This window comes from Chiloscyllium punctatum, chromosome 45 (genome assembly GCF_047496795.1).
Source record: "Chiloscyllium punctatum isolate Juve2018m chromosome 45, sChiPun1.3, whole genome shotgun sequence".
NCBI lineage: Eukaryota > Metazoa > Chordata > Chondrichthyes > Orectolobiformes > Hemiscylliidae > Chiloscyllium > Chiloscyllium punctatum.
In genome coordinates, this window is record NC_092783.1 from 25,190,907 (window position 1) to 25,335,085 (window position 144,179).

Consider the following 144,179-nt stretch of genomic DNA (forward strand, 5'->3'; position numbering starts at 1 on the left):
AGTCTCTCCAGTTTTAAGTTGCTCCTTAAAATGTACCTCTGTGGTCTGGATTTGGCCATCTGCACTAATCCCTCTTTATGTGCTGCAGTGTTAAATTCTTCTAGAACATTACAGTGCGGTACAGCCTGCACCGACCTGTGGAACCAATCTGAAGCCCATCTAACCAACACTATTCCACTCACATCCAATTTTTCTTAATTTATCGCTCCTGTGAATCTCAGAATCATAGAATCCCTGCAGTGTGGGAAACAGGCCATTTGGCCCAACAAGTCTACAGTTGACCCTCCAAAGAGTAACCCACCCAGACTCATTCCCCCTTCCCAATTACTCTCCATTACCAATTTCCCACTGTGCCATGAAGTACATTTCATTGTATTTTGTGAAGACTCTAATTAGAAATTGTTGTTGTGTTACACCCAGGATGCAATGGCAGACAGACAAATGCACAGTCTCACTATAAATCCAGACATGGGGGCTTGTTGCTGGGTCTAGTGGGCTGACTGCTGTGAGGATTGGTGTTTGGGGAGAACTGGCAGCAGCGTGGGACACAGCTCGTCACAAAGCTTCTCGAAATCAAGGCAGAAACGCACTGTTCAAGAGTTGGTCCGGTTTTGGAAGCTTGATGTTTTGAAATAGTTTATCCTCACATCCCTCTGCCCCAGTCAGTGTAACCATTCTGGGAACATTCGGGGTATTATCCTGACGCAGGGATTTTGTTTTGTGGTTCTGGGATTCACACTGAAGTGAAGAAGCCTCTCACTTATAAGAATCTGGAATGATGCCAAACTCATTAAAGGCACAATGTTCCCCTGTCATTCAGTATATATTCAGTTCCTAATCCAATAGGATGTTAATTAACTCCCTCAGCTTTAGAAACCATCTACCTGACAGTAACAAAGTCCTCGCTCATTACCTGTCTCCTCCAAAACACGCACCCTCTTGAGGATACCTGTGTAAAAATAGCTAATAATTGAACATTATTTAACAATGGATTTTGGGCACAGCCAAGGATCTCTGAAAGCTGAATGTAATTTTAATCAAAAAACATAAGACATTGGCCGACATCAGATCAGGCAGCGTGATGCCTTCGTGACTGAATGTTCTTGCATATCGACAGAGGCTGATCAATCACTCCTTGGAGGTGTTTTGGTGCAACCCTCTGAAATGCCAGGGGCTGAGGGTGCGCGAGATGTGAAGGAGATAGATCAGCTGCTAACGATGCACAATGAGATCATGTGTCCACTGAGTAACCAATCCCCTCAGTCACACATCCGCTGAATAACCAATCCCCTCAGTCACACATCCACTGAATAACCAATCCCCTCAGTCACACATCCGCTGAATAACCAATCCCCTCAGTCACACATCCGCTGAATAACCAGCCCCCTCAATCATACATCCGCTGAATAACCAATCCCCTCAGTCACACATCCACTGAATAACTAGTTCCATCAGTGACTCATCCACTGAATAACCAATCCCCTCAGTCACACATCTACTGACTAACCAATCCCCTCAGTCACACATCCACTGAATAACTAGTTCCATCAGTGACTCATCCACTGAATAACCAATCCCTTCAGTCACACATCCAGTTGATGTGGCCTTAGGCCTGAGGCCTGACTTGGCTCTGCAGTGACAAAGTCCACCCTTGGAGCTCAGAGCTCAAGTCCTCACTCAACCCAGTCACGAGAGTCGGAGAGCTTTACAGCATGGAAACAGACCCTTTGTTTAAATGCTGTAACTGTACCAGCCTCCACCACATCCTCTGGCAGCTCATTCCGCACATACACACCACCCTCTGCGTGAAAAAGTTGCCCCTTAGGTCTCTTTTATATCTTTCCCCTCTCACCCTAAACCTACAGCCTCTAGTTCTGGACTCCCTTACCCTGCCTCTTATGCTTTTATGAACTTCTATAATGTCGCCCCTCAGTTTCTGACGCTCCAGAAAAAAACAGGCCCAGCCTATTCAGCCTCTCCCTGTAGCTGAAACCCTCCGACCCTCACGGACCCGGTACCCAGAGAGGGGGGGGTACAGCATGAACATACATCCTGACACAGCGAGGGGATGTTGTAAGGTAAGGGGACACCAGGCTGCACCTTCCTACTGGTCAGACACTGTCAGACTTGTAGGGAGTGCAGCAGCCAATATATGCACAGCAAGATCCTGCAGGACAGCACTGAGGTACCAATCAGACCATCTGCTTTCTCAATGATATTGGTCGATCGATTGATATGAGCCAGGGCCTGAACAGGACCAATCATTGGTGAACTCAACATTGCTGCTTGCTGTGTGTAAACTGGTTGCTCTAATACACTGAGGCTGCTGCTCCTACAATCAGACTTGTTAACTCCTTTGGCACCATAACACTTCCTGTTTACATCTGTATGTTCTCAAACACAGCTCTCTAATGTAGCACCTAAAAACTCTCTCTTTACACATTCAGTCTAGAATGGTAATCGAATCAGAGTTTGCTTGAAAAGCTCAGCAGGTCTGGCAGCATCCATGCAGAGAAATCAGAGTTAGTGTTTCCGAGCCAGTGACCCTTCTGCAACTGCAGTTCTTTCAGTTTTGTTTAATAAGTTAGAATGATAGAGGCTGGGTGGGGCAAGCTCCCACAGAGCAGACTCCCCGTTTTTGGTTAATTTTTAGGGTTATCTTTAAGCGGTTGCTGCTGTGGGCTCGAAGAAGTAAAAGCTATTTTTTCCCCCTCTCTCGGTTACAGCTAGACGCTGGGGTTTCTCTCTGCCGCTGGGTTACCTCTCAGATAAATGTACTTTCGAAGTTTGCCTTTTTGCCAAGGGGTGTGTTTATGGAATGTTACTATATAGGAATAGCTCCTGATTAATAATTACTGTGTCTATTACTCAGTTAAGTTTTCCAAGAGAGTGAAATTCTTCTTTCTCTGGTTGCATTTTAACTACAGTGTTTAAGTAGATTGTCACGATTTGGAGATGCCAGTGTTGGACTGGGATGGACAAAGTTAAAAATCACACAACACCAGGTTATAGTCCAACAGGTTTAATTGGAAGCACTAGCTTTTGGAGCGACGCTCCTTCATCAGGTGATTGTGGAGAATAAGATTGTAAGACACAGAATTTATAGCAATAGTTTACAGTGTGATGTAACTGAAATTATACATTGAAAAATACCTCAATTGTTTGTTAAATCTCTCATCTTTTACAATGACCATGTTGGCTTCTCTTGTTTCATATGTAAATCGCAAAATTCTTTTTTAAAATGTTACATTCTCAAGTGAACTTTAACAATTACTGTCAGCCAGATAATGTTATCTGGTGTGGGGTGGGGGGGAGGTGACACCAATTGTTAGCGTTCACTTGAGAATGTAACTTTTAAAAAAAGCTAGTGTGCTTCCAATTAAACCTGTTGGACTATAACCTGGTGTTGTGTGATTTTGAATGGAATACAGCGTGTTTTGAGTAGTTTGACCAGTCACAGTGTGTCTGGAATGTGGCCCTTCACATCTGCCTTTAAATTCAGAAAATGTTAAAGTCTCAGCTATTTTGAGGGGGTCTGGTCTGGTCTATAACACCTATAAAGGCTGTTTGCTGCAGAGGGGGTTGCCAATGCGAGACCAGCTGAAGTAATTCCACCCTAACCATGTAACAAAGGAGTCAGCAACCTTGTTCCTCAGTCGAAGACTGTCTGCCAGAACCCACTGTTAGCAACCAGTTTTGCCGAACTATCATTAACAGATAAAACATTAACATCTTCCTTCTAACTCCTGTTGTGAACTGAGTGAGATCCACGCAATTTTCATCTTCGATTTGTCTTGGGAACGGTTCTTACCCTTGAATACTCATTGTGTTGGTTCTGTCATTGGCGATTTGATACCCACTTTCAATGATGGTGTCCAACTAGAATGTTACTGTTCCTCTCACAGGAGCAGGGATATTCCTGGGAGTATACAAAGATGTATAAGATCTTTGTGTACAAGATGATTAGGGATTTAGATAGGGTTGACAGTGAGAACCTTTTTCCGCGTATGGAGTCAGCTGTTACTAAGGGACACAGTTTTAAATTAAGGGGTGGTTTGTATAGGACAGATGTTAGGGGTAGATTCTTTACTCAGCAGGTTGTGAGTTCATGGAATGCCCTGTCAGTATCAGTGGTGGACTCTCCCCCTTTATGGTCATTCAAGCGGGCATTGGATAAGCATATGGAGGTTATTGGGCTAGTGTAGGTTAGGTAGGCTTCAGTCGGCGCAACATCGAGGGCCGAAGGGCCTGTACTGTGCTGTATTTTTCTATGTTTTTCTATGTTCTATAAATGGGTGAGTGTTGTATCTCCTTGCAGAATAATGTGATGCCCCTGCTTCAATTCGCCTGAACCTTTGAAAAGCTTGGAAAATTCTGGCCAGAATTCTCCCTGAATTCCTTCTGAAATATTATTTCCACTCTCTCTAGGACACCAAGATAAATACAAGTCTCTCTGTTGAACAAAGAGGTACTCTAATTCCTCACTAATGTTTCACTACCAGGTCTTCTTTTGTGACTATGCGTCATGCTGATTTGCCAATGCACTTGACGATCTGTATTTTCTACATCTTGGATTTTTAAAAAAATATTCATTTGTGGGAGTTGGGCATTGCTGGCTGCCCAGCATTGATCGCCCATCTCTATTTGCCCTTGAAGCTGGTGGGGAGCTGTCTTCTTGAAGCGCTGCAGTCCATTGCTGTCGGTTGGCCCACAACCCCAGGATCTTGACCCAGCGACTGTGAAGGAACAGTAGTATACAGATGAACCTCGTGGGTTTGGAAGGTGCTGTCTAAGGATCTTTGGTAAACTTCTGCAGCGCATCTTGTAGATGGTTCACACTGCTGTTGCTGATCGTCGGTGGGGGAGGGAGTGGATGTTTGTGGATGTGGTGCCAATCAAGCAGGTTACTTTGACCTGGATGGTATCAAGCTTACTGAGTGTTGTTGGAGCTGCCCCCATCCAGGGTAAGTGGGGAGTATTCCATCCCACTCCTGACTTGTGCCTTGTAGATGGTGGGCAGGCTTTGGGGAGTCAGGAGGGGAGTTATTCGCTGCAGTATCCCTAGTCTCTGACCTGCTCGTGTAGCCACTGTGTTTATGGGGTGAGTCCAGTTGGTAACCCCAAGGAGTGACAGTGGGAGATTCAGGATGGTAATACTATTGAATGTCAAAGGCCGGTGATTAGAGTGTCTCTTATTGGTGATGGTCTTTGTCTGGCATTTGTGTGGCGCGAATGTTACTTGCCACTTGTTGCCCCAAGCTTGGTTATTATCCAGATCTTGTTGCATTAGAGCACAGACTGTGTCAGTATCTGAGAAGTCTTGAATGGTGCTGAACACTCTGCCATCATCGGTGAGCATCCCCATTTCCAATGTTATGGTAGAGGGAAGTTCATTGATGGAGCAGTTGAAATTGGTTGGGACCTAGGACCCTCCCCTGAGGAACTCCTGCAGGGATGTCCTGGAGCTGAGGTGACTGACCCTCCACCAACCACAACCATCTTCCTTTGTGCCAGGTATGACTCTAACCAGTGGAGTGTTTGCCCACAATACCCATTGACTCCAGTTTTTGCCAGAGTTCCTTGATGCCACACTCGATCAAATGCAGCCTCGATGTCAAGGGCTGTCTCTCCCCTCTGGCATTCAGCCATTTTGTCCATGTTTGACCCAAGGCTATATTGAGCTGAGTGGCCCTGGGTGGAACCTAATCTGGGCGTCACTGAGCTGGTTATTTCTGAGCAGGTGCTGCTTGACAGCACAGTTACTGACACCCTCCATCACTTCACTGAGGACCGAGAGGAGACTGATGGGGTGATAATTGGCTGAGTTGGATCTGTCCTGCTTTTTGTGTCCAGGACATGCCTGGGCAGTTTTCCACATCAGCTGTTAGATGCCAGTGTAGTCACTGTACCGGAAGAGCTTGGCTCGGGGAGCGGCAAGTTCTGGAGCACACGTCTTCAGTCCTATTGCCGGAATGTTCTCAGGGCCCATTGCCTTTGTAGTATCCAGTGCCTCCAGCCATTTCTTGATATCACGTGGAGTGAATGGAATTGGCTGGAGACTGGTATCTGTGATGGTGGGGACCATTGAAGGGGCCCGAGATGGATCATCCATTTGGTACTTCTGACTGAAGATAGTTGCGAATGTATCTGCCTTATCTGTTGCCCTGATGTGCTAGGCCCCTCCATCATCGAGGGTGGGGAGGTTTGTGGAGCCTCCTCCTCCAGTGAATTCTTTAATTGTCCCCCACCATTCACAACTAGATGTGGCAGAACTGCAGAACTTAGATCTGTGGTTTTGGGATCTCTCAGCTCTGTCTATCACTTGCTGTTTGTGCTGGTTGGCATGCAAGTAGTCCTATTTGGCGGCTTCACCAGGTTGACCCCTCATCTTCAGCTGTGCCTGGCGCCCCTCCTGGCATGCTCTCCTGCACTCACCGTTGAACCTGGGTTGATCCCCTAGCCTGATGGGAATGGTTGAGCTGAGCCATGAGGTTGTGCTGAGTTATGTCGAAGTCTGTCCCATTTACCATGGTGGTAGTGCCACACAACACCATGGAGGTTGTTCTCAATATGAAGGCGGGACTTTGTCTCCACAAAGACAGTGCGGTGGTCACTTATACCTGTACTGTCACGGACAGATACTTCGGCAGCTGGCAGATTAGTAAGGATGTGGTCAAGTATGTTTTTCCCTCTTGTTCGTTCCTTCACCACCTGCCAAAGACCTAGTCTATCCGTGATATCCTTTAGAACCTGTCCAGCTCGGTCAGTAATACTGCTGCAGAGCCACTCTTAGTGATGGACATTGAAATCCCCCACCCAGAGTAGAGTTTGCACCCTTGCCATGCTCAGTACTTTCTCCAAGTATTACTCAACACCTTGCATGTTTGTGAGTCTGACACTCACAGGTTTCAAACACAGCAAGCAGTCTGTAAATAATGACATGGTTGATCCAGTTAAATTCTGCTTCAAATTCTTGCTCCTTCAGGTTAATGCTCCAGAATCCTTTCGGACTCTCTTTGATCTCACCTGGGAATGCTGTCTTTACATTTTGTTCTTATCTTTCATCGCTGTACTCTTTTTCCAGGAGTATTTTGTTTTGTTTTTGATGTGATAAAGATACTGTGAACTGATAATATTTTCTATGAAGAGGCCCTACTTACAGAGTAAGACAGCATTGGTCCAACCAGTCCACACCGAACATAATCCCAAACTAAACTAGACCCACCTGCCTGAGCTTGGCCCATATCCCTCCAAATATTTCTCATTCATGTACTGATCCAAATGTCTTTAAAATGCTGCAATTTTCCCACATCCACCCACTTCCTTTGGAAGTTCATTCCACTGATGAACTATTCCTTGTGTAAAATGTTGCCTCTCATGTGCTTTTTAACTGATTCTCATTTCATCTTAAAAATACCCCCACTCGTCTTGAAATCCCCATTCCTAGGGAAAAAAGACACCTGCCATTCATCTTACATATACCCCTCAGGTCTTTATAAACCTCCATCGAATTCATCACTCAACCACCAGTGACAAACTTCCCAGCCGAACCAGTCTCTCCTTAAACTGAAACTCTCCATTCCCAGCAACACCCTGGTAAATCTCTCATGAACCCTCTCCCTCTTAGTAATATATTTTCTCTAACAGGGTGACCAGAACTGGATACAGTGTTTATCAGGTTGAGCTCCCAGTGCTGGACATGGAGCCACGTTCTGTACAGTTTAACAGGCCCTGATGATGTTAAATCTGCTGATTGATGTTTCTCTGGGCATTAGAGAGCGTGACAACACCATCTTGGGGCCTCACCACTCGACCATGACAGAGGCACCCCCAGCGTTTCCCTGCATGACTGACCAAATTTGGGCACGACGTAGCAGACTCGATTCACTGTTTCAAAACGAAATCCTCCCTGAGTTCAAGAAAATCATCTAACTCTTCACCCATCACATCAACTGCTAAATGGTCGCTTAATCTTTTCAAAATTCCTTCAGGCAATTTGGCATCACTGGCTGGGCCCAACATTTACGGCCTGTTTCTGGATTCGTGGTGCTGGAAGAGCACAGCAGTTCAGGCAGCATCCAAGGAGCATCTGCAGTCATTGTTTTTACCTCGTTGATTTACTGCCTGTCCCTAGTTACCCCTGGAGACGGTGATGGTGAGCTGCTTTCTTGAACCGCTGCAGTCCACCTGCTGTAGATAGATCCATAATATCCTCAGGGAGGGAATTGAAGGATTTTATCCGAGTGTCAGTGAAGGGATGGTGAGATATTTCCAAGTCAGGATTGGGAGTGTGCGGGAGGTGGTGTTCCCATGTAGCTGCTGCCCTTGTCCTTCTACATGGAAATGATTATGGGTTTGGAAGGTGCTGTCTGAAGAGCCTTGGTGAATTTCTGCAGTAGATCTTATAAATTGTACACACCACTGTTACTGAGAGTTGGAATGGAGGGAGTGAAGGTTTGTATGGATGGTGTCACGTTTCTTGAGTGTTGTTGGAGCTAAAGGTGCGGATACGTGGGGAGTATTCCATCGTACTCCTGACTTGTGCCTTGTGGTTGGCGGGCAGGCTTTGGGGAATCAGGAGGTGAGTTTCTCTCCTCAGTATTCCTACACTCTGACCGGTTCTTGTAGCCACTGTGTTTTAATGACTCGACCAGTTCAATTTCTGGTCGATGGTAATGCCCAGGATGTGGAAAGGATTCAGTGATTCGAGGTTGATTGAATATCAAAAGGTGCAATGTTTGGATCCTTTCTCATTGTACATGGCACTTGTGTGGCGCAGACATACCTTGCCACATGTCAGCCAAAGGCTGGATATTCTCCAGATCTTGTTACATGTTCACATGGACTGCCTCAATGTCTGAGGAGTTATTATCGGTACTGAACATTGTACAATGGTTGATGAACATCCCAAGATCTGACCCAATGGTGGATGGAAGGGTGGCCTCAAAGGATGAAGAATATCTTTTTCAAAGCTCATAGCTACCATGGGCGAGATGAGGTAAAATGTGTTACAAAGGCTTTTTTTTTTAACAATTATAAAAATAATTACCTTTTTTAAAAAAAAACTTTTATTATTAATACCCATTCAAAAAAAGCTAAAAGTACAAATAAAAAAAATTCTAGTTTGCCAACCATAATTCGGTTATAAACAAAAATAGAGATTGCTGGAAAAACTCAGCACACCTGGCAGCATCTGTGGAGAGAAATCAGAACTAACGTTTCCGGTTCAGTGACCCTACCTCAAAACTCAGAAATCAGTCATACCTCTTTTGAGGAAGCAGCTAACTGTCCCGTCTGAGAGGGGTACACTGACCACTCGTCATAAAATCAAAAACTTTCGAAGGAATGTCGTGACCTAAATTCAAATAAAAACTGAATTGCCATTACATTCACCAGCTTCAACATTCACTCCCACCGATGCTCAGTAGCAGCAGTGTGTACTATCTACAAAGGTGTGCTTCAGAAATTCACCAAAGGTCCTCAGACAGCACCTTCCAAACCCTCAGTGGGAACACCAACTACAAGTTCCCCTCCAAGCCACTAAACATCCTGACTTGGAAATCTCTCACTGTTCCTTCAGTGTTGCTGGGTTTAGTCCTGGAATTCCCTCCCTCAGGACATGGTGGATGTATCTACAGCAGCGATTCAAGAAGGCAGCTCACCACCGCCTTCTCAAGGGCAATAAATATGAGCCCAGCCAACGGCACCCACATTCTGTGAGTCAATAAAAACAGCTCCTGGCTTTGACAATGCACTCCAACATTGCCCTCTCACACTGTGGTCATTGGACACTGTGTTCCCTGCCCGGGGACACCCGTGAGGTGCAGGCAGTCAGGCTCATTTGTCACCTGAACTGGCTAACGACCAACTTGGACAGGGCCAGGGGCAATGCCACCAGGAGGGGGCCATGTTCTGGCCACATCCACCACCCGCATCAACAAAACATTGAGATCACGACACTGGAGCGTGACCCGAAACTGAGAGCAGCCACAACCGCTTACTCACCGATTATGAAATCAGCTCTCCATTGGTCGAAACTGCTCCTTTTACATTGAAACTCGCTTCCCCAGTTTTATGCACAGATACATTGAAAATGCATTTCTCTACACTGGAGTAACAATTATTGTGTCCTTTGGGCTCTGTTCCATTATTCAGTTCAATCCTTAGGTGCCCACCCTCTCCTTCCAGTCAAAATGGTTCAGGGCAGAGAGAAACATTTTGAAAGAGTCAATAAAGATAAATTGTTTCCAATGCTTTGTGGATCAGTGACCAACATAAACAAATAAAATCAGACTGGCAAAAGAATCAGAGAGACAATGAAGTGAAAATGGAAGGAACTGTCTCTGCTGGAAATCAAAAACAAAGAGACAGGTTGATGGGAAAGCTCAGCATCTGTGGAGAAAAACCCAAGTTTAACATTCCAGGTCGAGTGACCCTTCCTCAGAACAATGAAGTGAATTATTATTAACAGTGAGTCTAAAAGGTGTCATCTGTCATGGGAAGTGTTTCAAAAGGAACTTTTAAAAAGGAGTTGAATAAAGATGGAAGGTGAATCACAAAAGGTGAGTGTAGAGAATAATTAGTGAAGTATAGAACATAGAACATAGAAGAATACAGCGCAGTACAGGCCCTTTGGCCCTCGATGTTGCGCCGATCCAAGCCCACCTAACCTACACTAGCCCACTATCCTCCATATGCCTATCCAATGCCCGTTTAAATGCCCATAAAGAGGGAGAGTCCACCACTGCTACTGGCAGGGCATTCCATGAACTCACGACTCGCTGAGTAAAGAATCTACCCCTAACATCTGTCCTATACCTACCACCCCTTAATTTAAAGCTATGCCCCCTCGTAATAGGTGACTCCATACTCTGAAAACTTCAGGATGCTCCCCCTCTGATCATTTATTACACGGGGACCTCAATAGGAAAGGAAAGAGATGACGTTTCAAATTATACAGGTTGCCATGGTCTAAACATTTGAGATGGAGACAACCGATGATGGTTTAACCTGAGGCCACCATACCTCAGGTGAGGGGAGAGGTTGACTTGGGGAACCCTTCAGGGTAACCTCAGCTGGTGTGGGAATCGAACCCACGCTGTTGGAGTGCATGTGAAAAGGATATTTCCTCTTATGGAAGAACTGGGGCTCACTGTTTACAAGTATAGGACTGCCCAGGTAAGACAGAGGGTCTTAGGAGCTCTCTCCACCATAAGGCAATAGAGGCAGAATCTTTGAATGCTTTTCATGCAGAATCTTTGCAAGTTTTTAAGGCAAAGGTGGATCAATTTTTGATGAGTGCGAGAGCGAGAGGTAATCGTGAGAAAGTGGGAACATCAGAGCATCTGTGATCTTACTGAGTAGTAAACTAAGCTGGAGGGGCAGAAAGGACTCCTCTTCCTGAGTCATTTTTATGTGTAACATTTGTGAGGCGATGGCACAGAGAGAAAATGGGGGAAGGGGGAAGTTCTTCAAGAGGCCAGCAGAGGCACAGTGGGGCTATCAGATTCAATGGCATCAAGGGTCAAGTTTCCATTAACATAACAAGCAATTAAATAAGAAAGCAGAAGTTTAAGAGAAAGAACCCAAAATAAAGAGTGAAAAATACCCTACTCACTGAAATAACTCATTTCAGTTCCTGTAAACTCTGGAGCAAACAAGGTCTGGTGGGTTCACACTGACCTTCTTTTATGAAGCTAATAGTAGACTGTGGATCTGAGTGAAGGTCGATGGATGGTTTAGAGATTTATGGCAACTCATCTACTGAACCCAGGCAGGTTCCAGTTTCCAGCACGGACTGAGGTTAGGGAAGAGGATACTGGCCTTCAACATTTCGGGACACATGGCGCGGTCATTGAGGTTTTTTTTACTGACAGTCACTCAGCTTCTTGTCACGTTGACACGGCCTTCCGTCAAGGTCCAAGCCTACAACAATATGACACTCGCTGATTAAACACTGATGGACGGAACAAATGCTGCTTCCGGGTAAACCATGATCTTTTTCTTCCTTTGTATGAATGTGGCAAGGTCAATGGTTATTTGCCCATTCCTAATTGCCCTTGAATTGAGTTGTTTGATCAGCCATTTCACAGGTCAACCATGGCGCTGTAGGCCAGACGAAGAGAGGATAGCAAATTTGCCTCATTAAGGAGGCTGAGAGAATCCAATCTGTCCATGAGAGGCAATGATAGCTATGATGGTGCCTTTTACTGATTAAAGCTTCCAACTCCAGATTCACTATTTGATTTTAAATTCAATTAGCTCCAATCACGGGATTAGATCCCAGATTCATTAGGCCTCAAAGTTGCTAGCCCAGTCAAACGATCACAATATCACTTTCTCCCCCAAGCATGCAGCAGTGAAAGAGGAAACTGATTGGGGTGGAACTGAACTAGGAACTAACTTTCAATTCTGTCCTCGTGACTGCTTCCTACACACAGCTGAAGGTAGGCCGTTTCTCAGCTGCATTAACCAGCAGTTGTGGTACAGGTTAACAGACTGGGTTGTTTCTTTAGTGACTCCATCATTCAGACCTGTAACTGAGTCACCATCAATCAGCCATATGACCCTTGCAATATCGTTGTTGGGAATGGTAGCATTATGGATACACTTGCCAGATCATAAATCTAAATTAATATCCTGGGGAGAGAAATTCAGATCCTACCTCAACAGCTGGGGTGTATAAATTTAATCTATTAAATACATCTGGAATGATGTCCGGGATATTGTGAAGAGCCAGTTTCTTCATTGATCTGCCATCCTTACTGGTCTGGTCTACATGTGACTCCAGACCCATAGCAATATGGTAGACTATCTGTACCTTAAATAAGCCCTGACAAGCAACTCAGTTGGATCAAAACTGGAATGATAGGTTATCATATCAGAGAATCATAGAATCCCGACAATATGGAGAGAAGCCATTCAACTCATCAGGTCTGCACCAATCCTCTGAAGAGCTTCCCACATGGGCTCACACCTCCACTCTAACCTCGTGACCTCACGTTTATCAAGCCTATATATCCCCGGACACTACAGGGCAATGTAGCACGGCCAATCCACCGAACATGCATATCTTTAGACTGTGGAAGGAGTCACCAGCAGCATCCAACAGACACCCACACAGAGACGGAGAGAACAAGGAAATTGTTCTGGCAAGAATAAAACTCACCTTCAACATACACCCAGATGCAACAAAAGCACACTCTGCCCAGTCACCTTTACACCTCTGAAAACTTGTGGCAAAATTGGAAGAGCTGTCTCACAAACTAGACAATCAACAGCCTGACATTGTCTTCTTGACTCTTTATAAGGAATGATTCTATGTCCCAGGCAGCACCATCACCATCCCTAGATGTGTCCTGTCCCATTGCTAGACAGCCCCAGCACAGGTGGCACACAGTAGAAAGGTGTTGTCCTGAGAGTCCTCAACATTAACTTGGATCACTAAGGAGTCTCATAACATCTGGCCAATCACGGGCAAGGAATCCTCTCCCTAATTACCACATACAATCCCAGACAAGCTGATCAGCACGCCACCATAGTGATTATTACTCAGAAGAAACTTTGAGAACATGAAGAGCAAAGAATTGTTGGGGGGGCATTGAGAAAAGTTCTTCCATGTGAGTAATGTTGGCAAAATCAGAGTTTGTTACAAATCCATTCCTGCCCTTGAGAACGTGGCAAGGTATCAACCCCAATGTTGATATTCAGCAAAGGGATAATACCCTGAAGGCCAGGGGGTGATCGTTATATTCTCTCCAAATCATACAAGTGTCATGGCATAGAGTGAGGACATTCAGCCCATCGTAGGCACACTGACTCCACAAATGTCACCATCTATTTCCCTACATTCTATACTTTCCCTACATTTCTACACATGTCCTTTTCCACAGTAAATACTGATGCAAAATACTCTTTAAGTATCTTCTCCATCTCCTGTGGCTCCACACAAAGGCTGCCTTGCTGATCTTTGAGGGGCCCTATTCTCTCCCTAGTTACCCTTTTGTCCTTAATGTATTTGTAAAAGCCCTTTGGATTTTCATTAATTCTATTTGCCAAAGCTATCTCATGTCCCCTTTTTGCCCTCCTGATTTCCCTCTTAAGTATACTCCTACTGCCTTTATACTCTTCTAAGGATTCACTCGATCTATCCTGTCTATACCTGACATATGCTTCCTTCTTTTTCTTTACCAAACCCTCAATTTCTTTAGTCATCCAGCATTCCCTATACCTACCAGCCTTTCCAAATCCCCTACCATAACCACCATATTTTTCTTACAGATAGCTAAGATCTCCTTACAAATTTGTTTCTCAATTTCCCTCTGACTATTGGGGGTGGGGGGAGTCTGTAATACAGTCCCAATAAGGTTATCATCCCTTTCTTATTTCTCAGTTTAATCCAAATAACTTCCCTCCATACGGTTGTAAGACTATCCCTTATCAAAAACTCCACTCCCCCTCCTCTCTTGCCCTCCCTTTCTATCCTTCCTGTAGCATTTGTATCCTGGAACATTAGGCTGCTAGTCCTGTCCATCCCTGAGCCATGTTTCTGTAATTGCTATGATATCCCAGTCCCATGTTCCTAACCATGCCCTGAGTTGATCTACCTTCCCTGTTAGGCCCCTTGCATTGAAATAAATGCAGTTTAATTTATCAGTCCTACCTTGACCTCTGCTTTGTTCCTGCCTGCCCTGACTGTTTGACTCAATTCTGTTCTCGCAATATTCCAACAGTGGCCTAACCAATGTCCTGTACAGCCGCAACATGACCTCCCAACTCCTGTACTCAATACTCTGACCAATAAAGGAAAAAAATACCAAACACCTTCTTCACTATTCTATCTACCTGCGACTCCACTTTCAAGGAGCTATAAACCTGCACTCCAAGGTCTCTTTGTTCAGCAACACTCCCTAGGATCTTACCATTAAGTGTATAAGTCCTGCTAAGATTTGCTTTCCCAAAATGCAGCACCTCGCATTTATCTGAATTAAACTCCATCTGCCACTTCTCAGCCCATTGGCCCATCTGGTCCAGATCCTGTTGTAATCTGAGGTAACCCTCTTCGCTGTCCACTACACCTCCAATTTTGGTATCATCTGCAAACTTACTAACTGTACCTCTTATGCTCGCATCCAAATCATTTATATAAATGACAAAAAGTAGAGGACCCAGCACTGATCCTTTTGGCACTCCACTGGTCACAGGCCTCCAGTCTGAAAAACAACCCTCTACCACCACCCTCTGTCATCTATCTTTGAGCCAGTTCTGTATCCAAATGGCTAGTTCTCCCTGTATTCCATGAGATCTAACCTTGCTAATCAGTCTCCCATGGGGAACCTTGTCGAAGGCCTTACTGAAGTCTGTATAGATCACATCTACCACTCTGCCCTCATCAATCCTCTTTGCTACTTCTCCAAAAAACTCAATCAAGTTTGTGAGACATTATTTTCCACACACAAAACCATGTTGACTATCCCTAATGAGTCCTTGCCTTTCCAAATACATGTACATCCTGCCCCTCAGGATTCCCTGCAACAACTTGTCCACCACCGACGTCAGGCTCACTGGTCTATAGTTCCCTGGCTTGTCTTTACCACCTTTCTTAGATAGTGGCATCACGTTAGCCAACCTCCAGTCTTCCAGCACCTCACCTGTGACTATCGATGATACAAATATCTCAGCAAGAGGCCCAGCAATCACTTCCCTAGCTTCCCACAGAGTTCTCGGGTACACCTGATCAGGTCCTGGGGATTTATCCACTTTTAACCGTTTCAAGACATCCAGCACTTCCTCCTCTGTAATCTGGACATTTTGCAAGATGTCACCATCTATTTCCCTACAGTCCAAATCTTCCATATCCCTTTCCACAGTAAATACTGATACAAAATACTTGTTTAGTATCTCCCCCATTTTCTGCGGCTCCACAAAAAGGCCACTTTACTGATCTTTGAGGGGCCCTATTCTCTCCCTAGTTACCCTTTTGTCCTTAATGTATTTGTAAAAGCCCTTTGGATTCTCCTTAATTCTATTTGCCAAAGCTATCTCATGTCCCCTTTTTGCCCTCCTGATTTCCCTCTTAAGTATACTCCTACTGCCTTTATACTCTTCTAAGGATTCACTCGATCTATCCTGTCTATCCCTGACATATGCTTCCTTCTTTTTCTTAACCAAACCCTCAATTTCTTTAGTCATCCAGCATTCCCTATACCTACCAGCCTTCCCTTTCACCCTGACAGGAATATACTTTCTCTGGATTCTTGTTATCTCATTTCTGAAGGCTTCCCATTTTACAGCCGTTCCTTTACCTGTGAACATCTGCCCCCAGTCAGCTTTCGAAAGTTCTTGCCTTATACCGTCAAAATTGGCCTTTCTCCAATTTAGAACTTCAACTTTTAGATCTAGTCTATCCTTTTCCATCACCATTTAAAATCTGATAGAATTATGGTCGCTGGCCCCAAAGTGCTCCCCCACTGACACCTCAGTCAGCTGCCCTGTCTTATTTCCCAAGAGTAGGTCAGGTTTTGCACCTTCTCTGGTAGATACATCCACATACTGAATCAAAACATTTTCGTGGACGTAACAAATTCCTCTCCATCTGAACCCTTAGTACTAAGGCAGTCCCAGTCTATGTTTGCAAAGTTAAAATCCCCTTCCATAACCACCCTATTATTCTTACAGATAGCTGAGCATTTGGCACATATGACATGTACAGCAAAATTGAACCACATCCATGTACAGTCCAGGTCAATAGAAATGCTTTTGTAACTTAGACCGAGTCTTCCTCAAATCTACTCAAAACGTGTGGTGCTGGAAAAGCACAGCCAGTCAGGGAGCATCCGAGGAGCAGGAGAATTGACATTTTGAGCATAAGCAGGAATTCCTGATGAAGGGCTTATGCTCGAAACATCGATTCTCCTGCTCCTCAGATCTGCCTGACCTGCTGCACTTTTCCAGCACCTCACTTTTCTGCAGTCCTCACTTTCAGCTCTTCCTCAAACTTTGATGACCTCCCACTGGTAATTCAAGTGCTACCCATAATCCTTCTTACCTGCATGCTACTGGGAACACAATCTGGTGCATCTCCGTCCATTTCTCCTCTGCATTAACCTGCTGTGGTCTCCATTTTCATCTTAGGATTCTATCCTGAAGATACTAAACCTTGGGAATATGTTTTGATTCCTGTTCTGAGTATGCATTAATATATGTCTTTTATTGTCTCATCTTTCTGTTGTAAGTCCATTAGTCTTTCAGGACTAAACACTTCTGCCTGACCCTCTACCTGTTCCTGTCTTTTCTGTACCATTACATCAAACATGGTGTCCGTTAACTGAACCTGAACTCTTTTGACTTTCTCTTTAGCTTTATCCTACTTGCTGTAACTTATGACAGTAGGATCTTTTTACTTTCCAGTCTGGAAAAATCCTAGGTATTTTTCTTTTAACTCCTCAGTCCCTTGGTCTTTCTTTGGCTCCTCCACTACAAGGGGTGTCACTCCCACTTTGGATCCTGCTAAATCATTCCCAAGAACAAACTGAATTCTTGGAACGGACACTCTGTCAATCACTCCCACTGTTACTTTCCCAGTCTTGATGTGGTTCTCCAACCTGATCTTATACAGTGGAACGCTACATTTCTGTCAAGCTATCCCAAAAATTACCACTCTCTCGGGTCACAGGTCAGAGAGAGTGCAAATACTTTCATCTCTTAGTATTAGAGTCTGATGAGCACCCATATTTCTCAACATTGGAACTTCTTTCCCATCTCCCCCTGTCCTTCCTGAGTAATCTTCACCCAGAGAGGTGAATTCCTTATAGAGACAGGCACTAACTCCATCCCCAGCCCCTGCCCAGGCTGTGCACTCTCCTGCAGCTCCTCAACTTTTCTTGGGGTTTCCTTTACTACTTTCATTTAATCCCCTGGCTTAGCCTCTTTTACCACATCTCTTCCCACAGCACATTTCTTTAATGATCAACATTGTGATTTTATATGTCCCACCTCACCACACTGAAAACACTGAGGCTTTTCACTGCCTTGGGCTTCTTTTTTAATCTGTGGTAAACTATTATCAGTGTGCTCTAATCTTTGTTTTGTCGTGTAGGATCTCCCCTTCTCCCAACTTCTATCCCTCACAGGATGAAATTCTTGCCGGAAGCTAAACTTTGCACCAATGCACATTCATCTCCATCTCTGCTGCTCTTCTCACTTCTTGAACTTTCTGTCCCCCCACATGAATTCTGATCATCTTGGGAAGTGAGTTTTTAAACTCCTCCAGCAGAATAATCTCTCTTAGAGCCTCATAGGTCTTATCTATTTGAAAGGCCTGCACCCTTTTATCAAAATTACTATGTTTAATTCTTTTGAACTCAGCATAAATCTGATCCAGTTCCTTCTTTATGTTTCTGAACTGTTGTCTATATGCTTCTGGTCCCAATTCATAAGCTCTCAAAATAGCCTGTATAGCAGCTTCATAATCTCTTGATCCCTCATCAGACAGCGCTGCAAATACCTCACTAACTCCGCTGACCAGCTTAGTCTGAACTAGCATTAACCACAAAGTTCTCTGACCAGTCCATCTGCCTAGCCAGTTTTTCAAATGAAATAAAGAAGGCTTCGATATCTTTCTCATCAAAATGTGGCAAAGTTTTAACATATTTGTATACAACACGACCTTCTCCCTTCGTCTTCACCCTGTTCACTTGACTGTCCTGACTAATTTGCAACTTCTGAAGTTCAAATTCTCTCTCTCTTTTTGCCCAGTTAAGGACCTTCTCTCCCTTTCTTGATCTTCTAACTCCATTTGGCTCAATTGCAATTTGAGTTTTTCTAACTCCGCTGCACTTGTCTGTTTCTCTGATACATCTCGGTGGTTGACCAACTCCATTACAAACTCAGCTTTCCTTTTGTCCCTGGTTAAACCCAATTCCAACCAATTTGCTGATTCTAAAAATATATCCTTCCTCTGTCTTTCTAAACTTTATTGGCAAATTTGGGAAGCATCGTCAAACCCCAGAACCATGTTAAGATCCATTACCTTCACTTTTAATTTAACTAACCACAACTCACAGAAACTAAACACATTTTCTCACTTAAGATTAAGTTAAAGATTGAGGACACTGATCATCAAGTGTTTAAACCTGCTGGGACATTTCATACCCAAAATCTGTCCAAGTCTGTCCAAATCCCAGACAGGAACTGTCCAAATCTGACCAAATCCAAGATGGGATTTGTCCAAACCTGTCCAAATCTCAGACTGGATCCCAAACTTGTCCAAATCCCACACTGTTACAGCATGGAAATCGAACCCCTCTGTTAATTAAACCAAACACCCAGAAAAGTTCACCTCACCTTGTAATCTGTTAAAATATGAGTGACAGAGAACTCCTAAATTCCACCATTCAAAGAAAAATAACAATTTAGTTTCTTAACTCTAATAGTGAACACTAAACAACAACTATTCACAAATCCGAGCTCCTCTTTTCTTGACTGCTCACTCTCCGACTCCAACTCTGTAAAAATACGTTGAGCCAATAACACCCTTATTAAACACTACATCAACTTAATCTCAAGACCACACAGTCTCTGTCTTTTCTGCTGCCTTCAAATGCCAGCTGATGATCTCCCTGGGTCGTCATCTTCTTTTTTTACTGCAAGTTTTTTTTTATTATTTCAAAATATACTTTATTCATGTAAATAAATCTCTGGTACTTGTACAATTTTTCCATGTTGTTCATAGTTATATACATTGCATGTCTTAACATTACAAAGAACAAATTGAATTAATCGAATTCACAGTTGTCCTATTAACAGTTACCTTTATTAACTATCCAGTCTCTTGGTATTTGGCTGTGGCTTCAGCGGAACCCATCTAAAGAGTGGGTCCCCTGTTATATGAAAGCAAATGAAACTTCTTTAACCCCCAGTTTATGGGGTTACCATTGTTTTACATGAAAAGTTACCTTTGATAGAGAGTGTTTTCTAATTTCTGAGCTCTCTGACTCTATAGCAGTTGCTCAGCTAATCAATGGCAGTTACTGTCTCTTTAATTTTCAAAATACCATGTTTATACACCCCCATGCCACATTAAATTCTTATAATTTGATGGCTTTCCAGGTGTCAATACAATAAAATTCAAATGTCATTGGCTTCTGGCATCCTGGGCATAATTTAAACTAATTGGTTAAACTTAAATTGTTGTCAAAACAGCCACCAAAACTCAGGTATCTGTTTAATAGCCAATTGCTATGTTTGGAACAGCCTGTCCTTTAGCTGGCAGCTGTGGTGCACTTTAAATTCAGAAAAGCACTTTCTATTTTAAAGTGACCATACATGCTTTCGACTTCGTAAAAATATCATGTCAAAATTAAACTTGATGTCAGCGCTGAGGTCAATATTCCATTCGGCCAGTTAGCATGGCTGAAAGCAGGAACCATAGCCCAAAACATTAGACTGCTTCAGTATCTGAGGAGTCACCAATGGTGCTGAACATTTTGCAATCATCAGCGAACATCCCCACTTCTGACCTTATGATGAAGGGAAGGTCATTGATGAAGTAGCTGGGACACTCCCCTGAGGAACTCCTGCAGAGCTGTCCTGGAACTGAGATGACTGACCTCCAACAACCAAAACCATCTTCCTATGTTCTGGGTATGACTCTAACCAGCAGAGACTTTCCCCCCTGATATCCATTGATATTTTGATTGGGCTCCTTCGGTTGAATCCATTGATGTCAAGGGCTGTCCCTCTCCCCTCCCTTCTGGAACTGAGCCCTTTTGTCCCAAGACCACGATGGATCATCCACTCAGCACTGCTGGCTGAAGAATGTTGCGGAAGCTTCTGCTTTATCTTTTGCACTGATGTGCTGGGCTCCTCCGTCATTGAGGATGGGGATATTTGTGGAGCTTCCTCCCCCAGTGTGCTGTTTTATTGTCCACCACCATTCATGACTGGATGTGGCAGGACCTGGAGAAACATGTGTTGATGCATGACAGCAAAAGCTGCATTAGAGCAGGCATTCCTTCCAGATGTGAGGCATAGCCAAAAGCTGAAAGACAGACAAAACCTGTCTTTATAACATTACAGGTAGAAATACCGATTGATAGATGTCTAAATCCTGTTGATTGAGTGTGTGCTCACCCTTCCACTCCTTGGTACATTTCTATATCAAAAATCATCTTCTCACAACCATTCAATTTTCTCCAATTGAAATCTTTCATTCTTGTTTAAAAACTCGATTTGTTTTCAAATCCCTCTGTTGCTCTGACCTCTCCTGATCTCTATTTTCTCCTCTGTCCCCATTTGCCTTCACAATATCTGCGCTCTCTCTCCACCTCAAGCCTTGAGTACACTCCTGATGTGAACTGGTAATGACAGGGATGCCTTTAGTACCCTGGCATTCCCTCCTTTAATCCCTAACTCTCTCTGTACCTGGCATTCCCTCCTTTAGTCCCTAACTCTCTCTGTACCCTGGCATTCCCTCCTTTAATCCCTAACTCTCTCTGTACCTGGCATTCCCTCCTTTAATCCCTAACTCTCTCTGTACCCTGGCATTCCCTCCTTTAATCCCTCACTCTCTCTGTACCTGGCATTCCCTCCTTTAGGATATTTTAACAACATACCTACTGTCCCTAATATCTCAAAATGCAGACCAGTAACACCCCTGTTAAGCACTTTGGTGTATTTGCTTGTTTTATTTCTTGTTGGGTTTAATCTAATTCAGCAGGCGGGTGGAACCAAAATTGTAGTTCGACTAGACGGGATGGTGAGAGTAGTGAGGTCCGAACTAAGATTTCAAGATCACAAGATGGCACCGGCAAGCAAGATGTTGGTTTGAAGTGTGTCTACTTCAATGCCAGGAGCATCTGGAGTAAGGTGGGTGGACTTGCAGCATGGATCGGTACCTGGGAATTCGATGTTGTGGCTATTTCGGAGACATGGATAGAGCAGCAACTGGAGTGGCTGTTGCAGATTCCGGGGTTACAATGTTTCAGTAAGAACAGAGAAGATGATAAAAAAGGGGGAGGTGTGGCACTGTTAGTCAAGGACAGTATTATGGTTACAAAAAGGACGTTTGAGGACTTGTCTACTGAGGTAGTATCGGCTAAGATTAGAAACTGGAAAGGAGAGGTTACCCTGTTGGGCCTCTGAATAGTTCCAGAGATGTAGTGGATAGGGTAGCAAAGATGATCCTCAATAGGAGTGAGAGTGACAGGATAGTTGTTATAGGGGCTTTTAACTTTCCAAATATTGGTTGGGAATACTACAGTTCAAATACTTTAGGTGGGTCAGTTTTTGTCCAGTGTGTGCAGGAGGGTTTCCTGACACAGTATGTAGACAGGCCTACAGGGGGCGAAGCACATTAATTAGGTTTGGTACTGAGTAATGAACCTGGTCAGGGGTTAGATTTGGAGGTAGGTGAGCACTTTGGTGATAATGACCACAATGCGGTTATGTTTACTTTAGTGATGGAAAGGGATAGGTATAATACTGCAGGGCAAGAGTTATAGCTGGGGGAAAGGCAATCATGAAGCAATTTGGCAAGATTTAGGACGCATAAGATGGGGAAGGAAACTGCAGGGGATGGGCAGAGTTGAAATGTGGAGCTTATTCAAGGAACAGCTACTACACATCCTTGATAAGTATGTACCTGTCAGGCAGGGAGGAGTGCAAGAGCCTTGGCTTACTTCAGAAGTGGAATCTCTTGTCAAAAGGAAAAAGAAGGTTTACGTTAGGTAGAGACATGAAGGCTCAGTTAGGGCGCTTGAGAGTTATAAGTTAGATAGGAAAGATCTAAAGAGAGAGCTCGCTAAGAAGAGCCAGGAGGGGGCATGAGAAGTCGTTGGGGGATAGGATCAAGGAAAACCCTCAGGCTTTTTATAGGTATATCAGGAATAAAAGAATGACTAGAGTAAGATTAGGGCTGAAAATGTGTTGCTGGAAAAGCGCAGCAGGTCAGGCAGCATCCAAGGAGCAGGAGGATCGACGTTTCGGGCATGAGCCCTTCTTCAGGAATATCTGTGAGAGTGTTGTCCTGAGCTGGGGTAGGTCTAATTGCAGGGAGTGTAGGTAACGGTGCATGGCTGCAAGCGTGGAGCGGAGGATCCGGAGGGAGGTCTGTTGCTGGAGGCTTCGGATTTGTTGTAGGTCCTGGTTGTCCTGGTTGGGTCCAAATTTTGTTAGTCGGAACGTAGTCCGGAGTCCGTGCGGGATCAGTTGGTTCTGTAGGCAGGTGCTGAGGAAGGAGATGTGGCTGTGGTAGCGAGTCTGTTTGAGAACGTGGCTGAAGAGCTTCTGTGCAGAGGAGATGACCTGGGGTGTGCAGTGAGAGAGGGACTCACTGAAATCCTTGTAGAGGGAGGAAGAGAGCTTCTTCAAGGAAAGTATCCTCGCAAGAGGATTCGCAGGAGGTTAAAATCTTCGAGGAGGAAGTGAGGACTGCAGATGCTGGAGATCTTCTTCCTGAAGAAGGGCTCATGCCCAAAACGTTGATTCTCCTGCTCCTTGGATGCTGCCTGACCTGCTGCGCTTTTCCAGCAACACATTTTCAGCTCTGATCTCCAGCATCTTCAGTCCTCACTTCCTCCTCTAAGATTAGGACCAATCAAGGATAATAGTGGGAGGTTGTGCATGGAGTCAGAGGAGATAGGGGAAGTGCTAAATGAATATTTCTCATCAATATTCATACAGGAAAAAGACAATGTTGTCAAGGAGAATACTGTGATACAGGCTACTAGAGTAGATGGGATTGAGGTTCATAAGGAGGAGGTGTTAGCAATTCTTGAAAGTGTGAAAATAGATAAGTCCCCAGGGCCGGATGGGATTTATCCTAGGATTCTCTGGGAAGCCAGGGGAGAGATTGCTGAGCCTTTGGTTTTGATCTTTATGTCGTCATTGTCTACAGGAATAGTGCCAGAAGACTGGAGGTGAGCAAATGTTGTCCTTTTGTTCAAGAAGGGGAGTGGAGACAACCCTGGTAATTATAAACCAGTGAGCCTGATATCGGTGTGGGTAAAGTGCTGGAAAAGATTATAAGAGATAGGATTTATAATCATCCAGAGAGGGATAAGTTGATTCGGGATAGTCACCACGATTTTGTGCAGTGTAGGTCATGTCTCACAAACCTTACTGAGTTCTTGGAGAAGGTGACTAAACATATGGATAAAGGTAAAGTAGTTGATGTGGTGTATATGGATTACTGTAAGTAGTTTGATAAGCTTCCCCACGGTAGGCACAAATATGGAGGCTTGGGATTGAGAGTGATTTAGCAATTTGGACCAGAAATTGGCTAGCTGAAAGAAGACAGAGGATGGTGGTTGATGAGAAATGTTCATCCCTGAGTTTAGTTACTAGTTGTGTACCACAAGGATCTGTTTTGGGGCCACTGGTTGTCATTTTTATAAATGACCTGGATGAGGGTGTAGAAGGATGGATTAGTAAATTTGCAGATGACAATAAGATTGGTAAAGTTGTGGATCATGCTGAAGGATGTTGCAGGTTACAGAATGACATAGATAAACTGCAGAGCTGGGCTGAGAGGTGGCAAATGGAGTTTAATGTGGAAACATGTGAGGTGATTCACTTTGGATGGAGCAACAGGAATAAAGAGTACTGGGAGAATGGTAAGATTCTTGGTGGTGTAGATGAGCAGAGAGATCTTGATGTCCAGGAACATAGATCCACCCAGGTAGATATGGTTGTTAAGAAGGCATACAGTGTGTTAGCTTTTATTGGTAGAGGGAGTGAGTTTCAGAACCACAAGATCATGCTGCAGCTGTACAAAACTCTGGTGCGGCTGCACTTGGAGTATTGCGTACAGTTCTGGTCACCGTCTTATAGGAAGGGTGTGGAAGTTTTGGAAACGGTTCAGAGGAGATTTACTCGGATGTTGCCTGGTATGGAGGGAAGGGCTTGTGAGGAAAGGCTGAGGGGCTTGAGACTGTTTTTGTTAGAGAGAAGAAGGTTGAGAGGTGACTTAATTGAGACAAATAAGATAATCAGAGGGTTAGATAGGGTGGATAGTGAGAGCCTTTTTCCTCAAATGGTGATGGCTAGCACGAGGGGGCATAGCTATAAATTGAGGGGTGATAGATATAGGACAGATGTCAGCGGTAGTTTCTTTACTCAGAGAGTAGTAAGGGCATAGAACAGCCTGCCTGCAACAGTAGTAGACTCACCAACTTGAAGGGGATTTAAATGGTCATTGGATCGACATATGGATGAGAATGGAATAGTGTAGGTTAGATGGGCTTCAGTTTGGTTCCACAGGTCGGCACAACATCGAGGGCCGAAGGGTCTGTACTGCGCTGTAATGTTCTATGTTTTATATGTCTTAATGTTGGAATGATTTCAAAGGTGAAGTCTATTTGAAATAGTACTGCGAGATCATGACAATGTTCAAAGGTTTATAGTATTCCTCGAAAAAGACTTTAACAATAAACCAGTGACCACAATTCGGTGACTTTTACTCTAGTGATGGAGAGGGATAAGTGTGCACTGCAGGGCAACAGTTATAGCTGGGGGCAGGGAAATTATGATGCGGTGAGGCATGACTTAGGATGCATGGCTTGGAAAAGTAGGCTTCAAGGCAAGGGCGCAATTGATATGTGGAGCTTGTTCAAGGAGCAACTATTGAGTGTCCTTGATGAGTATGTACCTGTCAGGCAGGGAGGAAAGGGTCGTGTGAGGGAGCCGTGGTTTAATAAGGAATTGGAATCCCTTGTTAAAGGGAAGAGGGCGGCCTATGTAAAGATGAGGTGTGAAGGTTCAATAAGGTAGCCAGGAAGGATCTGAAGAGAGAGCTAAGAGCAGCAAGGAGGGGACATGAAAGGTCCTTAGCTGGTAGGATTAGGGAAAATCCTACGGCTTTCTATATGTATGTCAGGAATAAAAGAATGACTAGGGTAGGAATAGGTCCAGTCAAGGATAGTAGTGGGAAGTTGCATGTGGAGGCTGAAGAGATTGGGGAGACACTGAATGAATACTTTTCGTCAGTATTCACTCAGGAACAGGACATTGTTGCCGATGTGAATATTGAGTCACAATTAATTAGAATAGATGGCTTTGAGGTATGTAGGGAAGAGTTGTTGGAAATTCTGGAAAGGGTGAAAATAGATAAGTGCCATGGGCCTGATGGCATTTATCCTAGGATCCGCTGGGAAGCAAGGGAGGAGATTGCAGAGCCATTGGCCTTGATTTTTATGTCCTCATCTACAGGAATAGTGCCAGAAGACTGGAGGATAGCAAATGTGGTTCCCTTGTTCAAGGAGGAGAGTAGGGATAACCCTAGTAACTATAGGCCGGTGAGTCTCACTTCTGTTGTGGGCAAAGTCTTAGAGAGAATTGTAAGGGATAGGATTTATGAACATCTGGATAGGAATAATGTGATCAAGGATAGTCAGCATGGTTTTGTGAAGGGCAGGTCGTGCCTCACAAACCTTATTGAATTCTTTGAGAAGGTGACTAAGGAGGTGGACGAGGGTAAAGCGGTAGATGTGGTGTATATAGATTTTAGTAAGGCGTTTGATAAGGTTCCCCATGGTAGGCTACTGCAAAAAATACGGAGGTATGGCATTGAGGGTGAGTTGGAGGTTTGGATTAGGAATTGGCTGGCTGAAGAAGACAGAGGGTAGTAGTTGATGGTAAAGGTTCATCTTGGAGTGCAGTTACTAGTGGTGTTCCGCAAGGATCTGTTTTGGGACCATTGCTGTTTGTCATTTTTATAAATGACCTGGAGGAGGGGCTAGAAGGTTGGGTGAGCAAGTTTGCGGATAACACGAAAGTCGGTGGAGTTGTTGACAGTGAGGAAGGATGTGGCAGGTTACAGCGGGATATAGAGAAGCTGCAGAGCTGGGCAGAAAGGTGGCAAATGTAGTTCAATGTGGGTAAGTGTGAGGTGATTCACTTTGGTAAGAGTAACAAAAAGATGGGGTACTGGGCTAATGGTCGGATACTTGGTAGTGTGGATGAGCAGAGGGATCTTGGTGTCCATGTACACAGATCTCTGAAAGTTGCCACCCAGGTAAATAGTGTGGTGAAGAAGGCATATGGCGTACTGGTTTTTATTGGTAGAGGAATTGAGTTCCGGAGTCCTGAGGTCATGTTGCAGTTGTATAAGACTTTGGTGTGGCAGCATCTGGAATATTGTGTGCAGTTTTGGTTGCCATACTATAGGAAGGATGTGGAGGCACTGGAACGGGTGCAGAGGAGGTTTACCAGGATGTTGCCTGGTATGGTAGGAAGATCGTATGAGGAAAGGCTGAGACACTTGGGGCTGTTTTCATTGGAGCAAAGAAGATTTAGGGGTGACTTGATAGAGGTGTACAAGATGATTAGGGGGTTAGATAGGGTTGACCATGAGAACCTTTTTCCATGTATGGAGTCAGCTATTACGAGGGGGCATCGCTTTAAATTAAGGGGTGGTAGGTATAGGACAGATGTTAGGGGTAGATTCTTTACTCAGCGAGTCGTGAGTTCATGGAATGCCCTGCCAGTAGCAGTGGTGGACTCTTCCTCTTTATGGGCATTTAAGCGGGCATTGGATAGGCATATGGAGGATAGTGGGTTAGTGTAGGTTAGGTGGGCTTTGATCGGCGCAACATCGAGGGCCGAAGGGCCTGTACTGCGCTGTATTCTTCTATGTTCTATGTTCTATACTTCCCTAATTATTCTCTACACTCACCTTTTGTGATTCACCTTCCATCTTTATTCAACTCTCTAGCCTACTCTGTGTCTCGTTCAGATTTCTAGCATTGGCAGTTCTCGTTTTATTCCGAACCTCTTGGCAGGAAATGCCTTTCTGTATGTGTTGCTGAATTTAACCTGCTTAAGTGAAACCAGTTTACCAATATACATGAAACTGGACAAGATTTACCGAATGCTGAATTAGAATCGTCACAGTAATAAGGGAATAAGGGAAGTATAACTGCTGCTTCACTTCCATTTCCGTGAACCATAAATATATTCACACACCAGCCCTTCACTCCGCTGTGATGCGTGGCGTTGATGATCATAACCTCCCACCCACTCTAACTCAGGCTTACAGGAAAGCGAGACTGAAAGCGAGAAACAGTTAGCAAAAACTTGCTTCAGGGTCCAACAACTGAACGATCAGCGAACGATCCAGGGCTTCGAGACAGTGAAGTTAGCGGGACAGTTCCAAGGACACAAGGTACTGGTCATGTTACATTGCTCCTGATCCCAGGGAGAGTCCAGGACTCCGCTGAGACTGTAGAGTTATGAAGTTCTAACAGGACTAGACAGGGTAAAAATTAGGAAGAATGTTCCCGATGACCAGGGGGTCACAGGGGGTAGGCCTGAGAGGGAGAGACATTTCTTTACCCAGAGAGTGATGAGCATGTGTAATTCACTAGCACAGAAAGCAGTTGAGACCAAAGCTTTGGATGATTAAGAGAGAGTTAGATATAGTTCATGGGGTTAAAAGATCAAAGGGTATGGGGAGAAAGCAGGAACAGGGGACTGAGTTGGATGATTTGCGTTATCATATTGAATGGCTTGATGGGCCAAACAGCAGAGTCTTTTCTATGTTTTAGCATTTGCTCAAATCAGCGAGAGATTCTCAACCGATCTGCTGTTTGTACAGGAACAAGCACAGACTTGGTCCGGGGTCATGCTCTTGTTGAGAGTCACAGGGTCTGGGCTCACTCCAGGGACATGTGAGATTTTTGATACCAAAGTCCATAGCAGGACCGTGCTGTATTTGGCGGGGAGACGTTATACCTGGAGCCTACCTCCCATCTCAGCTGCTCATATAAAAAAATTCCACTGCACTATTTGGGAGACGTGCCAACAAGTTTCCCCGTTTTTATCTGGCCAAGGTTTATTCCTCAAATGACAGTGTAGGCACAGGTTATCATCTCTTTCCTATTTTCAGGAGCTGGCGAGGTGTTCCTGGCCAGACTTCCTACATCATGACAGAGGCTACACTTTGAACTGTTTTGGGATGTAGTGAGTGTGTGAACGAAACAGTATAAATGCAAGTCTCCCTTTTGAAAAGAAAGTATATTGAAAATGTGGGGATTGTGAAACTCCACAAAGGGGTCACTTGAACAAAAGGAAATCTCCCAAGAAAGCCCTGCTCTGCCTTCTGGACAACTGCATGCTATAATCAGATTGACTCTGTGTCCCATTAACATTACTGGGAGAAAAATTAAAATCATGCTCCAGTGAAACCAGTACCTTCACTTCCACGTATTACTTTCACTTAATGGTCTTTCTCTCTGGGAAGCCTCCTCTGTTCCCTCTGAGAGATCAGGTTTATCTCAAATGATTTTAACAGTGGCCTTGCCTCAGAGTGGCCTTCCAACACCCAGAGGGTGGTGTGTGTATGGAATGAGCTGCCAGAGGATGTGGTGGAGGCTGGTACAACTGCAACATTTAAGAGGCATCTGGATGGGTGTATGAATAGGAAGGGTTTGGAGGGATATGGGCCGGGTGCTGGCAGGTGGGCCTAGATTGGGTTGGGATACCTGGTTGTCATGGACGGGTTGGACCGAAGGGTCTGTTTCCGTGCTCTACATCTCTATGACTCTATGACCTCAAACTGTTACCTCGCATCTGCTCATCCTCTTCCTGGAGTTGTCAGGAGGGACCTGTGGGAATTTGGAGATGTCTAACTCCTGTCAAGGATTGAGGGAGCTCCTGTATAGGATGTTATTGCCGGCTTTGGGAAGCTGCTTCTCCTCTCTGCTCATACTTAACGTCTCAGGAGCCAGTGCAAGAAGAATGACTTGTTGCCAGGGTAATCCCACTCTTCATATCATCTGGAAATTTTAAGGGAAATTGCTGTCTTTGTTCAGGTTTTTTTTTCGACACAAGGCAATTATTAGAGACGCAACAAACCCCTTCTGTGAAATAAAAGTTCGAATGAGGAAGGTGGCCCAGGCTGTGGGGAAATACTAGGGGGATTTCAGCAAAGTAAATCGCTCCTTCCGAGAGCTGGCACCAATCCCAATCACTGAGTGCCCTCTTTCTGCCGTGTAGATAGCCTCAAAATATTCCAGTGACACCTCTCTGAGTGGGAAACTAAATCTGGTTTGCACCGTGTAGATAGTCTGATTTTTCTTTAATTTATCAAGAATATAAAAACAAAATACTGCTGATGATGGAAATCTGAAATAAAGACAGAGATTACTGGAAAAAAACTCAGCAGGTCTGGCAGCATCGTCACAGCCAGAGAAACTGGGTTTTGACACAGTCGCACTGGAACATTAACTCAGTTCCTCTCTCCTCAGATGCTAAGTTTTGCCATTGAGCACTCTCTGTGACTGAAGTACCGATGTCACGTCATTTTTAGTATTGTTGATCTTAGTTATTTTGAAAAGAATGAAAAGAATACTTTTCAAAGATAAAAAACAGGAAGCGTTTGACTTGAACTTGAGCGATGTGTTTGTAACGAGGTTGGTTTATGTGGTTTGTTGGATTGTATTAACTGTCAAACTGCAACTGACACTCAACTTGCATTGGCAAAAGTGAGGCCTGCAGATGCTGGAGACCTGAGTCAAGAGTGTGGTGCTGGAAAAGCGCAGCAGGTCAGGCAGCATCCGAGGAGCAGGAAAATCAACGTTTCAGGCAAAAGCCATTCCTGGTATGTTGATTCTCCTGCTCCTCGGGTGCTGTCTGACCTGCTGCGCTTTTCCAGCACCACACTTTTGACTCAACATACATCAACATTCTTGATGTCACAAGGAATTAAGGGCCACGGGGAGAATGCGGGTAAGTGGAGTTGAAATGCCCATCAGCCATGATTGAATGGCGGAGTGGACTTGATGGGCCGAATAGCCTTACTTCCACTCCTATGTCTTATGGTCTTATGGACATTGAGGTGACTCTTATTGGTACCAAACTGGACTAGGCCCCTTTCAGTCCTGATCCCTGATCTGTTCAATTATGATTTGAGTTCAGGCTACCTTAGCTGATGTTGGTTACATATTATGTCATCAGTTCAATTATCTCCAGAATTGATCCAAAAAAAAGTGCTGGAGAAACTGTAGAGGGGAACAGAGTTCACACTGTGATTCGGCTTCAAAATTGAAGAGAAGTGGGGGAGTGGTAGGTTTCAATTTGAAAAAATCTGCAATGAGCAACTGGGTTAGGAGGGAAGCTCTGGGGAAATGTCAGAGAGTGGGGGAAAGTAGACATTGCAGATGTCACAGAACACGAGGCAAAGTGAGTGATGGTAATGATCCACAGTGGGCGTTAATCGAAGTATAGTCATGAAGGCAAGACATGTGCAGGGGCAGACTCAAAATGGAGGGTAGGGCTCATGGTTTGAAATTGTATTTGGTCTCCCTCATGTAGAGAAGATCACATTTTGAGCAGAGGATGCGGTGAGCTAAATTGAAAGAATTCAAATAAATCATGCTACGTTCAAAAGAAATGTTTGGGGTCTTCGAAGGTAAGGGGGGGAACAGTTAGAAAGTACAGTGTTACAGCTCCTGGAATCATCTCTGGAACACAATATCTAACGTGGTCTCAGATAAGGCTGCTCCCCTAGCCAAGCTGTTCCAGTACAGGTTCAACCTTGAAAACCACCATGCAATGTGGAAAATTGCTCAGGTATGTGTTAATAAAAAGCGGGACAAATCCAACCTGGCCCATTACCGCCCCATCAGTCTCCTCTCGGTCCTCAGTGAAGTGATGGAAGGTGTCAGTAACTGTGCTGTCAAGCAGCACCTGCTCAGCAATAACCTGCTCAGTGACGCCCAGTTTGGGTTCCCCCCCAGGGTCACTCAGCCCCTGACCTCATTACAGCCTTGGGTCAAACATGGACAAAAGGGCTGAATTCCAGAGGGGAGGGGGGAGGGACAGCCCTTAATGTCAAGCCTGCATTCAACTGAGTGTGGCCCTAGTAAATCTGGAATCAATGGTGTCAGGAGGCAAACTGTCCACTGGCTGAGGTCATACTGGCAGATAGGAAGATAGTTCAGGATTATAGAGTCACAGGGATGTACAGGATGGAAACAGACCCTTCGGTCCAACTTGTCCGTGTTGCCCAGATATGCTAACCTAACCTAAAGTGGTGGCTGAAGTTTGTCTATTCTCTCAAATCTAACTGGGGATTCATGGAGATGGACAGAGAAAGGAAAAGGAACAAAGCAAATCATATTTTACCAGGACGGAGTGGGCCTGATTGAGGTTTTATTGCATTCACAATGGGGCACAGGCTTCTTTGGCTGGGCCAGTCTATTATGTCTGTCCTTGGAGGTGGTGAGGGTGAGCTGCCATCTTGAACCACTGCAGTTCACCTGCTGTAGGTTGACCCACATGTACTTGTGGAGGCAGTTCCAGAACTTTGACCCAGTGACACTGCAGGAAGAGCGCTATATTCCCATGTCAGGACAGTGAGTGGCTTGGCATGGAATTGCAGGGGATGGTGTCCCCATGTAAAAGCTGCCGTTGTCCTTCAAGATGGAAGTGGTTGTGGGTTTGGAAGGTGCTGCCTGAGGATCTTTGGTGAGCTTCTGTAGCGCATCCTGTACACACTGCTGCTACTGAGCGTTGGTGGTGGAGGGAGTGGTTGCTTGTGGTTGTGATGCCAATCCAGCAGGCTGCTTTGTACTGGATGGTGTTGAGCTTCTTGAGGTTTAATTCTGGTGCACCCACCCAGGCAAGCAGTGTGTATTCCATCACACGTTTGACTTGTGCTTTGTAGATGATGGATAGGCTTTGGGGAGTCAGGAGGTGCTGTACTCAGCATTCCCAGCCTCTTCCCTCCTCTCGTAACCATTGTATTTATGTGGCAAGGCTAATTCAATATCTGGTCAATGGTAAACCCAAAGATGAAGATAGTTGGGGATCCAGTGATGGTAATGCTAGTTAAAGTTGCTCTTATTGGAGATAGTCATTGCCTGGCATTTGTGTGGCATGAATGTTACTTGTCACTTGTCAGCCCAAGCCTGGATATTGTCCAGGTCTTGTTGTACTTGAACATGGACTGCTTCAGTATCTAAGAAGTTGTGGATGGTGAAAATGGTGCATGAGATTATCACGTGCCTGGACAGAGTGGCGAGGAAGCAGCTGTTCCCCTTAGTTGAAGGGTCAATAATGAGGGCCATAGTTTGAAGGTGAATGGGAAGGAGGTTTACAGGGGATGGGAAGACATTTTGTTCTCAGTCAGAGGGTGATTGGAGAGATAGAGGCAGGGAATGTCACAGTCTTTAAAAGGTTCATGGATCAACACTTGAAACATTATTACATTAAAGCCTGTGGGCCTGGTGTGAGTTGTTTGGCATGAACTGGTTGGGCTGAAGGGTCTGTTTCCGTGCTGCGTGACTCTATATTCTATGGATGTGGTTGTTGGAGGGTCAGTCATCTCAGCTCCAGGACATCTCTGTAGGGGTTCCTCAGGGTAGTGTCCTAGGCCCAACCATCTATGACCTTCCCTCCATCATTAAAGTCAGATGTTCGCTGAGGACTCACAGTTTTCAGCACTATTCATGACTCCTCAGACGCTAAAGCAGTCCATGTTCAAATGCAGCAAGATTTGGACAATATCCAGGCTTCGGCTGACATCCGGTAAGTAACATTCATGCCACATAGATGCCAGACAATGACCATCTCCAAGATGAGAGAATCTAATCAACACTCCTTGACATTTAATGATGTTACAATTACTATCAACATCTTAGCGGTCACCACTGATCAGAAACTCAACTGGATTTGCCGCATTATACCATGGCTACAAGAGCGGGTCAAAGGTTAGAAATATTGCATTGATTAACTCAACTCCCCAAATCCTATCCATCATCTACCAGGCACAAGTCAGGAGTGTGGTGGATTCTGCATACTTACCTGGATGGGGACAGCTCCAGCAGCACTCAGTATGCTTCATACCATCTAGGTCAAAGGAGCCCACATCTTCTAGCACAACCAGGAGGTATAACCAGCCCCTTTAAATCACATCAGGGATGAGCAGCTCTGGGTTGTGATTAGCAGATACAGTGTAAGGCCTAGTCGCTGTTCCTTTGTTTTCAGTTTGCTGTTTGCAATCTTTTCAAGCTCCTTCCTGTTTAGCACAGACCTCTAACTGTAGCCAGGTGACTCGTCATGCATTTACATATAACCTTTCTACATGAATGACCACATTTACAAAGTTAAAAAGTTAAACAGGTTTATTTGGAAGCACTAGCTTTCGGAGCGCTGCTCCTTCATCAGGAGCGGTGCTCCGAAAGCTAGTGCTTCCAATTAAACCTGTTGGACTATAAGCTGGGGTTGTGTGATTTTTGACTTTCTACAGCCCAGTCCAACACCGGCCCCTCCAAATTACATTTACAATGTCTACCTGTTGGTTGCCATTCTGATTGAGTGGCTTGGAGTGGAACGTGCAGATCATGGTGTTCCCATGTATCTGCTGCTGTTGTCCTTCTAGACTGTCATGGTTAAGGATTTGGAAGCCTTGGTGAAGTTCTGCAACATATCTTATCGATAGTTCACATTGCTGCTACTGAGCGTTGGTGCTGGAGGAACTAAATGTTTAAGATGGTGGATAGGGTGCCAATCAAGTGGACTGCGTTCACCTGGATAATTCTTGAATATTGTTGGAGCTGCACCCTTCCGGGGAAGCAGAGAGTATTCGGTCACTAACTTGAGCCTTGTAAATGCTGGACAGGTAGTTTATGGTCATGGGAAGTCCCAGGATGTTGCTAGTGGTTCAGTAATGTCACTGAATTGCCAAAGAAAAGGTCAAATTTTGCCTTGTGGGAGATGATTCCCTGGTAGATTTGTGGCACAAATGTTATTTTTCATTTGACAGCACAACCCCTGGGTAGATTAGATTAGATTAGATTACTTACAGTGTGGAAACAGGCCCTTCGGCCCAACAAGTCCACACCGCCCCGCCGAAGCGTAACCCACCCATACCCCTACATCTACCCCTTACCTAACACTATGGGCAATTTAACATGGCCAATTCACCTGGCCTGCACATCTTTGGACTGTGGGAGGAAACCGGAGCACCCGGAGGAAACCCACGTAGACACGGGGAGAAGGTGCAAACTCCACACAGAGAGTCGCCTGAGGCGGGAATTGAACCCAGGTCTCTGGCTCTGTGAGGCAGCAGTGCTAACCACTGTGCCACCGTGCCACCCACTAAGGCCTTGCTGTATTTGGACATGGACTGCTTTTGAGGGGTTGTGAATGATGCTGAACATTGTGTAAACATCAGTGAACTTTCCCACTTCTGAGCTCACGATGGAGGGAAGATCATTGATGGAGCAGCTGAAGATGGTTGGCTCTAGGACATTACACTGAGGAACTCCTGTAGAGATGTCCTGAAGTTGAGATGACTGACCTCCAACAGCCTCGACCATCTTCCTATGTGCCAGGTATGACTCCAACCAGAGAGTGTCTGCCACCTGATACCCATTGATTCTAGTTTTCCAAGGCTCTATGATTGATGTCAAGGGCTGTCCCTCTCCCCTCCCCCTCTGGCATTCAGCTCTTTTGATCATGTTTGAACTAAGGCTGTAATGAGGTCAGGAGCTGTGTGGCCCTGGTGGAACCCAAACTGGGCGTCACTGAGCAGGATAGCACAGCTCACGAGATAGCACTGTCAATGAGACATTCCATCTCTTTGTGGGTGATGACTCATCTAGCACTGTTCATGGCTGGATTTTTTAAAAACTTCACTCATTGGACATGGGGATTGCTGGCTGGGTCAGCATTTATTGCCTGTCCTTGTGTGGCAGGACTGTAGAGTGTTACTCTGACTCATGAACTGGAGGATTGTTTAGCTCTGTCTGTCACTTGCTGCTTTATGCTGTTTGGTAGCTTCACCAGGTTGGCACCTCATTTTCAGGTATGCCTGGTGTTGCTCCTGTCCCCCCATCCCACTCCCTGTACCCTCCTTTCAAATGATGTGAATGAGTAATTTCAAATGGCCATGGCTGGGTTCAATTCCAGGATTAGGATCAGGATTTACACTAAGATTAGGGTTATGTTTGCAGTTTGAATGAAGTTCAGGACCTTAAGCATTAAATTAGTTCTTAAGTTTTACTCTATGGTCAGGTTTAAGTTTTGATTAGATTAGATTCCCTACAGTGTGGAAACAGGTCCTTCAGCCCAACAAGCCCACACCGACCCTCCGAACAGCAACCCACCCAGACCCATTCCCCCTGACTAGGGGCAATTTAGCATGGCCAGTTCACCTGACCTGCACATCTTTTGGAATGTGGGAGGAAACCGGAGCACCTGGAGGAAACCCACGCAGACACGGGGAGTATGTGCAAACTCCACACAGTCAGTCGCCTGAGGCAGGAATCGAACCCGGGTCTCTGGTGCTCTGAGGCAGCAGTGTTAAATGCTGAGCCACCGTGCTGCCCTTTTGGATAGGAGAGGCTAGTGTTAGGATAATATTTTGATTCTAGTTCAGATTAGGAACACTGTTTAGGTTAGGGATATGCCTTGTTTATGGTTCGGGGTAGAGGCTTTGTTATGATGAGACAGCTTTGTGAGTTCGCAACTGTCCTTCTCTCAATCCAGCTTCAAGTTATTTCACCTTCCTTGTTTCTGTTCTCTTCGCCTCCCATTCCTTCATCCATTCATTGTTCAAACACAACAGACAGGCAATTTCAAGCCTTCAACTAACTTTCATTAATTTAGAATGACATTTGATTTGTGTGATTTTAAACAGTAATGGAATATTTTCCTTGCCAGCTGAGCCCACATCACACTTTACAAACCAGGATAAGTGTTGCACAGAGATTCTGAACTTTTACATGAAGGTTACCGCAGTCTGTTTCCCCAAAGCTATCTGAGCAGTTGAATAAAGTGAGAGGACTTATCGTGCTGGGATGGGACCCTTATCCTCTCAGTTGTGGCACAGATTGGTTACAGAGTGAGACACACTTTCCGCTTCACATTAATAGTACAGCAGGGGCTCCACCTCCAAGCCAATTTTCCGCCCAGGTCCCAAATTTGGATAACTTCCACTCTGAAATCCCTCCCCTCCCCTCTCCCCACCCTCAACCACTTCCTTTACTTCTAAGAAATTACATTCAGTTGGCTCTGAGCTAACTGTGTTGATCAAAAAGTCCCTCTCACATCTGAATCAAATGTCAGAGACATTCCAAAGTCATGAGTCAATGGTAAATTCCACCAGCAGGATCGAGATAGCTCATGTTATTATTCTGGTTGTGGGACTTCCTATTAATGACTGGTAATTAATTAACCTCCAGCTGCAGGGTGAGCCTTAACGTCAAGCAACACTGATGGTAAGGTTGGCAGGTGTATCTATAGAGGGTAGTATATAAATATCTGTATACTAAATGTACAGTTACTATCATAGCCTTATATATTTATAAGGAGATAGTGAGGACTGCAGATGCTGAAGAAGGGCTCATGCCCGAAACGTCGATTCTCCTGCTCCTTGGATGCTGCCTGACCTGCTGCACTTTTCAGGGAAACACATTTTCAGCTCTTATATATCTATACACCTAAAGATGGTAGCTGGAAATAAAAGGTAGATTCTAATAACACAACAAACCATACTAGCCACTCTCTCTTTCCTCATCTTGAGGATCCACTGCAGGCCTCCCTCAACAAACTTGACCTTATTGTAACCTGACTATCTTGGTAACTCGTTAGCCACACAACACAGCCTACTCTCTGATGTCTGAGTCCATGAAGAAATGTAAAGTGTTCCAGGAACCTAGCGTTAATCCCATCCTCAAACACGAGGCTTCTCTTGAACTGGCTTCTCAAGACATCATTAGGTCTATGGTGGAGGTTGAGCTCGGGTTTAGAGAGAAGGCATTTTGCTGCTTTGTGCACAACCCCCTCACTGGGCCTTTTGCTCTTTCATGTGTTGAACTCAGTGCAGATCAGGGAATGCATTTTTTAGGCAGGAAGTAGAAGCAGGAAGTGGCCTCTCACTTATAGCAGAGATGGTTGCTTGCACTGATGCAGCGCTCACTGCTGTTTGGGTGGGACAGTTTGAGCAGAAATCTCTAGGCTGGAGCCTCCCATCACTACTGATACACTTAGCTTCCTCTGCACTTTTCTTGATTCAGGTGGGACTTGAAGCTTTTCACACCCTCAGGTTGTTCCACTGTGATTCATAGCTTCTTGTATTGGGGCGTAATTACAGATGTAATGTAGAAAATGGCAGTCAACGTATGCACCACGGTCACCAATGAGAGAGGTGGCCATGTTTGTTTGTGATGCTGCACAAGGAATAAATGCGATTCAGGACACCAGGGAGAAAACTTCTTTACTGTCCTTCAAACAGTGTTATGTCTTGTTTAACTGACCACCATACAGGACAGGTGGAACCTTGGTTTAACAGCTCATCCTGAGAGATGGCACCTCCTACAGAACTGCACTCTATCCCAGCGTGTGAGCCTAACTGATCAGACTGTCTGATTCAGAGTTGAGAAATTTCCCACTGAGTCATGGCTGACCCTCAAAGCCATTGTTCAAAGATAGATTGGATATTAATTACCCTTCACTTCAGCCAAATAGGAAGCAGTAGGCGGCCGGATTTAGGAGACTATCACACAAAAGGTCCAGTGGTTAACACTGCTGCCTCACAACACCAGGGTCCTGAGTTCGATTCCAACCTCAGGCAAATCTGGGTGGAGTTTGCACCTACTCCCCGTGTCTGTGTGGGTTTCCTCTGGGTGCTCCGGTTGCTTCCCACAGTCCAAAGATGTGCAGGTCAGGGTGAATTGGCCATGGGAAATTGCCTGTAGTGTTCAGGGATGTGTAGGTTAGGTGCATTAGTCAGGGGTAAATATAGGATAATATGGTAGGGTAGGAGAGTGGGTTGGGTGGGTTGCTCTTCGGGGGATTGGTGTGGGCTTGTTGGGCTGAAGGGCCTGTTTCCACACTGTCAGGATTCTATGAAAAGTACAAGCTCTTTGTGGTGAGGGTTGTTGGATGCTGAGTTAAAGTCAGCCGAACCTGCTAATTTCTTGTGGGTGCTAGTGAAGAGCATCAACATCAGTCAGTGGCATCTCATGGCAAGTTATTCTCAAGCTTCAGCTCCCAGCAGGAGAAGGGATTCTGCAATTTCAACCTTTCATGTATTATCATTAGTGAGGAACAGGGACAGCTGAGGGTCCCCAGACTGGACATCCAGGGTAACTTCTTACAGTAGGACAAGCAAGATACCGAGGAGTTTACAGGCTCAGTGAAGATACTAGCATGGCCTTGACATTTCCCATCACATAATGATAATGTCTGACCTATAGGCAGATTATTACAGAGCCAAACAGAGTGGTAGCTAGGTAATATATTGTAGTGTGGTAATTCTAGGGACCCAGACTTGGAGTAAGTGAAAGATCAGTCACTGGTGGCCCTAATGGGAGCTGCTGTCAGTTGGACAACAGAGGGGGTGAAAGACAGAGGGAATAAGGACTCAGAGGAATCTGTGCAGAAGGCTATGGATTAACTAATGGTCAACACAGGTCAACACAGATTTTAATAGACAGCTTGGTGTTCACAGAGGGCAGAACTCTGGAGTCTTTGAATCTAGAGCTGACAAAGCCGTGAACAAAGGTTTCAGGGGGAAGTTATGAGGGAGTCTGGAAATGGGGAAGTATTATTGAGGCCTGACTGTCTGAGGGGATGAGCTGTGGGATTTGAAATTCAGGGGCCTACAGTTACCAATCTTTGGGGTTGAAATTGGAGATTTTGCAATGAGCTGAAGACCTGTCAGCGCTGAGCTATAGAAAGTTCTCCATCTAAATGTTGGGGATGTTGTCAAGATCAATGGGCATGGCTGTGGAGATAAATGTTGTAATGAGAGGTGCAACAGTAACTTCCTTTCATTTACTCCCTTGGTAGCGAGATTAATGGATAGGCTAATATTTATTGTGTCTTCATGTTTACACGGAAAGGACGCAGATGGTTCAGACTGTGCCTGAGGAGCAGTGCACTTTATTACATATGACCAAGTAGCAGATTGTAATGATTTTGAAACAAGAACTGAACAGAGATTGCAGAGAGCAGTTAGGAGTCTTCCATAATGCAGTTAAGAATCCATCGCACTATCCTGGAGTCACATGTAGGCCAGACTGGGTGAAGGATGGCAGATTTCCTTTCTAGTGAAACAGACGAGTTTTTATTGACAATCTGATGCTCAGCAGCAACAACTATTTATGCCTAGATTTTACTTTGGCTAAAAGCACTTTCTCAAACTGGCAAATTGAGACCTGTAATCCCTCTCTCTGGATTGTTACTCTAAGGTTCCTGTACTGTTCTGGAGAAGCACAGTAGATACTTGGTCTAAACTGGAGAGGTAACAGGAGATGAGGAATGACTAAGGAAGGTCAAGGTAGTTACAACAGTGGGGCTGCAGGCTAAAGGACTGATGACAGTTCAGACTGTGCCTGAGGAGCAGTGCACTTTATTACATATGACCAAGTAGGAGATAAACCTCGGAGGAAAAGGGAGTAAAATGATCTATGAATGTACTGATAATCACAACATAAGTGACAACACTACTTTGACAGCAGCAAGACAGGGAAGATAATGAGGCTGCTAAGAGAGCAAAAGCTAAGCACCGTGCAGGTAGCTGTATTCAATAACAAGTGCAAACAAACTATTACAGCACTGAAGAACGTGAGTGATCCTACACTAGGATAAGGATGAGTTTTAGGACTGGCGGCCTAGTGAAAACAGAGCAGCCTAAAGAATATACTGTCTCTACTCGAGTAAAAGTTGACCTCCTATTTTTGGCCAAACAATCTGGAATTTTCCATCTAGCTCATGCAAACGTTGGCCATAGTTGTTCACAGTCAACAGTTCACCCATCTGTCAGTCAAAATATTATCCTGTACATAAGTGTTACGATCTGGAAATGAATGTTTTTTTTTGGCAATTATGTGATTTGATGCACAGTTCACGTCAATTTTACACAAAAGTTGAAGACACATCAGGTCAGAGTCGAGTGCCAACCAAACTTGTGTAATACAGTCATAAAGCTGAGGAGGTTTTGAAATTTCTTCAATGGGGCTGGGGAATGGGTCTGGGTGGGTTACTCTTCGCATGGTTGGTGTGGACCTGTTGGGCTGATAGCTCGATGACTCTATGATAAGGAGAGCAACTCCAGTATCTGCAAACGAACGGTGATGTCCCTCATTCAGAAAGCATTCACATCAATCTGTTTACTATTTATGCATAGCTTCCAATTCTTTCAAAAAGATGGATAGATGTTCTATTCAGAAACGTTATTGTACACATCTGGAGCAGATGGGAATTGAGCCGAGGCCTTCGAGCTCAGAGATAGGGACACTGTCACAGCACCACTTCTGAAAGCTGGTAGCCAGCAAATGACACAGTCTGCAGTTGAGGCTGAGCTAGGGTTTTACACAGTAACATCTGCACTGTGCCTAACTTAGACAAACCATGATTCCATTTGCATTCATAGATATTTTCTCAACCTATCCTGTAATCTTTACTGATATCTGCACATTCACTGGGTTATGTTTATGGGATCAGACGGTGTTTCAGACACTGGGCTGTGTTTATGGGATCAGACGGTGTTTCAGACACTGGGCTGTGTTAATGGGATCAGACGGTTTTTCAGACACTGGGCCGTGTTTATGGATTGAGACGGTGTTTCAGACACGAGGCTGAGTTTATGGGATCAGACGGTGTTTCAGACACTGGGCCGTGTTTATGGATTGAGACGGTGTTTCAGACACTGGGCTGTGCTTATGGGATCAGACAGTGTTTCAGACACTGGTTTGTGTTTATGGGATCAGATGGTGTTTCAGACACTGGGCTGTGTTTATGGAATGAGACAAAATTTCAGACACTGGGCTGTGTTAATGGGATCAGACGGTGTTTCAGACACTAAGCTGCAGTTATGCAGTTAATCTAGGGTAGAAGTTCGGCTCAACATCGTGGGCCGAAGGGCCTGTTCTGTGCTGTATTGTTCTATGGTTTCTATGGTTTCTACACTGGTTTGTGTTTATGGGATGAGACGGTGTTTCAGACACTGGGCAGTGTTTATGGGATCAGACGGTTATTCAGATACAGGGTTGTGTTTATGGGATCAGATGGTGTTTCGGACACTGGGATTTGTTTATGGGATCAGACAGTTATTCCGACACTGGGTTCTGTTTATGGGATCAGATGGTGTTTCAGACACTGGGCCGTGTTTATGGATTGAGACGGTGTTTCAGACACTGGGCTGTGTTTATGGGATCAGACAGTTATTCAGATACAGGGTTGTGTTTATGGGATCAGATGGTTTTTCGGACACTGGGATGTGTTTATGGGATCAGACAGTTATTCAGACACTGGGCTGTGTTTATGGGATCAGACGTTGTTTCAGACACTGGGCTGTGTTTATGGGATCAGCTGGTGTTTCAGACACTGGGCTGTGTTTAAGGGATCAGACAGTGTTGCAGACAATGGACTGTGTTTATGGGATCAGATGGTGTTACAAACACTGGGTTGCGTTTATGGGATCAGACGGTTATTCAGACACTGGGCTGTGTTTCTGGGATCAGATGGTGTTTCAGACATTGGGTTGCGTTTATGGGATCAGATGGTATTTCAGTCACTGGGCTGTGTTTATGGGATCAGAAGGTGTTTCAGACACTGGGCTGTGTTTATGGGATCAGACAGTGTTGTAGACACTGGGCTGTGTTTATGGGATCAGTTTGTGTTTCAGACACTGGGCTGTGTTTATGGGATCAGACGGTGTTTCAGACACTAGGCTGTGTTTCTAGGATCAGACGGTGTTTCAGACATTGGGCTGTATTTATGGGATCAGATGGTGTTTCAGAAACTGAGCTGTGTTTATGGGATCAGTCAATGTGGCAGACACTGGGCTGTGTTTATGGGATCAGATGGTGTTGTAGACACTGGGCTGTGTTTCTGGGATCAGAGAGTATTTCAGACACTGGGTTGTGTTTATGGGATCAGATGGTGTTTCAGACACTGGGCTGTGTTTATGGGGTCAGATGGTGTTTCAGACACTGGGCTGTGTTTATGGGGTCAGATGGTGTTTCAGACACTGGGCTGTGTTTATGGGGTCAGATGGTGTTTCAGACACTGGGCCGTGTTTATGGGATCAGATGGTGTTTCAGACACTGGGCCGTGTTTATGGATTGAGACGGTGTTTCAGACACTGGGCCGTGTTTATGGATTGAGACGATGGTTCAGACACTGGGCTGTGTTTATGGGATCAGATGGTGTTTCAGACACTGGGTTGTGTTTATGGGATCTGACGGTGTTTCAGACACTGGGCTGTGTTTATGGGATCAGATGGTGTTGTAGACACTGGGCTGTGTTTCTGGGATCAGAGAGTATTTCAGACACTGGGTTGTGTTGATGGGATCAGATGGTGTTTCAGACACTGGACTGTGTTTATGGGATCAGACAGTGTTTCAGACACTGGGTTATGTTTATGGAATGAGACGGTGTTTCATAAACTGGGCTGTGTTTATGGGATCAGACAGTGTTGCAGACACTGGGCTGTGTTTATGGATTGAGACGGTGTTTCAGACACTGGGCTGTGTTTATGGAATGAGATGATGTTTCATACATTGGCTGTGTTTATGGCAAGAGACTGTGGTGCAGACACTGGGCTGTATTTATGGGATCAGATGGTGTTTCAGACACTGGGCTGTGTTTATGGGGTCAGATGGTGTTTCAGACACTGGGCTGTGTTTATGGGGTCAGATGGTGTTTCAGACACTGGGCTGTGTTTATGGGGTCAGATGGTGTTTCAGACACTGGGCCGTGTTTATGGGATCAGATGGTGTTTCAGACACTGGGCCGTGTTTATGGATTGAGACGGTGTTTCAGACACTGGGCCGTGTTTATGGATTGAGACGATGGTTCAGACACTGGGCTGTGTTTCTGGGATCAGATGGTGTTTCAGACACTGGGTTGTGTTTATGGGATCTGACGGTGTTTCAGACACTGGGCTGTGTTTCTGGGATCAGATGGTGTTTCAGACACTGGGTTGTGTTTATGGGATCAGATGGTGTTTCAGACACTGGGCTGTGTTTATGGGATCAGACGGTGTTTCAGTCACTGGGTTGTGTTTATGGGATCAGATGGTGTTTCGGACACTGGGCCGTGTTTATGGATTGAGACGGTGTTTCAGACACTGGGCCGTGTTTATGGGATCAAATGGTGTTTCAGACACTGGGCTGTGTTTATGGAATGAGACAAAATTTCAGACACTGGGCTGTGTTAATGGGATCAGACGGTGTTTCAGACACTAAGCTGCAGTTATGCGATCACAGAGTGTTTCAGATGCTGGATTGTGTTTATGGGATCAGTTGGTGTTTCAGACACTGGGCTGTGTTTATGGGATCAGATGGTGTTTCAGACACTGGGTTGTGTTTATGGGATCTGACGGTGTTTCAGACACTGGGCTGTGTTTATGGGATCAGACGGTGTTTCAGTCACTGGGTTGTGTTTATGGGATCAGATGGTGTTTCGGACACTGGGCCGTGTTTATGGATTGAGACGGTGTTTCAGACACTGGGCCGTGTTTATGGGATCAGATGGTGTTTCAGACACTGGGCTGTGTTTATGGAATGAGACAAAATTTCAGACACTGGGCTGTGTTAATGGGATCAGACGGTGTTTCAGACACTAAGCTGCAGTTATGCGATCACAGAGTGTTTCAGATGCTGGATTGTGTTTATGGGATCAGTTGGTGTTTCAGACACTGGGCTGTGTTTATGGGATCAGATGATGTTTCAGACACTGGGCCGTGTTTATGGATTGAGACGGTATTTCAGACACAAGGCTGTGTTTATGGGATCAGACAGTGTTTCAGACACTGGGCCGTGTTTATGGATTGAGACGGTATTTCAGACACAAGGCTGTGTTTATGGGATCAGATGGTGCTTCAGACACTGGGCTGTGTTTATGGATTGAGACAGTATTTCAGACACAAGGCTGTGTTTATGGGATCAGATGGTGTTTCAGACACTGGGCCGTGTTTATGGATTGAGACGTTGTTTCAGACACTGGGCTGTGTTTATGGGATCAGACGGTGTTTCACCGATACTCCTGCCGACTTCGTCTGCAGGAAATGCAGTCAGATCCTGATCCTCACCGAACGAGTTAGGGAACTGGAACTGGAGCTGGATGAACTGAGGATTATTCGAGAGGCTGAGAGGGTGATAGATAGAAGCTACAGGGACATAGTTACGCCGGAGAACAGAGGTAGCTGGGTGACAGTTAGAGGTGGGAAGGGGAAGAAGCAGGCAGTGCAGGGTTCCCCTGTGGTCGTTCCCCTAAAAAATAAGTATACAGCTTTGGAAACTGTTGGGGGGGACAGCCTTGCAGATGTAAGCTGCAGTGAAGGGGTCTGAGGCTCTGAGACTCAGAAGGGAAAGGGGGTGAGGAGGAGAGCGCTAGTTATAGGAGACTCTCTAGTTAGAGGGACAGACAGGCGGTTCTGTGGACATGGGCGAGACTCTCGGATGGTTTGTTGCCTCCCGGGTGCTAGGGTCCGAGACGTCTCGGACCGTGTCTTCAGAATCCTTAAGGGGGAGGGTGTGCAGCCAGAAGTCGTGGTACACATTGGCACCAACGACATAGGTAGGAAGAGGGGTGGGGAGGTCATTCAAGAGCTCAGGGAGTTAGGCTGGAAGCTAAAAGCTAGGACAGACAGAGTCGTCATCTCTGGGTTGTTGCCGGTGCCACGTGACAGTGAGGCAAGGAATAGGGAGAGAGTGCAGTTGAACATGTGGCTGCAAGGATGGTGTAGGAGGGAGGGCTTCAGATATTTGGACAATTGGACTGCATTCTGGGGAAGGTTAGACCTGTACAAACAGGACGGGTTGCACCTGAACCAGAAGGGCACCTATATCCTGGGGGGTAGGTTTGCTAGCACTCTTCGGGGGGGGTTAAACTAATTTGGCAGGGGGATGGGATCCGGACTTGTAGTCCAGCAAGTAAGCTAGCTGTGTGTCAGGATGTCCAAGACTGTAGGGAGGCTGTGGAGAAGGTAGCACTGACAGGGAATACTTGCGGACACGGAGATGGGCTCAAGTGTGTATACTTCAACGCAAGGAGTATCAGAAATAAGGTGGGTGAACTGAAGGCGTGGATCGGTACCTGGGACTACGATGTTGTGGCCATCACGGAAACATGGATAGATGAGGGACAGGAATGGCTGTTGGAGGTTCCTGGTTACAGATGTTTCAGTAAGATTAGGGAGGGTGGTAAAAAAGGAGGGGGGGTGGCATTGCTAATTAGAAATGGTATAACGGCTGCAGAAAGGCAGTTTGAGGGGGATCTGCCTTTGGAGGTAGTATGGGCTGAAGTCAGAAATAGGAAAGGTGCAGTCACCTTGTTGGGTGTTTACTATAGGCCCCCCAATAGCAGCAGAGATGTGGAGAAACAGATTGGGAAACAGATTTTGGAAAGGTGCAGAAGCCACAGGGTAGTAGTCATGGGCAATTTCACCTTCCCAAATATTGGTTGGAAGCTCTTTAGATCAAGTAGATTGGATGGGGCGGTGTTTGTGCAGTGTGTCCAGGAAGCTTTTCTAACTCAGTATGTAGATTGTCCAACCAGAGGGGAGGCCATATTGGATTTGGTGGGCGGCACGGTGGCACAGTGGTTAGCACTGCTGCCTCACAGCGCCGGAGACCCGGGTTCAATTCCCGCCTCAGGCGACTGACTGTGTGGAGTTTGCACGTTCTCCCCGTGTCTGCGTGGGTTTCCTCCGGGTGCTCCGGTTTCCTCCCACAGTCCAAAGATGTGCAGGTCAGGTGAATTGGCCATGCTAAATTGCCCGGAGTGTTAGGTAAGGGGTAGATGTAGATGTTGGGGTATGGGTGGGTTACGCTGCGGCGGGGCGATGTGGACTTGTTGGGCCGAAGGGCCTGTTTCCACACTGTAAGTAATCTAATCTAATGAACCGGGACAAGTGGTGGGTTTGTTAGTGGGTGAACATTTTGGTGATGGTGACCACAATTCTGTGACTTTCACCTTGGTTATGGAGAGAGATAGGTGCGCACAATAAGGTAGATTTTACAATTGGGGGAAGGGAAATTACGATGCTGTAAGACAGGATTTGAGGAGCATATGTTGGGAGCAAAGGCCGTCAGGGAAGGATGTGGTGGAAATGTGGAACTTTTTCAAAGAGCAGATACGACGTGTCCTTGATATGTATGTACCTATCAGGCAGGAAAGAAATGGTCGTGTGAGGGAGCCTTGGCTGACGAGGGAGGTTGAATGTCTAGTAAAGAGGAAGAAGGAGGCTTACATAAGGTTGAGGAAACAAGGTTCAGACAGAGCAGTGGAGGGATACAGGATAGCCAGAAGGGACCTGAAGAAAGGGATTAGGAGAGCTAAGAGAGGGCATGAAAAATCCTTGGCGGATAGGATCAAGGATAACCCCAAGGCATTTTATGCGTATGTGAGAAACCTGAGAATGACGAGAACGAGGGTAGGTCCGATCAAGGACAGTAGTGGGAGACTGTGTATTGAGTCGGAAGAGATAGGAGAGGTCTTGAACAAGTACTTCTCTTCAGTATTTACGAACGAGAGGGACCGTATTGTTGAAGAGGAGAGTGTGAAACGGACTGTTAAGCTAGAAGAGATACCTGTTAGGAAGGAAGATGTGTTGGACATTTTGAACAACTTGAGGATAGACAAGTCCCCCGGGCCTGACGGGATATATCCTAGGATTATGTGGGAAGCAAGAGAGGAAATTGCAGTACCGTTGGCAATGATCTTCTCGTCTTCACTGGCAACGGGGGTGGTACCAGGGGACTGGAGAGTAGCGAATGTTGTGCCACTGTTCAAAAAAGGGAATAGGGATAACCCCGGGAATTACAGGCCAGTTAGTCTTACTTCTGTGGTAGGCAAAGTAATGGAAAGGGTACTGAGGGATAGGATTTATGAGTATCTGGAAAGACACTGCTTGATTAGGGACAGCCAGCACGGATTTATGAGGGGTAGGTCTTGCCTTACAAGTCTTATTGAATTCTCTGAGGAGGTGACCAAGCATGTGGATGAGGGTAGAGCAGTGGATGTAGTGTACATGGATTTTAGTAAGGCATTTGATAAGGTTCCCTATGGTAGGCTTATGCAGAAAGTCAGGAGGCATGGGATAGAGGGAAATTTGGCCAATTGGATAGAAAACTGGCTAACCGGTCGAAGTCAGAGAGTGGTGGTAGATGGTAAATATTCAGCCTGGAGCCCAGTTACAAGTGGAGTTCCGCAGGGATCAGTTCTGGGTCCTCTGCTGTTTGTAATTTTTATTAATGACTTAGATGAGGGAGTCGAAGGGTGGGTCAGTAAATTCGCAGATGATACGAAGATAGGTGGAGTTGTGGACAGTGAGGAGGGCATTTGTCGTTTGCAAAGGGACTTAGATAGGATGCAGAGCTGGGCTGAGGAGTGGCAGATGGAGTTCAACCCTGTCAAGTGTGAGGTTGTCCATTTTGGAAGAACAAATAAGAATGTGGAATACAGGGTTAATGGTAGGGTTCTTAGTCAGGTGGAGGAACAGAGGGATCTTGGGGTCTATGTACATAGATCTTTGAAAGTTGCCACTCAGGTGGATAGAGCTTGTAAGAAGGCCTATGGAGTATTATCGTTCATTAGCAGAGGGATTGAATTCAAGAGTCGTGAAGTGATGTTGCAGCTGTACAGGAATTTGGTTAGGCCACAGTTGGAGTACTGTGTGCAGTTCTGGTCGCCTCACTTTAGGAAAGATGTGGAAGCTTTGGAGAGGGTGCAGAGAAGATTTACCAGGATGTTGCCTGGAATGGAGAGTAGGTCGTACGAGGATAGGTTGAGAGTTCTCGACCTTTTCTCGTTGGAACGGCGAAGGATGAGGGGTGACTTGATAGAGGTTTATAAGATGATCAGAGGAATAGATAGAGTAGACAGTCAGAAACTTTTTCCCCGGGTACAACAGAGTGTTACAAGGGGACATAAATTTAAGGTGAAGGGTGGAAGGTATAGGGGAGATGTCAGGGGTGGGTTCTTTCCCCAGAGAGTGGTGGGGGCATGGAATGCGCTGCCTGTGGGAGTGGTAGAGTCAGAATCATTGGCGACCTTTAAGCGGCATTTGGATAGGTACATGGATGGGTGCTTAATCTAGGTTAGAAGTTCGGCACAACATCGTGGGCCGAAGGGCCTGTTCTGTGCTGTATTGTTCTATGGTTTCTATGGTTTCTACACTGGTTTGTGTTTATGGGATGAGATGGTGTTTCAGACACTGGGCTGTGTTTATGGGATCAGATGGTGTTTCAGACACTGGGCTGTGTTTTTGGGATCAGATGGTGTTTCAGACACTGGGCCGTGTTTATGGGATCAGATGGTGTTTCAGACACTGGGCCGTGTTTATAGGATCAGACGGTGTTTCAGACACTGGGCTGTGTTTATGGGATCAGATGGTGTTTCAGACACTGGGCTGTGTTTATGGGATCAGATGGTGTTTCAGACACTGGGCTGTGTTTATGGGATCAGATGGTGTTTCAGACACTGGGCTGTGTTTATGGGATCAGATGGTGTTTGAGACACTGGGCTGTGTTTATGGGATCAGATGGTGTTTCAGTCTCTGGGCTGTGTTTAAGGGATCAGACAGTGTTGCAGACAATGGACTGTGTTTATGGGATCAGATGGTGTTTCAGACACTGGGATGTGTTTATGGGACCAGACAGTTATTCAGACACTGGGTTCTGTTTATGGGATCAGACGGTGTTTCAGACACTGGGCTGTGTTTATGGGATCAGTCAGTGTGGCAGACACTGGGCTGTGTTTATGGGATCAGACGGTTTTGCAGACACTGGGCTGTGTTTCTGGGATCAGCTGGTGTTTCAGACATTGGGCTGTGTTTATGGGATCAGATGGTGTTTCAGTCACTGGGCTGTGTTTAAGGGATCAGACAGTGTTGCAGACAATGGACTGTGTTTATGGGATCAGACGGTGTTTCAGACACTGGGCTGTGTTTATGGGATCAGATGGTGTTTCAGACACTGGGCCGTGTTTATGGGATCAGATGGTGTTTCAGACACTGGGCTGTGTTTATGGGATCAGATGGTGTTTCAGACACTGGGCCGTGTTTATGGGATCAGATGGTGTTTCAGACACTGGGCTGTGTTTATGGGATCAGATGGTGTTTCAGACACTGGGCCGTGTTTATGGGATCAGATGGTGTTTCAGACACTGGGCTGTGTTTATGGGATCAGATGGTGTTTGAGACACTGGGCTGTGTTTATGGGATCAGATGGTGTTTCAGTCTCTGGGCTGTGTTTAAGGGATCAGACAGTGTTGCAGACAATGGACTGTGTTTATGGGATCAGATGGTGTTTCAGACACTGGGATGTGTTTATGGGACCAGACAGTTATTCAGACACTGGGTTCTGTTTATGGGATCAGACGGTGTTTCAGACACTGGGCTGTGTTTATGGGATCAGTCAGTGTGGCAGACACTGGGCTGTGTTTATGGGATCAGACGGTTTTGTAGACACTGGGCTGTGTTTCTGGGATCAGCTGGTGTTTCAGACATTGGGCTGTGTTTATGGGATCAGATGGTGTTTCAGTCACTGGGCTGTGTTTAATGGAACAGACAGTGTTGCAGACAATGGACTGTGTTTATGGGATCAGACGGTGTTTCAGACACTGGGCTGTGTTTATGGCATAAGCTGGTGTTTCAGACACTGCGCTGTGTTTATGGGATCAGACAGTGTTTCAGACACTGGGCTGTGTTTATGGGATTTGATGGTGTTACAAACACTGGGTTGCGTTTATGGGATCAAACATTGTTTCAGACACTGGGCTGTGTTTATGGGATCAGACGGTGTTTCAGACACTGCGTTGTGTTTATGGGATCTGACGGTGTTACAAACACTGGGTTGCGTTTATGGAATGAGATGGTATTTCTGAAACTGGGCTGTGTTTATGGGATCAGATGATGTTTCAGACACTGGGCCGTGTTTATGGATTGAGATGGTGTTTCAGACACTGGGTTGTGTTTCTGGATTCCGAGAGTGTTTCAGATGCTGGATTGTGTTTATGGCATCGGAAGGTGTTTCAGACACTGTGATGAGATGATGGGATCAGACGGTGTTTCAGACACTGGGCTGTGTTTATGGGATCAGACTGTGATGCAGACACTCGGCTGTGTTTCTAGTATCAGACAATGTTGCAGACACTGGACTGCGTTTATGGGATCAGACAGTGTTTCAGACACTGGACTGCGTTTATGGGATCAGACAGTGTTTCAGACACTGGACTGCGTTTATGGGATCAGATGGTGTTTCAGACACCGGACTGCGTTTATGGGATCAGACAGTGTTTCAGACACTGGGCTGTGTTTATGGGATCAGACGGTGTTTCAGACACTGGCTGTGTTTATGGGATCAGACAGTGTTTCAGACACTGGGCTGTGTTTATGGGATCAGACGGTGTTTCCGACACTGGGCTGTGTTTATGGGATCAGACGGTGTTTCAGACACTGGGTTGTGTTTATGGGATCAGACGGTGTTTCAGACACTGGGCTGTGTTTATGGGATCAGGCGGTGTTTCAGACACTGGGCTGTGTTTATGGGATCAGACGGTGTTTCAGACACTGACCTGTGTTTATGGGATCAGACGGTGTTGCAGACACTGGCTGTGTTTATGGGATCAGACAGTGTTTCAGACACTGGGCTGTGTTTATGGGATCAGACGGTGTTTCCGACACTGGGCTGTGTTTATGGGATCAGATGGTGTTTCAGACACTGGGCTGTGTTTCTGGGATCAGACAGTGTTGCAGACACTGGGCTGTGTTTATAGGATCAGATGGTGTTTCATACACTGGGCTGTGTTTATGGAAGAGACGGTGTTTCAGACACTGGGCTGTGTTTATGGGATCAGACTGTGGTGCAGACACTGGGCTGTGTTTATGGGATCAGACGGTGTTTCAGACACTGGGCTGTGTTTATGGGATCAGATGGTGTTTCCGACACTGGGCTGTGTTTATGGGATCAGACAGTGTTTCAGACACTGTGCTGTGTTTCTGGGATCAGACAGTGTTGCAGACACTGGGCTGTGTTTATGGGATCAGATGGTGTTTCAGACACTGGGCTGTGTTTATGGAAGAGACGGTGTTTCAGGCACTGGGCTGTGTTTATGGGATCAGACTGTGTTTCAGACACTGGGCTGTGTTTCTGGAATCAGACGGTGTTTCAGACATTGGGCTGTGTTTATGGGATCAGACAGTGGTGCAGACACCTGGCTGTGTTTATGGGGTCAGACGGTGTTTCAGACACTAGGCTGTGTTTATGGGATCAGACTGTGGTGCAGACACTGGGCTGTGTTTATGGGATCAGACGGTGTTTCAGACACTGGGCTGTGTTTATGGGATCAGACGGTGTTTCAGACACTGGGCCGTGTTTATGGGATCAGACGGTGTTTCAGACACTCGGCTGTGTTTATGGGATCAGGCGGTGTTTCAGACACTGGGCTGTGTTTATGGGATCAGACGGTGTTTCAGACACTGACCTGTGTTTATGGGATCAGACGGTGTTGCAGACACTGGCTGTGTTTATGGGATCAGACAGTGTTTCAGACACTGGGCTGTGTTTATGGGATCAGACGGTGTTTCCGACACTGGGCTGTGTTTATGGGATCAGATGGTGTTTCAGACACTGGGCTGTGTTTCTGGGATCAGACAGTGTTGCAGACACTGGGCTGTGTTTATAGGATCAGATGGTGTTTCATACACTGGGCTGTGTTTATGGAAGAGACGGTGTTTCAGACACTGGGCTGTGTTTATGGGATCAGACTGTGGTGCAGACACTGGGCTGTGTTTATGGGATCAGACGGTGTTTCAGACACTGGGCTGTGTTTATGGGATCAGACGGTGTTTCCGACACTGGGCTGTGTTTATGGGATCAGACAGTGTTTCAGACACTGTGCTGTGTTTCTGGGATCAGACAGTGTTGCAGACACTGGGCTGTGTTTATGGGATCAGATGGTGTTTCAGACACTGGGCTGTGTTTATGGAAGAGACGGTGTTTCAGGCACTGGGCTGTGTTTATGGGATCAGACTGTGTTTCAGACACTGGGCTGTGTTTCTGGAATCAGACGGTGATTCAGACATTGGGCTGTGTTTATGGGATCAGACAGTGGTGCAGACACCTGGCTGTGTTTATGGGGTCAGACGGTGTTTCAGACACTAGGCTGTGTTTATGGGATCAGACTGTGGTGCAGACACTGGGCTGTGTTTATGGGATCAGACGGTGTTTCAGACACTGGGCTGTGTTTATGGGATCAGACGGTGTTTCAGACACTGGGCCGTGTTTATGGGATCAGACGGTGTTTCAGACACTCGGCTGTGTTTATGGGATCAGATGGTGTTTCAGACACTGGGCTGTGTTAATGGGATCAGACGGTGTTTCAGACACTGGGCTGTGTTTATGGGATCAGATGGTATTGTAGACACTGGGCTGTGTTTATGGGATCAGACAGTGTTTCAGACACTGGGCTGTGTTTATGGCAAGAGACTGTGGTGCATACACTGGGCTGTGTTTATGGGGTCAGATGGTGTTTCAGACACTGGGCTGTGTTTCTGGGATCAGATGGTGTTTCAGACACTGGTTTGTGTTTATGGGATCAGATGGTGTTTCAGATGCTGGGCCGTGTTTATGGATTGAGACGGTGTTTCAGACACTGGGCCGTGTTTATGGGATCAGACAGTGTTTCAGACACTGGTTTGTGTTTATGGGATCAGATGGTGTTTCAGACACTGGGCTGTGCTTATGGGATCAGATGGTGTTTCAGACACTGGGTTGTGTTTATGGGATCTGACAGTGTTTCAGACACTGCTGTGTTTATGGGATCAGATGGTATTTCGGACACTGGGATGTGTTTATGGGATCAGACAGTTATTCAGACACTGGCTTGTGTTTATGGGATCAGATGGTGTTTCAGACACTGTGCTGTGTTTATGGGATCAGACGGTGTTTCAGTCACTGGGTTGTGTATATGGGATCAGATGGTGTTTCGGACACTGGGTTGTGTTTACGGAATGAGACGGTGTTTCATAAACTGGGCTGTGTTTATGGGATCAGACGGTGTTTCAGACACTGTGCTGTGTTTATGGGATCAGTCGGTGTTTCAGACACTGGGCTGTGTTTATGGGATCAGACGGTGTTTCAGATATTGGGCTGTGTTTCTGGGATCAGATGGTGTTTCAGACACTGGGATGTGTTTATGGGATCAATCGGTATTTCAGACTCTGGGCTGTGTTTATGGGATCAGACGGTGTTTCAGAAACTGGGCTGTGTTTATGGGATCAGACAGTGTTTCAGACACTGGGCTGTGTTTATGGGATCAGATGATGTTTCAGAAACTGGGCTGTGTTTATGCGATCAGACTGTGTTTCAGAATCTGGGCTGTGTTTATGGGATCAGGCGGTGTTTCAGACACTGGGCTGTGTTTATGCGATCAGACTGTGTTTCAGAATCTGGGCTGTGTTTATGGGATCACACGGTGTTTCAGACACTGGGCTGTGTTTATGGGATCAGACAGTGTTTCAGACACTGGGCTGTGTTTCTGGAATCAGAAAGTGTTTCAGACACTGGGCTGTATTTATGGGATCAGGCGGTGTTTCAGACACTGGGCTGTGTTTCTGGGATCAGACAGTGTTGCAGACACTGGACTGCGTTTATGGGATCAGATGGTGTTTCAGACACTGGGATGTGTTTATGCGATTAGACAGTGTTTCAGACACTGACCTGTGTTTATGGGATCAGACGGTGTTGCAGACACTGGCTGTGTTTATGGGATCAGACAGTGTTTCAGACACTGGCCTGTGTTTATGGGATCAGACAGTGTTTCAGACACTGACCTGTGTTTATGGGATCAGATGGTGTTGCAGACAATGGACTGTGTTTATGGGATCAGACAGTGTTTCATACACTGGGCTGTGTTTATGGGATCAGACGGTGTTTCCAACACTGGGCTGTGTTTATGGGATCAGACGGTGATTCAGACACTGGGTTGTGTTTATGGGATCAGACGGTGTTTCAGACACTGGGCTGTGTTTATGGGATCAGACGGTGTTTCAGACACTGGGCTGTGTTTATGGGATCAGACGGTGTTTCAGACACTGGGCTGTGTTTCTGGGATCAGACAGTGTTTCAGACACTGGGCTATGTTTATGGGATCAGATGGTGGTTCAGACACTGGGCTGTGTTTATGGGATCAGGCGGTGTTTCAGACACTGGGCTGTGTTTATGGGATCAGGCGGTGTTTCAGACACTGGGCTGTGTTTCTGGGATCAGACAGTGTTGCAGACAATGGACTGTGTTTATGGGATCAGACGGTGTTTCAGACACTGGGCTGTGTTTATGGGATCAGATGGTGTTTCAGACACTGGGCTGTGTTTATGGGATCAGATGGTGTTTCAGACACTGGGCTGTGTTTATGGAAGAGACGGTGTTTCAGACACTGGGCTGTGTTTATGGGATCAGACTGTGGTGCAGACACTGGGCTGTGTTTATGGGATCAGACGGTGTTTCAGACATTGGGCTGTGTTTATGGGATCAGACGGTGTTTCAGACATTGGGCTGTGTTTATGGGATCAGCTGGTGTTTCAGACACTGGGCTGTGTTTATGGGATCAGACGGTGTTTCAGACATTGGGCTGTGTTTATGGGATCAGATGGTGTTTCAGACACTGGGCTGTGTTAATGGGATCAGATGGTGTTTCAGACACTGGGCTGTGTTTATGGGATCAGACGGTGTTTAAGATATTGGGCTGTGTTTCTGGGATCAGATGGTGTTTCAGACACTGGGATGTGTTTTTGGGATCAATCGGTATTTCAGACTCTGGGCTGTGTTTATGGGATCAGACGGTGTTTCAGAAACTGGGCTGTGTTTATGGGATCAGACAGTGTTTCAGACACTGGGATGTGTTTATGGGATCAGATGATGTTTCAGAAACTGGGCTGTGTTTATGCGATCAGACTGTGTTTCAGAATCTGGGCTGTGTTTATGGGATCAGGCAGTGTTTCAGACACTGGGCTGTGTTTATGCGATCAGACTGTGTTTCAGAATCTGGGCTGTGTTTATGGGATCACACGGTGTTTCAGACACTGGGCTGTGTTTATGGGATCAGACAGTGTTTCAGACACTGGGCTGTGTTTATGGGATCAGACAGTGTTTCAGACACTGGGCTGTGTTTATGGGATCAGACGGTGTTGCAGACACTGGGCTGTGTTTCTGGGATCAGACGGTGTTGCAGACACTGGGCTGTGTTTCTGGGATCAGAAAGTGTTTCAGATACTGGGCTGTATTTATGGGATCAGACGGTGTTTCAGACCCTGGGCTCTGTTTATGGGATCAGACGGTGTTTCAGACACTGGGTTGTGTTTATGGGATCAGATGGGGTTTCAGACAGTGGGCTGTGTTTCTGGGATCAGATGGTGTTTCAGGCACTGGGCTGTGTTTACGGGATCAGGCAGTGTTGCAGACACTGGGTTGTGTTTATGGGATCATACGGTGTTTCAGAGACTGTGCTGTGTTTGTGGGATCAGACGGTGTTGCAGACACTGGGCTGTATTTATGGGATCAGACGGTGTTTCAGAACCTGGGCTATGTTTATGGGATCAGACGGTGTTGCAGACACTGGGCTGTGTTTACGGGATCAGACAGTGTTTCAGACACTGGGTTGTGTTTATAGGATCAGACAGTGTTTCAGACACTGGGCTGTGTTTATGGGATCAGATGGTGTTTCAGACACTGGGCTGTATTTATGGGATCAGATGGTGTTTCCGACACTGGGCTGTGTTTATGGGATCAGATGGTGTTTCTGACACTGGGCTGTGTTTATGTGATCAGACGGTGTTTCAGACACTGGGCTGTGTTTCTGGGATCAGTTGGTGTTTCAGACACTGGGCTGTGTTTATGGGTTCAGACGGTGTTTCAGACACTGGGCTGTGTTTATGGGATCAGACCGTGTTTCAGACACTGGGTTGTGTTTATGGGATCAGATGGTGTTTCAGACACTGGGCTGTGCTTATGGGATCAGATGGTGTTTCAGACACTGGGTTGTGTTTATGGGATCTGACAGTGTTTCAGACACTGCTGTGTTTATGGGATCAGATGGTATTTCGGACACTGGGATGTGTTTATGGGATCAGACAGTTATTCAGACACTGGCTTGTGTTTATGGGATCAGATGGTGTTTCAGACACTGTGCTGTGTTTATGGGATCAGACGGTGTTTCAGTCACTGGGTTGTGTATATGGGATCAGATGGTGTTTCGGACACTGGGTTGTGTTTACGGAATGAGACGGTGTTTCATAAACTGGGCTGTGTTTATGGGATCAGACGGTGTTTCAGACACTGTGCTGTGTTTATGGGATCAGACGGTGTTTCAGACACTGGGCTGTGTTTATGGGATCAGACGGTGTTTCAGATATTGGGCTGTGTTTCTGGGATCAGATGGTGTTTCAGACACTGGGATGTGTTTATGGGATCAATCGGTATTTCAGACTCTGGGCTGTGTTTATGGGATCAGACGGTGTTTCAGAAACTGGGCTGTGTTTATGGGATCAGACAGTGTTTCAGACACTGGGCTGTGTTTATGGGATCAGATGATGTTTCAGAAACTGGGCTGTGTTTATGCGATCAGACTGTGTTTCAGAATCTGGGCTGTGTTTATGGGATCAGGCGGTGTTTCAGACACTGGGCTGTGTTTATGCGATCAGACTGTGTTTCAGAATCTGGGCTGTGTTTATGGGATCACACGGTGTTTCAGACACTGGGCTGTGTTTATGGGATCAGACAGTGTTTCAGACACTGGGCTGTGTTTCTGGAATCAGAAAGTGTTTCAGACACTGGGCTGTATTTATGGGATCAGGCGGTGTTTCAGACACTGGGCTGTGTTTCTGGGATCAGACAGTGTTGCAGACACTGGACTGCGTTTATGGGATCAGATGGTGTTTCAGACACTGGGATGTGTTTATGCGATTAGACAGTGTTTCAGACACTGACCTGTGTTTATGGGATCAGACGGTGTTGCAGACACTGGCTGTGTTTATGGGATCAGACAGTGTTTCAGACACTGGCCTGTGTTTATGGGATCAGACAGTGTTTCAGACACTGACCTGTGTTTATGGGATCAGATGGTGTTGCAGACAATGGACTGTGTTTATGGGATCAGACAGTGTTTCATACACTGGGCTGTGTTTATGGGATCAGACGGTGTTTCCAACACTGGGCTGTGTTTATGGGATCAGACGGTGATTCAGACACTGGGTTGTGTTTATGGGATCAGACGGTGTTTCAGACACTGGGCTGTGTTTATGGGATCAGACGGTGTTTCAGACACTGGGCTGTGTTTATGGGATCAGACGGTGTTTCAGACACTGGGCTGTGTTTCTGGGATCAGACAGTGTTTCAGACACTGGGCTATGTTTATGGGATCAGATGGTGGTTCAGACACTGGGCTGTGTTTATGGGATCAGGCGGTGTTTCAGACACTGGGCTGTGTTTATGGGATCAGGCGGTGTTTCAGACACTGGGCTGTGTTTATGGGATCAGACAGTGTTTCAGACACTGGGCTGTGTTTCTGGGATCAGACAGTGTTGCAGACACTGGGCTGTGTTTATGGGATCAGATGGTGTTTCAGACACTGGGCTGTGTTTATGGAAGAGACGGTGTTTCAGACACTGGGCTGTGTTTATGGGATCAGACTGTGGTGCAGACACTGGGCTGTGTTTCTTGGATAAGATGGTGTTTCATAAACTGGGCTGTGTTTATGGGATCAGACGGTGTTTAAGATATTGGGCTGTGTTTCTGGGATCAGATGGTGTTTCAGACACTGGGATGTGTTTTTGGGATCAATCGGTATTTCAGACTCTGGGCTGTGTTTATGGGATCAGACGGTGTTTCAGAAACTGGGCTGTGTTTATGGGATCAGACAGTGTTTCAGACACTGGGATGTGTTTATGGGATCAGATGATGTTTCAGAAACTGGGCTGTGTTTATGCGATCAGACTGTGTTTCAGACACTGGGCTGTGTTTATGGGATCAGGCAGTGTTTCAGACACTGGGCTGTGTTTATGCGATCAGACTGTGTTTCAGAATCTGGGCTGTGTTTATGGGATCACACGGTGTTTCAGACACTGGGCTGTGTTTATGGGATCAGACAGTGTTTCAGACACTGGGCTGTGTTTATGGGATCAGACAGTGTTTCAGACACTGGGCTGTGTTTATGGGATCAGACGGTGTTGCAGACACTGGGCTGTGTTTCTGGGATCAGACGGTGTTGCAGACACTGGGCTGTGTTTCTGGGATCAGAAAGTGTTTCAGATACTGGGCTGTATTTATGGGATCAGACGGTGTTTCAGACCCTGGGCTCTGTTTATGGGATCAGACGGTGTTTCAGACACTGGGTTGTGTTTATGGGATCAGATGGGGTTTCAGACAGTGGGCTGTGTTTCTGGGATCAGATGGTGTTTCAGGCACTGGGCTGTGTTTACGGGATCAGGCAGTGTTGCAGACACTGGGTTGTGTTTATGGGATCATACGGTGTTTCAGAGACTGTGCTGTGTTTGTGGGATCAGACGGTGTTGCAGACACTGGGCTGTATTTATGGGATCAGACGGTGTTTCAGAACCTGGGCTATGTTTATGGGATCAGACGGTGTTGCAGACACTGGGCTGTGTTTACGGGATCAGACAGTGTTTCAGACACTGGGTTGTGTTTATAGGATCAGACAGTGTTTCAGACACTGGGCTGTGTTTATGGGATCAGATGGTGTTTCAGACACTGGGCTGTATTTATGGGATCAGATGGTGTTTCCGACACTGGGCTGTGTTTATGGGATCAGATGGTGTTTCTGACACTGGGCTGTGTTTATGTGATCAGACGGTGTTTCAGACACTGGGCTGTGTTTCTGGGATCAGTTGGTGTTTCAGACACTGGGCTGTGTTTATGGGTTCAGACGGTGTTTCAGACACTGGGCTGTGTTTATGGGATCAGACCGTGTTTCAGACACTGGGTTGTGTTTATGGGAGCAGTCGGTACTTCAGTCACTGGCTGTGTTTATGGGATCAGTCGGTGTTTCAGAAACTGGGCTGTGTTTCTGGGATCAGACCATGTTGCAGACTCTCGGCTTTGTTTATGGGATCAGATGGTGTTTCAGACACTGGGCTGTGTTTATGGGATCAGATGGTTTTTCAGAAACTGGGTTGTGTTTATGGGATCAGTTGGTGTTTCAGGCACAGGGCTGTGTTCATGGGTTCAGATGGTTTTGCAGACACTGGGCTGTGGTTATGGGATCATTTTGTGTTTCAGACACTGGGCTGTGTTTATAGGATCAGACAGTGTTTCAGACACTGGGCTGTGTTTATGGGATCAGACAGTGTTTCAGACACTGGGCTGTGTTTATAGGATCAGACAGTGTTTCAGACACTGGGCTGTGTTTATGGAATCAGACAGTGTTTCAGACACTGGGCTGTGTTTATGGGATCAGACGGTGTTTCAGACACTGGGCTGTGTTTATGGGATCAGACGGTGTTGCAGACAGTGGACTGTGTTTATGTGATCAGACCGTGTTTCAGACACTGGACTGTGTTTCTGGGATCAGTTGGTGTTTCAGACACTGGGCTGTATTTATGGGATCAGATGGTTTTGCAGACACTGGGCTGTGGTTATGGGATCATTTTGTGTTTCATCACTGGGCTGTGTTTATAGGATCAGACAGTGTTTCAGACACTGGGCTGTGTTTATGGGATCCGACAGTGTTTCAGACACTGGGCTGTGTTTATGGGATCAGACAGTGTTTCAGACACTGGGCTGTGTTTATGGGATCAGACGGTGTTGCAGACACTGGGTTGTGTTTATGGGATCAGATGGTGTTTGAGAGACTGGGCTGTGTTTATGGGATCAGACGGTGTTTCCGACACTGGGCTGTGTTTATGTGATCAGATGGTGTTTCAGACACTGGGCTGTGTTTCTGGGATCAATTGGTGTTTCAGACACTGGGCTGTGTTTATGGGTTCAGACGGTGTTTCAGACACTGGGCTGTGTTTATGGGATCAGACCGTGTTTCAGACACTGGGTTGTGTTTATGGGATCAGTCGGTATTTCAGTCACTGGCTATGTTTATGGGATCAGTCGGTGTTTCAGAAACTGGGCTGTGTTTCTGGGATCCGACCATGTTGCAGACTCTGGGGTGTGTTTATGGGATCAGATGGTGTTTCAGACACTGGGCTGTGTTTATGGGATCAGATGGTTTTGCAGACACTGGGCTGTGTTTATGGGATCAGATGGTGTTTCAGACACTGAGCTGTGTTTCTAGGATCAGACAGTGTTTCAGACACTGGGCTGTGTTTGTGGGATCAGACGGTGTTTAAGAAACTGGGCTGTGTTTATGGGATCAGACGGTGTTTCGGACACTGGGCTGTATTGATGGGATCAGACAGTGTTTCGGAAACTGGATTTTGTTTATGGGATCAGTTGGTTTTTCAGACACTGGGCTGTGTTTATGGGATCAGACAGTGTTTCAGACACTGGGTTGTGTTTATGGGATCAGTCGGTATTTCAGACACTGGCTGTGTTTATAGGATCAGTCGGTGTTTCAGAAACTGGGCTGCGTTTCTGGGATCAGACTGTGTTTCAGAAACTGGGCTGTGTTTATTGGATCTGACGATGTTTCAGACACTGGGCTGTGTTTATGGAATGAGATGGTGTTGCAGACACTGGGTTGTGTTTCTGTGATCAGACGGAGTTTCAGACACTGGGCTGTGTTTATGAGATCAGACGGTGATGCAGACACTAGGCTGTGTTTATGGGATCAGATGGCTTTTGAGACACTGGGCTGTGTTTATGGGATCAGATGGTTTTTGAGACACTGGGCTGTGTTTCTGGGAGCAGATGGTGTTTCAGGCACGGTGCTGTGTTTATGGGATCAAACTGTGTTGCAGACACTGGACTGTGTTTATGGGATCAGACGGTGTTTCAGGCACTGGGCTGTGTTTATTGGATCAGACTATGTTGCAGACACTGGACTGTGTTTTGGGGATGAGATGGTGTTTCAGACACTGAGCGGCGTTTATGGGATCAGACGGTGTTTCCGACAATGGGCTCTTTGTTTGATATCAGACGGTGTTTCAGACACTGGGCTGTGTTTATGGAATGAGATGGTGTTTCAGAAACTGGGCTGTGTTTATGGGATCAGACGGTGTTTCGGAAACTGCGCTGTGTTTATAGGATCAGACGATGTTTCAGATACTGGGCTGTGTTTATGGAATGAGATCGTGTTGCAGACACTGGGTTGCCTTTCTGGGATCAAACGGAGTTTCAGACAATGGGCTGTGTTTATGGAATGAGATGGTGTTGCAGACACTGGGTTGCGTTTCTGGGATCAAACGGAGTTTCAGACACTGGGCTGTGTTTATGGGATCAGACCGTGTTGCGGACACTGGGCTGTGTTTCTGGGATCAAGACAGTGTTTCAGACACTGGGCTGTGTTTATGGGATCAGACGGTGTTTCAGACACTGGGCTGTGTTTATGGGATCAGACGGTGTTTCAGACACTAGGCTGTGTTTCTGGGATCAAGACAGTGTTTCAGACACTGGGCTGTGTTTATGGGATCAGACCGTGTTGCGGACACTGGGCTGTGTTTATGGGATCAGACGGTGTTTCAGACACTGGGCTGTGTTTATTGAATCAGACCGTGTTTCAGACACTGGGCTGCGTTGATGCGATGAGATTGTTTTGTTGGATCAGCGCGTTTGCACAGCTTTAGGTTGTGTTTATGTTTCTCGGCTGTGTTTATTTGATTGTTTATTTGATTAAGGAATAACACTGTCCTTTCAATTGCAGCGGAAACCTCAGAATGGCTGAAGCATGTCTGAAGTCTCTGAAATATATGCTGTTCGTGTTCAACTTATTATTTTGGGTAAGTGCAGGTTCCTATGGGATCAGTTGATAGGACAAAGTATGATCCACCATGAACCCAGTATCAATGATGAAGAGCTCTTGCAAAGGAGCAGGAGGTCATCAGGTTTTGACATGGTCAGGCTGATCTTCCTGAAGCCATTCTCCTGCTTACCACACCCCTGATTCCCTGCTCCAGACCTGAATGTATCTCATGTTTGGGTAGAAAGTTTCAAAGATTCACAACCAATAATCAAATTTCTGCTCATCTCAGTCCGTCATCTCGAAGCTGTGTTCTCGATTCCCCAGTCAAGGGAAACAACTCCCCTCGGCCGACCTTGTCAAATGAGTGGGCAAACTCTCTGCCGGTTGGAGTCATACCTAGCGCATCAGAGAATAGTTGTGGTTGTTGGAGATCAGTCATCTCTGTCGGAGTTCTTCAAGGGTAGTGTCTTAGATCCAACCATCTTCGGCTGCTTCATCAATGAAGGAATGTTCCATAGATCATAAGAAACAGGAACAGTAACAGATCATTGGGTCCCTAAAGCTTGCTTCATCATTCAACAAGATCACAGCTGACCCAACGCTCATTACATTCACTTTCCTGCCCTTTCCCTTGATTCGCGGACTGACCAAGAATCTCTCTATCTCAGCCTTAAACATAAATAAGGGCTCTCTTCCCCGTGAGCTCTCCATGGCAAGGAATTCCAAAGACTCACAACCTCATGAGAAAAGAAATTCATCCTCACCTCAGTCTAAGATTGGTGTAACCGTGATTCAAACGGTGCTCTCTGGTCCTAGACTCTCCCAAGAGGGAAAACATCCTCTCAACATTGACCCTGTCAAACTCTTTAAGAATCCTATGTATTTTGATGAGATCACCTCTTAATTCTTTTTAATAATCACATCATACTCAGCACCATTTGTGATTCCACAGAATGCAGCTTCGATTTGAAAAATGGAAAGTAACATTTGTACACCACAAATGTTCATCGGCAACAACAGAGAATTTAATGGTTGCCCTATAACATTGAATGGTGTTATGGTCACCAAAATCCCCATTATCAATATTCGAGAAGTTGCCATTGACCAGAAACTCAGCAGGACTGTCCATATGAACACAACAGGAGCAGCTCTGAGGCTGGGAATACAGCCGTGAGAATTCACCCCCTGACCCCAAGCAACTGTTTATCATCTACAGGGCACAAATCAGGAGAATTAGATTAGATTAGATTAGATTACTTACAGTGTGGAAACAGGCCCTTCAGCCCAACAAGTCCACACCGCCCCGCCGAAGCGCAACCCACCCATACCCCTACCCCGACATTTACCCCTTTCCTAACACTACGGGCAATTTAGCATGGCCAATTCACCTAACCTGCACATCTTTGGACTGTGGGAGGAAACCGGAGCACCCGGAGGAAACCCACGCAGACACGGGGAGAACGTGCAAACTCCACACAGTCAGTCGCCTGAGGCGGGAATTGAACCCGGGTCTCTGGCGCTGTGAGGCAGCAGTGCTAACCACTGTGCCACCGTGCCGCCCAAATGGGTTGGAAGAGACAGAAAATTGTAGTTGGAGGGGATTTGATGGGAAAGGGAGGGGGGACGTTTGGAGTGTATATTATGCAAGTTCATTTGTGATGGGTTGGGGGCAGGGGCCAGTTTTGTAGCTAGCTAGGAATTAGAACAGGTTTTAATTTCTCTAACTCTTTCTGGCTAGTTATTACATTATGTACGCCTGAACCCTCTGGAGTTTCTGACTCCATCTCAGAGTTGGGGATATTTTCAGGGGTTTCCAGAAGCTGGGTAAATGCCCAGTTGAAGAAGCTGCATTAGCATATTGACATGGATCAAAAGGTCTATTGGATAGGGTAAGGTATGAATGATGATGGGACTGTTTGAGGAGGTGAGTTAGCTAACCCCTAGTGTAAATGACATTGTATGCACTCATCTCTTTCAGATCGGTGGATGTGCTATCATGGGATTTGGCATCTACCTGCTGACCCTGAATAACTTTGGAGCTTTGCTGTCTAGCCTACCGTCCCTCTCCATCGCCAACTCCCTGATCGTCGTGGGAACTATCACCATGGTGGTGGCTTTTCTGGGCTGCATGGGAGCTATCAAAGAAAACAAATGCCTGCTACTGTCAGTAAGTTTTGCCTGTATCTCCAGTCAGATTGACTCACTAAAGATTAACATAGAACAGAAAACATTACAGAACAGTACAGGCCCTTCGGCCCTCAGTGTTGCACTGATCTGTGGAACCAATCTAAAGCCCATCTAACCTACACTATTCCATTCTCATCCATATGCCTATCCAATGACAATTTAAATGCCCTTAAAGGGGCGGCACGGTGGCACAGTGGTTAGCACTGCTGCCTCACAGCGCCAGAGACTGGGTTCATTTCCCGCCTCAGGCGACTCTCTGTGTGGAGTTTGCACATTCTCCCCGTGTCTGCGTGGGTTTCCTCCGGGTGCTCCGGTTTCCTCCCACAGTCCAAAGATGTGCAGGTCGGGTGAATTGGCCATGCTAAATTGCCCGTAGTGTTAGGTAAGGGGTAAATGTAGGGGTATGAGTGGGTTGCGCTTCGGCGGGGCGGTGTGGACTTGTTGGGCCAAAGGGCCTGTTTCCACACTGTAAGTAATCTAATCTAATCTAATCTAAAGTTGGCGAGTCTACAACTGTTTGCAGGCAGTGCATTCCACACTCTACTATTACAAACCCAGCTAAGTTAAAAAGCTGGGGTGGGGGCTGGGGTTGGAGCTGGGCAATGGGTTGGTTGTGGGTCTTTGGGTTGGGGGTGGTAGATAGTGGTGGGAGTGGGGAATGGGGACAGGAGATTGGGAAGGGGGATCCAGGAGCATGGGATGAGGAATAAGGGATGGAGAGGGGGATGTGGCGGTGGGGATGGGGAATAGGAGTGGGAGTCAGGGTGTGGTGGTGGGGGGATGGGGAATGGGGTTGAGGCTAAGGGATGGGGACTGGGGTTTGGGGAATGGGGACGGGGAGGGGTATCTGGGGGTGGAGGATAGGGAAAAGGGGTCGGGGAGGGGGATGTGGGAGTGGGGATGGGGAATAGGAGTGGGGATTAGGGGGTAGTGGTGGGGGAATGGGGTGGGGTTTGGAGGCAGGGGGAATGGGGAAGGGGTGGCGACGGATGGGATAGAGTTGCCAGTAGCAGGCTCACTCAGAGACAGAGAGACGTGTTCATGATTTAATCCTGCCCTTTTTGTTTTACTTTGAAGTCTGTGTTTTGTACCAGAGCAAGCAATAAGGAACAATAACAAAACACAGAGTAGAAAGGGAACAATCAGATCAACAACAAGCATAAACATTTCAAACAGAGAAAATGTAAATAAATCCTTGCATTTTTCACAAGAGCTTTAAAGCCAATGAGAACCTTTTGAAGTTGCAGTCACTGTTCTAGCAGCTATCACTTTGTCAATAACAGCTCCCACAGACAGCAAGGCTAATTAAACAACCAGATATCGAATCAGTTTGATTGAAGGTTAAAGATGGTCCACAATCGGGGCTGACATTTCACTTGAAGGAAGAATGGGACGGTCAGAGGTGCCGAAATGATGCTCCTCATTGTCTGCCCTCTCAGGTGGCAGGCAGAGACTTCGCCATGTTCAGAGACACAGTAAGGGAGGTCTCCCTGCTACTCTATACCTGACTGTTAATGGGAAAGCACAGCAGGTCAGGCAGCATCCAAGGAGCTGGAAAATCGCCGTTTTGGGCAGGAGCCCTTCCTCAGGAACACGCCCGAACCGTCGATTCACCTGCTCCTCGGATGCTGCCTGACCTGCTGTGCTTTTCCAGCACCACTCTGATCTGGACTCTGATTTCCAGCATCTGCAGTGCCTAACTGACTGCTTACCTCAATGAGGTTTGGGCACCTCACTGCTTGCAAATTGCTGCGACATTTCTGGCAACAACTTGGAAATGGTAGCACGGTGACAGTGTCACTGGGCTAATGCTCTGGGGACAACGGTTCAAATCAATATGGCAACCGGTAAAAGTTCCATTCAATTCAAGCACTTGGAATTAAAAGCTGCTCTCAGCGATGGTGACCTCAAAACTACCATTGATTTTTGTTAAAAACCCATCTGGGTTCACAAAAGTCCTTTAAGGAAGGAGATCTGCCATCCTTACCTGGTCTGACCTACACGTGACTCCAGACCCACAGCAATGTCGCTGATTCTTCATCAGGGATCGGTAGTAAATGTCTGATTGGCCAGCGATGGCCAGATCCCGTGAAAGTACGATGGAAGTGTTTGCTCCTCAAGGAAATCCCGTATTCACCGTAAAATCACTGGAGTGCCCCTGAGGTCAGGAAAGCTATGGTAGAGACAAAGGTTATTTTTTCTTTCTACTGATTGAAAGGGACAGTTTTATTCTTTCTTTCAGGCATTGTCCTCTTGAGATCCAAACAGTTGGTGGGTGGCAATCCTCTTGGTACCTTCAGTCCACTGGCATCTTACCCACCTGGCTATTCTCGGTATCAGATTCTAGACAGTCACTGTCACAGCTGGAACTGGCTCACAGCTGGAAGTCCAGTGACAGGATCATTTGGATAGCCTCTGCGTATAGCTGCTGCTAGTTCCCAAATGTCCGACACCACAGTCAGAGGACGTCACGGTCATGGTGTTAGAGCCTTAAACAACAACAATTTCCCCCAACCCTTCCTCCTAGACAACATGAACACAAAATCATATAATGGACTTCAACCACACATTTCACCTCCTGGTACAAAGTTCTCTACATGAACATAATTGTCTTGAAAATTGATCAAGGTGGGAAATCGAGGATATTTAGCTGTTCAGTTCCTCCAGTTCATTTTAATCTGTTACTGTCTGGACAATTTGGGACAGCACGGTGGCTCAGTGGTTAGCACTGCTACCTCACAGCGCCAGGAACCCGGGTTTGATTCCAGCCTCGGGCGACTGACTGTGTGGAGTTTGCATGTTCTCCCCGTGTCCGTTCTCCTCTGGGTGCTCTGGTTTCCTCCCACAGTCCAAAGATGTGCAGGTTAGGGTGAATTGGCCATGCTAAATTACCCGTAGTGTTCAGGGATGTGTCGGTTAGGTGCATTAGTTAGGGGTAAATGTAGAGTGGTAGGGGAAAGGGTCTGAGTAGGTTACTCTTCAGAGGGTTGGTCTGGACGTGTTGGGCCATATGTTTCCACACTGCAATGATTCTATGACTAATTTTGCCCACCTCACAGGAATCATTTGCATCAATTTAATTTTAGCTTCAAACTGACTGCTCACCTTGTTCCTAAATTTAGTGACTCCTATTGGTGTGAGAGGAATATTTCCTGCCACTCATGGGCTTGTTTCTCTTTCCTCTCTCTAGTTCTTCATATTGCTCCTCCTGATTCTTCTGATTGAAGTCGTAGTTGCCATCATTGTCTTTTTCTACGAACAGCAGGTAGGTCTGATAACTAAAAACCAAAAGAACGACAGATGCTGTAAATCAGAAACACTAAAACAAAATGGCTGGAAAAGCTCAGTCGGTCTGGCAGCACCTGTGGAGAGAAATTGGAGTGACTGATTGGGTTAGAATGGGATCCAACAGGTTCTGTACAGGCTCCAGTGGTACAACAGACTCTTCACCTCAGTGTCTTTTTTAATCACCACTGCAGTTAAACTCCTCTCACTAAGTTGGATCCTCATCTTCCTTTGGAACTTGGTACATTAAATGTAAAATAAGGATGGGGGGTCAGGTGATTTGTTGTTTCTGCATGGTGTGGGAGCTGGTGGACCCCTTTGTGGTTCCCAGTGACCATATCTGTGGTAAATGTTGGTTGCTGGCAGAACTCCGGCTCAGAGTCAATGAGCTGGAGTCTGAGCTTCAAACATTGTGATACATCATGGAGGGGGAGAGTTACCTAGATGCTGTGTACCTGGAGATAGTCACACCCCCGAGACTAACCGACTCGAATTCGGACAGTGATCAGGAACAGGAAGAGGTGGCTGTGACAGAGACAGGTAGAGGGATCTGGGAAGTAGAGTTGCAAGACCCTCAGCCCCTGTCCTTGTCCAACAGGTTCCCTGTGTGGATGGGTATGGGGAGTGACCACAGCACTGTGGTGCAGGGAGCCAGCCAAGTAGGGGAAGAGAGGAGAAATTTTGTTGCAATTGGAGATAGTCTAGTTAAGGGCATCGACACTGTTCTCTGTGACCAGGATCGAGAGTCCCGAAGGCAGGGTTGTCTGCCTGGTGCTCGGGTTCGGGATATCTCATCAGGGCTGCAGAGGAACGTGGAGTGGGAGGGGAAAGATCCCGTGGTCATGGTCCATGAAGGTACCAATGACACAGATAAAACTAGGGCAGAGGTTCAGCTAAGGGAGCATGAACCTAGTTAGAGACAAAGAAACTGCAGATGCTGGAATCCAAGGTAAACCTGCCAGCAAACCCTCCCTCACCTCCATCCAAGGCCCCAAGATCCTTCCAGGTGAGACAGAGGTTCACCTGCCTCTCCTTCAACCTAGTTGACTGTATCTGGTGCTCCCAATGTGGTCTTCTCTACAACGGGGAGACCAAACGTAAAGTTAGCAAATGTTTCGCTGAGCATCTCAGCTGGATCCACAAGGACCGACTGGACCACCCAGTCACCACCCATTTCAATTCCTCTTCCCACTCCCTTTCCAACATGACCATCCTTGGCCTCTTCCAATGCCACAACAAATCCAACCAAAAATTGAAGGAACAATACCTCAGCTTCTGCCTGGGCAGCCTACATCCTGGAAGACTCAAAATTGAGTTCTCCAATTTCAAATAACCTCCCTCCCCACCCTCTCCCCCTCCCTTCCACTGGTCCCAGCCACCAACCAGATTCATTCCTCCCTTTAACCAACCAGGTCATACCCTCTCCCTGTCTTCACCTATCCCCACTTCACCACCCTACCCCCACCTCCCCCTTTATCTGCAGCTTCCCCCCTTAACACCCACTCCCAGTCCTGAAGAAGAGACACACCCAAAACATTGATCTCTCCACCTCCTGATGCTGCCTGCCTTGCTGTGTTCTTCCAGCCTCCTGCCTGTTGACCAAGGGAATATGAACAGGTAGGAGCTAAATTAAAAATCAGAACTACAAAGGTAATAATGTCTGGATTACGACCTGAGCCATGAGCTAATTGGCACAGGGTCAATAAGATTAAGCAGATAAATGCAGAATTCAAAGATTGGTGTGGGAGAAATGGGTTTGAATTAATGGGACATTGACACCAGTACTGGGGAAGAAGGGACCTGTTCTGATGGGGTGGACTTCATCTAAACCGTACTCGGACCAGCGTCCTGGCCAATCACATAACTAGTGCTGTAGATAGGGGTTTAAACTAAATGGGGAGGGGGGGTGGGGGGCAGGTGGAAGGGGGTCACTTATAGGGGAAATTAGAAAATCTGAATTAAAGGAGAAGGTAAGAGTGCAGAACTCAGGAGAGGTTCTTAAAATCTCCAGAACAGACACAAGTAGGACAGAGTGTACGGAAAGGGTTAGCAATCAAATTACAAGCACATTGGACAAATGAATGACAATGAGAAGAGAGATGGAGAGCTGAAGGTGTTGTATCTGAATGCACGCAGTAGAAGGAATAAGGTAAATCAGCTGATGGCACAGATTGAAATTGGCAGGTGTGACATGATGGACATCACGGAGATGTGGCTGCAAGGGGATCAGGATTGGGAGCTGGATATCCAAGGATATACATCCTATCGGAAACATAGGCAGGTGGGCAGAGGGGGTGGGGTCGCCTTAATAGTAAGAAATGAAATTAAATCAGTCATAAGAAACGAAGTAGGGTCAGATGGTGTAGAATCTGTGTGGGTAGGATAAGGAACCACAAAGGTAATAAAACCATAGTTGGAGTTATGCGTAGGCCTCCAAATGGGGGTGGATGTGGGGCACAAAATACACCAGGAGATAGAAAAAGTGTGTAGGAAAGGCAAAGTGACGGTGCTCATGGGGGATTTCCATATACAGGGGGACTGGGAAAGTCAGGTACATAGTGGTTTGTAAGAAAAAGAATTTGTGGAATGTCTATGAGACAACAAGTTGCCGCTCAGGAGGCACCGAGTAAAATAAGGGCCCATGGTATCAGAGGCAAGGTGCTATAATGTATAGAAGCTTGGCTGTCTGACAGGAAGCAGAGAGTGGGGATGAAAGGGTCCTTTTCAGGTGGCAGCTGGTGACAAGTGATGTTCCACAAGGCTGAGTGTTGGGACCACAGCTTTTCAGTTTATACATGATTGACCTGGATGTAGGAACTGAGGGTATTCTGGCTAAGTTTGTAAATGGTACAAAGATAGGTAGCATTAAGAAAGCAGGGAGGCTGCAGAAGGATTTGGACAGGTTAGGAGAGTGGGCAAAGAAGGGGCAGATGGAATACAATGGGGAAAACTGTGAAGTCTTGCACTTTGGTATGAAGAATAGAGTCTTGGACTATTTTCTAAATGGGGAGAAAATTCCAAATTCTGAAGCACAAAGAGACTTGGGAGTTCGAGTCCAGGATTCTTTCCAGGTAAATTTGCAGGTTGGGTTGGTAGTTAGGAAGGCAAAATGTCAGCAGCGCTTCACCTGAGGCTCACTGAAGATGTTACCTAGGATGGTGCCGAAATGTCTGAAAACGAATCTTCCAGCTCAGTGAGCAAATCTACATCCAAAACCTCAACCTGAGCTACAAAGCTTCTCAAAATTCGTTAAGGTGTTTCCATTGGCAGGAGAGACTATGACCCAAGGGCACAACCTTTAAGTATAGGAAAGACCTTTCAAAACGGAAATAGGGAGAAAGGTCTTCAGCCAGAGAGTGGGTAATCTATGGAATTCATTGCCACAGAAGGCTGTAGAGGCCAGGTCATCGAGAATGTTTAAGACTGATATCAAGAGGTTCTTGATTGTCAAGCGGATCAAGGGTTTTTAGGAGAAAGTGGGAGAATGGGGTTGAGAAACTTGTCAGAACTGAAAATGTGTTGCTGGAAAAGCGCAGCAGGTCAGGCAGCATCCAAGGAGCAGGAGAATCGACGTTTCAGGCATGAGCCCTTCTTCAGGAATCCCCGAAACATCGACTCTCCTGCTCATTGGATGCTGCCTGACCTGCTGTGCTTTTCCAGCAACACATTTTTCAGCTCTGATCTCCAGCATCTGCAGTCCTCACTTTCTCCTGAGAAACTTGATTGAATGGTGGAGCAGATTCGATAGGCTGAATGGCCTAATTTCTGTTCTAATGGCCTTATATATTGGGTTTTGGAGTCTTAACCATGTTTCTGGTCAGTAATGACCACCTTGGTCTGACACACATCAGTCCACAATAATTCAGGCCTTGGACACAGCCCCATTGGGTTCAGGATTTGGTGTTGGGTTGACAGGGCTGCTCATGCTCTGGGTCAGGGATGGGATGAGGCTGAGCACCTAGGCCAGGAGCAGCACCAAGGCCCAATATTCCCCTGGCTGGAAGGCAGGAGAAGGGGAGGGCACAGAGGGAAGCTGTGAGCTGATCAGATAGGAAAATCCAGCCCAGGCCAGTGGCAGGAGAGAGAGTACTGGCAGGAGGGGAGAACTGACTGAGGCATAAAGATGGGAGAGAGTGATCTGAGAGGGAGGGCAAAATGAAAAGATGTGAAGAGAGCAAATGGAAACGATTGGCTCAAATTGCCAGTGAAAGCCAAACAGCACACACAAATGGACGAAGGAAACACATACATTACATCGGGTACTAACGAAAAATAATGAAGATGGTAATAGCTTTTTAATGAAGGGTATTAGGGAAGAGCCAAGAGGAAAGAACAGGAATTTGGGAATAGTGTAACCTTGCATTGGGTGGCTGCGGTCAGTGTGAAGTGATGTTAACGATTTGGAGGCAGATGTGGGGCAACAAGAGTGATCTTCAGGAGTTCTTTGAAAGATATAGTCTTCCTCTTTCTCTCCCCTCTCCCTCTACCTCCTCATCCTCCCTCACCCCTACCCTTTCCCTCCCCTTCTCCTTCCCCCTCCCTTTCTACGTTCACCTCAGTTGAAGATCACAGGTGATTAATAGGTGAAAAAAATACAAAGGATCAAGTCTCAGGGGAGTTATTAGTGATATATGTTTCAGGAGATCTGCCTGGCGATAGGTAACCATTCCGGGTCCAGACCAATTAACCCAGACATGATCATAGAGAGAGGGAAAGCCCCGGTCTCTTCACTGTGTTTCTGTGTTTGACTTGCAGATAAACACTTACATCGAAAATGACATGAAAAAGGCCCTGAAGAAAGAAAATAACACGGGGATTGTGGAAGCTTGGAATCAAATCCAGGAAAAGGTAACTTCTAGGTGCCATGAATCTGCCCTTTATATTCTTGGAAACACCGGTGACTGCTCTGAACATGTTTCTGTGGTGGCATAGTGGCTCAGTGGTTAACTGCTGCCTCCCAGCGCCAGGAACCGGGCTTCAATTCCACCCTCAGGTGACTGACTGTGTGGAGTTTGCACATTCTCCCTGTGTCTGTGTGGATTTCCTCCCACAATCCAAAGATGTGCAGGTCAGGTGGATTGCCAAACTAAATTGCCCATGGTGTCCAGGGATGTGTGCATTTGCCATGGGAAAGGCAAGGCTTTGGAGATGGAGTGAGTCTAGGTGGGATGCTCTTCTGAGGGTCAATGTGGATTCTATGGGCTGATTGGCCTGCTTCCACACTGTAGAGATTCAGTGATTTGGAATTGAAGAAAATGGCTGCCAATTTCTTGCCTCACACAGCACAAGATTAAGCATTGGAGGTCTTTGCAGATGGCTGACTGAATCACGGGCCATTCATGCAGTTGGGAGGACAATGGCAGGCTTTCCCCCAGGAGGGTGAGTCTTCACTGAGAACTGAGGCCTATGGATTGTTTACTCAGCAGCACAACTGGGAGGGCAGTGGCTGCTGTTGGAATGACAGCCACTGGAGGCCCAAAGCCTGGCCAGCCATGATGGGAGTGTTTCTGCAGAGTGGATGGGTTTGAGGCAGTGAGAGATATTGGGAGGGGTCAGCCACAACAGTGTGGGTGTGGCTTGCAGCTGTTCCCCTCTTACCCCATGCTGTGGTCCTCAGTCAGGCACTGACATCTGATGAGGGACCCTGTCCACAGACAGCAACTGGCCCTCTCACAGGTTTCTTGTCAAGCTCTAGGTGTGACAACGTCTGGGTGAGGCCCATTGAACTGAACACCAATTATTCACTAAAGGGTAGCAGTTGGCAGTTGAGCAGGAAGACACTGGGGTGCTCAATAGCTGCCCTAGTCAACTCCAAACACACAATGAAGGGGGGCAGGTGTGGTGATCGGAACCAGGGTCAGATAGATCTTATTGATTGTGGGATCCTTGATTGTGGTTGTTAACCTGGGTCAATGAGGGAGCCCTGTCTGACCGAGAAAAACAGAAGATTCAGACAGTCTCCTGATTCTGAGGACTGGCTCTGAGCTGGCCGGTCAGAGCCCATGTATTGTGCACATGTGAATAAAGGGTGACTTGGTGATAGGATACTTTTCTCTGTGCAGTTATTTAGCAGAAGAGTCGATTTGGGGCTTTCTCTCAAGTCAGAGCAGAAAACCTTGGGGAATCCAGGAAGATGTTCATCCTTGAGGTTTACCATAGGCTTGGTGGGCCAAAAGGCCTATTCTTGTGCTGTGATGTTCCTTGTTCTTTGCTGCCATCAATGTGCCATATGACTCAAAGTATGCAGTGCTATTGTTAGGAATGTTGTGTAGTCACCACAGAACCTTCAGATGGTCTCTGACTTTGGCCATTAGTGAAGGAAATCTGCCATTGCCTTCCAGGCCTGTTTGGGACTCCAGTTCCTTGAAAACATCTTTTTCTTTCAAATTGCAAAAATATACCTTCTCCATAAAAAAAAGTCTTTATTTACAATCACAGGTACAAGAGCAGTTCTGGACAGTCTTCGTGTAGCAAGAAAAAAAGCATTGTAATTTGACAGGGAGGAGTGAGGACTGCAGATGCTGGAGAGTCAGAGTTGAAAAGTGTGGTGCTGGGAAAGTACAGCAGGTTAGACAGCATTCGAGGAACAGGAGAGTCAATGTTTCAGGCATAAGCCCTTCATTTCTAACTCACCAGGACACTCTTCATGTACATTGAGGTAACAAGGGTCATAGAGTCATAGAAATGTACAGCACAGAAACAGAACCTTCGATCTAATGTGACCATGTAGACCAGATATCCTGAATTAATCTAGTCTGATTTGCCAGCATTTGGCACATATCCCTCTCAAACCCCTTCTATCCATATACCCATCTAGATGCCTCTTAAATGTTGTAATTGTACCAGCCATCTGGTACCATCTGTAGGGAAAGAAAGAGTTATTGACCTGGAATGGTAACTGGTTCTGCTATTGTGAGAAACTTGATGCTCATTGTAATGTGGTAACATTGTTCTTCCTTTGTTTCATCTTAGTTGCTTTGCTGTGGTGTTGCTAACTATACCGACTGGGGAAACTCTGTCCCTGAATCATGCTGTAAGAAGAAATCGCAACCTTGCAACTCTCAAAACTATTTCTTAAAGGTGAGGAGAACAAATGCACAAAATTGTTTGCATTTGGGTTATCTGTGTGTAACTATACATGTGTGCGCACACGCATTTGTACGTGTGTGTCTGTGTGTGCATATCTGTGTTTACTGTATACGTATGTATCTGTCTACATAATTGAATGTGGATATATGTCTGTGTATATGTATCTGTATTTGTGTGTACATGTGCTTGTTTGTAAACGTATCTGTGTGTGTGTGTGTGTGTGTCTTTGTGTTGGTGTGTTTGTATAGAGTCATAGAGATGTACAACATGGAAACAGACCCTTCGGTCCAACCCGTCCATGCCGCCCAGATATCCCAACCCAATCTAGTCCCACCTGCCAGCACCTGGCCCATATCCCTCCAAACCCTTCCTATTCATATACCCATCCAAATGCCTCTTAAATGTTGCAGTTGTACCAGCCTCCACCACTTCCTCTGGCAGCTCATTCCATACACGTACCACCCTCTGCATAAAAAGGTTGCCCCTTAGGTCTCTTTTATATCTTTCCCCTCTCACCCTAAACCTATGCCCTCTAGTTCTGGACTCCCCTACACCAGGAAAAAGACTTTGTCTATTTATCCTATCCATGCCCCTTACAATTTTATAAACCTCTATAAGGTCACCCCTCAGCCTCCGATGCTCCAGGGAAAACAGCCCCAGCCTGTTCAGCCTCTCCCTGTAGCTCAGATCCTCCAACCCTGGCAACATCCTTGTAAATCTTTTCTGAACCCTTTCAAGTTTCACAACATCTTTCTGATAGGAAGGAGACCAGAATTGCATGCAGTATTCCAACAGAGGCCTAACCAATGTCCTGTACAGCCGCAACATGACCTCCCAACTCCTGTACTCAATACTCTGACCAATAAAGGAAAGCATACCAAACACCTTCTTCACTATCCTATCTACCTGCGACTCCAATTTCAAGGAGCTATGAACCTGCATTCCAAGGTCTCTTTGTTCAGCAATACTCCCTAGGACCTGACCATAAAATGTATACGTCCTGCTAAGATTTGCTTTCCCAAAATGCAGCACCTCGCATTTATCTGAATTAAACTCCATCTGCCACTTCTCAGCCCATTGGCCCATCTGGTCCAGATACTGTTGTAATCTGAGGTAACCCTCTTTGCTGTCCACTACACCTCCAATTTTGGTGTCATCTGCAAACTTACTAACTGTACCTCTTATGCTCACATCCAAATCATTTATGTAAGTGACAAAAAGTAGAGGACCCAGCACCGATCCTTGTGGCACTCCACTGGTCATAGGCCTCCAGTCTGAAAAACAACCCTCCACCACCACCCTCTGTTTTCTACCTTTGAGCCAGTTCTGTATCCAAATGGCTAGTTCTCCCTGTATTCCGTGAGGTCTAACTTTGCTAAGCAGTCTCCCATGGGGAACCTTGTCGAACGTCTTACTGAAGTCCATATAGATCACATCTACTGCTCTGCCCTCATTAATCCTCTTTGTTACTTCCTCAAAAAACTCAGTCAAGTTTGTGAGACATGATTTCCCACGCACAAAGCCATGTTGACTATCCCTAATCAGTCCTTGCCTTTCCAAATACACGTACATCCTGTCCCTCAGGATTCCCTCCAACAACTTGCCCACGACCGACATCAGGCTCACCGGTCTATAGTTCCCTGGCTTGTCCTTACCGCCCTTCTTAAACAGTGGCACCACGTTTGCCAAACTCCAGTCTTCCGGCACCTCACTTGTGACTATCGATGATACAAATATCTCAGCAAGAGGCCCAGCAATCACTGTCTGCATGTTGGTGTGTTTGTGTGTGTCTATTTGTGTGTTTGTCTTGATGTATTTCTGTGTCTGTGTCTGTCTGTTGGTGTATTTGTATGCCTCTCGGTCAGTGTATTTGTGTTCTGTCTGTCTGTCTGGTGTGTCTTTTTGTTGTGCATGTGAGTGTCTGCCTATTGGTGTGTTTATGTATGTGTGTCGATGTGTTTGTATGTCTGTTCTTGTGTTTATATCTGTCTGTCTGTCTGTTGCCCGTCTGTCTGTTGCCCGTCTGTCTGGTGCCTGTCTGTCTGGTGCCTGTCTGTTGGTGTCTCTCTGGTGCCTGTCTGTTGGTGCCTGTCTGTTGGTGTCTAGCTGTTGGTGTCTAGCTGTTGGTGTCTAGCTGTTGGTGTCTGTCTGGTGTCTGCTGGTGTCTCTCTGTTGGTATCTGTCTGTCTCCATGTGCTTATTGCAGAATCCCATGCATTCTGCAGGGTTTTCACTTGCTTTACTGAGAAACAGGTTCTGAAATTTGTGTGTGTATGCTTTCCAGGGTTGCTACAGCTTGATCCGAAACTGGTTTGATAATAACTTTTTATTTATTGGAATTGCCACCATCTGTGTTTCAATTATCCAGGTCAGTACTTTACATAAATTCATCAGACATTGTTGCATTCTAACATTCCAACAGTGAAAGCATCACTCTGAGACCATTCTGAAGGAATGCCACAGATAACTTTCGTATGCTACTTTCAATTTTAAAGAATACTCTCAAGGATTCTAAGTTGAACATTTGAGTTCTGAATGCCTCTCTGTATCAAAAATAATTTCTCCGAACCCTTCCTATCCTTCAGTAATGTAACTATTGCTAGAGTGATGGCTTTAAACAAAATTGTGTGGGGCAGAGAGAAGGTTCATGTGAGGGGCGATTTGTAAAGTTAAGCAGAATGTACAAGGTAATTGGGCAGGGTAGTGATACAGGCACTGGTAGCTAGAACATGACAGGAAGGGACACAATGAGCAGCACACCAGTAAATTCGATCAGATAGGGAAATGGATTTAAAAAAAAGACAGAATTAAAGGCTTTTTATCCAAATGCTCTCACCATGCATAACAAGATGGCGCCCCACGTTGGGCGCCTTCATTTAGGACAGCATGGTGGCTCAGTGGTTAGCACTGCTGCCTCCCAGCACCAAGAATCACGTTCGATTCCAATCTCGAGTGACTGTCTGTGTGGATTCTGCATGAGTTTCCGCTGGGTGCTCCGGTTTCCTCCCACCGTCCAAAGATTTGCAGGCTAGGTGAATTGGCCAAGATAATTGCCCATAGTGTTCAGGGAGATGTAGGCTAGGTGCATTAGTCAGGTGAAATGTAGAGTAATAGGGTAGGGGAATGGGTCTGGGTGAGATATACATCAGAGGGTCAGTGAGGACTTGTTGAGCCAAATGGCCTGTTTCCACACTGTAGGGGTTCTATGATCTCTACAAGATAAATGAATTGATAGCAGTGATTTTAACATTTGAGTATGGTATGAAAGTAAATACAGAGTCAGGGCTGCAAGGTGACCAGGGGTGGGACCTGAAATTTCAAGGGTATTTGATATTTTGGAAGGGTAGCGGGAAAGGAAAAGAAGGTGAGATTTCCAATAGTTTTGATCAGTACAATGGTGATCTTGATTTTGTAGATCTGGTTGTGGAATCCACTTGGGGAGAGATGAGAAATAGCAGAGGAAAGAAGTCACTGGTTGAAATGGATGATAGGTGCCACCCAGAGGGACAAGCTGTAGATTGAGAATATTGGTGGCTTGCTGAAACATTGCAGAGTGACTTCACCCTTACATTGTTTAAACAAATCAAATTTGCTTGGAGGATGATTTTGTGGCTACTTGGGACACTTTATTCGACTAATAGATCCTTTGATGCACCAAGAAGCAGGTTATTTTAAAGCCTGTAATGCATAATGAGACAGAATTAATTAAAGACTTCACATTAAAGGATTCTTCTGGGAAGGATGATCAAACATTCAGCTTCACAATGAGAGATGTAGGTCCATAACTAGTGCCTTATGCCCAGGCACAATCACAGGGGTATGAAGCAAGTTGGCTAAAGTGGACTGGGTGAACAGGTTAAAAGCCAGAACAACTATTTTGTGACTTATCTCACCCTGGGAGACTCAGAAAACATCTCAAGAGAGGTGGTAAAAGGGAGAAAGGAAATTAAAAAGTCTCCATCAAGGGAGAAGTACTTGGCCAGCTAATGAGACTAAACAGTAAAAAGACCTCTGGACTTGCTGGTCTTAATCCTAAAGTCTTAAAGGAATTAGCTACAGAAACAGTGGCCTTATATTTATGAAAAGTCCCAGTGAATTGGAAAAATGTGAAACCATTCAAGAAAGGAGGAAGACTGAAAGCAGGAAACTAACAGTTGGTTATCCTAGAATCCCTACATCATGGAAACAGGCCCTTCGGCCCAACAAGTCTATCCCAACCCTCCAAAGAGCATCCCACCCAAACCTATTCCCCTACATTTACTCTGACCAATACAGCTAACTTACACACTATAGGCATGGCCAATTCACCTGACCTGCAAATCTTTGGATTGTGGGAGGAAACTGGAGCACCCGAAGGAAACCCACACAGACACGAGGAGAACGTGCAAACTCCACACAGACAGTTGCCTGAGGCTGGAATCGAACCTGGGTCCCTGACACAGTGAGGCAGCAGTGCTAACCACCAAACCACTGTGCTGCTCATCCTCATGTCTGTCATTGGGAAATTTCAATTTTCAAACATCAATGGACAATCAGCATGGTTTTGTGAAAGGGAACTGATGTTTGACAAAATAATTATGATTCTTTTGAGATTGTATCTAGCAGGGTAGACAAAGTGGAACCGATAGACGCGGTGCATCTTGATCTCCAAAAGCATGTCAAAAAGGTGCCACATTTAAAAAAAAAATTCAAGATAAGAACATATGTTTTTTGGGAGGTATATTGCTGTGAATAGAGGTCTAGCTGGCAAATGGAAAGCCCAGAGTTAGGCCAAATGTATCAGTTTAAACTTGGCAAACTGTCTATAGTGGTATGTCACAGAGATCAATGCTGGCACCTCATCAGTTTATAATCTATGTTAATGACCTGGAATTACAGTATTGTAGCCAAATTTTCTGATGATGCAAAGGTAGGTGGGAAAATAAGTTGCTAGGATGGTGCAAAGAAATATACGTTAGGTGAGTAGGCCAAAATTTGGCAGATGGAGTACATTGTGGGAAAATGTGAGTTTCTCCATTTTAGCAGGAAGCATAGAATATCAAAATATTATTCAAATAGAAAGAGAGAGAGAGGCTGCAGAATGCAGACGGACAGACAAAGGTGGGTGTCCCTGAACATGAATCACAGTCTATCAGATGGTAGGTTCTGTAAGTACCTAGAGAATGGCAGGTAGGTACAGTTGTTGCACAGATCAGTTGTGAGCTAACTGCATAGTAGGACTGAGTCCCAATGAGAACTATACCTTTAAGATAGGGGGGTGGTGTGGGACGGAAAGTGAAAGTGAACAGTACAAAATCTGGCAATTGAAAGGGTGGTGACCTCTGATGAAGGTTAGTGTCTGAGGTGTGCTTTCTGTGACCAGGGATTGGAAAATACTGACATTTAGCTTTTCCTGCCTTCAGGTACTCGGAATGTCATTTGCCATGACCATATATTGCCAGATCTGTAACAACTACAAGTCCTATGAAAATTGACCTGATTCCATAGATCTGGAAGAGGAAAATCCATCCTGTGGAATTGTAAATGTATCTGCAATCGTAGGTTCTGTTCTTCTGAAGACAGAGACTTTTCTCATTTCTTGTTGCTGTCTATTACTAGATGGTATGAGTTTTAACTGTATAAACTGGATCAATCTAAGTTGCCAACGCCTCACCTCTGGTACATCTACAGTTCCTCTCATGGCTCTCCTTTTGGACTTCAGTGGCTCCTCTGCAAAGTGTCAACCTTTGCCTTATCATTCTGTTTGTTGGGAAACTTTGTGGTTTAATCATCCTGCATCTCACTCTCTCTCAGGGTAATGGGCAGAGTCTCTCTGTCTTGGCTCTTATGTCTATCAATCCAAAAGCATAACAGTATGCAGAATTACACAGGATATTCCTTATGGTAACAAGCCATTAGAACTGAGCAGACCAGCAGGTCAGTATTTATGTCCCATTTAAGCCTCCTCCTTCTCCCCTAAATCTAACGCTATTCCTTTCGCACTTATGTCATGACATAGATTTTTCTTATAATCCTTTCATGCCCTTCACCCACAACTTGAGGGAGCAACTTCCAAATTCTAAGCATTCAAACCAGTGAAGGTGTTTTGCCCAAATTCTGTTTTAAATTTATAGGTAACTATAACTCCTAATCCCAGTCTTACCCACAAGTGGAAACATTTTCTCTATGCCTATCCCCCCAAATCCTTCCATCACCTTAAACACTATGGTCGGCCACCCCTCAATCTTTCTTTTCTAAAGAATAGAAACCCCAGCCTAATCAATACTTCCTGATCATAACCTCTCAGTTCTGATATCATTGATGCAATTTTTTATTCCACCTTCTCCAAGTAGTTTCATCCTTTGGATCATGTGGAGACCTGAAGTGTTCTCATCACACGGAATGTGATCTACCTACAGTTTTATACAAGCTTAATGTAATTTTGTTTTCCAATCTGCCAGTACTGGATCTCAGTGTTTGATTTGCATATTTATTAACTTGTCTCACTACTTTTAATGATTTTTGTAATCCCTCCCTTATTTAAATGTTTATTATCCTTAGATCATAAGGTTCTTACCAAAATGGATGATCTCTTGCTCCTTGATGTTGTATTGAAATTTACTAGCTCTGCCTGGTGGCTTGTCCCCCTGAGATTGGAGTGATGTACTCATTATCATTTAGACTTTCCTGGGCCCACACTTGGCTCTGGACCGCACATGAATTCACCACATGACCGTCTTGAAAATGAAAACTATTATTTTGGGCAAAACAGACAACGAACTGTGCCAATGAACGAAGAGAATGAATGGTATCACCAACTGGCTACTACATTTGCCAATGGTTCCATCACCTTCTGAAGGAGCTCATAGGCTGTAGGTGCTCTGGGAGTACCTGTGGAGGTGAGAATCATCAGATGAATTTCTGCTGTCCTTCAATCTGGAGGTCAGTTGTCACTGATTGCTTTCATACCAATATTTGGTATGTGTGCAAGCTCTTTGTACATACCCACTTGTGCACACATGCCCTGGCTGTGTCTTGTTCATAGCCTGTGCAGGACACTGGCTCAAACTGGACCAGCTTGTAGACTGTATGAAAAAACATGAAGGGCTCTCCTAGCATTCCTGGACTGAAAGATTGATCTCCTTGAATCCCAGGAGACAAATCACACAACCATTTAATGTCTCTGAAATGTTTCACATAAAGAGTTACTAAAATCTTGGAGATGGAGAAAGGGATGGTTGATAAGATGTGCAATTGGAATTTCTTTTATTCATTCAGGGGACGTGAATGGACATAGGTGAGCCAGCATTTCTTGCCCATCCCTAGAAGGTGGGGGTGAGCTGCCTTCTTGAACCGCTGCAGTCCATTTGCTGTTGGTAGACCCACAATGTCCTTAGGGAATTCTAGGAATTTGGAACCAGTGGAGGGTCAGAAATACAGCTCACCAGAGTTGGCAACTCTCTTCTAGACACCTTGAAAGCGTAAGAATCTGCCACTTCCCTCTGGACCGCCCTGCACTTACTTATACAAATATTGGGTTCGCATTTCCTGATCCTTCAGACTTAATTCAACTCAGTCATTAATAGTGACATGCTGAAAATAATTCTCATTGGTTGAATATTAGAAACTCCAACAAAATATCTCACAGTGCAATATAAGAAGAGGGAAAGTGACACATTTAGTCACCACTAGGAGGTACTGAAGCATACAGCTCCAACTATGGTATGTCCTACAGCAGTGAAAAACTAAATAACTGAGAGTCAATAGACTGAGAAGGGCCAGGCTGTTACTTCTCAGTCAACTACATGTCTCCAGTGTCATAATGTAATTGATGCTTAGCACTAGAAGGATTTATTTTAAGGGGCTGAATGACCTTTTCTCATCTTTGACTGTTCTTGCTTTGTAAGTGTAAATTATGCCAAGTAAATTGAGGCTTTAAGATCTACCATAACTATAATACTGCAGATTATTAGGAAGAGTTGAGCCGTGATTCCAAATTGCCTTGGGAATGTGTAAGTGATTGCTGACATAATGTGACCACAGAGCCGGTTACAACCCATTAATATTAAAAATGTTAATGCTACACTTCCAAAGACTGCGTGTGCACATTTTAATGTCCCAATAGGGCTTTAGTATTGAAATATGGTTTCAGAATAAGTTTGAGCCACCTCATTGACATGTTAGATCAATTTGAGAAGACAATACAATGATAATCACAAATTTAAATAACTGTCTTCAATTGTTAATACAAGTAAGGCAGAAAGTGTTACAGGTAGGAGCTCAAATGTTTAGAGATCAATGATCAATCCAGTCCTGAAACATCTTTTCCTTTGGACTTTGTTTCTCTATCCAATGAATTGTTCTGTACAGACGTCTTAGATGCTGCCAATGGACACGCCACTATTCCTGACCAGAATGGAAATGATTTGATCGTTTGCTCATCAATCAGAGCTGTAAACTTTTATGCTTGTAATTGATATTTTGTAACTGTTCTTTATCCATTGCAATTCATTGGAGGTATCACTATGTTTTTAAAAAGTGTATTTCCTGCATTGTCTGTCACAGCTTTCTGCACTGGAGATTATTTTCAAATAAACTGTGTAGACTGTTTGTTGGATATACTATTTAAACAATAGGCCCTTAATGCCAAGTAAATAAACTTTTTTTCTTCCCTATAAATAGTCTGTTTTATGTGAGTCCTGTTATACGTCCAAACCTACCTCCGACTCACTGTTGGATGCAATAGTGGCAATAGATAAATGGAGAAAATCATGGGAAATGGATCATCGGGGCAGAAATCGGGGCAAGCAGAAATTGTGGGGATTGTTGTAGCTATTGGCATAAATAATGGGGAATGAACAGTCAAACAAAAATGAGGAATTTTAGAAAATTATTCCCAGCGAAGGATTAAATCCTATTAATTTCTCCAGTACTAAGTGACAACAAAATCTCTGGAGATCTGACAACCCCCGTTGAGGATTTGAAAAGAGAAAGTTGCAGAAATAGTGGATACATTGGTTTTCAGCTTCAAGGATTCCTGAGACTCTTGAACAATTGCATAAATATATATACCATGATTTAAGAAGAGAGGAAAGGATAAAAGCAATTAGCTTGAGATCAGTGTCCAGCAAAATGCTAGGATCTATACCAGGGGCATGACAATAGAGCACTTTGGAAAGTAATAACGTAATTGCAATGACACCACAGAGGCTGGTATCCTGTCACCAAGTCACCCTCTATTTACCCGGTGAGAAGCCTTGATACTGACCCAGCTCCCTCAGAGCCACCTCACAGAGTGAGCAGAACCCCTGACAATCCTCTTTATATCTGTCAGCCAAGGCTCCCTGATTGAACCAGATTAGCAGGCCCAATCAGGGAACTCATATTAGAGTCATAGAGTCATAGAGATGTACAGCATGGAAGCAGACCCTTCGGTCCAACTTGTCCATGCCTACCAGATATCCCAACCCAATCTAGTCCCACTTGTCAGCACCCGGCCCATATTCTATGAGCATCCAAGGAGCAGAAAAACCGACGTTTCGGGCAAAAGCTCTTAATCAGGAATAGAGGCAGGGTGCCTGCAGAGTGGAGAGATAAATGAGAGGAGGGTGGGGGTGGGGAGAAAGTAGCATAGAGTACAATAGGTGAGTGGGGGAGGGGATGAAGGTGATAGGTCAGGGAGGAGGGTGGAGTGGATAGATGGAAAGGAAGATAGGCAGGTAGGACAGGTCAAGGTTGAAGAGCTTCAGGGCAGAGATGACGACCTGGGGATTGGAGTGAGAGAGAGACTCACTGAGATTCTTGCAGAGAGAGGAGGAAAACTTCAAGGCAGACATCCTTGCAAGAGGATTCGCAGTAGGGTTAAAATCAAACAGGTAAAAACAAGGACTGCTGATGCTGGAAACCAGAGTCTAGATTAGAGTGGTGCTGGAAAAGCACAACAGGTCAGGCAGATATCTTGTTTTCACCTGGTTGATTTTAACCCTCCTCATCTGCATTTTGCATGTTTTGTTTCGCCATCGACGCTTGATTCTTTTCTCTAAAACGTATATGAAAGGGAAAGCTCTTCAGCAGGAGACCCAGAGCAGCAGCAGCAAGGTTCGCAAACGCAGTGTGGCTGCACGGCTGGTGTAGCCCGGAATGGGACAGTCTCTCTGGGGGATGGTGTGGTGTAGTGCAGCGTGGAGGGGGGCACTCTCTCTGGGGGATGGTGTGGACTGGTGTAGCCCGGAGTGGGACACTCTCTCTGGGGGATGGTATGGGCTGGTGTGGCCCGGAGTGGGACACTCTCTCTGGGGGATGGTGTGGGATGGTGTAGCCGGGAGTGGGACACTCTCTCTGGGGGATGGTGTGGGCTGGTGTAGTCTGAAGTGGTCAGAGTCTTGGTGGCATGGCATGGGTTGCAGAGCACCGAGCAGGACACTCTTTGTGTTGGCATAACTTGGGCTGGAAAGCCTGGAAGGTTTCTCTGATAGCAGCATGGCATGGGCTGGACAGCACAGAGTGAGACTCTGCCGCAGTTGTGAAGGAATGGTTGGACTCTCTTTCAGTTATTATTTTTTATTTTATGAATGGCTCTTATGTGCATGTGACGGTACACCCTCTCCACTGTAATTACTGAAAGTGACAATAAAGGATATTTAAATTCCTGATTTCTGCCTCTATTTTTGCCCATAAGGCAAGTGGTAATGGGTGGCCCTATCAGAATCATGGAATTGCTTCCTGGTCACCATTTAAGGTCGCCGTGCCTCCTGCGATAATCCCTCGACCTTCATGAAAAGCCTCCGGGTATTGAGTTTGGACTTCACAAAGGCAGCCATTTTCGAATCAAAAACTATTGACCCAGTCTTGGTGAATTTTTCTCAACCAATTTCACCCCATTCAGCTTGGACCCGCATCTTTTACTACAGTCAGTGGTAACTGAACCAACTGCTTCTTATATGATACCAGAACTGAAGTCATACCCTTAATCTGTAAAGATTCCCTGGCGTAGTTCTCATTGCAGCCGAGGTCTTGTGTGATCTCAAGGCTTGTAACCCAGAACAAATTTTGGTAAAAACTAGTTCTGTGATCACTGAAACGGCCGAACTAGTATTGAACATAATTAGAACCGCGTGATCATTTAACCAGACATTTATCTTGATTGCTTCTGATTTGGATGTTGCTAAGCAACGTAGCTGTCCCGAACCAGATAATAGTGGTCTTCCCAGGGTGTGCACTCTCCTGGATACTGGCCTCGGCTTTCTCTTATTCCATTTAGGTCTAATGGGACTCGTTTGCTCTCTTGAGCCCTCAGCAGCAGACTGCCAGTGGCACGTGAGTTTGGTTTAACCCTTGATGAGACTCTGAGAGACTATTTGGTATGTGGGATTAATGATGTAAACATGCCTATTAGCTGAAGCCCAACTAGGCTTCAAACAGGCATTGCGGCTGGCTTTATCGTTTAAACGTGCAGCAAGTGGAGCGTATGGGTTGCGGGATATTCTGACAGAAGTGGACACCCTTGCCCAGCTGACTGACCTTGGGGGATACCACTGGAGTAAAGGCAATTCCATCGCCTCACTCAGGACACATCCTGAACCGAGGGACTCTCGGTCAGCCCACAACAAAACAATGGCAGCTCGGATCCTGAAGGAAAATTTAACAGGTTGGCCAAGGCTTGGGTTTGTTTTGGGGATTTGTTGTGGGCTGACCGAGAGTCCCTCAGTTCAGGATATGTCCTGAGTGAGGCGATGGAATTGCCTTTACTCCAGTGGTATCCCCTCAGCTCAGTCAGCCGGGCGAGGGTGTCTATTCTATCAGAATATCCTGCAACTCATATGTTTCATTTGCTGCATTTTCTAATGATAAAGCCAGCCGTAGTGCCTCGTTGGGCTTCAGCTACTAAGCGTGCTTCCATCATTAAACCCACATGCCAAACAGTCTCTCAGAATCTCACTCAGGGATAAACTAAAGTGACATGCCACAGGCAGTCATCCTAACCGAGTCAAAAATCCCGAGATGGAATCCCCTGGATCTCAAATCAATGAAGAAAACCAACAGTGTCTCAGAATTAGAGGAGGCTTGGGGCCTTAATATTCCTGACCTAAATCCATCAATTGTTCCAAGATTGTTGGTGTCTAGTGTCTCAGGGAAAGTTAGGCTTCTAATAACCAAACAAGCTACATATCCACAAGCTGTCAGGAGAATGACTCATTGCTTTTCATCTGCCCCAGTGTCCTTTGCCCAGAAAAAAAAATACATTCTTCCCACATGCTGGGCCCAGTCTTTGATGGCAGGATTGATTGAGTCAAGTTTCCCAAATAACGGCATGATGACAGAAATGTTTACTTCAACTCAAAGATGACTGTTATGAGTGAATTTCTTCAGGAGCGTACTGGTTTTGCTTACTGCCACTGAGATAACTCCAGGGGCCAGTATCCCGTCACCATGTCACCCTTTATTTACACATGGAGAGTCTTCGACGCCAATTCAGCTCCCTCAGAGCCACCTCTCAGAGTGGAAGGGATGCCTGACATTCCTGTTTATTTTTTTTTATTTTTTTAAATTTTTTTTCTCTTTTTGTGAGACACAGTGAAAGACACAGAGTGCACAAATCTTTATTCAATTTCCACCACCAGGAAGATAGGAAAAACACCCAAGTGGCCAGTGACAAGCACTGCCCTTCACATCAAAGGGCAATGCTGTGTGATCAAAAACAGTGAAGGGGAGGGTAGGGACTAAATCAAAATAGAGTTGGAGGGAGAAATGATGCACTCCACTCCCTGCGGCGCCCACCTCTCCCTGAACAACTCCAGGGTGTTGGTGGACACCGCGTGCTCCTTCTCCAAGGACACCCGGGCTCTAACGTAACCCCGGAAGAGAGGCAGGCAGTCGGCCCTAACGACCCCCTCCACGGCCCACTGCCTGGACCTGTTGATGGCCAGTTTGGTCAGGCCCAGGAGCAGATCCACAGGGAGGTCTTCGGATCTGCCCTCCTTCCTCCGTACAGGGTGCCCGAAGATCAGGAGCGTGGGACTGAAGTGCAGCCAGAAACCGAGGAGAAAGTTTTTGAGAAAATCAAAAAGGGAGTGCAAACGCCCACACCCAATATATACATGGTCCACGGACTCCACAGCGCCACAGAACAAGCAGTTGGGCTGGGAGTCCGTGAACCACCGCAATCTGCGGTTGCAGAGACTGCTGCGTGCAGCACCCTCCACCCCAGATCCCCGAGAGAAAGGGGGAGGACTCCCGCGTAGAGAGCCCTCCACTGGGGATCCCCACCGCCCGGTGGCAAATGGGCACGCCAAGGCGTGTCCGGACGGTGGGTGAGGGAGAAGAGGTGGACGGTGTGCAGCAGCAGTCGATACAGGGCCTTCCTTTTTATGTCCCTGAAAGTAACAAAATTAAAATTCCGGAGGCGGCTCAGGTTGTGGGGCACAGGTTCCCGCGGGAAGTACGGGACCTTGGGGCCAATGTGGAATTCCGTCTGGGCCGGGGTGAGCGCGGACGGGATCCCACCGCACACCTGAGCGTCCTCCAACTGGTGCACTACGTCGGGTCCGAGCACTGCCGTTTTAAGGCGTCGGATGGCGGTGGCCACATACCGGACGTCTACCGCTGCCCTGCTAGCTATGTCCTGCGGCAGCGTCCAGACATTCCTGTTTATATCTGTCAGCCAGGGCTTCCTGATTGGACCAGATTATCAGCCCCAATCAAGGAACTCATAATTTATCAAGTCTGCCTGCCTTGTTACAATCACTACAAAATTGAAACAGAGTCAATATAAAATTTGCAAATTAGAAATAATGTTTGATTCATTTGTTACAGTTTTTTTGAGGATGTAACTCACAGGATGGATAAGAGGGATCCTGTGGATGCAGAGTATTTGGATTTTCAAAAAGATATTTGATAAGGTGCCACACAAGGGGTTATGTGGAAAAATTGCATTATCTTTTCTGGGCAAATGGCATTGGGACAGATGGGATTACCGGGAATTTGGTGACATCGATTGAGGATTGGTTAATGGACAGAAAATAAAGAATAGGAACATCAGCTAATTTTCAAGTTACTACAGGGATGCCACAAAAATGGGAACTTAAGTCTCAGCTATTTACAACTGATGTTATGATGAGGCTTAATGAAATTGAACCATGTTTCTTGAGGATGGAGAGTCAGGTGGGAAAATAGATGGGGAGCATACAAAGAGTCTGAACAGCTTTATGGTTCTGTGAGGTTAGGTGAGGAGCCCAGAACCAGATAGATAGATTACAATATGGTGGTGACCATTTTAGTGGGAAAAATTAAGGAGAATATTGTTTCATTCTCTGGATGTGGTTGTTGCTGACTAGTCTGGAACTTCCTTTCTTTGACTAATTGGCCTTGAGGAGGCGATGGTGGGCTACCTTCTCTGAGATTACAGCCCAATGGGGCATGTTGCAAGGCTGGGAAATGTTTCCCTTCAGAGGGCCTTGTGTGTTCTTGCAGGATTATGAATGTGAGGCGATGCATTTTGGGAGGACTAACAGGAAAGGGGGGGGGGGGGTGGTGGGGGGTACAGGTTTACTGTTGGGACCCTGGGAAGCACAGCGTTTCAGACGGACCTTGGTGTGCATGTCGATAGGCCCTTGAAGTCAGCAGGTCAAGCGGATAAGATGGTTATGAAGGCACAGGGGATATATGTCAAGGCATCGAATACAAGAGCGCGGAGGGTACATGGAGCTGTATATAACATTCGAGTAGTTGTGCAGTTCTGGTTGTCCCACTATAGGAAGGATGTGATTGCACTGGAGAGGTTGAAGAGGAGATTCGCCAGAATGTACCCTTGGCCAGTGTGATTCAGCTATGAAGAAAGATGAGATAAGCTGGGAATGTTTTCCTTTGAGTGCAGAGGCCTGAGGGGGATCTGACTGAGGTGTACAAAATGCTGAGCGTCACTGATAGAAGGATCAGTAACCAGGGGCATGTGTTTCAAGTAAGGCCTTTAGAATGACTTCAAGGAGATTTTGTCAACCAAGAGAGGGGTTGGTATCTGGCATCTACTGTCTGGATGCAGAAAGCCCCACGGCATTGGAGAAGTACTTCGATGGACTCTTGAAAAGCCATAGCATTGAAGGCCACGGGAAATCTGATGGAAAGTGGGTTTAGAGTAAATGACAGATGCTTGATGATCAGCATGACACAGTAGGCCAAAGGATCTTTTCTCATACTATAAAACTCTGTGACTCGATAAAATAAAGGAAGGCCTGTTAAAGTATTGTGTTGGTGCTGGATCATAGAGCGCTAATACAGAGAGTAATTGTTCGCTGCAAACCGGAGCAAAACACTGGAGAAGCCGAAAAACCTGAAATCCAAAGAGAAAATGCTGGAAATGTTCAGCAGGATGCAGCATCTCTGAGAAGCGGCACAGATTTACATTTTTTAGGCCATTGGAAATGTTGACAAAAAAAATTGCTTCTTGTGGGAAAAGATCTGCTACCCTGTGTACCCATAGTAGGCCCAACACAGAACATAGGAAAGCAAACTTGGCTAAACTACACCAGAAACACCCAGAATGCCTCAGCAGTGACCAAACAGGCTGAACAAATGAAACCAGACAGCACCCGCAGACAAGGGAATACATTTCCCAAAACACACTAACAATACCCAGTCAACACAACTGTCCCAAAGCCCCAGGGAGCAGTCTCATAACACAGCAATACCAAAGCCACACAAAGAACAGGTCAGACCTTGCTCCCAGGGCAGGAACAATGGAAACACCTTACTGTTACAAAAGAGGCATTCTCATCTACCTGCAAAGAGAACTGGAATCTCCTGATCCCATTAAAACTCATTGATTCTGTCAGGATTGTACCGAGAATCAGGATATTCTTCCGATAACTGTTTTTCAATTATCATCATTATAACCGGATTACTCAATTTCCAAACATGTTGTATCTTTCCCCTTTTTAATTAACCTCATTGTACAAGATTCCTCTAAAACCTGGCTTCATCCTCAGCTCGAAGAAGAGAACCCATGATCTACCTGTACAGACTGTCAGTTCTGTGAAAGTCTCGTCAATTTCTTTTCCAGCGATTTGTGCTGTTTTTTTAAATGATCACCCTTGTGCATTCACCATGGCACCCAAGAAGAGCAGGGAAGCAAATAAGAGGAAGAGGAAGTCCGTGAGATTTGCAGTTAAAAGTGTCTTGAATATGTTTATTTTTGGGTCCAGAAACAGATTAATTCACTTTCCATTATTTCTTATGGGGAAAATAGTTTCGGAATCCGAACCTTTTGCAATCAGAACAGCCTCCTGGAATGAATTGAAGTCGGATTCCGAGGCACCACTGTAGCTTGATTCTAATTTAATAATATTTATTATTTTATATGATTTATATTCTCTACATCCTTATTGTCACTCTTAAAATCCTGACAGATCAAGTTCTACTTGTATACTTCTTTCCTAATGTTTGTTAATACTCTGAATGGTTCATCATTTTGTCAAAGACAACATCTGGAATACCACTGTCTATATCTTGCAGTGTCATTGACTTCAGTTTCATAATTGATGAAACATTAAAGATTTCATAATAAATCTTTGTAATATACCTTTATAATACACATTTACAATAGACCTTTACAAAGGACCTTTACAATGGACCTTTATAATAGACATTTATAATAAACCTATACAATAGACCTTTACAATAGACTTTTACAATAGACTTTTACGAAGGACCATTACAATATGCCTTCATAAATAGACCTTTATAATAGATCTTTACAATAGATCTCTATAACACATCTTTACAATAGACGTTGAAAATAGACCTTTACAATAGACCTTTACAATAGACCCTTATAATAGATGTTTATAATAGACCTTTATAATTGACCTGTAAAACAATCCTTTACAATATACCTTTACAATAAACCTTTATAATAGACATTTACAATAGACCTTGACAATATACTGTTACAGTAGAGCTTTATAGTTGACCTTTACAATATACCTTTACAATACATCTTTATAATAGACCTTTACAATAGGTCTTTACACTGCACCTTTACAATTGACCTTTACAATAGACCTTTATAACAGACCTTTACAATATACCTTTATAGTAGACCTTTACAATAGACCCTTATAATAGACATTTACAATAGACCTCTATAATAGACCTTGACAATATACCGTTACAGTAGACCTTAATAATAGATCTTTACAATATACTTTTACAATACATCTTTATAATAGGCCTTCACAATAGGCCTTCACAAGAGGCCTTTACAATAGACCTTTATAATAGACATTTACAATATACCTTTACACTACATCTTTATAATAGACCTTTACAATAGGTCTTTACAATACACCTTTACAATAGACATTTACAATATGCCTATACAATAGACCTTTACAGTAGACCTTTACAACAGACCTTCACAATCGGCCTTTACAATTGACCTTTACAGTAAACCATTATAATAGACCTCTCCAATAGACCTTTACAATAGGCCTTTATAACATACCTTTACAATATACCTTTACAATACACCTTTATAATAGATCGTTATAACATATCTTTACAATTGACCTTGATAATAGACCTTTACAATGTACCTTTACAATATACCTTTACAATAGACCCTTATAATAGACATTTATAATAGACCTATATAATAGACCTTTACAATAGACCTTTACAATACACCTTTACAACAGACCTTTACAATAGATCTTTATAATAGACCTTTATAATAGACCTTTATAACAGACCTCTACAATATAACTTTACAATATACCTTTACAGTATGCCTTTACAATGCACCTTTACAATAAATCTTTATAATAGACCGTTATAATAGACCTTTAAAACAGACCTCTACAATATACATTTACAACATACCTTTACGGTATGCATTTACAATGCACCTTTACAATAGATCTTTGTAATAGACTGAGGTTTTATGTCTCATACTTTAAGCAATGGTTCTTCTTGTATTCTGTCACTGCCAATTTTTGACTTCTTGACTCTGAATTCTGCCTGTCACTTTCCCTTAGCAACTATTAATGTATTGTGACTGAAAACATCATTTATATGAAACTCAACAAAGTATTTGCAGGTTATTAGAGTTTCTGTTATTTTTCAGGTTATAGAACATAGAACATAGAAAAATACAGCGCAGTACAGGCCCTTTGGCCCTCAATGTTGCGCCGATCCAAGCCCACCTAACCTACACTAGCCCAATAACCTCCATATGCTTGTCCAATGCCCGTTTAAATGCCCATAAAGAGGGAGAGTCCACCACTGCTACTGGCAGGGCATTCCATGAACTCACAACCCGCTGAGTAAAAAATCTACCCCTAACATCTGTCCTATACCTTCCACCCCTTAATTTAAAGCTGTGTCCCCTAGTAACAGCTGACTCCATACGTGGAAAAAGGTTCTCACTGTCAACCCTATCTAAACCCCTAATCATCTTGTACACCTCTATCAAATCTCCCCTAAACCTCCTTTTCTCCAATGAGAAAAGTCCCAAGTGCCTCAGCCTTTCCTCATACGATCTTCCTACCAAACCAGGCAACATCCTGGTAAACCTCCTCTGCACCCGTTCCAGTGCCTCCACATCCTTCCTATAGTATGGCGACCAAAACTGTACACAATACTCCAGATGCTGCCACACCAGAGTCTTATACAACTGCAACATGACCTCAGGACTCCGGAACTCAATTCCTCTACCAATAAAGCCCAGTACACCATATGCCTTCCTCACAGCACTATTTACCTGGGTGGCAACTTTCAAAGATCTGTGTACATGGACACCAAGATCCCTCTGCTTATCCACACTACCAAGTAGTCTACCATTAGCCCAGTAATCCATCTTCTTGTTACTCCTACCAAAGTGAATGACTTCACATTTAGCTACATTGAATTCCATTTGCCACCTTATTGCCCAGCTCTACAACTTATCTATATCCCGCTGTAACCTGCCACATCCTTCTTCGCTGTCCACAACTCCACCGACTTTCGTGTCATCCGCAAACTTGCTCACCCAGCCTTCAAGCCCCTCCTCCAGGTCATTTATAAAAATGACAAACAGCAATGGTCCCAAAACAGATCCTTGTGGAACACCGCTAGTAACTGCGCTCCAAGATGCACCTATACCATCAACTACTACCCTCTGTCTCCTTCCAGCCAGCCAATTCCTAATCCAAACCTCTAATGCACCCTCAATGCCATACCTCCGTATACTTCGTAGCTTTTGCATTAGCCTGCCATGGGGTACCTTATCGAACACCTTGCTAAAATCCATATACACCACATCTACTGCTTTACCCTCGTCCACTTCCTTGGTCACCTTCTCAAAGAATTCAATAAGGTTTGTGAGGCACGACCTGCCCTTCACAAAACCATGCTGACTATCCTTGATCACATTATTCCTATCCAGATGTTCATAAATCCTATCCCTTACAATTCTCTCTAAGACTTTGCCCACAACAGAAGTGAGACTCACTGGCCTATAGTTACTCGGGCTGTCCCTGCTCCCCTTCTTGAACAAGGGGACCACATTCGCTATCCTCCAGTCTTCTGACACTATTCCCGTAGACAACGAGGACATAAAAATCAAGGCCAATGGCTCCGCTATCTCCTCCCTAGCTTCCCAGAGGATCCTAGGATAAATGCCATCAGGCCCAGGGGACTTACCTATTTCCATCCTTTCCAGTATTCCCCAGACCTCTTCCCTATGTACCTCAAGGCCATCCATTCTAATCACTTGTGACTCAATATTCACAATAGCAACAGTGTCCTGTTCCTGAGTGAATACTGACAAAAAATATTGATTTAGTGTCTCACCAATCTCCTCCGCCTCCACACACAACTTCCCACTACTATCCTTGACTGGACCGATACCCACCCTAGTCATCCTTTTATTCCTGACATACCTATAGAAAGCCTTTGGGTTTTCCCTAATCCTACCAACTAAGGACTTTTCATGTCCCCTTCTCGCTGCTCTTAGCTCTCTCTTTAGATCCTTCCTGGCTACCTTAAACTCTCAATCGCCCCAACTGAACCTTCACGCCTCATCTTTACATAGGCCGCCCTCTTCCCTTTCACAAGGGATTCCAATTCCTTATTAAACCACGGCTCCCTCACAAGACCCTTTACTCCCTGCCTGACTGGTACATACTAATCAAGGACACCCATTAGCTGTTCCTTGAACAATCTCCACATATCATTTGTGTTCTTCCCTTGAAGCCTATTTTTCCAATCCACGCATCCTAAGTCATGCCTCACCCCATCATAATTTCCCTGCCCCCAGCTATAACTCCTGCCCTGCAGTGCACACTTATCCCTCTCCATCACTAGAGTAAAAGTCACCGAGTTGTGGTCACTGCCCCCCAAGTGCTCACCTACCTCCAAGTCTAACACCTGGCCTGGTTCATTACCTAGAACCAAATCCAGTATGGCCTCACCTCTTGTTGGCCTGTCTACACATTGTGTCAGGAAACCCTCCTTCACACATTGTACAAACACCGACCCATCTAACAAACTCGAGCTATAGCTTTCCCAGTCAATATCTGGGAAGTTAAAGTCCCCCATAACAACCACCCTGCTACTTTCACTCTTCTCCTGAATCATCCTCGCAATACTTTCCTCTAATTCTCTCGGACTATTAGGAGGCCTGTAGAAAACTCCTAACAGGGTGACCTCACCTTTCCTATTTTTAACCTCCGCCCAAACTACCTCAGATGGCAAGTCTTCCTCCATCACCCTTTCTACTGCTGTAATACTATCCTTGACAAGCAACGCCACACCTCCCCCTCTTTTACCCCCATCTCTGACCCTACTAACACATTTAAACCCTGGAACCTGCAACAGCCAATCCTGTCCCTGTTCTACCCACGTCTCTGTAATGGCCACAACATCGAAGTCCCAGGTACCAACCCATGCTGCAAGTTCACCTACCTTATTTCTTATACTTCTGGCATTGAAGTATACACACTTCAAGCCACCTTCCTGTTTACAGGCACCCTCCTTCGAGATCGATGCCATGTTCCTAACCTCCCTCCACTCAAGGTCCTGTACCCTAAAGCTACAGTCCAGGTTCCCATGCCCCTGTAGAGTTAGATTAACACCCCCCCCCCCGCCCCCCCCCAAAAGAGCACTAGCAAACCTCCCCCCAAGGATACTGGTGCCCCTCAGGTTCAGGTGGAGACCATCCTGTTTATAGAGGTCCCACCTTCCCCAGAAAGAACCCCAGTTGTCCAGAAACCGGAATCCCTCCCTCCTGCACCATTCCTGTAGCCACACATTTAACTGTTCTCTCTCCCTATTCCTCGACTCTCTATCACGTGGCACGGGTAACAGACCAGAGACAACAACTCTGTTCGTTCTAGCTTTGAGCTTCCAACCTAGCTCCCTGAAAGCCTGCCTAACATCCTCAGCCCTCTTCCTACCTATGTCGTTGGTGCCAATGTGGACCACGATCTGGGGCTGCTCCCCCTCCCCCTTAAGGACCCGGAAAACACAATCAGAGACATCACGTACCCTTGCACCTGGGAGGCAACATACCAAACGTGAGTCTCTGTCGCCCCCGCAAAACCGTCTATCTGTGCCCCTCACTACTGAGTCCCCAATAACTATCGCTCTACCTTTCACCACCCTTCCCTTCTGAGCAACGGGGACAGGCTCCGTGCCAGAGGCCTGAAGCTCGTTGCTTACCCCTGGTAAGTCATCCCCCCCACAAGTATCCAAAACGGTATACTTGTTCTTGAGGGGAATGACCTCAGGGGGTCCCTGCACTGGCTGCTTCCTCCCACTCCCCCTCACTGTCACCCATCTCTCTATAACCTTCGGAGTAACTACTTCCCTAAAGCTCCGATCTATGACCCCCTCTGCCTCCCGAATGATTCACAGTTCATCCAACTCCAGCTCCAGTTCCCTAATACGGTCTTGGAGGAGCTGGAGATGGGTGCACTTCCCGCAAGTGTAATCAGGAGGGACGCTAATGGCTTCCCTCACCTCATACATGTTGCAAGAGGAACATTGCACTGCCTTCGCTGCCATCCCCCTAAAAGGTAAACTTTAAAAACTAGATCTAAAGAAACAAACAAGCAAAATGCAGCACTTACCTGCTTATCACAACGGGTCTTATTATTAGGTTAGAGGAGGAGGGCGGGTGGGAGGCTCTACCCCTGTAGTGCCTCGGGTTCCTCGCCTGCGCGCTTTTATAAGAAAAAAAACCTTCCCAGGTAAGCTAGCGCGAGACCAGCTTCCGGGTCCACTAGGTGCTTAAAAAAAAACTTTAAATTTTAGCCATTAAAAAAACAATAACTGGACTATACCGTGACTTAAAAAAACACCATCAGACAGCCGTTACCTGCTCCGCTGAGAGAGTGACAGCGTGAGAAAACCAGAAAACTTTGTTTCAGGCTACTTTGTTTCTTTAGTTATTTTTCTCATGTCTTTGGCCTGTTTAATTTTCTTCTTATTTGCCCCCCCCCCCCCCCCACCTCCTCATTTCCTGTGACTTCTGCACAAGTGCAATTTGTGCGTGTGACTATGTTTCACCTTGTGAGTTTAGACTGAGTTTTGGAAGGTTATTTGGCCAGTCACCTGCACAGCTAAGGCTGGTTCCGCTAAGGTCTTTTCTTTTCAGCTCTGCAGCAGTTGTCCTTGGAGATCAGATGGAGTAACTTTCTTACCTCCTTGAGTTCAACCAACTGAACACCTCTAGTTTATCTCAAGCACCACAGTGCTTTAACATGTGTTTTCTTTCAAGGAATTCCATACCATGAGCTGGAGAGGTTTCTGAGGTTTTGACAAGAAATAGACAAGCAAAGACTTGAGGTAGATAAGGTGAAAAAGCGAATGTGGTCAATTAGAGCTCATAAAAGGCCTTCCTCCATAGATCTCTTATAAAGCTTCAATGAATTATGTATAAGTTTGCGGAGAGGCTATTGTTTTACTAAATCTGCATAATCAACATTTAGTTCTAGTATCTGCAAATGTTATATTAACAGTGTGCAACTTGAGGCATTCTGTAAGGACTGACAAACGACAGAATTGCTTTGCTTCTTAGCCTGGCCATGAAAATGTTTTTACTCCAAATTGAGTAAAATTTGGAGTTAACAAAGTCAGGGGATTCCCAAAGAAATGATTTCTTGTAATGAAGCAAGGAACAAAGGATATTAATCTTGCGCTTTCATTTTATGAACTTTGTTGGAGTGTAATAAACTGCTTTGCCAAGCTGTGCTGTTCACGTTGCTAAAGCAAAAGCTGCAGAATTTTCTGCTTTATGTTTTAAGCTTGTGTCTGTTTCCTATTCCTTGTAAACGTTATTTATGTTTAATATTCGTTTCTGTTGGATGGAAGAAGGAAGTGCCAAATTCAATATTGATTATGACAAGGGTGTCACTGATATAAAAACAGAGATCCTGAAGGAACACGGATCTGGGAGCCATTGTGCAGAGTTCTGGAGAACTGTTATGTCAGACATGAAACATTTAACTTTATTTCTCTCTCCAACAAGCTGCCAGACCTGCAATGTTTCTCCAGCGCTTTTGATTTTATCTCATTACTTTGCATTTATTCAAGGATGGCATGATCTGCAATGTAGATGTTTCATACATACTTAAGTTCCCTCTGTACAACTCCCAAAGATACTTTAAATTGGGTAAAGACCAAAGAGTGATTTAGTGAAAGAGAACTAGGAACGAATTAACCTGTGTCAGGGTGTCAGAGGAAGATGAAATTCCAAATGGAGACCTAGAGGATTCAGAACAAACCTCCTCCCTTAAAGAAAGTAAGTGTAGGGCTCAGAAACCTAAACAGGATCAAGGATGTCTCAGAGAAAGTGCAGAATGTTCTCAAACTGGAAAGAGACCAGCAGGAGGTCATTGTACACATTGAAATCAATGACATAAGAAGGGAAAAGGATGAGATTCTGAAGGGAGATTACAGAGAGTTAGGCAGGAATTTTAAAAGGAGGTCCTTGAGAGTAGTAATATCTGGATTACTCCAGGTGCTACGAGCTAGTGAGGGCAGGAATAGGAGGATAGAGCAGATGACTGCTCGGTGGAGGAGCTGGTGTATGGGGAAAGGATTCACATTTTTGGATCATTGGAATCTCTTCTGGGGTAGAAGTGACCTATACAAGAAGAACTGATTGCACCTGAATTGGAAGGGGACTAATGTACTGGCGGGGAGATTTGCTCGAGCTGCTCAGGAGGATTTAAACTAATAAGGGAGGGTGGTGGGACTCAGGGAGACAGTGAGGAAAGAGATCAATCAGAGACTGGTACAGTTGAGAACAGAAGAGAGTCAAACAGTCAGGGCAGGCAGGAACAAAGCAGAGAACAAGGTAGGACTGATAAATCGAGTGATTCCTTGTATAAAGGAAGTAAGAGTATACTTAAGAGGGAAATCAGGAGGGCAAAAAGGGGACATGAGATACCTTTGGCAAATAGGTTAAGGAGAATCCAAAGGGTTGGTACAAATACATTAAGGACAAAAGGGTAACTAGGGAGAGAATAGGGCCCCTCAAAGATCAGCAAGGCGGCCTTTATGTGGAGTCGCAGGAGATGGGGGAGATACTAAATGAGTATTTTGCATCAGTGTTTACTGTGAAAAGGATATGGGAGATATAGCCTGTAGGGAAATAGATAGTGACATCTTGCAAAATATCCATGTTACAGAGGAGGAAGTGCTGGATGTCTTGAAACAGGTAAAGGTGGATAAATCCCCAGGACCTGATCAGGTGTACCCTAGAACTTCAAAGTTTGGTAGAAGATTTGTAGCTCAGGTGCTCGTTGTTGTGGTTCTGTTCGCCGAGCTGGGAATTTGTCTTGCAAACGTTTCGTCCCCTGTCTAGGTGACATCCTCAGTGCTTGGGAGCCTCCTGTGAAGCGCTTCTGTGCTGTTTCCTCCGGCATTTATAGTGGCCTAGAACTCTGTGGGAAGCTAGAGAAGTGATTGCTGGGCCTCTTGCTGAGATATTTGTATCATCGATAATCAGAGGTGAGGTGTCAGAAGACTGGAGGTTGCCTAACATGGTAACACTACCTAAGAAAGATGGTAAGGACAAGCCAGGAAACAATAGACCAGTGAGTCTGAACTCGGTGGTGGGCAAGTTATTGGAGGGAATCCTGAGGGACAGGATGTACATGTATTTGGAAAGGCAAGGGCTGATTCGGAGTAGTCAACATGGCTTTGTGCGTGGGAAATCATGTCTCACAAACTTGATTGAGTTTTTTGAAGAAGTAACAAAGATTGATGAGGGCAGAGCAATAGATGTGATCGATATTAAATTACTTACAGTGTGGAAACAGGCCCTTCGGCCCAACAAGTCCACACTGACCCACCGAAGCACAACCCACCCATACCCCTACATTTACCCCTTCACCTAACACTACGGGCAATTTAGCATGGCCAATTCACCTAACCTGCACATTTTTGGATTGTGAGAGGAAACCGGAGGAAACCCACGCAGACACTGGGAGAATGTGCAAACTCCACACAGTCAGTCGCCTGAGGCAGGAATTGAACCCGAGTCTCTGGCGCTGTGAGGCAGCAGTGCTAACCACTGTGTCACCGTGCCACTTCAGTAAGGCGTTTAACAAGGTTCCCCATGGGAGACTGGTTAGCAGGGTTAGATCTCATGGAATACAGGGAGAGCTAGCCATTTGGATACAAAACTGGCCCAAAGGTAGAAGACAGAGGGTGGTGGTCAGGGGTTGTTTTTCAGACTGAAAAACAAGGATTGGTCCAGAACTAGAGGTTTAGGGTGAGAGAAGAAAGATATAAAAGGGATCTAAGGGGCAACGTTTTCACACAGAGGATGGTGCATGTTTGGAATGAGCTGCCAGAGGAAGTGGTGGAGGCTGGTACAATTGCAACATTTAAGAGGCATCTGGATGGGTATATGAATAGGAAGGGTTTGGAGGGATATGGGCTGGGTGCTGGCAGGTGGGACTAGATTGGGTTGGGATATCTGGTCAGCATGGACAGGTTGGACTGAAGGGTCTGTTTCCGTGCTGTACATCTCTATGACTCTATCACTCTAGTGAAATGCAAGGGGTAAAAAACTTGAAAGAAAGTCACATTCATTCTTAGAATGTGTGGTTTTGGCAAACACTTCTGAGTGACTGGGTCCACAGGGACACATTGTTTTTGATTTAGTTATTGTCACATGTATATTGTTAAAAATACAGTGAAAATTATTGTATAATATGAAAAGTATACATGGTCCACAGGCTCTTTATGTGGGTAGTTAACTCCCCTACAGCATGACCCTTGGTCCAGAGTACTTTTCCACCAGGTTTGGCTGAGCTTGTCTCAAGGAGTTTGCATCAAACAGACAGATTGACAGACAGACATTCGCTTTCTTGGTGAGGGTGTACCTGGAGAACTTTGCAGAATTGGACTTATTACACAAAGATTGACTATTGCTCTTTCTACAAGGTGTGTCATATCTAAGAGTTCACTGTGGCCATTTTCCCTAGTTACAGAAATACCTTTGGACAATGGAGATTACTGACGTTTAAAACTTGGGCTTGTGGTTTCACGTAATTAGCTTGTTGAGAGGATTTTTATAATTACTGACCTTCATCTCTTCATTATTGAGCATCTCACCTTCCTCTTTGCAGCCATTTAATATGATGGGATAATGTGCTGATGAGACTGTTGAGGTCTCTTCATCTGTATCCCATGTACTCGAGTGATGGTGAACAAAGCTGTGCCTGTGACTCTGTGTTAGACAGTGAAGGTCAGTGAAAACTCTTGGGATCTCCAATAGCTGATTCACATTGGACTGGTGAGGTTGTGTCATCTTCCAAGTTCCAGTCACTGTTCCTCATTCCCTAATGCATGGAACTGAAGTTTGTTTTCGATGTGTTGGTGTCAAGTACGTTTGTTGTTTCATGTGGATTGCATGTGGAAGTCAATTATCCCATCACCAACACATATTGTTTTGTAGATTCAGTATTCATAGGAGCTCTGGGGTGACTTGTGGGCCAGATCAGGTGAGGATGGTAAATTTTCTTTCTTAGAGGATATTAGTAAACCAGATGGGTTTTTCCTGAGAATCGACAATGGTTTCATGGTCATCATTAAACTGTTATTTCCAAATTATTATTGAATTCAGATTCCACCATCGTCCACAGTAGGATTTGACAAAGAACATTACCTGGGTCTCTAGATTAATTGTCTAGCAATAATATCACTTGTTGGAGTTGGTTATTGCCTTAACTTATGTGGCATGATGGTTACTCACCACTTGGTAAAAACAATGACTGCAGATGCTGAAAACCAAATACTGGATTAGTGGTGCTGGAAGAGCACAGCAGTTCAGGCAGCACCCAACGAGCAGCGAAATCAACGTTTCAGGCAAAAGCCCTTCATCAGGAATAAAGGCAGTGAGCCTGAAGCATGGAGAGATAAGCTAGAGGAGGATGGGGGTGGGGAGAGAGTAGCATAGAGTACAATGGGTGAGTGGGGGAGGAGATGAAGGTGATAGGTCAAGGAGGAGAGGGTGGAGTGGGTAGGTGGAAAAGGAGATAGGCAGGTCGGACAAGTCCGGACAAGTCAAGGAGACAGTGCTGAGTTGGAAGTTTGGAACTGGGGTGAGGTGGGGGAAGAGGAAATGAGGAAACTGTTGAGGTCCACATTGATGCCCTGGGGTTGAAGTGTTCCAAGGCGGAAGATGAGGCGTTCTTCCTCCAGGCGTCTGGTGGTGAGGGAGCGGCGGTGAAGGAGGCCCAGGACCTCCATGTCCTCGGCAGAGTGGGAGGGGGAGTTGAAATGTTGGGCCACGGGGCGGTGTGGTTGATCTTGGCACCAATCAACCCCACCGCCCTGTGGCCCAACATTTCAAACCCCACCTCCTCAGAAATCAGCTGAGTGAGCCTTTGCTGAACTGCTTCCAGTGCAAGTCTACTCCTCCTTAATACAGTGACCGAACCCCATACATAATGCACTGGGTCTGATCTTACACCGATAGAACTGCAGCAATATCTCCATAAGCGTATACTCCAGTCCCTGTGTAATAAAGACTGATGTGACATTTTATGCCATGTTCCCGTTTATGATTCATTTACAAAGATAGCTCGTTCCATCCTGCCATGTTTTTTGCCCACACATGTCATAAATCTACATTCTTTTGTAGACTATTTATATCCTTGTGGAAACTTACTTCCTCCCCACCAATATATCATCAGCCAATTTACCTTTAATATAAACAGTCTTTTCTTTCAGGACATTAATGCAGATTAAATATTGAGATCCCAACACTGATCCTTGTGGCATTCCATTACTTATGGTTTGCTATGCTAAAAGTGACCCATTTATCTTGATTTCTGTTTCTAGTTAGTTGGTTTACGTGCAATTGTTATGGGTATGTTCACCAAGCTGGGAAGTTGCTTTGCAATCATTTTGTCCCCTTTCTCGATGGCATCCTCAGTGGAGCCTCCTTTGAAGGACTGCTGTACTGTGTTGGTTGGAGTTTATGTGGTTTCCTTCGTTGCTTCTGGCTGCAGGGGGGTTTCAAGTGGTTTGTTGCAGTGGCCGGGTCATGGGTCTAGGTCAATGTGTTTATTGATGGAGTCTGTGGGTGAGTGCCATGTTGCTAGGAATTCTCTAGCTGTCCTCTGTTTGGCTTCTGGATCAGTGATGCTGGAAGAGCACAGCAGTTCAGGCAGCATCCAAGTAGCTTCAAAATCGATGTTTCGGGCAAAAGCCCTTCATCAGGAATAAAGGCAGTGAGCCTGAAGCATGGAGAGATAAGCTAGAGGAGGGTGGGGGTGGGGAGAAAGTAGCATAGAGTACAATGGGTGAGTGGGGGAGGGGATGAAGGTGATAGGTCAAGGAGGAGAGGGTGGAGTGGATAGGTGGAAAAGGAGATAGGCAGGTAGGACAAGTCCGGACAAGTCATGGGGACAGTTACTGAGCTGGAAGTTTAGAACTAGGGTGAGGTGGGGGAAGGGGAAATGAGGAAACTGTTGAAGTAATCTGTAGTCTGTACTGTTTGTCCTGTTTGGGTCCGAACTCTGCTGGTTTAAAGGTGGTCCGGAGTCCGTGTGGGATGAGTTGTTTAGGGAGGCAGGCCCTGAGGAAGCGAATGTGGCTGTGGTAGCGAGTTGTTTCACGACATGGTTGAAGAGCTTCAGGGCAGAGGAAATGACCTGGGAGTTGCAATGGGAGAGGGACTCCCTGAGATTCTTGTAGAGAGAGGAGGAAAACCTCTTCAAGGCAGGCATCCTTGCAAGAGGATTACCTCGTTTTTACCTCTGTTTGGCTTGACCTATTATTGTTGTGTTGTCCCAGTCGAATTTGTGGTCCTTGTCGTCTGTGTGAATACATACTAGGGCTAGATGGTCGTAGCTGAAAATGTGTTGCTGGAAAAGCGCAGCAGGTCAGGCAGCATCCAAGGAGCAGGGGAATCAACGTTTCGGGCATGAGCTCTTCTTCAGGAATGAGGAAAGTGTGTCCAGCAGGCGAAGATAAAAGGTAGGGAGGAGGGACTTGGGGGAGGGGTGTTGGGAATGCGATAGGTGGAAGGAGGTCAAGGTGAGGGTGATAGGCCGGAGTGGGGGTGGGGGCGGAGAGGTCAGGAAGAAGATTGCAGGTTAGGAAGGTGGTGCGGAGTTCGAGGGATTTGACTGAGACAAGGTTGGGGGAGGGGAAATGAGGAAACTGGAGAAATCTGAGTTCATCCCTTGTGGTTGGAGGGTTCCTAGGTGGAAGATGAGGCGTTCTTCCTCCAACCGTCATGTTGCTATGGTCTGGTGATGGAGGAGTCCAAGGACCTGCATGTTCTTGGTGGAGTGGGAGGGGGAGTTGAAGTGTAGAGCCACGGGGTGGTTGGGTTGGTTGGTCCGAGTGTCCCAGAGGTGTACTCTGAAATGTTCCGCAAGTAGGCAGCCTGTCTCCCCAATATAGTGGAGGCCACATCGGGTGCAGCGGATGCAATAAATGATGTGTGTGGAGGTGCAGGTGAACTTGTGGCGGATATGGAAGGATCCCTTGGAGTGAAGTAAGGGGGGAGGTGTGGGTGCCAGTTTTGCATTTCTTGCGGTTGCAGGAGAAGGTGCCGGGAGTGGAGGTTGGGTTGGTGGGGGGTGTGGACCTGACGAGGGAGTCACGGAGGGAGTGTTTTTTTCAGAAAGCTGATAGGGGAGGGGAGGGAAATATATCCCTGGTAGTGGGGTCCGTTTGGAGGTGGCGGAAATGACGGCGGATGATACGCTGTACATGGAGGTTGGTGGGGTGGTAGGTGAGGACCAGTGGGGTTCTGTCCTGGTGGCGGTTGGTGGGACGGGGCTCAAGGGCGGAGGAGTGGGAAGTGGAAGAGATGTGGTGGAGGGCATCGTCGACCACGTCTGGGGGGAAATTGCGGTCTTTGAAGAAGGAGGCCATCTGGGTTGTACGGTATTGGAACTGGTCCTCCTGGGAGCAGATGCGGCGGAGACGAAGGAATTGGGAATATGGGATGGCGTTTTTACAGGGGGCAGGGTGGGAGGAGGTGTAGTCTAGGTAGCTGTGGGAGTCGGTCAGTTTATAGTAAATGTCCGTGTCGATTCGGTTGCTCGAGATAGAAATGGAAAGGTCTAGGAAGGGGAGGGAGGAGTCTGAGACGGTCCAGGTGAATTTGAGGTCGGGGTGGAAGGTGTTGGTAAAGTGGATGAACTGTTCAACCTCCTCGTGGGTGCACAAGGCAGCGCCGATACAGTCATCGATGTAGCGGAGGAAAAGGTGGGGGGTGGTGCCAGTGTAGCTGCGGAAGATGGACTGTCCCACATATCCTACAATGAGGCAGGCATAGCTGGGGCCCATGCGGGTGCCCATGGCTACTCCTTTGGTTTGGAGGAAGTGGGAGGATTGGAAAGAGAAGTTGTTCACGGTAAGGACCAGTTCAGTCAGTCGAAGGAGGGTGTCAGTTGAAGGGTACTGGTTGGTACGGCGGGAAAGGAAGAAGCGGAGGGCTTTGAGTCCTTCGTGATGGGGGATGGAGGTGTACAGGGACTGGATGTCCATGGTGAAGATAAGGCGTTGGGAACCGGGGAAGCGAAAATCATGGAGGAGGTGGAGGGTGTGGGTGGTGCCCCGAACGTAGGTGGGGAGTTCTTGGACTAAGGGGGACAAGGACCGTGTCGAGGTATGCAGAGATGAGTTCGGTGGGGCAGGAGCAGGCTGAGACAATGGGTCGGCCGGGGCAGTCAGGTTTGTGGATTTTGGGCAGGAGGTAGAAACGGGCGGTGTGGGGTTGTGGGACTATGAGGTTGGAGGTGGTGGATGGGTGATGAGGTTATGGGTGGTCTGGGAGATGATGGTTTGGTGGTGGGAGGTGGGGTCATGGTCAAGGGGGCAGTAGGAGAAGGTGTCCGCGAGCTGGCGTTTAGCCTCAGTGGTGTAAAGGTCGGTATGCCAAACTACTACCGCGCCTCCCTTGTCTGCTGGTTCGATAGTGAGGTTGGGGTTGGAATGGAGGGAGTGGAGGGCTGCACGTTCCGAGGGTGAGAGGTTGGAGTGGGTGAGGGGGGTGGAGAAGTTGAGGCGGTTAATGTCGCGGCGGCAGTTGGCTATGAAGAGATCGAGGGCGGGTAAGAGGCCTGCACGGGGTGTCCAGGTGGATGGGGTGTGTTGGAGGCAGGAGAAGGGGTCGTCAGAGGGTGGGTGAGAATCCTGGTTGAAGAAGTAGGCGCGGAGGGGAAGGTGGCGGAAGAATTGTTTAATGTCACGCCGCGTGTTGAACTCATTAATCCGAGAGCGTAGGGGAATGAAGGTGAGGCCTCTGCTGAGAACTGATCTTTCATCCTCAGAGAGGGGTAGTTCTGGAGGGATGGTGAAAACACGGCAGGGCTGGGAGCTAGGACCTGGTGTGGGGCTGGAGCTGGGAGTGGGGGCGGGGACGGAGATCGGCGTGGGGGTGGAGTTGGGCGTGGTGACGGAGATCGGCGTGGGGGCGGAGACACATATGTGGCGTTGTGGTCGTGCTGGTTAGTGATGTCACTGGGGGCAGAATTCTGGGGGGAAATTGTGGTCTTTGAAGAAGGAGGCCATCTGGGTTGTACGGTATTGGAACTGGTCCTCCTGGGAGCAGATGCGGTGGAGACGAAGGAATTGGGAATATGGGATGGTGTTTTTACAGGGGGCAGGGTGGGAGGAGGTGTAGTCTAGGTAGCTGTGGGAGTCGGTCAGTTTATAGTAAATGTCCATGTTGATTCGGTTGCTCGAGATAGAAATGGAAAGGTCTAGGAAGAGGGGGGACATTGCGGTCTTTGAAGAACTCAGCCCCGCCTTCCTAACCTGCAATCTTCTTCCTGACCTCTCCGCCCCCACCCCCACTCCGGCCTATCACCCTCACCTAAACCTCCTTCCACCTATCGCATTTCCAACGCCCCTCCCCCAAGTTCCTCCTCCCTACCTTTTATCTTAACCTGCTGGACACACTTTCCTCATTCCTGAAGAAGGGCTCATGCCCGAAACGTCGATTCTCCTGTTCCTTGGATGCTGCCTGACCTGCTGCGCTTTTCCAGCAACACATTTTCAGCTCTGATCTCCAGCATCTGCAGTCTTCACTTTCTAGTTGTTGTTCCTGATTGCGGATCGCTAATTGTCTGCCTGTTTGTCCTATATAATGTTTCGTTAAACAAACCTTGTTGTGTTATCTATTCAGGGCAATGTTTCAACAGGAGCTCCTATCTTCTGCATAATATTTAATGTGACATCTTATTTAATGCCTCTTAGAAATACAAGTACACTACAACAACTGACTTCCCTTTCTCCATCCAACTTGTCACATCCTCCAGGATTTTGAATGAATTTCTCTTTCACAAAACCGCATTGACTCTGCCTGCCTGTGTTATCTGTATGTCCTGCTCTTACCTGCTTAATAATAGATTCTAGCATTTCTCCATTGACAGACGGTTAGGCTACCTGGTCTGTAGTTGTCTGCTTTCTACTTCCCTCATTTCTTGAAAATGTGACATTTGTACTTTTCTTGTCCGTGGAATATCTCCAGAACCTTGGGAATTTTAGACGATTGCAGCCAACGTGTCGATTATCTCTGCAGACCTTCCTTTTAAGACACTAAAATGCAGGGTATCAGCTCCAGGGGCTAATTGACCTTTAGTTTCAAGTTTCTTTTTTGTCGATTGTTTCTGATTGTTTTAAGTTCTTTTCTCTTTTAATTTTATCATATTCTTGGGCTGTGTCTCCTACTGTGAGGATGGATACAAAACACTTGCTCAATGTCTACCATTTCCTCTTATAAATTCTCCTATCAGACATTCCAAAGAATCAATGCTTTCTTTAACTATTCTTTCCCTTTTTGTGAACTGATTAGCAGTTTTTACTGACTGTTCTATATCTTGATCAGTTTTCCCACATACTCTAATTTTTCCTTTCCTTTAGTCATACAGTGATGGTTTTTGAAAATGTTCTAATGCCCTGGTCTATAACTAACTTTTCAAGCATTGTATGCCTTTTCTTCATTCTTAACTTCCTCACTGAGTCATTGACGTTGCATCTTTACCATGGAGCCTTTTTCCAGATGATATCCAGATCATCAGGGCTAGTGAATTTGTCCCCAAATTTTCACAATTAAAGGATTTATCACAAGCCCTCAGCACTGATGTCTTTACCCAAACTATCAAGACTGACGTATCTGCCCCCAGGCTGGTGTATACACCCCGTGGGTAATCTGGCTGGTTTATACCCACAAGCATTAAGCCTGGTGTATTTACCCTAGATAGTCAGAGTGGGTATATTTACCCCCAGGCTATTAGGGCTGATGTGTTCATCCTTAGACAGGCAGGGCTGGTGTATTTACCCTTAAACAGATAGGGCTGGTGTATTTACCCTTAAACAGATGGGGCTGGTGTATTTACCTCTGGGCTATTAGGGCTGGTGTATTTACCTCTAGAACACACATGGCTGGTGAATTTACCCCCAGGCAATTAGGCCTAGTGAATTTACTCTTAGACAGACAGGCCTGGTGAACTTACCCCCAGGCTATTAGGGCTGGTGTATTTACCCCCAGGCAGTGAGGCCTAGTGAATTTACCCTTAGACAGACAGGTCTGGTGTATTTACCCTTAGACAGACAGGCCTGGTGTATTTACCTCCAGGCTATTAGGGCTGGTGCGTTTATGCCTAGACAGTTCAGGCTGGTGTACTTACCCCAGGTCATTAGGGCTGGTGCATTTACCCCAGTCCATCAGGATTAATGTATTTATCCATCCATCAAAGTTGGTGTAGTTACGTCCACACATCAGAAGGAGTGTATTTACCATCAGGAAGTTCCTTCTGGAATCCTGTCGCTGATTGTTCATTTAGTATTTCACTGACTTTCTGAATGAGGTGAACTTGGGATCTGGGACTGGCCATGTCATTGTCATTCACTTTGTATCTGGTGCTTTCTTTGGTGATGGGATTTGCTGAAGGCTTGAATCCATGGAGAACAGGCTCAGCCGGAAGGTGCTGGTACCCAATACTGGGCAGATTAGCGACTTAGAATTGCAGCCATTGACATGCTGCTGGGTAGAGTAACAAGTGGTCTGGTTGGTATTATTACAGTGCCAACATGATGTCAGCCTGTGTGTTAGGAGGGGCACCCATGACATCATAATCTGCTGTGTCATCAGCAGGTGAGGCCCACAATGTGGCCAGTCAGTACAAAGATGCTCTGAGTTCTTTTGAGGCCGAGATAGGGAAGAGAATCTTCCAAGATGTTCGGAAGTGCTTGATGATTGGGGAAAATGTGGTAAGAACGCGGAACAGTCTGTCACAAGGAGACAAGTGGCTTTGGTGCATGTAATGGAAAGCTGAACAAGCAGATGGGGCGAGAAGGAGGAGTGGAAGCATAATATTGATGAGGTGGGACAGGAGGGCACTCATGTTAGAGCATTAATATTGGCATGTTGGTAAATGGAAGAAAATCAAATTTAATCAGATAAGTGTGAAACGATGCATTTGAGGAGGACAACCAAGGCAAAGAGTTCATGATGAATGATAGGACTCTAGGAAGCCCTGAGGGTCAGAGGGGCCTTGTTGGGTAAGTACAGCACCCCCTTAATGCTTCACAACAGATGGATAGCTTTATTAAGGAAGCAAATGGTATACTTACCTTCATTAGCCAAGGCTCAGAGTTTAAGAGAAGAGAGGTGATGATGGAATTATATGAAAGATTAGCAAGGCCACAACCAGATTGTTGTGTGCAGTTGTGAAATCCATATAGGAGGGATGTGATAGCGCTGGAGAGGGTGTAGAGGAGATTTACCAGGGTGTTGCCTGGGATGGAGAGTTTCAGCTATTTAGAGTGATTAAACAGATTAGGGTTGTCATCTTTAGAGTAAAGGAGACTGAGAGGAGACATGACTGATCTATATAAAATCATGAGAGGCATAGGCTGGTGTAGCCAGGAAAAAAAACACTTTTCCCCTCGATGGAAGGATCAATGACCAGGGAATGATAGATTTAAGGGTAGTGGGCAGAAGGTTTAGAGGAGATGTGAGGAGAAAAATTTTAACCCAGAGGGTGGTGAGAATCTGAAACTTACTGCCTGGAAGGGCGACAGAGGCAGAAACTCTCAAAACATTGAGGAAATATTTAGATGTGCACTTCCAACGCCAAGCTAAGCAAAGCAATGGACCAAGTGCTGGAAGATGGGATGCAAATAGTTAAGTGGTTGTTTTTGACTGGCGTGGATCTGATTGCTTTGAGGTATAGACCTCTATGACTCAATGGCACACTGACCCTTTGCACCAAATGGCTTGTTTCTGTTCGAACTGTCTGTGGTAACGCAATCTACCTTCTGTTTTACAGGATATTCAGGTGGTCAGAGGACTCACAGCTTGAAAAGAAACTCACTGATTCAACCTCTGGAGAGACCCACGATTGGACCAACATTCCTGCTCCCAGAGTGATTAAAACACCCGATGACTATGAGTTACAAAACCCAGTGCGTTCTGTATCACCAGAGATCCTGACTGAGAAGGAAGTGAGAAATACTCTGATGGCCTGGGTGCGGCATAAACTCCACTACAAGAACGAATTGGCTCGGAAGATGGAGATTAAGGAGATCATACCGTCAATAATATTTTACTATGTTCTGGACACTTTTATTGAGCAAAGGGCTTTGAAGTTCTCCTGTCAGCAAAGTCCAATACTTGGAGCTGCACTCCCACCCAACAAGAAATTAAAAGCCTGGGAGGTACAGTGTTTCCCTGTCAAATATTTCCAAGATGAGACCAAGTACTTTCACATGCCCAACAGTGACAAAAAAGGAATGTGTATCAGCTGTTACGGCCGAGGTCTTGTCCTGTGTGCAACGTGCTGGGGTTCTGGCGAAATCACCTGCCAGAAAGCCAGTTCGTCTGAGAGGGGTGGGATGTTGAGTCAGTGTCCAGTGTGCACAGCGAACAACACGACTGACTGTGAGAGATGTGCGGCTATTGGCCACATCCAGTGTCTCCGGTGTGGTGGCATGGGTAAGGTCTGGTACTTCACCAACCTGAAAGTGGAGTACGTGACCCAGCGCCGGGACAAGCTCATCGCTGAAGAGGACTTCCCCACCTCCATCTTGCAGAAGGACCACGGGATGGTTATATATGACCGGACCTCAGAGTTGGTCACTCCCATCAGCACCTGCACCGAGGAGGAAGTCAACTTGGCCTCACAGCTCCTGGTGCAGGAGTCCCACTTCAGCTGGCCTGACTCCCGCATTCTCCAACAGAAACATACTCTCACGGCTATCCCTGTCAATAAGGTGCTCTTCACCTGGGAGGATCTGAGCGGCCGCTTCTGGATCTACGGCACCAAGCGGCAAATTTATTTTAAGAATTATCCCCTGAAGAAATCTTGGTGGCCCTGAATGAGGAAGGGACCAATAACCAGTGCCCTATGTCTCTCACGTCTGCCAAAGGACAATGAGATTGGAAAATACAAGGAAGCACAAAAGGACATCAGTGTGCCTGTGTGTTTGATGTGTCTGCTTTCTGATAGTGAAGGAAAACAAAGCACTTTGATAGGAGTTTGGAATGGATGATGTTAAAACTGTCCAAACTGTGGCTCTCTATAGTCTTCATCCTCTGGTTTGCTGCCTTTGAATTTTACTGGGCCACAGCTTTTGGAAAAGGATGCTCTGAATGGGAGGATTTACAGGGGACTTCCAGGAGTTCAAAGTTTGGGCGAAGATTTGTAGCTCGGGTGCTCGTTGTTGTGGTTGTGTTCGCCGAGCTGGGAATTTGTGTTGCAGATGTTTCGTCCCCTGTCTAGGGGACATCCTCAGTGCTTGGGAGCCTCCTGTGAAGCGCTTCTGTGATCTTTCCTCTGGCATTTATAGTGGTTTGTACCTGCCGCTTCTGCTTCCAATAAGCACATCGACCTGGACCCAATACACCGGCCACTGCAGCGGACAGCTGGAACTGACAACAGGAAGCGGCAGATTCAAACCACTACAAATGCCGAAGGAAACATCACAGAAGCGCTTCACAGGAGGCTCCCAAGCACTGAGGATGTCACCTAGACAGGGGACGAAACGTCTGCCACACAAATTCCCAGCTCGGCGAACAGAACCACAGCGACTTCCAGGAGTGGGCCAAGATTGGGAAGCAAACCGTGAGGTGTCTCCAGAACTGCAGGCAATCCCCAGCAAGATGTTGTTATTGTTCATAGGGAATCCCAAGGCGATTTCAGGGCTGTTTCTCATTTCCCCAGCAACCTGTTTGAACCTGATCTGTCTGTGTACTAGATTTACATTAATCTACATGGGAGCACATGCCTCAGAATGCCCTCAGTATTCAATGGAATAGAGAACACATGCTGGTGTTTTTGTTGTGCCTAGTTAGATTACAGTGCATATAAAATACATACAAAAACAAAGTTCGTAACAGAGGGAGGGATAAATTCAAGGAGCAAGATAAATCAATGGTTTTTTTGTATTTTAACTGTAGTTTCCCTCTCAGTGTATCTGAAGTGTGGCTCCTTACAGAAAGGTCCCCTGTACATTGTCCCAGATCATTAAACTGACAACTTCTCCAAGTCACTCAGAGAAAGGATGAGTAAATATCACCAAACTTCTGCATGTTTCCCAGCTCGGCAGAGGGCTGCCATCCTGATGACAATGGCCTGGACTCTCCAGTGGCAGCACTGGTGAAACTGACAGCGTTGTCACCATGGAAACTGACCGCAATCTCAGGAGTCCGCCCATGGACACAATAATGAGATTATTGTCATACCTCTCCAGAAGGGTGTGCACCTCAGGGCAGTCAATCCAATTGGGGATAACATCAACTCGGACAATGTTAGTCTCAAACACAACAACAACTTATCGTCATACAGCCCGGTTAACTGAGTAAAACATGCCAAGGCTCATAAGCCTCACTGTAAAAATCGTTGAAAATCTATACCGTCTTGACTGAGCATAACAAGGTACTAACTTCATTACCGTCCACTCTCTTCCCAAAAACAGGTCTATCTTGGACCCTCAACTCACTCCAGGCAGAACAGGGAACAAACCTTGTGCTGTTGTCATCAACCTGATCCCCTAACCAGCCATCAGTATGCCATCCCTTCCTCAAAGATTCAGGGACAGGCATTGTGTAGCTGACAGCTAACACTGGTGATGCTAGAGGCTCCAATTTCTCGCCATCACCTGGCTGACCAGATGTCACTTCCCCCCCTTGCCACCAGCCATTGGAAGGATTTATCATGCGATGCTCTACCTGTTGGTAGAGTGCACCTTCACATGAACGCACCTCCATTTGTAATCAAGTCCTGGAGCGAGTCTCAAACCCAAGGATTTAAGTGAAAAATGAAAGGACCAAGTGATTTTAAACTCCTAGTCTAATGTGTGTGAATGTTTCAATGTGATTGCTGGCGTCAAAGCTGCTGCTCGCTGGACTTGTGCCCAGGTAAAGGGGGCAATGCCACCACACAGCTCACTCACTCCTCGTGGACAGATTTCTTCTCTGTTAGAAGGGAAAATCTTCCTTTGATACAGCCCACTAAAGTTCAGCCCAATAAACTCCACTTCCCCTTCACACCACATGATTTCCATAGAATCCCTACAGCAGAAATTGGCCCATCAAGTCTTTCCAAAGAGCATTCCACCCAAACCCATCCCCTTAAATCCTGCATGGCCAATCCAACTAACCTGCACATCTTGAGGCATCTCGTGGCAAGGAAACCAGTGCACCCAGAGGAATCCCACGCAGTCACGGGCAGAATGTGCAAATTCTACATAGACAGTCGCCCGAGACTGGAATTGAATTTGTGTCCCTGGTGATGAGAGGCTGCAGTGCCGTCTCTACTAACAAGCTTTATTCCAGTTACTGCGTGAGTTTTCCATCCATATTAGAGGGTGTGTCAATAATATAACCTGGCTCTGCGGTTCCAGCTACTTGCAGGAGCCCTCTCCAGTCATCAGCGAAAGTGCCAGTCCTAGAGCTAACAAAACCTGCCCTCCAGCCCAAGGCCTGGGAACCCTCCCCAGGTCAGCTTTTCTCCTGAGGCTTGTCAGTGTCCTAGAGTTGACAGCTCCTGGATTGTCATGCTATTGGACACCTTGGCCTGTGCTTATTCCAACAGCATTTGTATATTTAACCGATGAAGCCACATTTGAAGGTGTTTTCCCAGTTTGTGATTTGTTCAGCTTCAGTGCTGCAAGCTCGGCTTATATACCGTTAGTATTTACGATTAATTTTTATCTCCTGGGCCCCAGACCTGTTGTCCATATGTGGACAAGGTTGACAGGTGCCTTACCCTCAACACTACTCTTCCACGAAAAATGCAAAAACAAAATAAACTGACTTCTTTAAAAAAAAATCTTCTTGAAACTCTCAAACAGTGAGGTTGTGTGTGAGTAAAGGAGAAGTGCAGGTGAGAACGGTTCGATGAAGCAAGGGGTTCAGAAGCACAGCAGCACAGAAGAGGCACCAGCTCATTGTTACTGAGAGTGCTGACGACTTCGACAGGGACTTTCCTCCTGGCATTGGGGACAGCCTGGCAGACACAACTCCCAGCAAACATTGCAGGGCATCCATACCAGCTGCTGACCTCACAATGCCATACATGTGTGAAGTGAATCACAATGAGACCTCCCCCCAGCAACAGATCATTGTGTTAACTCCTAGAAACCTACTCCTTAACAGCCTTCAAGCAGCATTTGCCCAACTGCTCACGATAGTTCCAGCCTGATCTGCTTCTCTTTCCAGTAAGAATATTTAATTCTGTTCTCATGTAGACGACTGGTTTAACTGTGATGCTGTTGCTTTTGTCTGTCTTCTGCTTTCTCAATGCTGTGTTTGTTCATGCCGCATGTGAATGGTGGAGAAGACAGCACTTTGTGTTTCAATTATGAGGAATCTTCGGTGGGGATACAGCCTGGGCTATGATACAGAATAATGCTCCTTCTACACATTCCTAGCAAGCATTCTCAACTCTTGACTAGAGCGTCCTCCTCCAACTTTCTGCACTATTAGACATTTTGGGCTGCACTCACCTAGTTTCGACCTTCTCCATCTAAGCACAACCAAACAGTTGCCCTCAACGTTTTCTCTTCCATTCCTGTACCAATACTGCAATTCCACACAATCTACCTTTGGTTCCTTTTTATCTCTGAATGATATGCTGACCTATCCCAACCAGTATTGGACTGCTCTCTCTCAATACACTGCTCAATCAGGTTGTAGGTTTGCTCGTTGAGCTGGTGGGTTTGTTCTCAGATGTTTCGTCACCATCATCAGTGCACCTCTGGTGAAGCGTTGGTGTTCAGTCCCGTCTGCTACTTATGTGTCTTAGTTTATTGTGGTGGATGCTACCATTTCCAGTTCTGTTTCTGAGAGGTTGGTAAATGGGGGGTCTAAATCTATATGTTTATTAATGGAGTTCCAGTTTGAATGCCAGGCCTCTGTGTCTTTGTTTATCCTGTCCTAGGATGGATGTACTGTTCCAGTCAAACTGGTGGTCCCTCTTTGTCTGTGTGTATGGATACCCGTGATAGTTGGTCATGTCTTTTGGTGGCTAGTTGGTGCTGATGTATCCTGGTGGCTAGTTTCCTTCCCATCTGTCCAATGTAATGTTTATTGTCATCCTTGCAGGGTATCACGTACATGACATTCATTCTGTTGGCTATAGGTACAGGGTCCTTTAAATTCATCATTAGTTATCTTAGGATGGTAGTAGGTTTGTGGGCTACGACAATACCTAGGGGCCAGAATAACCTGGTGGTCATCTCTGAAATGTCTTTGATGCATGGGAGGGCGATTCGAGTCTCTTGGCATGTTGTGTCTTCTTGTTTAGGTCCATTGGCAGACTGCGCTTATTAGGTAACTGTTGTTTTTGAATTTGTTATACTGGTGTTTCTCCTCGGCTTCTCATAATTCCTGGGTGCTGCAGTCTGTTGTGTCTCATTTAAATAAAGTCCTTATGCAGCTCTGTTTGTGGGTGTTGGGATGGTTGGTCCTGTAGTCGAGTATCAGGTCAGTGTGCGTGGCTTTCCTGTAAATGCTGGCCTGAACTTCTCCATTGGCGTTTTGTTCTACCATGACATCCAAGAAGGGGATTTGGTTATTGTTCTCTTCCCCTTTGGTGAACTGTATACCGGTGAGGATACTGGTTCTGTGTTTGTGGGTTTTTTCTGGCTTGTTGCGTTCTGTGATAATGAAGGTGTCACCAGCACAGCGGACCCAAAGTTTAGGCTGGATCATGGGAAGGGCTGTTTGTTCTAACCTCTCCATAACTGGTTCTGCTATAAGTCCTGATATTGGTGATCTCAAAAGCATCCCGTTGATTTGTTTGTAGATCTTGTTGTTGATGTTTGGTGAATACAGCAGGATTTGGAGTTTATCGGTATTTCCCTGTGAACTGGTTGCATGGTGGGGTTTTGGGGTTTCTCCGGCACATTGCTGATTCTTGTAAACTGCTGTTTGTTGTTCATTATGAACTGTTTGCATTTTGATACAATATTTTTTGAAAATCTTGTCGTTGAAGGCGAAGTTAGTTGTGAGGCACAGGTCCAGTAGCTTGAGGATGCTGTCCTTGTTGATGGAGTTGGTGCTGTCGGGTGTTTATACGCCTGGTTCGCCTAGCAGTGAGACCATGGTTTCTTTGGCCAGAGTGATGTCGATTCATGTTTATTGATGACCATCATGTTGAAGGAAACCATTCCCTTGTCATCCTGTACTTTGGTGTCTTTGATGATGTTCCGGAGTTCCTGTGTGAAGTAGAGTGGATGGAGTGGGTTGAGTCTTCTACCAGATGTTTCAGTTTCTGTTGCAGTTCCTTTGCTAGGCTGTATATCAGTGAGCTAGGGAGTAAGACTATGGGTCTGAGGGAGGCTCCTTGTTTGTGTAACTTTGGTATCCCATTGAAACGGGACCTTCCTGGTTTCATTCTTTGGAGTCTGTCTTGTTGATTTCCCTTGTTTTGTGTAGTTTCCTCAGGGTCACTGTAATGTGGTTTTCAAGCTGTGGAGTTGAGTCTGCCGCCACCTGTTGGTAGATGTCAGTATGGTTAGTAGTATGGCTGCTTTTTCAATATACTATGTTCTGTTCAGGGTGATGGCCATGCACACGTAGGATTACAGTATTTCTTGTCTTTTCTGAGTCCTTCCAGAGCTTTCCCTTCAAGTGTGTTGAGGGTATTCCCTTCTCTCTTTCTGCTTAGTGTTGGTGCTCCTGTCTGTCTGATAGAATGCTGGGTTTCTTTCTTAAGGGTAAGTTCATTTTTTTTCAGGGTGGAGTTTACAGCTGCTAGGAAGTTTGTTTTCTTGGCGTTCCTGTGTCTGTAGTTCATTCCTCATACTTGGATGGCTTTTTTCCATGTCAGTGAGTGGTTGCTCAGACAGGCTCTTCATCCAGGCCTCCGAATTGTTCGTCTCGTTGTTGTGTGTGAGCTTGGTTAAAACATTTTTGTAGGGCCAGTCCTTTCCTTGCCCTGGCCTGCTGTTGTTTAATGCTGACAGCTCATTCTAGTGTAGTTTTCTACTCACGGTCGGTCATGTTAGCGGACAGAGTCAGTGCTCAATGAACAGAAATAAACTTTGTAAAGATTCAAGTCATTGTCCTTGTTCCTGCACCAAACTCCGTTCCCTAGAAACCACTTCCCATCAAGCCTCTTGATTGATTCGAAGATGTGCTTCCAGTGATGTCTCTGTTCCTTTATTAAGACTGACTATTGCACCTCTGACCAGTCACCCAATTTAGTCCCATCTAGGTACATAAGTTGGGGTCTGATGAAAGGTCTGAATTATCGACTCCAGTGCCCTCTCTACAGATATGTCAAGCCCACTGGGTATTTCTTTGCTTTGATCTGGAGTTACTTTCTGCTATGACATTAACTGCTGGTTGAAGAAGACCTGCATGTGAAATTCTCATTCCCCTACCCTCCCTGTAGTTTATCAGTCGCCCTTTTGATAATCCACTTTTGTTCCATGATTCTTCAAGATCTTTCACTCTAACAGCAGCAGCACCCTAGAATTTATTTGATCCATTTTTAATGGTTTGTCTCCAACCCAAAGGTCCAAAGTTCTGGAAACCAAACCTCTCACCCAGGTACTTCGTTGAAAACAAAAGACTAAGTTTGATTTTTACCCAAATACCTTTGGAATGTCTGATGTTGTTATCTACATTGGTCCAGCCTAGCAACTTGGAATACTTTATTATGTGCACAACACGAGGTCAATGAGAACTGCCATGTTATTATTGGAAGATGTTGCACAGGTCAGATTAATTTGCCTCTTGTATTAGGTACAGAGTAAAGCTCCCCCTACACTGACCCATCAAACACTCCCAGGACAGGGACAGCAAGGGGTTATATGCAGAATAAAGCTCCCTCTCCACTGTCCCCATCACACACTCCCAGGACAGGGACGGCATGGGGTTAGATACAGAGTAAAGTTTGCTGTGTTCTGTCCCCATCTAACACTCCCAGGACAGGCCTGGCTCAAAGGTAGAAGACAGAGGTGGAGGGTTGCTTTTCAGACTGGAGGCCTGTGACCAGTGGAGTGCTAAATGATCGGTGCTGGGTCCACTGCTTTTCATCATTTATATAAATGATTTGGATGTGAGCATAGGAGGTATAGTTAGTAAGTGTTCAGAAGACACCAAAATTGGAGATCTAGTGGATAGCAAAGTAAAACAGGATTTTGATCAGATGGACTAATGGCCTGAGGAGTGGCAGATGGAGTTTAATTTAGATAAATGTGAGGTCTACATTTTGGAAAGACAAATCAAATCAGGACTTCTCCACTTTATAGTAAGGTCCTGGGGTGTTTTGATGAACAAAGAGATGTTGAAATGCAGGTTCACAGTTCCTTGAAAGTACAGTCACAGGTAGATAGGAGAGTGCAGAAGGCATTTGGTATGCTTTCCTTTATTGGTCAGAGTATTGAGGAGTTGAGCGGTCATGTTGTGGCTGCATAGGACATTAGTTCAGCCACTGTTGGAATATTGTGTGCAATTCTTGCCTCCCTGCTATAGGAAAGATGTTGGGAAACTTGAAAGGGTCAGAAAAGATTTACAAGGATGTTGCTAGAGTTGGAGGATTTGAGCTATAGGGAGAGGTTGAACAGACTGGGACTGTTTTCCCTGGAGCATCGGAGGTTGAGGGGTGACCTTATAGAGGTTTATAAAATCATGAGGGGCATGGATAGGATAAATAGACAAAGTCTTTTCCCTGGGGTGGGGGAGTCCAAAACTAGAGGGTATAGGCTTAAGGTGAGAGGGGAAAGATATAAAAGGGACCTAAGGGGGCAACGTTTTCACGCAGAGGGTGGTGCGTGTGTGGAATGAATTGCCAGAAGAAGTGGTGGAGGCTGGTACAATTACAGCATTTAAAAGGCATCTGATGGGTATATGAATAGGAAGGGTTTAGCGGTATATAGTCAAGTGCTGGCAAATGGGTCGAGATTTATTTAGGATATCTGGTCAGCATGAATGAGTTGGACCAAAGGGTCTGTTTCCGTGCTGTGCATCTCTATGACTCTATGACAGGGACAGCACAGGGTTAGACACAGAGTAAAGGTCACTCTATACCGTCCCCATCAGTTCTAAAGCTGGTCCTGCACCTGTTTAATAAAAGCGGCCAGCTTTTCTGAGTGGACCTTGCCCTGTTGGGTTGAGCCGGACAGGCCGGATACACATCTCAGGAGCAAACAAGAGGCGAAGGTTACACACTGTCTGACTACGCCTCAGAAAGTGTTTGAGGCAGAGTCCAGGGCTGTGAGTCGTGGAAGAAACTGATTGCATTGGTTTCAATTAATTGAAGGAAATTACAACTCCATCAGTAGTAGATTTCCACACGCAGTCAAATTTGATCAAGACAGTGCAGGGACTGATAGTGAATCTCCTATATATCCAGGCCCAGGCTTCCCTGCCTGGTTAGATAAGATTCCCCACATCTCCTTCGGATATGAAAGGATACTGAGAGCATGGAGAATAAATGCCGAGTTTAGGCAGGTTCAATACTAAAAAGAGCATCAGATTATTAAAGGCAAGTTTTGAATCATATCTAAGAATAATCATAAAATCAGAGAAAGATATCAATAATGTATTAATGAGAAAGGAAAGTGGGGAGGGAGTGGCATCACTGAAATTGGGATGAGGTGACAACGAATCCTGCACTTGTTTCTCAGAACAGGATTAGTTTTAAATAGTGAGGGAAAGGGACCCTGAACTGGTGAAAGGAACAAGGCGATATCACTGAGGCTTTTTCAATACCTGCTTTCAGAACAGCTGTGACAGCTTAAAGTATATAAAGGTCAGGGGGATTTGAGGCTTAAAACCAGGGGAGGAGAGTGCTGGAATGGTACTATACATTTTCAGAAATCACAAAAGCCTGAAGAGAAGATGTCACTCGATGTCAGTCTCGGTCAGTGTTAATTGCAGTGTTTCTGTCACTTGGTATCGCTCTCAGTCAGCATCTCTGTCAATCAGTCACTATGTCTGATAGCCAGTGTGAACCTGTCATTTTCTCTGTCAGCAATTTTCTGTCACTTGGTGTATCTATCCGACACTATCATTATTTTCTCAATCAGTGTCTGTGCCAGTCACAGCGTCTGTCAGTCAAGGTCTCAGTGTAACTCCACGCCAGTGCTTGAAATCTGCTAGGGGTCTGAGTGACAGGGACTCTGGTGAGAGTTTGTAGCAGATTCAGATGAGAAACCCAGCAAGGCCTATGTCATCACTGTGAGCATCTTGCTGCATCTTCTATATTTCTGCCAAGCAGCAAGGCAAGTTTCTCACTAAAGGCAGTAATGAGTTACCAATTGATGGGGATTATAGCGTGTTAAATGCCTTATTAAAAGCCAATGTGCCTCATTAATATTCAGGTCTTTTTTTAACCAAATACACCTAACAAGCTCGATGAGAATTCTCGATATGGAAGTCCAGGTAGTACCTGGTGACACCAGCTCATTGCTGCCTCAGTCTCCTTGTTGCTCAGCACCAAATAGCATCTCAGGGAACGGTTTGTGGGCACCAGCTGCATTCTCTCCTCAAATACAGACGTTGGCATCCAGCATCTGCCAACTCCTCACACCCAGCTGGCTACCAGTCGGGCACCCTTTGTAAGTGCAGACCTGCATTGGAGGACTTGCCAGCGAGTAGCTGTGATTTTGTGTATCCATGGATGGACACCTGAATCACCAACTCGCCCAGGCTGCCTCATCGGGCTGCTCACTCCTTCTCTTAGCCCTCGCTCACCCAGTACCCAGCTGTCTGCTCGTGGCATCCCAGCCTTGCCTTGCCATTCTGTGCCAATTAGTGCAGTCACACAATCAGGCAGCTTATCTTTCATATGCTCAGGCAAGGGCCTGGAATCTTGTGCAAAGTCGGGCAAAGACCTTCCTGTGGCTACAGCTCCTGCTCATTGATAGAGTGCAAGCCTTTCACACAATGACTGGGTGAGCTGGGGTGGTCAGATTGCCGGGGCATATAGAGGATGATGCACTGTACCTGTGCAAAACCAGCCATAAGATGGAGGAGGAGATGTAGACCATTCAGCCCATCGAGTCTACTTACCTATTCAATGAGATCATGGCTGATTTGATAGCACTTATCAAATTGATTAAAAACTTGCCTATTTAAGCCTAGAACGTTCTTAACAACTCAGCAGTGACAGTCCTCCCTGGTAAAGAATTCCAAAGATTCCTTAGTCCTCTGAGAGAAGGAATTCCTCCTGAGCTCTGCCTTAAATAGACAACATTTTAATCTGAAATAACGTCCTCTGGTCCTAAGTCCTTCCAGAAATGCAAACCCTCCCAGCTGGAAGGTTGCCCACAAAAGGGCAGGGCAACTCCAACTCAGCCAATTACCTCCATCCTCAGTAACGTGATGGAAGGTGTCAGTAACATTGCTATCAAGCAGCACCTGCTCAGCAATAACCTGCTGAGTGGGGCCCAGTCTGCAAGGGCCACTCAGTATAAAATAGCCGTGGTCCAAACATGGACAAAACAGCTGAATTCCAGAAGTGAGGTGATGCAGCACTTGACATGAAGGCTACTTTTGACTGAGTGTGGCATCAAGGAAGCCAAAGTAAACTAAAGTCAGTGGGAAACAAAGAGCAAACACTCTGCTGGCTGGAGTCATACCTGGCACAGAGGAAGATGGTTGTGGTTGTTGGAGGTCAGTCATCGCAGCTCCAGGACAGCTCTGCAGGAGTTCCCCAGGGTAGCATCCTCAGCCCAACCTTTAGCTGCTCCATCAATGACCTTTCCCTCCATCATCAGGTCAGAAGTGGGGATGTTTGCTGATGATTGCACAGTGTTCAGCACCATTCACCACTCCTCAGATACTGAAGCAGCTCATGCTCAAATGCAACAAGATCTGGGCCGATATCCAGGGCTGGGCTGATAAGGAGCAAGTAATTTCTGTGCCAAATAAGTGCCAGACAATAACCCCATCACCAACAAGAGAGAAGCTAACCATAATTAATAAATGCAGAGAATGCTGGAGAAACTCAGAAAGTCCAGCAGCACTTGTGGAAAGAGAAACAGGGGAAGCAATGGCCTTGTGGTATAATCACTGGAATGAAGAGTTTAGTGATGACTATGAATTCATTGTTGATTGTTGGAAAAACCCATCTGGTTCAGTAATGTCCTTTAAGGAAGGAAACTGCCATCCTTACCTGGTCTGGTAACTCCAGACCCACGGCAATATGGTTGATTCTTAACTGCCTTCTGGGCAATTAGGGATGGGTAATAAATGCTGCCTGGTCAGCGATGTCCTTATCCTGTGAATAACTAATTTTAAAAAGTCACTTTTCTTTGGAAATCAATTTCTTCAGCAATTTCCAAATCCATGACCTCTACTATCTAGAAGCACAAGGGCAGCAGATCCATAGGAACATTACCCACAAGCTTCTCTCCAAGTCACTCACATCCTGACCTGGAAAAATATCACCGTTCCTTCAGTGTCACTGGTTAAAACCCTGGAAGTCCCTCCCTTAGGGCAATGTGTTGCGGTTCGAGCAAGTAGCTCACCACCATCTTCTCAAGGGCAACTAGGGATGGCCAGGGAGCAATACCCACATACCATTGATGGAGTGAATTAAGGAAATGTGTGGGAAACCTGTGAAGTCAAAGCCCACATTAATATCACTCTATTAATTGATTAATTAGATTTAATTTTACAACCCATCAACTCCATACAACGCAGTTAAAAACAAAACATCCCTGACATACGCACAACTCTGAGAGCTCAGCCTGATCTACACCCAGACCCACTCACTCATTCACAGTCAAACCACCTCCCCCTGTCAATCAGTGCTTTTGACAGTCAGTGTTTCTGTTATTCAGGCCCTCTGGTGAAGGAGAAAGAGGAGCAGAACGGTGGAGGGTTAGGGAACACTGAACACAGGGAACACTGAGTTGGCGGCACGGTGGCACAGTGGTTAGCGCCGGAGACCCGGGTTCAATTCCCGCCTCAGGCGACTGACTGTGTGGAGTTTGCACGTTCTCCCCGTGTCTGTGTGGGTTTCCTCCGGGTGCTCCGGTTTCCTCCCACAGTCCAAAGATGTGCAGGTTAGGTGAATTGGCCATGCTAAATTGCCCGTAGTGTTAGGTAAGGGGTAGATGTAGATGTAGGTGTATGGGTGGGTTACGCTTCGGCGGGGCGGTGTGGACTTGTTGGGCCGAAGGGCCTGTTTCCACACTGTAAGTAATCTAATCTAATTCTGGGTTGATGGTCCTCAACAATCCCTTCCCAGATTGGCTGTGCCGTCTGTTGCTATGGTTTTCTTCAATCACTCTTTCTGCCAACCTCCTCCACAGGTGACACCCTGATGAATCTGACTCTTGAGTTTGATTAGCACAGCACCCACCTTCACCTTCAGGTGATAATAATCCAGTTTGTGTCTATCAGTCAGTGTTTTTGGTCAATGTTTCTGACAGCCTCTATCTCTGTCAGTCAGTATGCCTTCCAGTGTTTCTGACAATGTTGCAGTCCATTGTATACTGCAATGGGGACAAACAGCAACACTCAGAGTTGGGGACTGGTACTGGGGGCTGGTCCTGTTGAATATCGTTAGGGACAGAACCCTTTTTTATTAACTTAAGAGAGATGGTGGCAGTATGGCAATGTGCCTGGACTAGTAATTTAGAATGCCAGGCTAATATTCTGGGCACATGGAGTACAAATCGGTAGCTGTTGGAGTATAAATCCAATTTACAAAACTGGAATTGTGAAACAGTCATCAGTTATTGTGAAAACCCAGCTGTTCACTGATGTCCTTCAGGGAAGGAAATCTGCCATCCTTACCCCTGTCTGGCCTTTATACTATTCCAGACCCAATGTGGTTACCACTGAACGGCCCTCTGAAATGGCCCAGAGAGTCCAGCAGTTAAGGAGGATTAGAGGTGAGCAACAAATGCTGTGTTTTCCAGTGATGTCCACATCCCATGTTCGAATTTAAATGAGAAAATGCTAAGGCGCGTTTCCAAGATTGGACCGCAGAACCTGAGAGGGGGGAGCAATGATGCCAAGGAGCAGGTGTGAGATAGATGCCCTGCTTTCACCGTAGGCTTTTACAAGAAGCCACTGTAAGCCTTGGCAAGAGCTGGTCACTGAGTTCTGTCCACGTTTGAATGAGGAACTCATACCCTCCCAGAGAATGTGAACATTGGGTTGGGATATCTGGTCGGCGTGGACGGGTTGGACCGAAGGGTCTGTTTCCATGCTGTACATCTCTACAACTCTATTTTTCTTAAACTTTATTTATTCCTAACTTTAACTTTAATTTTTAACTTTATTTATTTAACTGTCCTCTGGGCAATGAAGAGTCAATGATATTGCTGTGGGTCTGGAGTCACATGTAGGCCAGATCAGACCAGTTTCCTCCCCTAAAGGATATTAGTGTTTTCCTGACAATTGGCAATTGATCATCGTCATCACTTTATTCCAGATTTTTATTGCATTTGAATTCCACCATTTATCATTGTGGGATTTGAACCTGGGTCCCCAGAATATTACCTGAGTCTGTTGATTAACAGACCAGCAATAATACCATTTGGCCATAACCTCCACTGGTACCCATGGCATTCTTGGTGCCACAATTTTCTGAGCTGGTCGGAGGCCTTGGCTGCAGATTGGCGTAGGATATCTCAATCAGCTCCCCATAATCAATCAGATAAATGATATTGATTCAGTGAGGGCACCAGACTCGATCATTATCATGATGAATGCAGTAACTTTCAATCACAAGGTTTGCTCAGGATTCAGACCTGATCAGAGGAGCTGGGAATGTGGGTTTGGGGGAGGGAGGGGCTTTTAACAATAACTGAACTGTTCAGCCACCAGAAGGATCTGCTGAAGGCAAAGCAGGTGGCATCAGAATGAACCACGCGAGCACATAAGTGCAACCACCTCCTGCCAGTAATCCACCTGGGCAGCTATTAAAAAGCTCATGGGGTCATGACCATGCTGTTTCAGTGCCATGGCCAGCTGTGAATGGTGGGAATGGACTGCCCTCTGACCTAGCTGTTGACAGTGGGTCATGCTGGTGTACATCGGCCAGTGGGGATGAATGGACAATGTCATCATCATAGGAAGAAGACAATGAAGAGGATGATAAACTTGCAAACTGTGCCCAACCAGGGGCAGCAATCACATTGATGAGCCCAGGATACCCCCTTGACCCTCCTGAGTACAGATTATTCTGGTCTGGAGGTCTGAGTCCTGCATCACCCCCAGTGGGCATGATCACAAATGAAACACAGCATGCAGTTGACCTGACCTGGAATAATCCACTTCCACCTCCCACAGTGTGGTCAGGGATATTCAGAGGCCTCATCCATGCAGCTCCTGGTGGTGCTTTCCCAAAGACTCAATCATAATGACAAGACACTGTGTCATCATGGGGAAATGTGTCGATTCCCCAGTGTCCTCTCTGGAAACCCCCTGTGGGACTGACAGCAGACCTATGCTAACGAGACATGGGAGACTACTCTGATACACTTCCATATCTCGGTATTGTGACTGCAACGCAGCGATCAATGTTGCTAAACATTACACAAAGGCTCTGTTGTTCCAGCACCCACAATTAGTCTGATGTTGAGGAGTGTCCAAGGGAGATGGCCACTTGTTCAATGGAGGAGCTCATGGGCTTCATCGACTGAAGTCTGTTCATCACTGCCTCTGTCAATTAATACTTCCATTCATTGATCAATCATTCATAATCACTTTGTTTCTCTGTCCAACAGTGTCACCATCTGTGTTACTGATCATCTCTGTTAATCATGGTCTCTGTCAGTCACATTCCATCATTTATTTCTGATCCTGTCAGCTAGTCAGTGTCTTTCTGAGTCAGTCGAGAGTGTGGTGCTAGAAAAGCACAGCAGGTCTGGCAGCATCCGAGGAGCAGGAAAATCGATGCTTCTGGCACAAATGAGGCTGGGAGCCTCAGGGGTGGAGAGATAAATGGGAGGGGAGGGGGGTGAGGCTGGGGGAAAGGTAGCGGAGAGTGCAATAGGAGGATGGAGGCGGGGGTAAAGGTGATAGGGCAGAGAGCAGGGTGGAGCAGATAGGTAGGAAGGAAGATGGACAGATAGGACAGGTCATGAGGGCGGTGCTGAGCTCGAAGGTTGGAACTGGGGTAAGGTGGGGGAAGGGGAACTGAAGAAACTGGTGAAATCCACATTGATGCCCTGGGGTTGGAAAGTCCTGAGGCAGAAGATGAGGCGCTCTTCCTCCAGGGGTCGGGTGGTGAGGGAGTGGCGGTGAAGGAGGTCCAGGACCTGTATGTCCTCGATAGAGTGGGAGGGTGAGTTGAAATGTTGGGCCGCGGGGCAGTGGGGTTGATTGGTGCGGGTGTCCCAGAGATGTTCCCTAAAGCACTCTGTGAGAAGGCATCCAGTCTCCCCAATGTAGAGGAGACCGCATCGGGAGCAACGGATACAATAAATGACATTGGTGGATGTGCAGGTAAAACTTTAATGGATGTGGAAGTATCCTTTGGGACCTTGGATGGAGGTGAAGGGGGAGGTGTGGGTGTGGGTGGTAGCAAGGGAAGGTGCTGGGAGGGGACGGTAGGTTGTTGGAGGGCATGGACCTGACCAGGTAGTCGGGGAGGGACAGTCTTTACAGTCGGGGAGGGAAATATATCCCTGGTGAAGGGGTCCGTTTGTAGGTGGTGGAAATGGAGGAGGTTGATGCAATGTATATGGAAGTTGGTGGGATGGAAGGTGAGGACCGGGGGATTCTGTCTTTGTTGTGGTTGGAGGGGTGGGGTTCAAGTGCAGAGGGGCAAGAAGTGGACGAGATGCACTGGAGGGCATCATCAACCATGTGGGAGGGGAAATTGAGGTTTTTAAAGAAGGAGGCCATCTGGTGTATTCTGTGGTGAGACTGGTCCTCCTGGGAGCAGACGCAGCGGAGATGGAGGAATTGGGAATAATCTGTGGGTGGAACTGGTCCTCCTGGGTGTCTGTTTCATCCACTATCTCAGCCAGTCAATGTCCTTATCTATAAATACATCTGTGTGACAATGCTGTCACTTTACCAATGTTATTTTGTCATTGGGTTTTTTTTTCAAGAGAAGTCATAAAGGCCAAAGTCTACTTTAACAGTGGCAGGGGAGTGGCCAGTTCTCCCAGTTCATGTTTTTCTAGTTTGGTTCAGTTGTAACAGTCAGAAGCTGCAATGCGAAGAACTTCCAAGCATCAGCAGATGATCCCTGACTGACCTTTCTCTCTGTAATCTCTCCTGTCTGTAAGAACGTGTGTTTGAATTTACCTTTTGCCAAGGGGTGTGTTTATGGGATGGTATGGGAATTGGAACATCTCCTTAGTTAAGTTGCGGTATCGATTTGTCTAAGTTTTTCAATGGTTAAGTTATTCTAAATCCCATTTTCTTTGTTTAAGTTTCAACTGTAGTATTTAAACAAATTCTCTTTTGCTTAAAGCCAAGTGGTTTGACCAACTGCGTCACACCTGGAATATCCACTTCACATCTGCCTTTAAGATAAGAAAAGTTAGGGTCTAGGCTACTTTCTTAAAATACTCTGAGAGAGTCTGGCCTGGTCCATAACACACTGTCATTGTCACTGGCTGCTCACCAGCATCACTTCCAAACAAGCACAGAGATGAAAAATAGACAGAGGGAGAAAAGAGAGTATGAGAAAAAGCTAGTTTGGAACATTTGAGTTCCTACAAGTATTTAAGAAAGAAAAAGCATAATTAAAGGGAGTGCTGGCATCTAGAGACTGAGAATGGGGAATGGTTAACGGGGGGGGTCAGGAAATGGCGAGAGAGCTGGTTTAACTGGAAAAGACACATTTCACTTGCCACTAGTAATCCTACACCAAGAGGTGAAATTAGATTAGATTACTTACAGTGTGGAAACAGGCCCTTCGGCCCAACCAGTCCACACTGCCCCGCCAAAGCGCAACCCACCCATTCCCCTACATTTACCCCTTTACCTAACACTACGGGCAATTTAGCATGGCCAATTCACCCAACCTGCGCATCTTTGGACTGTGGGAGGAAACCGGAGCACCCGGAGGAAACCCACGCAGACACGGGGAGAATGTGCAAACTCCACATAGTCAGGCGCCTGAGTCGGGAATTGAACCCGGGTCTCTGGCGCTGTGAGGCAGCAGTGCTAACCACTGTGCCACCGTGCCGCCCATGTGGGGACAGTTAACATAATCCCCCAGTGGTTTATAAATGAATAATTTTTAAAAACTTAAAAACCTAATGCAATTAAGTAGAGTTGATATGGTTTTGTAAAAGGGAAAATGGTATTTCTGACAAATGTATTAACGTTGTTGGAGGAAGGAACAAGCACCATGGGAAACAGAGGAAAAAAGTTATAGATGGGGTGTGCTTGGATTGCCAAAAGGAATTCAGTAAGGCGCCATATTAAACTTATTCCATTTTGGTCAATGTTCCCTGTCTAGAAATAATGAACAGAGTTTAAAAATAAAGGATCATCCACTGAAGACAGAGATGAGATGAATATTCTCCCCTCCTCCAGGGGACAGTGGAGGTTTAGTGATTGAATGTTTTAAAAGGTGAGATGATAGATCCATGAAGGGTGGGTCAGTAAATTTGCAGATGATACGAAGATAGGTGGAGTTGTGGACAGTGAGGAGGGCTGTTGTCGGCTGCAGAGGGACTTAGATATGATGCAGAGCTGGGCTGAGGAGTGGCAGATGGAGTTCAACCCTGCCAAGTGTGAGGTTGTCCATTTCGGAAGAACAAATAAGAATGCGGAATACAGGGTTAATGGTAGGGTTCTTGGTCAGGTGGAGGAACAGAGGGATCTTGGGGTCTATGTACATAGATCTTTGAAGGTTGCCACTCAGGTGGATAGAGTTTGTAAGAAGGCCTATGGAGTATTATCGTTCATTAGCAGAGGGATTGAATTCAAGAGTCGTGAGGTGATGTTGCAGCTGTACAGGACTTTGGTTAGGCCACAGTTGGAGTACTGTGTGCAGTTCTGGTCGCCTCACTTTAGGAAAGATGTGGAAGCTTTGGAGAGGGTGCAGAGAAGATTTACCAGGATGTTGCCTGGAATGGAGAGTAGGTCGTACGAGGATAGGTTGAGAGTTCTCGGCCTTTTCTCGTTGGAACGGCGAAGGATGAGGGGTGACTTGATAGAGGTTTATAAGATAATCAGGGGAATAGATAGAGTAGACAGTCAGAAACTTTTTCCCCGGGTACAACAGAGTGTTACAAGGGGACATAAATTTAAGGTGAAGGGTGGAAGGTATAGGGGAGATGTCAGGGGTGGGTTCTTTCCCCAGAGAGTGGTGGGGGCATGGAATGTGCTGCCCGTGGGAGTGGTAGAGTCAGAATCATTGGCGACCTTTAAGCGGCATTTGGATAGGTACATGGATGGGTGCTTAATCTAGGTTAGAAGTTCGGCACAACATCGTGGGCCGAAGGGCCTGTTCTGTGCTGTATTGTTCGATGTTCTATGTTCTCTGTTCTATGGATATATAAGAAATGCAGAGCCAGTTAGAGCTGTTGTGGTGTAATACATCTGGGCTCTAGAGGCCTGAGTTCAAGTCCACCTGCACCAGAGGTGTGTAATAGCATTGATTAGAATATAAAACACACCCAGTCACTTTTGATGGTTTGTATAGCCCATAATGGGCTTTGCATGTAAGTTTTGAATTGGCTACATAGATACCACTTGGTGGCTGTCCCCATTGAAAAACCACGCCACGGGAATTTGATGGTGGGAAAGCTGTTTGTGTGTGATAACACTCCCGGATATAAAGAAAAAGTAGACTCAGGGATGGTTCTGGATTACTGGTGCTGGAAGAGCGCAGCAGTTCAGGCAGCATCCAAGGAGCTTCGAAATCGACGTTTCGGGCAAAAGCCCTTCATCAGGAATAAAGGCAGTGAGCCTGGAGCATGGAGAGATAAGCTAGAGGAGGGTGGGGGTGGGGAGAAAGTAGCATAGAGTACAATGGGTGAGTGGGGGAGGGGATGAAGGTGATAGGTCAAGGAGGAGAGGGTGGAGTGGATAGGTGGAAAAGGAGATAGGCAGGTAGGACAAGTCCGGACAAGTCATGGGGACAGTTACTGAGCTGGAAGTTTAGAACTAGGGTGAGGTGGGGGAAGGGGAAATGAGGAAACTGTTGAAGTCCACATTGATGCCCTGGGGGTTGAAGTGTTCCAAGGCGGAAGATGAGGCGTTCTTCCTCCAGGTGTCTGGTGGCTCTGCAGAGCTGTCTCTCCTGGGTTGAGACTATGCCATGACTAATGCCTTGATTTGTGGGTTCAGCAATAAACAATATCCCTTTTCAGTCAGGTTTCCTGAGTTATTGCATTTGACATGAGAGACAGCCTTTTGTTGCAATGCACAGAGTAAGACCATGATGGGGAAATGTTGGAGATTCTGTTGTTTGGGAAACTGGCACCCTTTGCTCCAGGTGTGGAGGATTAGCCCCTGTAAACTGAAAGAATTTGATACTTTTCTCAGGCAAATGGGAAGAGTGGGATTTCAGTCAGTGTCCTCGTTAGTCAATTTCTGTCGGTCACTGACTCTGTTGGTCAGTGATTCTGGTGGTCAGTGACTCTTATCAGTTAACTTCTGTCAGTCAGTGTCTCTCTCACTCTGTGACTGTGTTAGCATTTTTTTTATTTCAAAAATATACTTTATTCATAACATACTTTAATGGTCTGTACAGTTGGACATGCCATACATATGTAAACATTCCATTTGTTTGCATACCGAAACCAGAGTAATCATTCCTATTTACAGGTCTGTACGATTACATTTTTAGCTGAGGTGTCAGCAAAGCCCAAATGACTGCGTGGGCCCCCTGTTCTTCTTTAGGTAGGCCAATGTTACACAGTGGTCTTTCCCCACCACGCCTTGGCAGCAGCTGCCCCAAGCTTCAGCGCGTCCCTCAACACGTAGTCTTGGACCTTGGAATGTGCCAGTCTGCAACACTCAGTCGAGGTCAGCTCCTTAAGCTGGAAGATCAACAGGTTTCGGACCACCCAGAGAGCGTCCTTCACCAAGTTGATGATCCTCCAGGCGCAGTTGATGTTCGTCTCGGTGTGAGTCCCAGGGAACAGACCGTAGAGCACGGAGTCCCGCGTCACGGCGCTGCTCGGGACGAACCTCGACAAACACCACTGCATTCCTCTCCAGACTTCTTCTGCATAGGCACATTCCAGAAGGAGGTGTGTGACAGTCTCGTCCCCCCCGCAGCCGCTTCGAGGGCAGCGTGCGGTGCGGCAGAGAGTCCGGGCATGCATAAAGGATCTCACAGGCAGAGCCCTTCTCACCACCAGCCAAGCTATGTCTTGGTGCTTGTTGGAAAGTTCTGGCGATGAGGCATTCTGCCAAATGGCTTTGACAGTCTGCTCAGGGAACCGCTCGATAGGATCCGCCCTCTCCTTTTCCCGAAGGGTCTCAAGGACGCTACGTGCTGACCACTTCCTGATGGACTTGTGGTCAAAGGTGTTTTTCTTCATAAATTTCTCCACGAAGGACAGGTGATACGGAACGGTCCAACTACTCGGAGCGTTCCGCGGCAGCGAGGCCAGGCCCATCCTTCGCAACACCGGGGACAGGTAGAACCTCAGTACATAGTGACACTTGGTGTTTGCGTACCGGGGATCCACGCACAGCTTGATGCAGCCACACACAAAGGTGGCCATCAGGGGGAGGGTGGCATTGGGTGTATTTTTTCTCCCATTGCCCAGATCTTTGTATAGTGAGTCCCTTTGGACCTGGTCCATCTTTGACCTCCATATAAACTGGAAGATGGCCCGGGTGACTGCAGCAGCACAGGTTCTGGGAATAGGCCAGACCTGTGCCACGTATAACAACAGTGACAGTGCCTCACACCTGATGACCAGGTTTTTTTCCCACAATGGAGGGTGACCATAACTTCCATCTGCCCAGCTTCTGCCTCACTTTGCTGATACACTCCTCCCAAGACTTGGTGAACGCACCAGCGCTGCCCCCCCCCGCCCCCCGAACCAAATACCCAGCACCTTCAGGTGGTCAGTCCTGACGGTGAAGGGGATCGAGGATTGGTCGGCCCAGTTCCCGAAGAGCATGGCCTCGCTCTTGCCTCGGTTTACCTTGGCCCCCGAGGCCCGTTCGAACTAGTCACATACGCACATGAGTCTGTGCACGGACAGCGGATCCGAGCAGAAAACAATGACGTCATCCATGTACAGGGAGGCCTTAACCTGCAGGCCCCCGCTGCCAGGAATAGTCACCCCTGTCAGGCTCGCATCCTTCCTGATGGACTCGGCAAATGGCTCTATGCAGCACACAAACAAGGCAGGAGAGAGAGGGCATCCCTGCCTGACTCCAGATCTGACTGGGAAGCTATCTGATTCCCACCCATTGATTGAGACTGCACTGACAATGTTGGTGTAGAGCAGTCTGATCCAATTGCAGATTGCCTCCCCAAAGCCCATTTTGGAGAGAACATCTCTCATATACCTGTGCGATATCCTGTCAAAGGCTTTCTCCTGGTCCAGGCTGATCAGGCAGGTGTCCAACCCTCTGTCCTGCACATAGGCAATCGTATCCCTGAGGCGTGCGAGACTCTCAGCGATCTTCCTGCCCGGTACAGCACAGGTTTGGTCAGGGTGAATCACCGACCCCAGAGCAGACCTGACCCGGTTGGCGATTACCTTTGACAGAATTTTGTAATCCGCATTCAACAGTGAGATTGGTCTCCAATTTCTGAGTTCCTCCCTCTCCCCCTTCTGCTTGTAGATGAGGGTGATGATGCCTTTCCTCATGGATTCACTCATGGTACCTGCCCGAAGCATACTGACATACACCTCCAGCAGGTCCTGGCCAATCAAGTCCCACAGAGCAGAATAGAGCTCGACCGATAAGCCGTCGCTTCCGGGAGTTTTATTCTTTTCGAAGGACTCGAGGGCCTTGGTCAGCTCGTCCAGAGATAGCGGCTGGTCCAGCCTCTCGCATGTTCTGTCGTTAGCATTTTCCATCAGCTAATGTCCAGTCAGTGCAGTTTTTGTGTTGAGTGTGTCAATACTAATAGTAGGTGCCAGTCAGTCTCCCTGGGAGTCTGTCAGGATCTCTGTTATTTAGCTTGTGTTAGCCCTTGTCCCTGTCAATGTATCTATTCATTCGTATCCATATCATGTTGTATATCTGTCAATTGGATTCTGCTGTTGACTGCCCCATTGATTAAGAAATGCACTTTAATGGGCTAAAACACTTTAATGGCTTCTTTCAAAAGACTTATTCAATTCAAAATGCCTCAGGATGGTTTTTCAGGATATGTGCCACACCTTTTGTCAGTGAGAGGCAGTGAGCCACTACGCTGACTGGGTTATGAAATCCCCACACCAGGATCGCACCAGGGCACAGACTGACATTTCAATTCTCTAAAAGGAGACTGGTGGAGTCATAGCATTGTACAATATGGTTTGGTCCAACTACAGCACGCTGAACAGATATCCTAAATCAATCTAGTCCCATTTGCCAGAATTTGGCCCGTATCTATCTAACTTGGAGACAGTGAAGGGGATGGAAAGTCAGACTTGACAAAAGTGTGGAGCTGGAAAAAGCACTGCAGGTCAAGCAGCACCTGAGGAGCAGGGGAATCAACATTTCAGGCCAGAGCCTTTCATCAGCACGGGGGAGGGGGGGGGAGGAAGGCAGCTGAGAAATAAACAGAAAGGGGATGGGACTGAGGGAAAGGTAGGTGGGATGGCAATAGGTAGCTGCAGTTATGAGGAGATAGTGTTTGGTCAATGGGAAGGGTGGACTGGATAGCTGGGAAGGAAAATAGACAGGTAGCTAAGGGCAAAGGGGCTTGGCAGAAAGGGAGGGCTGGACCTAGGATGAGGTGTGGGGAGGAGGAGGGGGGGTGGTTGGGTGGGAGGAGGGAGGGGGAAGATGGTGGGGATTAGAAAGCTGGTGATTTCTATGGCAAGGCTGTAAGGTTATAAGCTCCCAAGGTGGAAGGTGAGGTGTTCCTCCTCCAGTTTGCGGGTGGCCTTATTTTGGCGATGGAGGAGGCCCAGGATGGGCATGTGACTGGGGGAGTGGGAGGGGAGTTGAGACGCTGGCAACGGGAAGGTGGTGCTGATTGGAGCATACTGACCAGAGATGTTCCCAGAACCGCTGCCTGAGTTTGAGGTCAGCCTCTCTGAGGTAGAGGAGATAACATTAGGAGCAATGGATGCAATAAATCAGGTTAGAGAAAATGCAGGTGAATCTCTGCAGGAGTTGGAATGATTGTTTTTGTCCATTGATGGAAGTAAGAGGGGCCGCAGGTTTTGTACCTCCTGCAGCCGCATGGGAAGGTGCAGCTGGGGAGGAGAGGTTGGTGGGGAGTGTGGACCTAATAAGGGAGTCACGGAGGGAACAGTCCCTACGGTAAAGTGGATAGGGGGAAGGAGGAGAATGTCATTTTGGTGACGGGGTCAGACTGCAGGTGGCGGAAGGGGCGGAGGATGAGGCGCTGGATGAGGAGATTCGTGGGATGGAATCTGAGGACCAGTTGGATTCTGTCCATGTTGTGGTTGGGGGGTGGGATTTGAGAGCAGAGGTATGGGAGGCTGAGGAGATATGGTTGAGGGCATTTTTGATCGGGGGGAAGGGGAAATTATGGTCCTTGAAACATCTATGCATATTCTGCAGTGGAATCACTCATCCTGGAAGCAGATATGACGGAGGCAGAGGCATTGGGAAGAACGGATCGTGTTTTTGCAGAGGGGGATGGGAGGAGGTGTTTGCAGGAGGGGGAGTAGGAGGAGGTGTTTGCGGGAGGGGGAGTAGGAGGAGGTGTTTGCGGGAGGGGGATGGGAGGAGGTGTTTGTGGGAGGGGGAGTAGGAGGAGGTCTTTGCGGGAGGGCGATTGGGAGGAGGTGTTTGCGGGAGGAGGGATGGGAGGAGGTGTTTGCGGGAGGAGAGATGGGAGGAGGTGTTTGTGGGAGGGGGAATGGGAGGAGGTATTTGCGGGAGGGGGGATGGGAGGAGGTGTTTGCGGGAGGGGGAATGGGAGGGGGAATGGGAGGAGTGTTTGCGAGAGGGGGGATGGGAGGAGGTTTTTGTGGGAGGAGGAGGAGGTGTTTGTGGGAGGGGGAGGGGAGAAGGTGTTTGCGGGAGGAGGAATGGGAGGAGGTGTTTGTGGGAGGGGGAGGGGGAGGGGGAGGAGGTGTTTGTGGGAGGGGGATGGGAGGAGGTGTTTGCGGGAGGAGGAATGGGAGGAGGTGTTTGTGGGAGGGGGAGGGGGAGGGGGAGGAGGTGTTTGTGGGAGGGGGAGGGGGAGGGGGAGGAGGTGTTTGTGGGAGGGGGAGGGGGAGGGGGAGGAGGTGTTTGTGGGAGGGGGAGGGGAGGAGGTGTTTGTGGGAGGGGGAGGGGGAGGGGGAGGAGGTGTTTGTGGGAGGGGGAGGGGGAGGGGGAGGAGGTGTTTGTGGGAGGGGGAGGGGGAGGGGGAGGGGGAGGAGGTGTTTGTGGGAGGGGGAGGGGGAGGGGGAGGAGGTGTTTGTGGGAGGGGGGATGGGAGGAGGTGTTTGTGGGAGGGGGGATGGGAGGAGGTGTTTGTGGGAGGGGGGATGGGAGGAGGTGTTTGTGGGAGGGGGGATGGGAGGAGGTGTTTGCGGGTGGGGAGGGGAGGAGGTGTTTGCGGGAGGGGGAGGGGAGGGGGAGGAGGTGTTTGTGGGAGGGGGATGGGAGGAGGTGTTTGTGGGAGGGGGGATGGGAGGAGGTGTTTGTGGGAGGGGGGATGGGAGGAGGTGTTTGTGGGAGGGGGGATGGGAGGAGGTGTTTGTGGGAGGGGGGATGGGAGGAGGTGTTTGCGGGTGGGGAGGGGGAGGAGGTGTAGTTGAGGTAGCGTTCACCTGCATTTCCTCTAATATGATGCTTTGCTTCATTGGTCCTGATGTGGTCTCCTCTACATCAGTGAGACTGATCACAATCTTGGGGACTAGTTCAGGGAACATCTCTCGTCTGTACCATGCAATCAGCAGCACCTTCCAGTTACCAGCCATTTCAACTCCCCCTCCCACTCCCCCAACCACATATCCATCCTGGGCCTCCTCTTCTGTCAACATAAGGCCCTATGCAAACTGGAGGAAGAACACTTCATCTTCCTCCTTGGGAATTTATAACCATACGGCTTTAACATAGAATTCACCCGCTTCTAAATCTCCCCACCCCCACCTTATCCCAGGTCCAGCCCTCCCTCTCCGCCCTGCCCCTTGACCTGAAATGCCTGTCCTTCTTCCTTCCCATCTATCCACTCCACTCTTCCCACTGACCAACCACTATCACCTTCCTGCATGCACTTATCGTCAACCCACCCACCTTTCCTGCAGCCCCACCACCCTCCCTCCCTCTATTTCTTAGCCCCCTTCCTCCTCGGAGGAGAAAGTGAGGACTGCAGATGCTGGAGATCAGAGCTGAAAAATGTGTTGCTGGAAAAGCGCAGCAGGTCAGGCAGCGTCCAAGGAGCCGGAGAATCGACGTTTCGGGCATGATTCGAATCGGCGATTCTCCTGCTCCTTGGATGCTGCCTGACCTGCTGCGCTTTTCCAGCAACACATTTTCACCCCCTTCCTCCTCCCCAGTCCTGATTAAAGTTTCCATCTTGAAACATTGACTCTCCTGTTCCTCAGATGCTGCTTGACCTGTTGTGCTTTTTCCAGCTCCACATTTTATTCACCCATATCTCTCTAAACCTCTGCTATTCACATACCCATCCAGATGTCTTTTCACTGTGCCAGCCTCCACCAGCTCCTCTGGCAGCTCTGTTCATACACGCACTACCTTGTGTGAAAAGGTTGCCCCTTATGTCCACTTTATTTCTGTCCCCTCTCATCTTAAAACTATGCCCTCTAGTTTTTTTTCTAACTTACAGTGTGGAATCAGGCCCTTCGGCCCAACTAACCCCCCCAAAGAGCAACCCACCCAGACCCATTCCCCGACATTTACCCCTTCACTTAACACTACGATGTAATTTAGCACAGCCAATTCACCCAACCTGCACATCTTTGGAATGTGGGAGGAAACCCACACAGACACAGGGAGAATGTGCAAACTCCACACAGACAGTTGCCTGAGGCAGGAATTGAACCTGGGTCTCTGGCGCTGCGAGGCAACAGTGCTAACCACTGCGCCACAGTGCCGCCACCAATTTAGACTCCCCCACCCTGGGAAAAAGAGCTTGGCTATTCACCCTTTCCATGCCCTTGCTGATTTTATGAACCCCTCTGTCTCTGACGCTCCAGGGAAAAAGGCCCCAGCCTGGTCAGCCTCTCCCTCTCGCTCAAACCTTCCAATCCCGGCAATGTCTTTGTCAATCTTTTCTGAACCCTTTTCAAGTTTTACAGCATCTTTCTGATAGCAGGGACACAAGAATCGAATGCAGTATTCCAACAATGGCCTAACCAGTGTTGTGTACAGCTTTAACATGACCTCCAACTCCTGTACTCAATACACTCAACCAAGGAAGGCTTGTATACAAAACGTTTTCTTCACTACCCTGTTTACCTGTGACTCCACCTTTGAGGAACTATGAACCTGCACCCCGAAGCCTCTGCTCAGCACCGTTCCCCAGGACCCTACCATTAATTGTGTACTTCCCGCCCGGATTTTCCCCTCCCAAAATACAATACCTCACCTTGATCTCATCTGGAATGGGAAGAAAGCGATCCTAATGGTAACCATGCGACCATTCTCAATTATCATCAGATTCACCAAGGTCCTTTAGGGAAGGAAACTGCTATCCTTACCTAGTCTGGCCTACATGTGACTCCAGACCTATAGCAATGTGGGTGACTCTTAACTGCCCTCCAGACAATTAGGGATGGGCAATAGATGTTGGTCAAACCAGCAACACCCACGTCCCGTAAACAAATAAAAAACAAATGACCAGTAGCCAATTGGTGGGCACAGCACAGAGACCTTTTTGAAATCAATGTTTTGAAAGCTTGTCTGTACCATGTGCTTTGAATTATGACTGTGACACACCCTGCATGTTAATCAGTATATCTTCCAGTCAGGATTTCTATTGATCTGCATTATTCACGGTGTCAGGCTGCGTCTGTCACTATTTCTGTGGTGCAGTATTTGTCTTTCACTGCCTCAGTCAGTCTGTGCCATTATCAACTAATAATCTCACAGTCAGTCTGTGTTTCAGCTTGTCATCATCTCTGTCAGGCTCTGAGTCATCTCCAGTCGGTTTCAGTCAGTCGGTCTCTCAGTGCTTATCTCAGGATGTCCCTCTCAGGGATGACGTTGTTAAACATTCAACTATTGTCGACTTGCTCATGACCTTTAGTAAGTGGGCAAGGGGTAGAGAGGCCTACCCAACCTCACCCTAGTGAGGCCCTTAAGTGGGCCACTTAATGATAACTCAAGGGCTGCTTCCTGCTGAAGGGAGGAAAGAGTAAGGGAGGATGGGGATTGTGGGAGTTCAAAATAGGAAGGGAGAAATGTGGGTGGAATAATAATGGAGAGAGAGTTGGAAGGAACAGGGGAAAAGGGGACAGGTGAATAGGAGAAGATAGTCAATGGTGGAGTGGGAGTTGGGGGTATGAGGGAGAATGGGGAAGAGGGAATGGGAGGAGGCAGAAGAGACAGGGATAGAAGGGAAGGAGGAATGGGGAGAAGGAGGAAGGAATAGAGCATGGAAGAATGAGGAAGGAATATGTCAGATGACTGTTAGAGAGTGATAATGAGAGAAGACAGCGGGAAATGCAGGCGGGTTAGGAAGGGGGAATAGAGTGAGGGAAATGGGAATGGAGTGAGGGAAATGTGTATGGTAGAGGTAGGGAGGGAGAACAGGGATAGGGGATGGAGGAAAGGAGGGCAGGGATGGGGAATGGGGTATGGGCAAATAGGGATGGGGGAGAGGTGGGTGGAGAGAGGGGAGGCCCAGATGCGACCTGCAGATCTATCAGCCAATCTGACTGATCAGCTGCTCTCTGAGGTAAACCTCTGTCAGAAATCCCACCTCCAGTATCCCTCAGAGCACTGCCTGACTACAGACATCAGCAGGAATACATACCCCACTGACCTATTCAATCCTATCTGAGGGCCCTGTATATCTGCTACCCTTTTCCTTCTAGGTGGAAGTGGTTGTGGGTTTGGAAGGTGCTGTCGAAGCAGGCTTGTTGAATTTCTGCAGTACATCTTCGAGGTAATACATATTGTTGCTACTGAGTAGAAGTTTGTGGATGTGGTACCAATCAAGTGGGTGGCTTTGTCCTGGATAGGGTAAAGCTTCTTGAGTGTTGTTGGAGCTGCCCCCATCCAGGGCAAGTGGGGAGTATTCCATCACATTCCTGACTTGTGCCTTGTAGATGGTGGACAGGCTTTCAGGATTCAGAAAGTTGTTGCAGAACTTGTTGCAGAATTCCCAGCCTCTGACCTGCTGTTGCAGCCACAGTAAAAAGAATGGCTGATCTAGTTATAAATCTGTCAGTCAGTTGGTTTCTCATGGTCAATATCTATCAATAACCGTTACAGTTCGCATCTCTGTCAGTATGTTTATAAATCAGTGCATATCTTTTATTTCTTCAGTCATGGGATATGGACATCTTTATCATGGTCAGTCATTGCTGCTCATTCTCTAAGTGCCCTCCAGGAGGTGGGGTCAGAGATGATCTTCTATACCCCACTGAAATATTGCAAACACAGCAAGATCAACTCCATTTATCTCCTGGGCAATAGTCTGAGATGAAGTCAGTTTGTTCAGGATCTTGGAGTCACATTTGATGCACAGCTGTGCTTCTAACCTCAAGTTCACTCCATCACTAAGGGTGCTTATTTCCAACCTCAAAACATCACCCCACTTCACCCGCAACAGTGCATCTGCTGCTGAAATCCTCATTCACGTCACCATTACTTCCAAGCTCATCTATTCCAATGCATTCCTGCCTGGTCTTTCCCCCTCTACTTTCTGTAAACTTGATGCAATTCAAAACTCGGCTGCCTGTGTCTGAACTCACAGGAAGTCCCATGCCCTGTCACTCTGAACTCACAGGAAGTCCCATGCCCTGTCACTCTGAGCTCAAAGGAAGTCCCATGCCCTGTCACTCTGAGCTCACAGGAAGTCCCATGCCCTGTCACTCTGGGCTCAAAGTGAGTCCCATGCCATGTCACTCTGAGCTCACAGGAAGTCCCATGCCCTGTCACTCTGAGCTCACTAATCTGTATTGGCTCCTCGTCAAACAACATCTTGACTTCAAAATTCTCATCCTTGTTTTCAAATCCCTCCTCAATCTCGCTATGTCTGTAAAACTCCCTGGAATCCTCTAATTCTGTTCTCTTGGTAAGTCTCAATTATAATCACTCCACTATTGGTGGCTGCATCTTCAGTTGTCCAAACATCAAGCTCTGGAACTCTCTCCCGACAACTCTCTGTTTCTTGATCTCATTTTTCTTCCGTGAAGACACTCATTAAAACTGACGACATTCATGAAGCTTGTGGACATCTGATCAAATATGTGACTCTGTTATTCTGGACAACAGCCTTGCTCCCAAAATCATTATAATGCCTCTTATACCTCACTCTTTAAATTCCCCTTGCACCTTCCATGTCCCTTCAAATCCCCATGATCCCCTCAGACCCATGCTCATTCTATGCATCCTCATATATCTCTTGCACCCTACTATTACCCATGTTCCTTCTATGGTCCCATGAATATTCCACACTGACTCACCCAGTACCCACGATGAGCAGACATAAGATTATAATGGACATTAAAAAATTGCACCAATCTAATTGAGTTGTCATGCAAAAACGCTTAATACTTAAACACCTCACATGTATGAAAAATAGCAAAACAAAATCCCTCAAGTGCTTAATCTGTTGGAAAAACAAACACTCATACTGTATAAATGCCAGGCTATGATCATGCCCAAAAAGACAAAATCTAACCATCTCCCCTTGACATTCAATGGTGTTACCATCACTGAATTCCCCACTATTAACATCCTGGGGATTACCATTTACCAAACTGAACTGGACTAACCATATACACACTGGTGACAAGAGCAAGTCAGAAGCCCAGAATAACTGTGGTGAGTAACTCCCCTCCTGCACCTCCAAAGCCTGTCCACCATCTACAAGGCACAGGTCAGGAGTGTGATGGAATACTCCCCACTTGCCTGGATGGGGGCAGCTCCAACAACATTCAAGAAAGCGTCTCATACAAAGCAGCCCACTTGACTTACACCCCATCTATCACCTTCACTTTCATTTCCTTCACCACCAACACATTTACCAGCGGTGTGTACCATCTACAAGATGCACTGCAGTAACTCACCAAGACTCCTTTGATGGCACCTTTCAAACCCAAGGACCTTATACTGAGAAGGACATGGGTAGCAGGAGCATGGGAATACCATAGTATCAAAATACTCCTCCAAACATCTGCCATCTTGACTTTAAACTATATCTCCAGTACTTTACTGCCACTGGATCTAAAACTTGGATCAACTCTATCCCTAAAAGAACTGCAGGTATACCTAAACTCCATAGGCTGCAGCAGCTCAAGAAGGCATCTCACCAACACCTTTCCAGGGCAACTAGGGATGGACAATACCTGCTGGTTTAGCCAGCAATGCTAAATCCCAAGAACACTTTATTAAAAACCTCATCAAAGACAGGTAATCATTTATCAACCTCTTCAATTTGTCAATCAGGTTGTGAACACTTCCCTTTGCTGTGATAAGTATTTCCGTAGCTTTTGAAACTTAGCTAAACGTTCAGAATTGGCTTAGCTGGTTTAGCAACCTTTGTAAATTTAAACAATGCAATTTTAAAACTGAAAGAAAAGTTAGCCATTTTTAAAGGTGTAGATGGTGTTTTAATTCTCATTTGCTGAAAACGTGTTGCTGGAAAAGCGCAGCAGGTCAGGCAGCATCCAAGGAGCAGGAGAATCGACGTTTCGGGCATGAGCCCTTCTTCAGGAATGAAGCTGTCTTCCTCCCTCCATTTTCAGCTCTGATCACCAGCATCTGCAGTCCTCACTTTCTCCTAGAAGATTTTAATTCTCATTGCAAAGCAAGTTACCTGTCAATCGATGGAGTATACATTCTGTTTCATGATCAGGAAGGTATTGTTTCAAAACTAACGATTGCCAAACATTTAGATCATGATTCAGAGCTCAAGAGGTCGTTGGAATCACTGTGATAGATCTGTGAGGCTGATCTTTACATGGACAGAGCGATCAGAGAGGTGGCCACAGCACAACTTAAGGACATGAGGCAGCGAGGGAATGGGTGACTAAGAGTAACAGGCAGATAATGGCAGGAAGGTCCTGCAATACTGTTTGGAAACTGAGGGCACTGGTTCCTCAAGGGAGTGCAGTCAAAGTTAAACTTCTGACTTAGCAAGCAGCCTGACTATACAGGAGGGAGAGAAGTAAAAAGCAGTTGGGACAATGACACAGGATTATTAGATAAGAGAACTGATAGATTTCTGTGGCTGTAGGCCTAGCTGCTTGGGTCTCTGGATCTTTGAAATAATAGTCTGATAATTCCACAAAACAATTTGATTGATCAGTTTAGGGAACGATCTGTTGGTGAGTTGATTTGGTAGGCAGTGCCTGGCTCTCAGTGAGGCATGCGGAGTCTGTTGCTTTTTGGCACCACTTTTAGCTCAGATGGACTGAAATGAAATATACATTTATCAGTTGTTTTTTCTTTCGCAAAGTGTTTGTTAACTGAAATGTTTGAACCTGCACACTTGCAGAACCTTATTGTGCACCAACCATTTGCCCTTTTATCCCACAGCAGCTCACCAGCTAATTCAGTCTGTAAGAGCTGCTTTGGAATTTGAAACAAACAGAAACACAGGCACATAGAACATTACAGAGCAATACAGGCCCTTCGGCCCTCGATGTTGCGCTGACCTATGGAACCAATTTGAAGCCTA

The 144,179-nt window shown here is 46.2% G+C and overlaps 2 protein-coding genes across 2 annotated transcripts; both read left to right on the forward strand.

The window, feature by feature from the left end:
- The first annotated feature begins 28,003 nt into the window (after positions 1–28,003).
- LOC140467238 (leukocyte surface antigen CD53-like) lies at positions 28,004–84,031 on the forward strand. Its single transcript, XM_072563469.1, has 8 exons — positions 28,004–28,162; positions 62,785–62,860; positions 64,802–64,990; positions 68,201–68,275; positions 73,051–73,143; positions 75,268–75,375; positions 77,669–77,752; positions 80,787–84,031. The coding sequence occupies exons 2-8, from the start codon at positions 62,798–62,800 to the stop codon at positions 80,856–80,858; spliced, it is 684 nt and encodes a 227-aa protein (XP_072419570.1). The 5' UTR covers positions 28,004–28,162; positions 62,785–62,797; the 3' UTR covers positions 80,859–84,031.
- A 26,912-nt stretch (positions 84,032–110,943) lies between these two features.
- On the forward strand, positions 110,944–112,203 carry LOC140467072 (protein SSUH2 homolog). Its single transcript, XM_072563133.1, has 2 exons — positions 110,944–111,053; positions 111,156–112,203. The coding sequence occupies exons 1-2, from the start codon at positions 110,944–110,946 to the stop codon at positions 112,201–112,203; spliced, it is 1,158 nt and encodes a 385-aa protein (XP_072419234.1).
- The last annotated feature ends 31,976 nt before the right edge of the window (positions 112,204–144,179 follow it).

What these genes read in the sequence shown, in the direction of transcription:
- LOC140467072 (XM_072563133.1), top strand. Translation starts at nt 110,944, where the DNA reads ATGTGCACTTCCAACGCCAAGCTAAGCAAAGCAATGGACCAAGTGCTG. An exon ending in GTGGATCTGATTGCTTTGAG is followed by an intron (nt 111,054 to 111,155) that starts GTATAGACCTCT and finishes TCTGTTTTACAG; the next exon opens with GATATTCAGGTGGTCAGAGG.
- LOC140467238 (XM_072563469.1), top strand. Translation starts at nt 62,798, where the DNA reads ATGGCTGAAGCATGTCTGAAGTCTCTGAAATATATGCTGTTCGTGTTC. An exon ending in TGTTCAACTTATTATTTTGG is followed by an intron (nt 62,861 to 64,801) that starts GTAAGTGCAGGT and finishes CATCTCTTTCAG; the next exon opens with ATCGGTGGATGTGCTATCAT. An exon ending in ACAAATGCCTGCTACTGTCA is followed by an intron (nt 64,991 to 68,200) that starts GTAAGTTTTGCC and finishes TCCTCTCTCTAG; the next exon opens with TTCTTCATATTGCTCCTCCT.